The following is a 143,747-nucleotide window of genomic DNA, read 5'->3' on the forward strand; positions in this document are numbered from 1 at the left end:
CTTTCCCCTCTGCTTTGATACTGTACCATTTCAGCTGTAGGTGCCAAATCCTTTTGATTCCACATGAAATACTACCCTGGATTGCTTTCATGTATGTTTTATGAGTACCCCTAGGCATGAATATTTATTTAAGCAACTCGGAGCATATCCCTTTGATTTTCTTTTTCTGTCCTCACTGATGTTTAAAGGGTAGGAGAGGTGCACAGTGTCATAGTTCACCTGTAATGGCTTTGGCCTCCTAACCCCTTTGCTTACAGGGCCAAATAGTCATCTAGGAAATGGAAAACATTGCCTGGCTTTGTGTCAGTTAGCAGCATGACACACATTTCTGTTTTACTAATGAAACAGCTCTTTCCTGTGCAATGTCAGCTTTCCTACACAATGTGTCAACGTACCCTTGTCATCCAACTGTTGCCTGTTTGGATCCCTTCCACAGTGACTGACCTGGTCAACCCTTCATCCACAGTAAATTCAGAGACACTGTCAAGAGAATGAAAAAACAAGACACGGGAGAAAATATTTGTGAAACTTAAATACAATAAAAGGCCTATATCCAGAACATATACAGAATCCTCAAAACTCAATAATAAGAAAATAAATAGCCCAATTATAAATCAGGCAAAAGATCTGAGCAAATATACGCAGAAGCAAATAATCATGAGAAGATACTGAACGTCATTTGTCATGCTAGAAATGGAAATTAAAATCACCATGAGGTACCATAATACCCTAGAATGGCTATAATTACACAGACTTCTCATAGATGCAGAGTACCTGAAAATACCCTACACTACTCAGTATCGGTGGGGATGTAAAATGACAGCTACTTTGAAAATGCCTGATGCTTTCTTAAAAAGTTAAACCTACACTTACTATATGGTCCAGCCATTCCATATCTAGGAGTTTACTCGCCAGAGATGGAAACATATATTTATACAGAGACTTGCACAGGAATGTTCATAACAGCTTTCTTGGTAATGTTCCTCAATAGGTAAATAAACCCACTAACTGTGGTGTGTATATACCATAGAATACTACCCAGCGATAACAAAATATGAACCACTGATATACCCAACAGCATAGTTGACTCTCAAAATAATTCTGCTGAATGAAAGAAGCCAGACCACCCGCCTCAAAACAAAACAGTACCTAGTTAACACTCCTTTGTATAAATTTCTAGATTAACTAATCTAAGAAACAGAAGGCAGATCAGTGGTTGTCCTTGGATAGGGAGGGGTAGGAATAAAAAGATTGCAAAGAGTCAGGAAGAAAATTTTGGAGGTGATGGATGTATTCATTATCTTGATTATGGTGATGGTTTCACAGGAATATATTTATGTCAAAATTTATAAAATTACACACTTTCAATACAGTTTAAAGTGCAGCTTATTCAATGTCAATTACACATCAGTAAAGCTGAAAAAATATATATATGTATATAGGTATAGGATGCATCAGTTATTGATTAAGTAATGATTCAAGATGGAACTAGAAGGACTTCCCTGGTGCTTCAGTGGCTTAGGCTGGGGGCTCAGGTCAGGGAACTAGATCCCACATGCCACAGTGAAGAACCCCAGTGCTGCATCTAAGACCCAGTGGAGCCAAATAAATAAATATTTTTTTAAATAAACATTTTAAAAATATTTATTTTAAAATAATTAATTATAATAATAATTCTAACAAAATTTTAAACATATTTATTAATAAATATTTTTATTATTTATTTTGATAACCCAAGGGATAGGCTATCCACTCCAGTATTCTTGGGCTTTCCTTGTGGCTCAGCTGGTAAAGAATCTGCCTGCAATGTGGGAAACCTGAGTTTGAAGCCTGGGTTGGCAAGATCCCCTGAAGAAGGGAAAGGCTACCCACTCTAGTATTCTGCCCATAAGCTTAACATCCTAAATTTCATGGATAATCAAACATTCATACATAGTTTATTACCATCTCAAAGCTAATAAATAAAAATAAGGAATGCAGTCATCTTCTTTGTGATGGGTTATTAAGAGTTGTCTGGTCTCTCAGAGCCACCCCTTGATAACAATACAAAAAGTTTCTAAATCTGGATGGCTAAATTTTTGTGAGAGTTCTGCTTTTCTGATAGAGTTTGAGCTTTTAAAATATCATGGCCATGTAATTTTGAAAAAGTGATTTTTCTCCCTGTAGTGAGTTGAATAGTGGGCTCCCAAAATACATACCCACGGTGTAATCCCCAGAATGTATGGATGATACCTGATTTGGAAATAAGGTCTTTGCAGGTGTAAGTAAATTAAGGGTCTTGAGATTATCCTGTATTATCCAGGTAGGCCCTAAATCCAACGACAGGTGTTCTTATAAGAGAAAAGTAAAGGGAGATTTGAGATAGAGATTAGAGGAAAAGAGAAGGTGTGGTGAAAATGAAGGCAGAGAATGAAGTGATGTGGTCTCAAACCAAGGAAGCCAGCAGCCACCAGAAGCTGGAAGAGAAAAAAAAGAGGGAGCGGAGGCTTCCCTAGAACCTCTGGAGGGAGCAGCCAGCCAACACTTGATTCAGACTCTGGCTTATAGAACAGTGAGATAATAAATTTCTGTTGTCTTAGCCGCAGCGTCAGGAAACCAACACTACCTCACAGAGCACTAAGGATGGGGACAATGGTACTATCAATATTGTAGGTTCGCTATGAGGATTAAATGAATTAAATGAATTGATACTCCTCAAGCACTATGGAAGAGCGATACCTGCTGTGCTTAGTTGCTCAGTCAAGTCCAACTCTTTGTGACCCCATGGACTGTAACCTGCCAGGCTCCTCTGTCCATGGGGATTCTCCCGGCAAGAATACTGGAGTGGGTTGCCGTGCCCTCCTCCAGGGGATCTTCCTAAGCCAGGGGCTGAACCCAGGGCTCCCGCTTTGCAGGCCAATTCTTTACAGTCTGAGTCACCAGGGAAGCATGTTTGATACCTAGTTCCCAGGTGGCGCTAGTGGTAAATAACTCCCCTGCCAATGCAGGAGACACAAAAAACTCTGGTTCAATCCCTGGGTTGGGAAGATCCCCTGGAGAAGGGAATGGCAACCCACTCCAGTATTCTTGCCTGCAGAATTCCATGGACAGAGGAGCCTGCTGGGCTACCAGCCCATAGGGTTGCAAAGAGCCCAACACAACTTAGCTACAAAACACCAACAACAAAGCACTATGAAAATTCTAAGTAAATAGTCTTCAGAAAGAATTTCTCTGGTGTCAACACAACCTACTGTTGATCACACTGCTTTATTGGTGCATGTCTGGTGAATTGGACACCATAATAGTGAGCCTGCGTCTGGTCAAGGCTATGGTTTTTCCACATCCAGTATGGATGTGAGAGTTGGACTATAAAGAAAGCTGAGCACCGTAGAATTGATGCTTTTGAACTGTGGTGTTGGAGAAGACTCTTGAAAGTCCCTTGGACTGCAAAGAGATCCAACCAGTCCATCCTAAAGGAGATCAGTCCTGAGTGTTCCTTGGAAGGACTGATGTTGAAGCTGAAACCCCAATACTTTGGCCACCTGATGCGAAAAGCTGACTCATTTGAAAAGACCCTGATGCTGGGAAAGAGTGAAGGCAGGAGGAGAAGGGGACGACAGAGGATGAGATGGTTGAATGGCATCACCGACTCAATGGAGATGAGTTTGAGTAGACTCTGGGAGTTGGTGACAGACAGGGAGCCCTGGCATGCTGTGGTCCATGGGGTCACAAAGAGTCGGACACGACTGAGCGACTGAACTGAACTAGACTATGGAACTGAAACAACACTCATGACGACGGTAAAAAGGTCAACAAGAGCAGACTTATCAAGATTCTTTTTGAACCGGAATACTCTATAAAAGGAACCCTTTAACTCTCCATGCATTTGGGTCCTTTCTTCTCTATTAGTTGTCTGTACAACTTCTTAATCCCTAAACGCAATGTGAAACACAATCCGGGGCCACTGGGTAAAGTTATTTTCTTTGCTTCCCTTGGGAGTCTAAAACTCACCGAGGCGCCCAGAGATCAGAATTCCCAAGGCGACACCAAGCGCCCATGTTACACCTGCAGAAAACTACGACTCCCAGAAGGCTTTGGGAGGCGGACCGCGAAAGGGGTGGAGCCTAAGGGAGAAGGTCGTTGGCCGATTCCATCGTCCGGAGCGGGAAGGGTTGGCTGGGCGGAGTTTGGGAGGGAAGGCCCGATTAGTTGTAAATAGAAATATCGGCGTCCTGCGCGCGGTTGGTACGATCCACGCGGAGGATCCCTGCAGCCTCGGCCGGCGCTTGAAGTTTCCCGGGCCGGGAGCGCGGCGCTTGCTGGGAAGGCGCCGAGACCGTTGTCCGGGCCGGCGGCGGCCGCGCGGGAGCTGCGACATGCAGAGCACAGACCTGGGCAGCAAGGAGAGCGGCAAGATATGGCACCGCAAGCCATCCCCGGCCACTCGGGACGGGTACAGGCCGCGGCGGGAGGAGGCGCGCGCTGGAGGGGGATGGAGGCTGGCGAGGGGCGGGTCCGCGGTTTCGGGGAGGCGTTTGCGGGTCCGTTGGGGAAGGCCTCGGGAGAGGGGTGCGGGGAACCGGACGGAGGTTCTGGTTCTTACCCTGCTCGTGATCCCCGGGTTGGGTGACCTCTGATAAACGCAGGTAGCTCGACTTTGATGATCGTTAGAGACCCCCTTCCCCTGTCTTGGGGACAGGAGTCTCAATTAGGATCAGCGTGGAGGGCCTGATTTATGCTGGGGAATTTGCACTTCTGATGGGAGCCAGGACTGCCTGCTTTAATTAGCCCGGAATCCCTGTGGTATTCCTGGCACGCGGTAGATGCTCAGTAACTTATTTGTTAATTATAACATCTGGGAAAGAACTCAGGAGGAGGAACGGATGCCGGAGAAGAATGCACTTCTCCCTCTTCCAAATGCCATCCTTAAATCTTTTATCCATTCTTGAATCATTGTTAGCAGTCGGGCATGCAAGCATTCTAGTCATCAACTGTTTGATGAGCACCTACTTCTGTGCCAGGCTTCTAAGCGCTGGGGGACAGTTGCGGAACGCAACAAACTTCTGATTCTCTCGGAGTTATGAATTAATGTGTATCCAGCGTAGGTCAGCCTTCTAGTAAGGTCAGCGTTGCTGCTGCTTTTTTAAAAAATAGACTTTGTTTCTTTAGGACAGGTTTAGGTTCGCAGCAAAATTGAGAGGAAGGTACAGAGATTTCCCATGCATCCCCTGCCTCCACACACGCCTAGCCACACCTTTACTAGTGTCCCCCACCAGAGCAGTACACTTGTTGCAGTTGCTCAGCCTGTGTTGACACATGGTTACCAACCGAATTCCACTGTTTACATTAAGATTCAGTCTTCGTGTTCTACATTCTGTAGGTTTGGACAAATGTATAATGACCCATCCACCATTATGGTCTCATACAAAATATTTTCACTGCTCTAAGAATCCTCTTGCTCTGCCCAGTCATCCCTTCCTCCCCAGCTCTTCCTTTCATGCTTTTCCCCGGTCTCTGTCCTGTTTGATGCTTTTGTGTGACTTTAATGGGAGCCTTTGTCCCAAAGTGGTGCCATATTGGTGCCGTGTTAATCTTACTGCTTTTAATCCCTTAGGATTCCATTGACTTTACTGCCTCACTTGTGTTCATATTTCATGTGTTTCTCGTTCTAGTAATTTTTCTGTTGATTCTTTGGTTGCTTCTCAAAAAATCAGTAGAGTTTGAGTGCCAACTGCAAAAGCACAGTGCTGCACATGATTCCATTAGCTTATTTGGTTTCTGGTTGTTCTCAGTCCTCCAGGAATGTTGCCGTATCATCTCCTTTGAATTAACATTTCGTCTGGAACAGGAATTCTTCCATATAGATTTTTCACTCCCAAAGTTGGAGTTTATGTAAATATCACCTCTACTTATTTTAAAAAATTTGTTTGTTTGTTTGTTTGTTTTGGCTGTGCTGGGTCCTAGTTGTGGCATGTGGAATCATAGTTCACCCGCCAAGGGTTGAACCCACGTCGCCTGCATTTAGAAGGTGGATTGTCAGCCACTGGACCACCAGGGAAGTCCCAACGCCGCCTCTACTTCTGAGATTCTCTAAATGTTCTAAAAATTATGCCTACCCACAGTAATTTTTTTCCTTACTGTTAATATCTAGATACACATACAAGATTCAGAAAATGACTCACATTTGTGTGAAAATGTCCTTATCTGTTTCTTCCACTAAAACATTGTTTCTTTTGTTCATTAATACCCTTTGTTATGATGTTGAGAAGGGCAGGGGGGTGGGGAGCGCTGACTGTGGAGTCAGAGGGACTGCAGTTGAAGTAAATGTCCGCCCACCAGCTCTGTGACCTTGGGCAAGTTAATCTTAGGCAGTAAGTGAAGATAATGGTACTTAACAGCAAGATTGTCTTAGGGAATTAGTGTCTCATGTATCTGGGTATTCAGTAAATATTTGATGTTTTTATTATGTTTAAGGACTGAGGAGCACCATCAGGCAAATTACGAGCCATTGAAAAACAGTTCTAAAATAAATACTTGTATGTGTGATTTATATGAAAAGTCAGAAGGACAGAATTTTGCTATTAAATGTGATTATGTCATGATGGTACGGTTATAATAAAATTATTAGTGTCTTTCTGTATTTTCCATATTTTGAACAATGATCATGTAATTTCGTAATCCACACACACATCGTAAACATTATAGAAAAAAGACTGGAGGGAAAAGTCCTTTGCTTGGTGGAAGTTTAATTGCCAGGGAACATATTGATGTTGTTACTTATTGTCTCAATACATTCTCCCCACTCCCCTTTGGGAATGTCAGAGAAAAACCAGAGCTGGACAAGAGTTAAAGTGGTGAAAAGAAACATTATTCAAGACTATTATTGCAAGAGAGGAAGCAATACCTCAGTGTAGAACTGGAGTTGATGTGTTCTGGGCTGGGTTCAGAACACAGCCTGAGCAAGAGGGAAGTTATAGACAGAGACCAAGGTAGGGGGTCAGAGGATGGAAAGTTACCAAGAGAGAACATCTAGGGTAAATCTACCTCACAGGATTCTTGCTGAAGATGGGCCAGAGTGATCAGACAGCAGTTGGGAGATGATGGAGAATGAGGAACCTCATCAGGTGTCAAGGATGATAGTATTAAAGGTAGGGGGTTCTTATTAAACTGACTGAGCATGCTTGCTAAAATTAGATTTTTCAAGGGAATGTACAGATGAGCCTAGGAGAAGGTTCTGAAGCCTGATTAAAGTTTGGTCAAGCCGAGAATCTTTGTCAGGAACTAGATAGAAATAATTTTACTGTTTCATCCAATGAGTCTCAGAAGCCTTATTTTTAAATAAAGAAAATGTTTGATATACTTAATTTGGTGGTTTTTAAATGAAGTGATAATGAGGCAATTGTTTCCAGTATTAAAATTCAAATTCATTAAAAGTCAATTAAGAAATTTCATGATTTGAAAACTTGTTGCAGGAGAGAGTGGGCTTCCCAGGTGGCACTACTGGTAAAGAACCTACCTGCCAATGCAGGAGACACAGGAGATGGGAGTTCAGTCCCTGGGTTGGGAAGATCCCTGGAGGAGGGCACAGCAACACACTTGAGTGTTCTTTTCTGGAGAATGCCATGGACAGAGGAACCTGGCAGGTTACAGTCCATGGGGTCTCGAAAAGTCAGACATGACTGAAGCGACTTAACATGCATGCATGCAGGAGAGAGCGGAGAAGGCAATGGCACCCCACTCCAGTACTCTTGCCTGGAAAATCCCATGGATGGAGGAGTCTGGTAGACTGTAGTCCATGGGGTCGCTAAGAGTCGGACACGACTGAGCGACTTCACTTTCACTTTTCACTTTCATGCATTGGAGAAGGAAATGGCAACCTACTCCAGTGTTCTTGCCTGGAGAATCCCAGGGACGAGGGAGCCTGGTGGGCTTCCGTCTATGGGGTCGCACAGAGTCCGACATGACTGAAGCAACTTAGCAGCAGCAGCAGCAGGAGAGAGTGGGGTTACTCTGGTCTTCATGACCCATGTATTATTTTAAGGAGTTAATTAGTTCTGCAGATTTATAAGTTTGCTTTTCAGCAGATATATGGTATTGATCTTGCTCTCAAAAAATAATACCTTTAGACAGATGTAATCATATTTTTAGATTGAAGTTAAAGCTCCAATACTTTGGTCACCTGATGCGAAGAGCTGACTCATTGGAAAAGACCCTGATGCTAGGAAAGATTGAGGGCAGGAGGAGAAGGGGGTGACAGAGGATGAGACGGTTCGATGGCATCACTGACTCAGTGAACATGAGTGAGCAAATTCCTGGAGGTAATAAAGGACAGGGAAGCCTGGAGTGCTACAGTTCATAGGGTCGCAAAAAGTAGGACATGACTGAGCGACTGAACAACAACAACAGATATACTTGAAAATAAAATTCATGTATACTTGGAACACCCAGAGTCACAAAAACAAAGTCTCATCAGGGTATTTTAAAATTAGGATATTGAATTGAAATTTTTCTTACATATGGTAGTTTGTGATTTATATAAAACTACTTTTCGTTAATTACTTCATTGTTTATGTCTTGCTTGGTGTAACAATCCAACTACTCGGTCAAAAATACATTTTCTTATCATACCCTGTTGTCTGTCACTTAAATCTGCTCATGTGTGTGTTTATCTTTTTAAATAATTTTTTTAAGTAATTTGTTGGCTGTGCTGGGTCTTCGTTGCCACACGGGCTTTCCTCTGGTTGTGGCGAGCAGAGGCTGCTCTCCAGATGTGGTGTGCAGGTTGCTGCTGTCGCAGAGCACGGGCTCTAGGGTGCACAGCCTTCGGTGGTTCCAGCGGAAAGGCTTAGTGGTTGCAGTTCCTGGGCTCTAGAGCACAGGCTCCGTAGCTCTGGTGCACAAGCTTAGTTGTTCTCCAGCATGTTGTTCTGTGGAATCGTTCAGGACCAGGGATGGAACCAGTGTTCCCTGCATTGGCAGACGGATTCTTTACCCTGAGCCACCAGAGAAACTATTTTTTTAGTGTCTATCTCTACTACTGTGCTGAAAGCTTTGTAAGGGCAGGGCCTCTGTCTATCAACTACCCTTATCTCCTGGCTTATGCAGTGTCCAATGCTTTGTGAGTTTTTAGGTGTTTGATGAATAAACGAACAGTAGCAACTCTGATAATAACATCCTATACAGTTTTCAGAAGTCACTGTGTGGTTGCTTCTAGGACAGGAGGAGGAGAAGTAGAAGAGGGAAGAAGGGGTAGGCAAAAAACTTCAAAATTAGTGAGGTGTACTACACAATGCATGGGCTTCATAATAAAAAGTAATGCTTGACATAGAGTTTAATGGTTTTTTGTTTTGTTTGTTTTTTGGCAGAATTATAGTGAACATCATTCACAACACTTCGGATTACCTTCCCAAAGTTTTAAGATTCTTGAACGTGGCTTTTGATAGCTCGGGTGATTGTTTAATTGCTGGGGACCATCATGGAAATATCTATGTTTTTGACTTGTGTGGAAACAGGTGAGCAAATACTTTGGATATTTACCAAGTGATTACTTTCTTGACTGTTTTAGTACCTACCATTGATTATTCATTTAGAAAGATTTATTAAGTACTTACTATATTTCAGACACTTTGTAAAATTCTGCCGTTAGTGCTGGTGGAATAAAGTGAGAAAGAATAGAAAGACAAAATGGTTGGGTTTTTTTTAAAGAGAATTAAAGTTCTAGTTTTAACAGCATCTCTAGTAGCTTGTTTTTTCTTAAATTTCAACCTTCATTATCTCTAGTTTATCGGTTAATGTCTGGTACCTGTTTAGAAAAAGCACAGTGGCCTTTATATAATGCATTATTGTCAGAGTGAACTAGATCTAGGAATCTTTACAGATTTGATCATCACTCTTCCTCCTCTTCTTTTCCTTTACCAAACAATTTAGTGAGAATGCATTAGGTGGGAATTGATGGAGGTAGTCATCGTTGCAGTGGGGGTCGGTGGAACGGGAAAACTGTGCTGGCCCAGCCAGAGAGTCAGAAAGTGTCTGTGTGGGGATGGGGGCAGTCATGGGAAGGACGGGGACTTTGGTCGAATGAGTGTGTTGAGGCTAATGGGGGCCAGGTTCCTGACTATTGGAAAGAGGAGTTGCAAATATGGAGAAGGAGAAAACTAGACTAAACCCTGTGGACCCGGATTGGATTTGGTTCTGTCTGTATGAATCCTTTTTTTTGAATATATGTAGACAGACAGAGAAATAAATAGAGGTGTGTGTATGAGAAAGTGAATGAATTATATGGACATAAATTTCCTAGCATTGTTCACTGATAGGGCCTGGAAGCAATAACACCCCAGTAGTAATGAATATACCCAGTGCCCAGTTCTTTTCTAAATATCAGTCTGCTTCAAGGAATTCGGGATCCTTGGAGAAACAGCAAGTTTTAGGATGGAGGCAGGGAAGATACAAGATAAGCCTGCAGTGCTTTGTAGCCAGAAAGAAGGACTCTGTCAAAGAAGGATGGGGATGTGTCCAAAGGACAGAAGTGTCACCTTGAAGGCGCTCTCTCTGGGCAGATTGGAGACAGTGAGTTTCAAAATAAATGATAGTGGTGGCTCGTAGCCCACTGAATAAAATGGAAATCTGGGAATTCATGCTGCAGTCAACAGTTTAATGGGGATAGATGTTTGCAGTCACAGAGTACCTCCCCCCAAAATACTTACTAAAGAGAAAAAAAAGCAGTAATCTTACAGTGAAGAAGCCTGGCAGACGCCACCTCATCAAAGGATTAAAGTTAAAATAACCAGTAGTGGGGCAAATCAGAGTTCGTGTGCCACCTGATAGGGTGCAGTGGTGAGAGCATAGTGTCACTTCTCTCATATTCCTGCCAAAGACAGGTGACCTGAGTCTCATCAGTAGAGCCAGCTGGCAAAGCTAAATTAGGGCCATTGGATAGCAAGACTGGCTTGTGATCTTCACAGGGGTCAAGGACATGAAGGATGCGGAAAGCCTGAAGACTTGCAGACGGAGGGAGCCTAGACACGCGACAAGTCAAGGCTTGGGTCTGGACCGATCCCTTTGCTGTAAAGGAGGTTTTTAGGACAGTGGACAAAACTGAGGTCTGGGGATTAGACAGTAGTAATATATAATTTTCGGATTTTGATGATTTTATTGTGGTTATATAGGAAACTTTCCTTGTTCATAGGAAACGTGATTTCGGTAACCTAATTCTCAAATAGTTCAGGGAAAGAAGAGCTCATAAATGATTTATCTGTCTGTGATTTACTGGGTAGAAATGTGTTAATCATTGTTTCCACTCCTTACCTAATGGTCATAATTCTCCCACCCATTACTCTTGCATAACCTACGCAGCCAGTTCCCAATCGTAAATCAATATACCTGTCTCTTTGCTCCCACTAAACAAAATAAAATAAAAATCCCAAACTAAACAAAATAAAAATAATTGTTGATTGACTGCATTATAGAGCAATGAACTTCAACATCAGTGATGCAGGTACTTCATTTGCTTTTATCTGTTCTCATTTACTCATTCCATTCTTCTCCGAGTTTTCCAAACCTTAACCAATCTCTGCGGTTCCTTGTGTTCAGACTCTACTCTTACTCTGACTGCCTACCCTCCTAATTCATGGGAAAATAGACACACTCAAGCTTCCTTTCCTTCTTCCCACCACAACCTCCAATATATCTGCAAGTCCAACTGTTTGTAAAACTAGATGATCCTCATTTGTAACACTGCTAATCTCTATTTCTATGGCCGCCTGTGGGACTTTGCACCCTGAATGTTCCTCTCTTTTATTCTGTCCACTGTTCCTTTTCTCTCTGTAGATATTCACATCCGAGTAGAGGTACGTGTGGCGTAGCTGTGACCTGAGATCAGGCCTGTCTAATCCTGAAGGCCACTGCAGTGGGCCCACTTGTAATCTTCCTAGTCGCTTAATCCAGTGGTCTTGTTTCAGTTCTCATCTTACTAAATACTCTTGTCTTCCATCCTTTATGAAATTTTTCTTTTGCTTCAAGGTACAAGTCTTTCCTGACTTTCCCGCCTCTGAGGTCGGTTTTCCCCTTGCTTTGCTGACTTTTCCACTGTCTTTGCCGTTATTGTCCTGCCACTGGGGCATCTGTCCCCAGCGTGCTTCTTTCCGTATTCTCTGTATTCTTTTTAATCAGCTCATTACCACCAGGCCTCAGGCTTCAGCTGCCGTGGAACATTGTTAACTCAGACCTGCTTCCCCCACCCACTGGGGAGCTTCTAGATAGCACTGTCTAAAGCCGTAGCCACCGACTGCCCTCAGCCCTTGAGAGGTGGCTTGGCCAAGTTGAGATTCATTGATGGTATAAAATACACTGGGTTTTGAAGATTCACTGTGAGAAAAACGAATGTACAATATCTCTGATGGTTTTTTATTAAATGTTGAAATGATAATTTAGATACACAATGAATTAAGTTTAATATGTTAAGATTAATTTTATATGTTTTTAGCTTTTAATGTGGCTTCTAGAAAATTTTTAGTAACACACATGGCCTGTATTCCATTTCTTTGGGACAGCACAGCTCTAAATGCTTTTCAAAGGCCTTAATCAGTTCAGTTCAGTTCAGTCGCTCAGTCGTGCCGACTCTTTGCGACCCGGTGGACTGCAGCACGCCAGGCCTCCCTGTCTTTAATGCTACATGTTTAAAACCAGAATTACTATTTCCTACCGCCGCACTTGTTCCTCTTTTGCTGAAGTTTGAAAACTTCATTTTTTTGGTTAATGAAACTCTAGCTAGGTGCCAAGTACTCTGCTAAGCACTTAAACATACATTATTTCACTTAATCATCATGTGTTCATTTAACCATCACGACAACCTTATGAGACATCTTTTATCTCCATTTCACATGTGAGGGTTCCTGATTCCTCCCTCTTCACCCCCCGTTTGATGCATCACCAGACCTTTCTCCCCTTGACTTCTGACACCTTTCCATTTTACACCCAGAATCCTCTTCCTAAAAGACATGCCTGGCCGTGGTTCTGGTCTGCTCAAAAGCTCTCGATGGCTCCCCATCCCATGGAAGTAAGATCCAAACGCCTCTCCATGGCAGGTAGCCCTCTTCGTCATCTGCTTTGTTCTGCCAAAATGGGAGTTCATTTTCCTGGGTTTCGTTTTCTTCTTCTCTAAGGACTCTGCTGACATGAAGTTTTACAATATCGGAAGAAATTCTGATACTAACACAGTAATCTCTTACTAGGTTTAATCTTGTTCAGCGAACAGCGCAAGCTTGCACAGCTCTGGCCTTTAATCTTCATAGGAAGTCTGAATTCCTTGTGGCATTAGCTGATTATTCTATTAAATGTTTCGATACAGGTAAGAAGTCCTATTTATTTTTTGAAGCAGAGTGACATGTAGGTGGAAATACTGCAGGGAGTTGGCCAGTCTGTACAGTCTGAGGGGAGAGAGCAGACCCCACAAGACAGCTCTCACTTCAGACACTGGCCACAAATTTGGGGATCCCAAGGCCATCCTCACATCAGATCAATAGGCTGCAAATTCAGGGTTCCCCACAGCTACCCCCAGGTTTTAGAATTCAGTAGAATGATTCACAGAATTCACTATGCTTATGATTATAGTTTTTAAAAAAATAACTTTATAGCAAAAGTATACAAATTAAAACCAGCCAAAGGAAGAGACGCATTGGGTGGATTCTGGGAGGCTCCCAAAAGAGATGCTTCCATCATCCCCAAGGACACATTACCCTCCCAGCATCCACATGTGGCCATCTGCACCGAGTACTGCCACACCAGGAAATTGACCTAAGCTCTTGAGTTTTTATTGGGACTCCATTACATCAGCGTTTGGTTGCCAACTTGGTTGAACTCCGTTTCCAGCCTCCTTCTCTCTGGAGGTTGGGCTAATAGTATGAGACCCAAAGCCTCAGCCTTCTAATCACTCACGTGGTTGGTCGTTATGGTGTGGCCAGCCCCCACTCTGAGGTTCTCTGTGTAGCACAAACCATCTGTTTTGTCCAGGGACCTACCACAGATAACAGAGACACTCCCACCACTGGGGAAATTCCAAGGGTGTAGAGGTTGCTGGACAAAGGCCATGCATACCTCTCTTTGAAGGCCAAATTCCTTACTGCATATGTACAAGGATAAATACTTTTTAAATTTTACATGTGTATTGATATTTTTTGCCACATTATACTTTTTAATAGAGAACTAAAGAGTTCTATAAACTGAACTTATTATTAAGAAAAAAAATCTCAACTGCGTTGTTTTTCTTGTTAATGTATCAGATACAACATTTAGAAAGATTGTAAACAATAAGAATAGTAATAATAGTGCTGGCTAACACTTATATAGCGTTTACTCCTTGCCAGGTACTGGTCTATGATTTTATACATATTATTAATTTTAATCATCATAGTAACCCACAGAGATGGTTACTATTCTTATGCCCAGTTTTCAGATGAGGAAACTGAGGCACAGAAATAGATTAACCAGGTTTCCACAGCTTGGTAAGCAGCAGAGCCAGGATTTCTAATCTGGGAGTCTTGCTGCAGGCCCCTGATCCCAGTCACTGCCACCCTCTCACATCACCTGCAGGAAGGAAAGGCAGTCATGCCCAGAGACAGTCAGTGCTTTTATATCAGGGGCCCACCTGTCTAATCTATTTTCTTTGCATATACTTTTTTTATACTTTAACAAATGTATGATCATCCTATCTATATCATTTGATAGAATCACTTCCTTCCCTTGTGAAAAATTTATGTGTTTAAGATCAATACTCAATAATTCTACTCTAGAAATGTTTGCAATACAAGTTACTACTATTGTTTGGCCTCACCCTGCAGGCTTGTGGGCTCTTAGTTTCCCAACCAAGAAATTGAACCGGTGCCCCCTGAAGTGGAAGCACGGAATCCTAGCTTCTGGGCCACCAGGGAATTCCTTATACCATGACTATTAATGTTTATTACCTTTTAATGACTATTACCTTTTGGTGGATTTGAAACTGTTTTCAGTTTTTGGTATTACACACACTGCTGATACAGAAGTTCTGATACACTAAGTCTTTAAACTCATCTGTGACTGCTTTCCTTGGATTCCATCAGCCCCTTCTCCTCTCATCTTAGTTGTATCTTTTATACCCTCTCCTGTCTTATGGAAACCCTCGTAACAAAGCCCTTTCCTTACTGTCGTCTCCACCTCCCCAGCCACCTCCCTCTCTCCACTGCCGGATCCTGTGTCTTCCCCGCTGCATGCGTGGGTTCTGACCCTTGCCTCTTCCCCTGCAACCCCCACTCCATGCCTCTGAGACTTCTATCTCCAGGGTCTTTAGTAACCTCTGATCATATAAATCCTCTTCATACTTTTCATTTTGTTTCTCCATAGCTTCTAACACTTTAGCTCCTTTCAGGAGTCTTGGTTTTCTACTGTTAACCTCTCTTGGGTCTACTTTTCTGACTTTTCTGGGTTCTTTTGTGATTCCTAGACTTTTGGATGGGCCTTCCCTGATGGCTCAGACTGTAAGGAATTCTGCGTGGAAGGCAGAAGACCCACGTTCAATCCCTGGGTTGAGAAGTTCCCCCGGAGAAGGAAATGGCAACCCACTCCAGTTGGGTATTTGACCCAATTAAAAAGAAAAAGTAGAGGAACCCACATAGGTTGTCAACTTTTAATTTTGCTAATTGACATTGGAAAAAACAATGTAACTTCATGAAATGGAGTGGTTTTTTTTTTTAACAAACTTAGAAAGATATAATAGATTTAAAGGTAGTATTTTAAATTCAGTTTTGTGGAAAACTCATCATGTTATGCTTATTTTTCTTTTCTCACTGAAGGCCAGTGAAAAATTGCCCATTAAGTGACGCCAGACTTCAGACTGGTGTTTGGAAGCCAGTCCTCCCTTCCCAAGCGTTTATCTGTTCCTCTGTCTTCAGTTTGACCTACTTTATATCTTAATGTTTCCCAGATTTACATCTGGCTTTCTGGGCCCCAGGTTCATCTTTCTGGAGGAACAAACCAAATCTGACCATAAAACTGTAACATGCCTGTCATAGGAAACTTGGAAACACAGAAAAATGTAAAGAGAAAATAAAAATCACTACAATTTTACTACCCACTGATAATTATCGTGGAGGGTTTTTGATGTTCTCTTGAACGTGACACGACAGAAGGCTGGGCTTTCTCTTGACATAGTTGTGTGTGTCTTTTTTCTCTGCCTGTGTGTCACACATGCAGACACACACACACACACAGTCAGTTTTTAGAAATCAAATCTGTTATCTCTTCTCACACTAAGTCTGATCCCCCTCGTGTATTTATGTCACATAGTAGAGTCACCTCCTGTTTACGTAACTAAACTGGAGCCGCTGGATCCACTGAATCACTGAGTCCTTTGATTTTTTTCCTTTGTAGCTCTTGAGTTTGTTCCTTTCCCCATTGCCACATGCTTAGTAGAGACCCTCCTCATCTCCTGCCTGGATTATCACAGCAACAGATTAACTAGTCATTTTGTAATCTCTTCCTCCTCTCCAGTATATTCACTATGTCTTCAAAGTGCTCTTTCTGAAACAGCCCAGATACGGTATTCTTACATATAAGACTATTTCAAGAGAAAGCCCAGGCTTCTGTCATGTCACGTTCAAGACTGTTCTTAAACCCCCTTTCAGCCTCATCTCCTCCTGCCTCCCTGATAATCCACGTGACTACCATGTCCCCTGGTGCACTTCATCAGCCAGTCACAGGCTTCTGTTCTTTTCAGATGTTAATGGAGTTGAAGGGACCTCATGTGATCCCTGGCCATCTGTTGAATCTGTTCTTGGATGAAATACCAGGTTTGACCTGTATGACTGTTTGCCTTTTTCCCTCAGTCACCAAGGAGCTGGTTAGCTGGATGAGAGGGCATGAATCATCGGTGTTTTCGATCTCTGTGCACGGGTCAGGGAGATACGCCATTACCACCTCCTCTGATACAGCACAGCTCTGGGACTTGGATACCTTCCAGAGAAAAAGAAAGCTGAATATTCTCCAGTCTGTTGGAATACAGAAGGTCAGTGGACAGAGCGAGTCTTGGTCTGTGGTGCTTCTCAGGCTAGTTTGTGGATCAGCCGGATACGGATGTTATAAGTAATGTTTCATTTTGCCTCAGTTATGTCAGCAACAAGCAAAACTGTTTTATTATTTACAGTATGTAACTTCAACTTTAGTTAGGTGATAGTTTTTACTTAGCTGATTGATTTTATTTCTTAACCCAATTATGAAAAAGTCTAAATGTATAGAAGATTTGTAAGAATTTCACAGTGAGCACATGTGCATCCACCACCTAGGTCCCGCTGTACCATACCGTACTTCGTTGCTGTTTAGTTGCTAAGCTGTGTCCAACTCTTTGTGACTGTATGGACTGTAGCCTGCCAGGCTCCCCTGTCCATGGGATTCTCCAGGCAAGAATACTGGAGTGGGTTGCCATTTCCTTCTTCAGGGGATCTTCCTGTGTCTGGGGATCTAACCTGTGTCTCCTGCATTGGAAGGTGAATTCTTTACTGGTAAGCCACCTAGGAAGCGCATATCATACTTACACATATTAGTAGACTATATTATGAATCTATCCATCTGTCTGTCCCTTCGTTTATTAACTCACTTTTTTTTTTTTTTTAAGTAAATTGTGGACATCAGTATACTTGCTCATCAGTGCTTCAGCCTGCATTTAAATTGGGTTTAGTACTTGTTGATGTAAACTTTGTTTTTAATGTATGTCTTAAGCATTCATTTGTTAAATTTTGATAAATGCATATACGTTTGTAATGTGCAAACCTATTGTTACCACTGGAGAAGGCAATGGCACCCCACTCCAGTACTCTTGCCTGGAAAATCCCATGGACGGAGGAGCCTGGTGGGCTGCAGTCCATGCGGTCGCTAAGAGTCGGACACACCCCGCCCCCTCGCGGGAAACGGGGGCGGGGGGTGGGGGGGGCGCCGGGGGCCTCCCACTTATTCTACACCTCTCATGTCTCTTCACCGTGCCAGACTAGAGTCAAGCTCAACAGGGTCTTCTTTCCCCGCTGATTCTGCCAAGCCCGTTCCCTTGGCTGTGGTTTCGCTGGATAGTAGGTAGGGACAGTGGGAATCTCGTTCATCCATTCATGCGCGTCACTAATTAGATGAGGAGGCATTTGGCTACCTTAAGAGAGTAATAGTTACTCCCGCCGTTTACCCGCGCTTCATTGAATTTCTTCACTTTGACATTCAGAGCACTAGGCAGAAATCACATCGCGTCAACACCCGCCGCGGGCCTTCGCGATGCTTTGTTTTAATTAAACAGTCGGATTCCCCTGGTCCGCACCAGTTCTAAGTCGGCTGCTAGGCGCCGGCCGAGGCGAGGCGCCGCGCCGCGCCTGGCCGACCGATGGCACCCCACTCCAGTACTCTTGCCTGGAAAATCCCATGGACGGAGGAGCCTGGCGGGCTGCAGTCCATGCGGTCGCTAAGAGTCGGACACGACTGAGCGACTTCACTTTCACTTTAAACTTTCATGCTTTAGAGAAGGAAATGGCAACCCACTCCAGTGTTCTTGCCTGGAGAATCCCAGGGACCGGGGAGCCTGGTGGGCTGTCGTCTATGGGGTCGCACAGAGTCAGACACGACTGAAGTGACTTAGCATAGCATAACATTGTTACCACCATCCCAGAAAGTTCCATCATATCCCTTCCCAGGTAAGCACTCCTCTGATGTTCTTCTACCGTGGGTTAGTTTTATCTGTTCTAAAATTTCACAGAAGTAGAGCTTTTCAGTAATGGTTTGTGTAAAGCCTTTTTTCATTCAGCATCATGTTTTTGAGATTCATCCTTGCTGTTTTATGCATCAGTTGTTTGTACCTTTCTGTTGCTCATCAGTATTCCATTGTACACTTGTATCACTTTTTAAAAATCCATTTCTTTTGTTTTTAAGGTTTGTTTTTGTTTGCTATTTGATTAGCTAAATGCTGTTTTCAGGATTGCATCTCCCATTTAATTAATTTGCTTCAGGTTATATTATACATGCAGTATTGCTTTTAATTTCTTGGTTATTAGCATGAACAACTAGCAGTTCATGTCATTTTGTAGTCTCCACAAAAATCCCAGGGTTCTTAATCATTTAAAAAAGGTATAAGTTACAGCCAGCTTACTCATCAGCTATTTTGGTCAAATGCCTTGGTAGGTTTTTTCTTCAGTTGCTTTAATACTTAAGTTTTTTTAAAGTCTAAGAAAGAGAACACTGAAAGTTGAAGCCACAATGGAAACAGTCATGAAACAATGACACAAAAACCATCTATTATTTTTACCATGAAACTAGAATAGTATACACTAAAGAGCTGCCAGGTTTAACCTTGGCTTGGTGGTTCAGACATTTTAGTTTAAAAAAATAGGATTCCAAATCTTAGTGATAAAATAAAATTAAATGTAGTAAATGTAAATACAGTATGCAATATACATATAAGTATATTCTTCTAAAATAATAGAATATCATAGTCTATCTTTAGGTTACCAGCAAGCTTTTCCTCAAAAGACTAGATAGTAAACATCTTTGGCTTTGCTGGCAAAGAGCAAAATTGAGGATATGTGTGTACTTACATAACCACCTGAAATGACATAATTTTAAAACATAAAACTCATTCTCTTGGGCCATACAAGAACTGGAGATGAGTCAGATGGTTGTCACTCCTGGCTTATTCTGCTGAAAACAGGAAGTAATTGTAAACTAAACTTAAAGCAAAACTTTAGTTCTTATCAAGTTTTTATTAAACTTATATTTTTACTGCAGTTTTTTACTTTTAAATTTTTATTGGGGCATATTTGATTTACAATGTCGTGTCACTTTCAGATGTACAGTAAAATCAATTAGTTATACATATGTCCACCTTTAGATTCTTTTTGTTAAAAAAAGTTTATTCATCTGCTTCAGGTCTTAGTTGAGGTACACAGAATCTTCGTTGCGGCACATGGACTCTAGTTTGTGGCACGTGGGCTCAGAGGTTGTGCATGGGCTCAGTAATTGTGCATGGGCTTAGTTTCCCTGAGGTATGAGGGGTTTTCGTTCCTTGACTGGGGGTTGAACCTTCGTCCCCTGTGTTGCAAGGCAGATTCTTAACCACTGGATCACCACAGAAATCCCTTTTTAGATTCTCTTCCCATATAAGCCATTACAGAGTATTGAATAGAATGCCCTGTGCTCTGCAGTAGATTCTTTTTAGATATCTGTTTTACCTACAGTAATGTATAGATGTCAGTCTCAGTCTCTCAGTTTATCCTTCCCCCCTTTTATCCCCTGCTAACCATAGCTATAAAGAAAGCTGAGTGCCAAATAATTGATGCTTTTGAACTGTGGTGTTGGAGAAGACTCTTGAGAGTCCTTCTGACTGCAAGGAGATCAACCAGAAAGGAGATCAGTCCTGAGAGTTCATTGGAAGGACTGATACTGAAGCTGAAACTCCAATACTTTGGCCACCTGATGCGAAGAACTGACTCAGTGGAAAAGACCCTGATGCTGGGAAAGATTGAAGGCAGGAGAAGGGGACAACAGAGGATGAGATGGTTGGGTGGCATCACGGATTCAGTGAGTTCGAGTAAACTCTGGGAGTTGGTGATGGATGGGGAAGACTGGCGTGCTGCAGTCCATGGGGTCTCAAAGAGTCAGACACGACTGAGCGACTGAACCTTAAGTTTGTTTTCTACATCTGTGACTCTGCTTCTGTTTTATAACTAAGTTCATTTGTACCATTTTTTTTAGATTCCACATTTAAGTGATGATATTTGTGTTTCTGTGTCTGACTTCACTCAGTATGACAATCCTTAGGTCCATCCATTTACTGTAGATGGCATTGTTTTGTTCTTTTTTATGGCTGAGTCTGCTTTTATATTTTAAATACAAATTTTGTGATTTTTTTTTTCCCATTGATGACACATGGTAACACATGATGATATGGGTTTCATTTATGATTGCTCTTTTAATCTAAAATGGTCTCCCACCTTTTCTCTTTTATTTCCCTAACATTAATTCTTTTTTTTTTTTAAAGACACCAGGCCAGTTAGTTGTGTTGGAAAATGCCACACATTCTGGATTTGTGTTACTGTCTCCTCATTGCATCATTTAACTTGTTTTCTCACCTGATACCTTGTACGTTCAGTTCAGTCACTCAGTTGTGTCTGACCCTCTGTGACCCTATGGACTGCAGGACACCAGGCTTCACTGTCCATCAGCAACTCCTCCTGGAGCTTGTTCAAGCTCATGTCCATCAAGTTGGTGATGCCATCCAACCATCTCATCCTCTGTCGTCCCCTTCTTCTCCCGCCTTCAATCTTTCTCAGCATCAGGGTCTTTTCCAGTGAGTCAGTTCTTCACATCAGGTGACCAGAGTATTGGAGTTTCAGCTTCAGCATCAGTCCTTCCAATGAATATTCAGGACTGATTTATTTTAGGATTGACTGGTTTGATCTCCTTGCAGTCCGAGGGACTCTCGAGAGTCTTCTCCAACACCAAGATTCAAAAGCATGAATTGTTTGGTGCTTAGATTTCTTTATGGTCCAACTCTCACATCCATAGATGACTACTGGAAAAACCATAGCTTTGACTAACGAACCTTTGTTGCAAAGTAGCAGCTGATGCTACTGATTTCTTGGAAACTTGAATTTAAGTCTAAAGTCTTGAGTAGATTCACATGAATCATTTTTGACAAGCTATTCACCTTGTGTGTAAGATGGAAATAATAATCGTGCTTACCTCAGGGTTGGTTTCAGGATTGAAAATGATAATCTGTGCAAAGCGCTTAGCACGAAGCTTGTGCATAATAAGTGCTTAGTTAGCTGTAGCTGCTGCTGTTTCTATATTGCTGTTATTTTTGTTATCTGTTATCCAGCTTTATAGGATTATTTCAGTGCAATTAGGTATCTTCTAAAAAGCTATAAGGTAACTGTATTCTTTTTCTTTTGAACTATATTAAGTAGATGCATAATCCCTTATTAGCAACTCAAAAACCCAGATGTTTTTTAATAACTCATTTGGTGGCAGAATCTGATTGGAATTCATCTGGCAGCAAAATCTGAACTAAGTTGACCTGAGGCTGAAATATTAATATATTTGAGTATGGGGTGTCGCTCTAAGTCACTGAGAGTTCTACATAATGTTACAGAATATGCATTGTATTGGGCTTCCCTGGTGGCTCAGATGGTAAAGAATCTGCTCGCAATGTGGAAGACCCAGGTTTGATCCCTTTCTCAGATCATAAGTAGTTCTGAATTCTGGAACACATCTTCCCTAAAGGTTTCGGATTAGAAACTATCAGTCAATAGTTTGAGTTTGACTTCAAGATGTTTTTAAAGAATTAACTGCTCCATCTGCTTTCCACTGATTTTTGTACCTAGCCGTACTGGTAATTGATAGTAATAGATAGCAATACCACAGGTGGCTCAGTGGTAAAGAATCCACCTGCAGTGCAGGAGACGCAAGGAGACTTGGGTTCAATCCCTGGGTCAGGAACATCCCCTGGAGGAAGAAATGGCAATCCACTTCAGTATTCTTGGCTGGAAAATCTCTTGGACAGAGGAGCCTGGCAGGCTACAGTCCATTGGGTTGCAAAGAGTCCAACACAACTTAACAACTAAACAACAGCAGTAATAGATACCAATTGTTGAGTCCTTATTATGTACTTAACACTTTGTTTTGTTATTTTTAAGCTTAAATAATCCTGAAAGGTAGATACAACTATCCACATTTTATAATTGGGGAAACTGCACTTCAGGAATATTAAGTAACTTGCCCAGTGTCACATAGCTTATGAAAGAGGTGCAGTTCTGAGTTGAAGCTTGGTTTACTCTGAAGTGGCTCCATTATGCTCTCAGGTGAACCAATTACATTTCTTTGAATTAGAAAATTTTAATTCTTTTGTTGATACTAGGAGGTAGGACATTTAGCTCTGTTAGCTAGAGATTTTGGAATAAATCCTAAGATTTCTGATTACTGTGGTTCAGTATGTATCAGACAAGGTTTTGTGATGATGGCATCAGAGAACACTTAATAGTGTGTCACTAAGCTTAGTCTGGTCATAACAAACACCCTCTTCCAACAACACAAGCGAAGACTCTATACATGGACATCACCAGATGGTCAACACCGAAATCAGATTGATTATATTCTTTGCAGCCAAAGATGGAGAAGCTCTATACAGTCAACAAAAACAAGACCAGGAGATGACTGTGGCTCGGACCATGAACTCCTTATTGCCAAATTCAGACTTAAATTGAAGAAAGTAGGGAAAACCAGTAGACCATTCAGGTATGACCTAAATCAAATCCCTTATGATTATACAGTGGAAGTGAAAAATAGATTTAAGGGCCTAGATCCGATAGATAGAGTGCCTGATGAACTATGGAATGAGGTTCGTGACATTGTACAGGAGACAGGGATCAAGACCATCCCCATGGAAAAGAAATGCAAAAAAGCAAAATGGCTGTCTGGGGAGGCCTTACAAATAGCTGTGAAAAGAAGAGAAGCGAAAAGCAAAGGACAAAAGGAAAGATATAAGCATCTGAATGCAGAGTTCCAAAGAATAGCAAGAAGAGATAAGACAGCCTTCTTCAGCGATCAATGCAGAGAAATAAAGGAAAACAACAGCATGGGAAAGACTAGGGATCTCTTCAAGAAAATCAGAGATACCAAAGGAATATTTCATGCAAAGATGAGATCGATAAAGGACAGAAATGGTATGGACCTAACAGAAGCAGAAGATATTAAGAAGAGATGGCAAGAATACACAGAAGAACTGTACAAAAAAGATCTTCACGACCCAGATAATCACAATGGTGTGATCACTGACCTAGAGCCAGACATCCTGGAATGTGAAGTCAAGTGGGCTTAGAAAGCATCACTACGAACAAAGCTAGTGGAGGTGATGGAATTCCAGTTGAGCTATTCCAAATCCTGGAAGATGATGCTGTGAAAGTGCTGCACTCAATATGCTAGCAAATTTGGAAAACTCAGCAGTGGCCACAGGACTGGAAAAGGTCAGTTTTCATTCCAATCCCAAAGAAAGGCAATGCCAAAGAATGCTCAAACTACCGCACAATTGCACTCATCTCACACACTAGTAAAGTAATGCTCAAAATTCTCCAAGCCAGGCTTCAGCAATATGTGAACCGTGAACTTCCTGATGTTCAAGCTGGTTTTAGAAAAGGCAGAGGAACCAGAGATCAAATTGCCAACATCCACTGGATCATGGAAAAAGCAAGAGAGTTTCAGAAAAACATCTATTTCTGCTTTATTGACTATGCCAAAGCCTTTGACTGTGGATCACAATAAACTGTGGAAAATTCTGAAAGAGATGGGAATACCAGACCACCTGATCTGCCTCTTGAGAAATTTGTATGCAGGTCAGGAAGTAACAGTGAGAACTGGACATGGAACAACAGACTGGTTCCAGATAGGAAAAGGAGTTCGTCAAGGCTGTATATTGTCACCCTGTTTATTTAACTTCTATGCAGAGTACATCATGAGAAACGCTGGACTGGAAGAAACACAAGCTGGAATCAAAATTGCCGGGAGAAATATCAGTAACCTCAGATATGCAGATGACACCACCCTTATGGCAGAAAGTGAAGAGGAACTCAAAAGCCTCTTGATGAAAGTGAAAGTGGAGAGTGAAAAAGTTGGCTTAAAGCTCAACATTCAGAAAATGAAGATCATGGCATCCGGTCCCACCACTTCATGGGAAATAGATGGGGAAACAGTGGAAACAGTGTCAGACTTTATTTTTCTGGGCTCCAAAATCACTGTAGATGGTGACTGCAGCCATGAAATTAAAAGACGCTTACTCCTTGGAAGGAAAGTTATGACCAACCTAGATAGCATATTCAAAAGCAGAGACATTACTTTGCCAACAAATGTTCGTCTAGTCAAGGCTATGGTTTTTTCTGTGGTCATGTATGGATGTGAGAGTTGGACTGTGAAGAAGGCTGAGCGCCGAGGAATTGATGCTTTTGAACTGTGATGTTGGAGAAGACTCTTGAGAGTCCCTTGGACTGCAAGGAGATCCAACCAGTCCATTCTAAAGGAGATCAGCCCTGGGATTTCTTTGGAAGGAATGATGCTAAAGCTGAAACTCCATTACTTTGGCCACCTCATGCCAAGGGTTGACTCATTGGAAAAGACCCTGATGCTGGGAGGGATTGGGGGCAGGAGGAGAAGGGGACGACAGAGGATGAGATAGCTGGATGGCATCACTGACTCAATGGACGTGAGTCTGGGTGAACTCCGGGAGTTGGTGATGGACAGGGAGGCCTGGTGTGCTGCAATTCATGGGGTCGCAAAGCGTCGGACATGACTGAGCGACTGATCTGATCTGAAGCTTAGTCTGTATATACATGGGCACTCAGTAAATTTTTGCTGAATTGTACATTTCACTGTTAACTTTCTCTAACTACTATCCTGAACTCTTTCAACTTTGAAAAGAATTCACATACCTCTCAAAAGTGAATTGGGAAGCCTAGGATTTTCATATTTTGTAAGGAAAAGGTGCAGCCAGCCTTCATAAAGTATATTTTATTAGTGCTCTTGAAGTTTTTTCTAAGCATTTTTTGTTTGTCAGGAGATGACACTATCTAAATAATGACATGATTCATTAGGAACAATTTTATAATCATTAAAATCTGGCAATTAAAATTACAAATCTAGTAATGAATAATCATGTAGGCAATAATCTATCACAGCTATTCCTCAAAATAGCAGCTGATGCTCATTAACTTTTAAGCTTTTGCTTCTCTCAGTAGGAATAAACTTTATTACTTTTCTAGAAAAATACTGCTAATTATAATAAAAAATTTAAGACACTTTTTTTGACATCGGATTGGAAACTGTTTTAATGCATTCATTATAGATTGCATTCATTTAATGCATTCATTACAGAAAGAACTTTCTTCATATTACAAATCTTCTTAATAAAATGGAACTGTTGGCAAAAGACCTACCAGATTGTCTTTGATAAAGGGAGCCCAGGACAAAAGTGAGGAGAGGCTGGATCAGGCAAGGGCCTGGGCATCTGATGTAGTTGAGCTAGCATCTTTTAGAGTCTTACAGCTGTGGTCCTTAGTAGATTGTTCTAATTAACTGGTATGGTCCATAGTACATTTTGTATGCATGTATGTATGTTTTTTAGCATTATTATCAAAAAAGAGATAATGTATTATATATGTAAATATATATATTTACAATTCTCTAAAATTTTTATAGTAATGTTTTTAACTGTTAGAAGCATTGCGTAGCTATAGTATACAATAGCTGGATGACAATAATACAAATTAGTTGCAAGGCTGCCATATTTCATGTGGATGCTTTATTGACCCATTGTTTTTGTAACACTGGGGAAAGCCATGGTAGATGCCGTGTTGATCCTTCTCTTTCTCTGGACATCTCTCTCACTACTGTGATGATGGTTACGTCTAGATTCTGAATACTCAGAGACACTCTAGACCAGTGTTAGAGATGCTGAACACTTCATCCCCAAGGAATGTATTAATAGCACTCCCTCTGACACCAGTAAAATTGTGAAGATGTCAGAATGAAAGGTAACAAATCCTTAAAGGTGCTCTGCCTCCTCTATGAGTCCCTGCCCCTCTCTTTCCACACAAAAACAGTCATATGTTTTAAAAATAATAAAAAAAAAATAAATAAAAATAATAAAGCTTGTAAAGACACAGTAGTAGACACAAGAAGACGTGTTCAGACATAGTGTTAGAGTCAGTTCTAATGCGGGTAAGAAGGCTGATCTGTGTGGAACCAAAGAACAAATACCTAGAACTCGACGTAAACTGTTAAAGGTGAAGATGCGTATACTATACAACCTAGTAAGAAAAAGATTTGTTCATTCATTTATTCACAAAAAACTGTTGCGCACCTTTACTAAGTTCTAGTCATTGTGCTTGCCACTGACCACACAAGAATTAGCAAGACAGACAGGACTTCTGCCCGCTCAGAACCAACCGACTATCTTCAGCTGCGAAGGGTGTTGCATCTCTTGCTCAGTTTTGTCCGCAGTGTTTGGGGTTCCATGCATCGGGTCTTAGGGTAGATTTCCTGTGGGCAGACGAGTGTATAAAGAAATTATAATTCTTCTGTGGTTCAGAGGAATAAAATAGAAGACCAAAGCTGTATTGAGGGGAAAATAAAGGGAAAAAAGAATAAATAGCTAGAGCTGTAACTGTTAGCAGGAATTTATTTTGAGGGGATAGCTAGGAATGCTTGTCCTTAGGGTATTGAATTTTTTTCATGTTCTTTGCTTCCTTTTCTACCTCCCTCTCTGTGTTTTACACAGATGGCACACAAAGGTCTATTTGAGACCATTGAAACCTATGAGAAAATATTGGTCAATTTTAATAAAAATGTTACATGATTGAAGTAAGCATTGCTGACTGCTTATGTAATAGAGAAATAGAAATTATGAGAATAAAATGACATTTTCAGCTTTTCCACCTTTCAGTCTCAATTGTGCATTAAGTAAATTGCATCTCTAATAAAATATGAGAATCCCTAATAAAATATAAAATCTCTAACATCATGTATTTGTTTTCAAGTTTTTACTTTTGCAAAAATGCTTAGCAAACATTTATACATATTTATCTTAAAGCATTTTGCTGTTTTTTCCCTCAAAGAATTAACCCTTAGAAGCAGATTGATTATTCAGAAGAAATATAAGACTTGAGATATATACAGTATCTTTAGTCAGTTTTTACTACCAGCAGGAGTGTATCACAGTTCCTTTTTCTATAGTTTCACCCACATTTAATATTTTTAACACTTGGTTGTTAGTACTTAATACTGTATATTAGTATATAACGTATAAATATACTATGTACATTTTGTGTATATGTATGGTTTGTGTTTTGTATAGTTTGTGCATTATTTTAAAGTAAATTTGATACACATAAAATGGTATCTTATTTTCATTTGAATCTTTTATAAGGTTAAATATTTAAGAATTGTTAGTATTTTATGAATAAACTTGTCATTTTAGTCACCTATTTTTTGTTTAAAGAAGTTTACCTTTTCTTTTGGTTTATAATAGTTTATAAAATATCAGTTTTATCCCCTGGAATATATTGTAAATGTATTTTCTCCAGTTTAAGAAAAAATAATTTTAAGAAAGAATTAACTACTTGTAAATTTTAAACTTAAGAGGGTTAAATGATCCTTATATAAACAATAACTTTTTTTCCTCCCTTTTTAGGTTTTCTTTCTACCATTAAGTAATACCATCCTCAGCTGTTTTAAAGATAATTCCATCTTCGCCTGGGAATGTGATACTCTTGTTTGCAAATATCAATTGCCAGCTCCACCTGAAAGCTCTAATATATTATACAAAGTGTTTGCCGTGACCAGGTAATGTTCACTTTGAGACACTGAGGATTTTTAAGAAATTTAACTTCCAGTGAAATTTTATAAATTTTCATTCAGTATTTTATTGTCATACGAGCAAAAGTTTCCTTTAAACTAAGATATGATCTCAGATATGGTATTAAGATTTTTACTTCTTGTACACAAAAATATAAAAAGTATATGGAATCGTAAGGCTGGTATTCTCATTAGCTATAATAAGCATTAACTAATAGCCACTCCTATCTTGTCTATAATTCTGCCTGTGTTTAGTCACGTACAACTCTTTGCGATCCCGTAAACTGCCCGCCAGTCTCCTCTGTGGGGTTTTCCTGGTTAGAATACTGGAGTGGATTGCCATTTCCCCCTCCAGGGGATCGTCCCAACCCAGGGATCAAACCTGTGTCTCCTGCACTGGCAGGCAGATTCTTCACCACTGCTAACTATCTGCTACTTGTGTACTATGTCGTCGTAAAGCAAAGCCCAAGTGTATCATTTCATGCATAAATATTTCCGCATGTATCCCTAAAGGATAGGACCCTTTTTGAAACACAACTGTGGTACTATATTACACCTTTACAAATTCATAATACTATAATTATTATTCATAGTTCACGATTGGTCTAATTAATCATTTTTGTGGTTGGTTGTTCAAGTTAGGAACAAAATAAGGTTCACACATGGCCTTGGTTGATATAACTCTCTTTATATTATCTTTGCAGTTAATTTGTTAAAGAACTGGTCATTTGTCCTGTAGTTTTCTATATTCTAGATCTGCTTTTTACATCCCTGTGATGCTATTTAATGTGATCTTTTCTCATCTGTATTTACTATAAACTGGTTATGTCATATTTCCTGTAAGTTGGAGGCTTGATCTGATCTGGTTTGATTTGGGAGCAAGAAGACATTGTAGGTGGTTGGTGTACTTTCATCTGGAGGGACATAGAACTCTTTCTTATGATGTTAGTGGTCATTGGTGATCATCACCTAAATATCCTGTGTTGCATTGGAGGTTAGCAAAATGGAACTATTCTGTCTTTCCTTCTCCTTTATTAACCAGAACCCTCTCGAGAAAGAAGCTTCCTCTCATCAACTCTTTGGTTACTTTCCTGTACAGTTAGTAAAGGAAAAGCAGGATAAAATGCTTGATTTCTTCATCTTAAAAAAAAAACCCTTTTCCCCCCAAATAATGGATTGTTTATTGGCATATTCAGAGGTGGCCATTGAAGGTCTTCTGTCTTTAATCTTTGTAAACTCATGGATTTAAGCATAGTTGACATGGTTTGACTCATTAAAATTATTATTCTTAGTGATGCTCTGGTTCTCTCATCTTTGACCAGTGAGATTATCTTCAGGTCGACTCTGAACCCTCTTGATACAACCCTTTGTCTATGATGTGTGTGTGTTAGTTGCTCAGTCATGTCTGACTCTTTGCAATGCCGTGGACTGGAGCCCGCCAGGCTCCTCTACCCATGGGATTCTCCAGGCAAGAATATTGTAGTGTTGCCATTCCCTTCTCCAGGGGATCTTCCTGACCCAGGGATTGAACCCATGTCTCCTGTGTCTTTGCAGGCAGATTCTTGATCACTGAGCTACCAGGGAAGCCCTTTTACAGGCTACTGCAATATAATAGCTTTCTTACTTTGTGTATTTTTAATCTCATTTCCTAAACTCAGTCTCTGCAAAGCAGCTAGAGTGGTCTTCTTAAATCATTAAATCATTCCCCTGTCCAACTCCCTTGAAAGGCTTTACATTGCTCTTAGGAAAGTCCAACTCCCCGCCATATCCCCTGAGGTCTTTTGTCCTCTGGTCTTGGCTTCCCTCCCTTTTGTCATCTTATTTCCTTCCCCATCTAATTTAAGTGTTCAGCCACACTTGAATATTGCTTCTCATTCTTCCTTATATACTAACCTTATTCCTGTCTCAACATTTTTGTATTGGCCAATCAGCAATACTGACAAGCATGGAATTCTTCCTCCAGGTCACCCTGTGACTGGCCCATTCACATCATTCTTGCAGTAGATCTCCTTCCTTTCCCAGCTCTGTAACATCACCTGTTTAAATTAATAAACATTAAGAATTAATTTCCTCAGGTGCTAGCCACATTTTAGTTCTCGGTAATCACACATGGCTAATCGTGACTATTTTGGTTCTTGCTGTTTGGGTTTTTGTTTGTTTATTTTTGGCTGCGTTTGGTCTTCTCTGCTGGGCGCAGGCTTTCTCTAGTTGTGGTGAGTGGGGGCTGCTCTCCCTTGCAGTGCGCAAGCTTCTCACTGTGGTGGCTTCTCTTGTTGTGACACGTGGACCCAGCGGGTGTGGCTCTCAGGCTCTAGAGCGAGGGCTCAGTAGCTGTGGTGCGTGGGCTTAGTGGCCCACAGCACGTGGAATCTTCTGCAATCAGGGATGGAACCTGTGGCCTCTGCATCAGATTCTTATCCACTGTACCACCAGGGAAGTCCAGTAGTGACATTTTTGGACAGCGTAGGTGAGAACATTTCCATCATGATACTGGATCAAGTTGGATAGTGCTGCCATAAATAATTAATCCAGTCTTTTTTACCTGTCTGTTCTGCAGGGATGGCCGAATCCTGGCTGCGGGAGGCAAATCAAATCACATTCATTTGTGGTGCTTGGAAGCTAAACAGCTATTTAGAATTATCCAGATGCCCACCAAAGTTCGTGCCATTCGCCATCTCGAATTTCTTCCTGATAGTTTTGATGCTGGTTCTAATCAGGTTAGTAACATAAAGGTTAGTAATGTGGTACTTTTTTGGAAAAATCATATCAATTTCTGCACTGTATGCTCTCATTTAACTTATGGCAGCCTGATTGTTTCAAGGATTTGAAATTGCCAAAAACTTGTTCAGTTCAGTTCAGTCGCTCAGTAGTGTCTGACTCTAACTTGTTAAGAGTCTAAAACTGAAAGAATGGAAAACATCTTAGTTTCTATATGTTAATGATAATTTACCCTTTTCCCTAAAATCTGTATACTTTATGTCTTACTCCGGTTTACAGGGTGATGAAGTGTGGTATTTTTTTTATTTGATCCTTAAAGAATTCTTTGAGCATAGGCAGGAAATGTTTCACAGACTGTGACATGAAACTAAGTGACTTGTCAACACTGCTGTTACAAGGATTAAAAGTAGGACTAGAACGGAAATTTCCTTGCCTTTTTGTTGTGCTGTGTTTTATCTACCATAACAGGTTGCCTCGAGCCTATGAAACATGTTTTATTTCTATTTAGCCTTAGTTTACAAAGTGCTTCCCTTCCATACACCCTTTTTCTTTTTAATAGTTTAATAGTTGGGCAATTGAACCTTAACTTCTTTATTTTAAATTATCTTGGGTCTTGCCATTAACAAATTTTGTGTGTGTGTGTGTGTGTGTATTTATCATATCTATTTTAAGTTTTCTGAGTAGATAATGCTTTCACATGGTTGAAAACACTAAAAAAAATAGGCATAAAGTGAACTCTTACTTTTCTCTCTCATTTGCCCAGTTACTCACTCTCCAAAACCACTGCTGTTATATATTTTTCCCATTTTGCATTTTTTTCTTTACTTAGTTTACCTTGAAGATTATCCTATATCAGTACAAAACTTCATTCTTTTTTACAGCTGTATAAATTGTTTTAACCAGTCCTTTATTATTGGGCACTCAACCTGTTTTTAGTTCTCTTCTAGCACAAATAATACTGCACTGCATCACTTTTGCACATGTCACCTCACACATCCTGTCTGCAGGGAAAAATAAAATCCCAGAGTTAAGTAGTGGCACCAGCATTATGTGCATCTGTAGTTTGGATAGACCTTGCCTTCCAGAGAAGTGCCGTCAACTGAATGCGGGGATTCCTTCCATGTGACCAACAGAAAAGCATGCTTTTTAGATTGTCACCTTCAAATTGCCTCCAGCTACCTCCAAACTGTAGGCTTTCACATGACAAGGGATGTCAGGGCTTCACAGAATCACCTGGTGACGCTGCCTGCCAGCCCCTGGCCCCGGGGAAAGAGCCTGTAGAGGAAGCAGCAGAGGAGTTTATTGTTTTATGCATTTAAGCTTTCTTAGTACGTGTTTTTAATTTTTCAAGTTGTATGAGTTACAGCTGTTTTTTCCCCCTTAAATGACTAGCTTCCTTTGGACTTCCCCCCACCCCAACACTGTCCTTTTTTGCAGCTCACAGACTTTCTCCCTCCACAACCCAAATGCTGGTTACAACAGCGAGGTCACAGGTTTGTGTGGGGCAGCAGGACAGCTGTCAGCTCTGCTCAAGCTGAGGATGGAGAAGGGAAAGAAGCCCTCCAGCCTTCCCGCTTCTGCCAGCCAGTGTGGAGTCAAAGTGGAGAACTGTACTCCTCTCTCCTTCCCCTGGAGGGGTTGGTAGAGATAGGCCTGCCTGGGTGGGAAGGGAAGAGGCTCAGGTGGCCCTTCTGTAGTCTCCTAGGATAGGCTCCTTACTGGTTCTGGTTAGGGCCAGGCTTACCTGGACCTGAACTGGGCAAATCTGCGTGAGCCGTGATCAGGGATTTTAAATAAACATCGTGGCTCTCTGCGAGTATGGTCTCCTCTGATTGTCCTCCACCCCACCACTGCATGCCCCCCAAGAGAGAACATATGTAAATACACACATATGTAAGTGTGTTTGACTTTTTAAAATTGAGGTGTAATTGACATAGAACATGTTAGTTTCGGGGCTTCCCTCATAGCTCAGTTGGTAAAGAATCTGCCTGCAATGCAGGAAGACCCTGGTTCAATTCCTGGCTTGGGAAGATCCACTGGAGAAGGGATAAGCTACCCCCTCCAATATTCGTGGGCTTCCCTTGTGGCTCAGCTGGTAAAGAATCCGCCTGCAATGTAGGAAACCTGGGTTCGATCTCTGGGTCAGGAAGATTCCCCTGGAGAAGGGAAAGGCTACGCACTCGAGTATTCTGGCCTGGAGAATTCCATGGGCTGTATAGTCCACGGGGTCACAAAGAGTCAGACAGGACTGAGCACCTTCACTTTCACTTTCATGTTAGTTTCAGGTGTGTAACATGATGACTTAGTATTTGTATGTATATATTGTAAAATGATCACCATAATAAGTCAAGTTAACATCTGAGACTTGAAGTTTAAATGTGTTTTAGGAACTCACATGTTGTTTCTCTCTACTCTTAGGTTCTTGGAGTGCTAAGTCAGGATGGTATTATGAGATTTATTAATATACAGACTTGTAAACTTCTCTTTGAAATTGGGAGCCTTGATGATGGAATTAGCTCATCAGTAATTAGCCCACATGGACGGTACATTGCATCTATTATGGAAAATGGCAGTCTGAACATATACTCAGTTCAGACTTTAACGAAAGAAATAAATAAGGTATGTTATCAAGTAAACTTCCCTTTTTTCTTTTAAGATTTAAATGTTGTATCATCAAAAGTAAAAGCTCTGTTACAATTTTGTAACTTCCTCGCACCATTATCCCTTTTTCTGGATGTGTTTTTTCGCTCTTACTCCCAAAGCCACATCTCCAGACTTTGCTCACCTATGCTCCATTCTTACACTGCTGCCTTTGTCAAAGGCCTCTGTTTGTTGTCCCTGTCCCACTCGAGGTACCCCTCTGATCGGTTTCCTGCAAAAAGTCCGCAATCCCAGTCTGTTCATTTTTTTCTCTTTCTTCCCCTCTTGCAGTCTAGATACCTTAGAGCACCTATGACTGTATCTATTCCTCTGTTTCCCGAATTGAGTCAGTACTAAGTCATGAAATCCTTGAATCTGAAATGTCTATACGTGGGCCACCTGTTCGCCATCTCGGCCATCCTTGTATTGGTGCTCACTGACTGCTCTCGAATAATAGTAATCTTGATAAATATACCTAAACTCAGAGCCCTCGGTGCCTGCTCCTCCTCATCAATCATCTTCCACATTCCATTTTTCTAAAATAAGACTTTCATCATCTAAAATAATGCTGTTCTTGTGGCCTCTTTTCCTTTGCCTCTTGCATTAAATCCACTCTTCTGCCTGCCTCTCAGTCTTCTCTGTTCTTGTCTTCTCCACCTGGCGTGTTTCCCTGTACTTTCTGCTTCTCTTACTGTCCCTTTTAGACACCGTGTGCATTTCTACATCTGTTGTTACCCTGCACATTTCATCTGAAATATACTTCCCACTTCTCTTACAGTAATGTAGAATTTCTCCGGCTTGTTGCATCAAATAACAAAGCAAGTTTTACTTTAGATTGTTTCCTTCTCTTTTCTGGGGTGGGGAGGGGAATATTTTTAAGAAAGAAATTATTTGTTTTTAATTGGAAGATAATTCCTCTTCAGTGTTGTGTTGGTTTCTGCCGTATATCAACGTGAATCAGCCGTAGATACACCTGTGTCCCCTCCCTCTTGACTGGCCCTCCCACCTCCCGCCCCGTGCCACCCCTCTAGGACGCCACAGAGCTCAGGGTTGAGCTCCCGGTGTTGGTGTCATAAAGTAAATTCGCACTGGCTGTTTTACATGTGGTAGTGCACATGTTTCAATGCTGTTGTCTCAATTTGTCCCACCCTCTCCTTTCCCCGTTGTGTCCACAAGCCTGTTCTCTATGTCTGAGTCTCTGTTGCCCTACAAATGAGTTCATCAGTAAGAAGTTCTTATTACAGAGAAAAAGGAAGAGATACAGATAAGCAAATAATTCAATAAGTCTAACCATTCTCAGATGATTTTGAAATGTATGCCTACCAAGTATTTTTTTCTATGTGTGTAAATGTAGACAGTCAACCTTCATATTCACAGGTTCTATCTGTGAATCTGTCTGCTGGTGAAATTCAGTTTTCAGTAACTCAGTGTTGTGTCAACTCTGTAGAACATAACTACCGCGGATAATGAGAATTGTGTGTATGTGTCGTGTGCATATGTGAATACATTTTCTTTAAACATATGGAATTATACTCTACTATTCTTGCAGACTTAAACAATTTTAATATTATTTGCTCTTAATGAGAATTGTTAGCCTGCTGCTGCTGCTAAGTCGCTTCAGTTGTGTCCGACTCTGTGCGACCCCCTAGAAGGCAGCCCACCAGGCTCCGCCGTCCCTGAGGTTCTCCAGGCAAGAACACTGGAGTGGGTTGCCATTTCCTTCTCCAGTACATGAAAGTGAAAAGTGAAAGTGAAGTCGCTCAGTCGTGTTCGACCCTCGGCGACCCCATGGACTGCAGCCTTCCAGGCTCCTCCATCCATGGGATTTTCCAGGCAAGAGTACTGGAGTGGGGTGCCATTGCCTTCTCCGATACAAGAGCTAGATAAATGTTATTAACAGAAAGAGAGTTCTGAGAAAAACCAAGATAAGCATGTCATTGGCTTCCTCTCTGTTATTTGTTAAGCAAATTGAGATCAAATTGATGAAACGCTAGCTTATAACAGAAGTAGGATTTTTTTTGACATATTAACCACCACCACTGGTGTCTCTATGGCTATTCCAGGCTTACAAAATGCCCAGGTTTATACAAAACTTATTAACCATGTCCCATTCCTTCAAGTCCTATTTTCTTGCCATTGAAGAATTTCTGGTATTCTGCTGATAATAAGTAAGCTAATTCCTATTTCTGTGCTGAAGTTTCAACACTCCTGAGGTGTGGCAATTCAGGTCATATCTCAGGCTCCAACTTTTGGGAGATTCTTTTATGCAAGATCTATGAAAACTGTGGCACTAGAATTAGTATTTTAATAATGATTTAGAAGAATAGACTGAGGTTGGAAGATAGTTCAAGGATATTAAAGATGGATAGTATTCAGAAGTCAGACTACTATTAATTATATTTCATAGACAAAGAATTGAATCAGAGTAAGTAGTTGCTGTACTTTTTCTTTAGTCAGAGCTATTGCTACTATATTTTGCATTATTCTTATATTCTTTCAGATGTGAATAATAATGTATCCCAGAAAACCACTATTTAAAAAACCCCTTACTGATACAGTTAAAACTTTAAATAGTTTTCATAATAATTGTAAAACAAAAGTACAGTAGCAGTGCCGTATATATCATTGCATTACCTACTCTTAGACACGTCATAATGTTACATATCATACATACTGCAGTTGACAGTAGGGGCTCCTGTGCTGCTGCTGCTGCTGCTAAGTCGCTTCAGTCGTGTCCGACTCCTAGCGACCCCATGGACTGCAGCCCACCAGGCCCCTCCATCCATGGGGTTTTCCAGGCAAGAGTACTGGAGTGGGTTGCCATTGCCTTCTCTGAGGGTCTCCTGTAATAGGTGCAAATTTCAAAAACAAGGGCTTCCCAGGTGGCTCAATGGTAGAGAATCCACCTCCCAATGCAGGAGACATGGGTTTGATTTCTGGTTCGTGAAGATCTCCTGGAGAAAGAAATGGCAACCCACTCCATTATTATTGTCAGAAAAATCCCATGAACATAGGAGCCTGGTGGGCTACAGCCCATGGGCTCATAAAAAGAGTCAAACACAAGTTAGCAACTAAGTGAACAACTGCTATTCCTCCAAAAGCAGAAGTCCTGAACCTTTGAAGGCAACATGAGAAAAAGTTTTATTTGAAACCTCATAGTCTATTTATAGTCTTATTTAGAAAGAGTCAGAATGTTTGCCTTGTTCTACTTATTTCTTTTGCGGGTGAGGGAGGAGGAGGTCAAAAAAGTTTGGTTTCTGCGTCAAAGAGCTTTCCCAGAATGGTGATTTATTTCCATTGTATGTCATCATGGAAGCACAGTGTTCTGGCTTTCATGACAGCTTGATTCAAGGTAATGGATATAATTGAAAATATGTTTATTCATTTGGACTTTTGGGGTTTTCCTTGAGTTCTCATATAAGAGGCATTACCACTTTGACTTCAAGAAAAAATTATTTAAAAAACACAAATCCGTCTGTCTTTGATCTGGGTCTGGGCTAATTACTAAGGAAACACTCGGCCATAATGGTCTCAAACATTTAAACACCCTGTGAAAGTCAGCGTACTTGAATCATGTTTGGAACTCAGAAAGCCAGAGGTACTTTACCTGCTCATTTCCTTTGAACAAGGATGATCGTTTTATTTCAAAGAAAGTGTTATTCATAAAGGAACTGTCTTAGTCAAGTAAGTTGAAGTTGTTGGAGGCTTATCTTCCTATTTGACAAGCCCCATCAAAATGAGGGTTTGGCGTCTAGGCCGTGCTGTCTGCGCACAGCCTCTGAAGCTGTCGATGCAGTTGAGGGACTGAGCCATCTCCATGTAAGTTAGAAAATGTAACCGAGGACAGAGGCAGGGGTGTTGGCTGTCAGGGGAAAGTCATGTGACAGTTTCCCTCAAAAGAAATTCCACTGGAGCCCAAAGAATACTAGGGTGCTTCTGCCAGCCTTTTAGAGGGCCATGGGCTGCAGGTTACTACTGTACTACGAACTTTTATTGTGCAGGCATAAAAGATGGATTGATGCTGTATGACTTAAGGCCAGCTTTCCAGGAATCATTCAATTCTATTTATCTTTGTTAATCAAGATCTTTATTGTGTTCCTCAAAGGAATTTGGCGGAAATTTGCTTTAACTCATTACTCAGCAAGGAAACATTCTTGGACACTTTATTTATACTTTTTGTATCAAGGCACAGTATTAAGTTGACCAAAATAAAATTTTTACCAGTGTTTTATAGTTTTCTATATATAGGTCTTTAGTTTCTTTAGGTAGATATATTCCTAAGTATTTTATTCTTTCTGTTGCAATGGTGAATGGAATTGTTTCCTTAATTTCTCTATTTTCTCATTATTAGTGTATAGGAATGCAAGGGATTTCTGTGTGTTGATTTTATATCCTGCAACTTTACTATAATCATTGATTAGTTCTAGTAATTTTCTGGTGGAGTCTTTAGGGTTTTCTATGTAGAGGATCATGTCATCTGCAAACAGTGAGAGTTTTACTTCTTTTCCAATCTGGATTCCTTTTATTTCTTTTTCTGCTCTGATTGCTGTGGCCAAAACTTCCAAAACTATGTTGAATAGTAGTGGTGAAAGTGGGCACCCTTGTCTTGTTCCTGACTTTAGAGGAAATGCTTTCAATTTTTCACCATTGAGGATCTATAAATTGCTTTGGGTAGTATACTCATTTTCACTATATTGATTCTTCCAATCCATGAACATGGTATATTTCCCCATCTATTAGTGTCCTCTTTGATTTCTTTCACCAGTGTTTTATAGTTTTCTATATATAGGTCTTTAGTTTCTTTTGGTAGATATATTCCTAAGTATTTTATTCTTTCTGTTGCAATGGTGAATGGAATTGTTTCCTTAATTTCTCTTTCTAAAAATAAAATTTTTAAATACTGTGTTTGCAGGTCTATTTTCTAAAGATAGCCACTGGATTTTTTTTCCTCCCTTTTAGCCACCTCCTCCTTTAGTGAAAGTGATTGAGGATTTGCCTAAGAAGAAAGGGAATTCTGGTGATCTTAAGGTGAAAGTGACATCAGGAAGAGTACAGCGGCCAGCGAGGTCAAGGGAAAGCAAAATACAGACCAGAATATTGAAACAAGACCTGACTGGTGGTTTTGAAAAGAAAGAGGTAAGACTGTATTAAACTTTTCATTTGTCACGACTCTGCTGTAAACAGGTCTCATGATTCCTAGTCCATTATCGTTCTTCCTTCTCTCAAGAATTAAAAGGAAAATTTTAGAAAAGCAGCAAGTTGTAACTGAAATTATAACATGCTTTTTAAAACTTAATATAAAATTTAAAAGCCTTTTTAATATAAAATTAATGCATACTGTTTTTTTAAGTCAAACAGTATAGAATTTCACTGTCCAATATGGTAGCCACTAGTCACAAGTGGCTGGACTGATGTGAAATGTGGTGTATGTGTGAAGTACACATCAGACACTGAAATTTTATTATGAGCACAAGTAAAATATTTTAAAAATTGAAGTGTAGCTCATTTACAGTTTTATATTAGTACAAAATAGTGATTCAGTATTTTTATAGCTTATACTCCATTTAAAGCTATTGTAAAATATTAGCTATATTCTCTGTGCTGTATATCTTGTTATATATCTATACTATTATGTATGTAACAAGCTTATTATATATAGTAGTTTGTACTTAATTTCCTACCCCTAAAAAGGAAAAGCATCATATTAATTAATAATACTATGCTGATTGTATTTTCAAATGATAATATTTTTATTACATTGGGTTAAATGATTAATTTTTACCTGCTGCTTGTGACTTTTTTAACATGGTTCCTAGAAAAATTAAAACTACATTTGTCTCTTGGATTAACAGTTACCTGTCACTGAAGGCTGTAAAGGGACAAAACCCAAAAGTACACTTTTCTTTCTCCCTGTGCCCTAGCCCACTCTTCATTGCACTCCCCAGAGGTGATCATCGTTAATAATTGTTCATCTCTCAGAAATTTTCTGTGTATAAATATATACATATATATCTGTGTCTGTTACCTTTAATTTTTTTTAATAAATGGAGTCACACTATATTACTGTTTTATAACTTGCTCTTATCATTTAACAGATTGACTGTTAGTGCAGGTAGTGCTACAGCAGTTAAAAATATTTGCATAGTATTGCATTGATGGAGATACATTAATTTATCTCACTAGAACTCTGCTCACTGGCGTTTAGGTTGTAATATTAGTCTTCTGTTAATACATTCTGTGATGCAGTGGCTATTCTTTGAACATTTGCACAAACATGTCTGTAGAAGAATTTTTAAGTAAGAGCGTGTGCATAAAAATTTTCATAGTAGCCAAATTGTTCTTCAGAATTTGTGTGTGTGTGATTTATTCAAGAAAAACTTAGAAGCAACCAAAATGTCCGCCTTTAGGTAACTAATCAATATAAATTATGGTAGAGCTTTATAGTAGAAATCTAAGAATATTTAAGAGGAAAGGGAAATGATTGTAGTATGTTAAATATAAAAAGCAAGCTACAAGAACTATATATTTGGTTATCTGTGTGCTTAGTCACTCAGTCATGTCCAACTCTGCGACCCCATGGACTGTAACCTGCCAGGCTCCTCTGTCCATGGGGATTCTCGAGGCCAGAATACTGGAGTGGGTTGCCATGCCCTCCTCCAGGGGAATCTTCCCAATCCAGGGATTGAACCCAGTTCTCCCACATTGCAGGCCAATTCTTTACCATCTGAGCCACTTTTTAAAAGATAGGGGTACTTATGTATTATTTTTAAAACTCTATAGGAAAGACTGAGTTACTAATAGAATTACCTATTTCAGTCAGTTTTATTATCTTCTTTATAAGGTTTTTTTTTTTTTTTCTGGAATTGAAAGAAAATATCAACAATAGAGAAACTGCTAGCATTTTCAGGAACTTTTAAAACTTTTTATTAACAGTAAATCAGTCAGTCACATACATATAGATGGAGAGCTCAGTACATTTTTACAGACTGAATACACCTGCGCTGTCAGCACCCAGATTGAAAGGGACCTTTCCTAGCAGCCGCGAAGGCCCTGCACTTCTCCCCTCCAGGCACGCCGCCCTTTACCCCAAGGATAACTGTCTCCTGACTTTTAACGCCTTAGATTAGTTCTCCCCCTTTTGTGCTTATGGTCATTGGATCATTTAATTGGTACCCTTTTGTGTCTGGCTTCTTTTTATCTGAAAGATCCATGTGGTCATAAACCATTCTATACCTGTATAGAATTCCCTGGTATGAATAACCCATGCTTTATCCATTCTGCTGTTGGTAGGCATCTGAGTAGTTTTCTAGGTGTTTTTTTGCTATTAGAAACAGTGTTACTGTGAACATTCTAGTGCATCTTTGGTGAACATAAGGATGTGTCTCTTGTTGGGTATAAACCTAGGGATGGAATTCCTGGCTTATGGGCTCTGCATATGTTCAGCTTTAGTAAATACTGTCAGAGTTTCCCAGGTGGTTGATTTAAACAATCCATATTCTCACCATGAGGTATTTGAGGTTTCTAGTCACTTCATGTTCTTACCAACTGTTGGTGTTTTTCACGTTAATTTTGACAGCCTCTTTTCTGGTATAAGCAGTTTTAAAAAGTGAAGCTTGCATCAAAAGAGGAATGTGTAAAGTGTTGTCTACCAGGGAAATCCAGTAGAAACTCAGTGCTCAGGGTTTTTACTGGAAGCTGGTTATAGGCACCCCCTGTGTGGTACATTGCAAAACTCCACACGAGGACCCGCACAGAAAGCTTAAACCACGCTGTACGGGTTAGGCACAGTGAGCTGCTCCCACTGGCTCTGAGGAGGGTGGAAACTTCCTGAAAACCCAGGTATGTGGACACCAGACAAGGGCCAACCTGTAGGCCTTTTTAAGGGTAGCAGTCTCAGACCTGCCACATGAAATCTCTTCTGGACCTAGTCATATCCACATTAAGAGATAGAGTGTTATCAATAGCTTTGGAGTCCCCTGTGTGCTTGTCCCCAATCACATTTTTCTCCCTGTCCCACAGATGTAACCATTGTCCCCACTTCTGCATTAATTATATCCTTGGTTTTCTTTATAGTTTTATCACTTCTACAATGTAGCCCTAAACAAAATATTGCCTAGTTTAAGTAGCAGGCACAAAGCTAGCTGTGTAAAGAATGGGGAATATTGACCCTATGAGTTGAATGCGCTAGTGAGAAAAGGAGCTGAATGGTATACCTGAGACATAGTCTGGCTTGAGCTTTCCTGGAAGTTTACAGGAGCATTTCCTGGGAAAACGAGTGGGCCTGGTCATGACTGACTTCTGGGAAATAAAAGTGATGCACAATCAGGGCATCTGGCCACACTCGGTCTGGATTACAGGTGGAAGGCCCGCAGAAATGTGTCAGAGAACAGGTGGCTTCTAAAATCCCGTGTGTGTGCGCTAAGTCACTTCAGTCGTGTCCGCCTCTGGACTGTAGCCCGCCAGGCTTCTCTGTCCATGGGATTCTCCAGACAAGAATACTGAAGTGAGTTGCTATCTTCTCCTCCAGGGGATCTTCCTGACCCAGAGACCGAACCCAAGTTTCTTACGTCTCCTGCATTAACAGGCAGGTTCTTTACCACTAGCACCACCTTGGAAACCCTTAGCCAGCTCTAAATGATGGGTCAAAGTAGGTCCTTTCTATGGGTGAAATGCATGTGCTCAGCTAATCATGGCTTCAGGACACAGAAAGGAAGTAGGGACTTCATCCGCTCATGGTTGAGACGAGAGGATGAAACTCAGGCCAGTTCATCTGGGCATCTGTCCTTTGTTTAAAGAGGCTTCAATGGCAGCAGGTCTCTTGGTGATGACAGCAGTGAACATGTCTCTTTCATGGATCATGTTGCTCCAGTCTGGGCTACTTGCCCTCGACGTCTGGTCCGTGGCTCTCAAATGGGGACTCTTCATTCACTGTTATCTCAGGCTGTCCCTCATCTCCCTCTTACACTGGATTACCTGTTTCTTACGGTAAAAAATGCACTGAACTAAGTCAGAAAATCTGGCTTTGAGTCTTGAACCAACACTTAACAGATCTGTGACCTTGAGCAAGTTGGGGAGCTTCTACTGACCTTTCCATTTCCTCAAAGAAAGGAAGCCAGATGGTCTCTTGTGCTTTGTATGGTTAAGCTTAAACGAGATACTCTATACATATGGGTTTATGATTCTTAAATCTACAAAATATTTTCCCATTAAGATAAAAATTGAATTAAAAATAAAAGTGAAAAAAAAGAGAGCAAGAGAAGGAGGAAGATATTAGAATGGATTGTCCATGCTACAGGGATTAACAAATGGCAGCCCATGGACCCAAGCTAAGGGGTCCTTAGCTTGAGTGCTGGGACCCCTGGCTGCTCAAGCTAAGGATGAAGTGGAAGTTTCTCAGTCGTGTCCGACTCTCTGCAACCCCATGGACTACACAGTCTATGAAATTCTCTAGGCTAGAATACTGGAGTGGGTAGCTTTTCCCTTCTCCAGGAGATTCGAGCCCAGGTCTCCCGCATTACAGACAGATTCTTCACCAGCTGAGCCACAAGCGAAGCCCAAGAATACTGGAGTGGGTAGCCTATCCCTTCTCCAGCAGATCTTCTCAATCTAGGAATCGAACCGGAGTCTCCTGCATTGCAGGTGGATTCTTTACCAGCTGAGCTATCAGGGAAGTCCAGCCAAGAATGATTTTTACATTATTAAATGGTTGCATTTTAAATGATTATATAGGCATCTATATAAGTGTCTGTGTAATATCCTTGATCTTGCCTTTTGACCTGAAACCTAAAATATTTACTCTCTGATTGTTGACAGAAAAAGTTGGTCAGACCCTATAATAGGGTAAATAATAGGTCATAAACTTTATGTGCTGTGTATATACACACTCAGGAGAGAGAAAGATTTTGTGTGTATGGAGAGAGTCCCATGATACAAAATATTTTTTACTGTGTATTGTGTTCTGAAGTTAGAAAGCCACAATGGACTTATTGATACTATTTTTTTCTCTTTATAGAATGAGTTGTCAGATGGATTAAACAAAAAGCGTTTACAAATCTTATTAAAAGGCTATGGTGAATTTCCAACGAAATACAGGTAAAATTTAAATTCTTACATGTTAAATCAGTCTTATCCTTCCAGTTTTTCTTGGTTAAAACTATGTTTTAATTTCAGAATGTTCATTTGGCGCTCACTGCTACAGCTGCCTGAAAATCAAACAGCATTTAGTAACCTTATAGATAAAGGCATTCATGTGGCATTTCTCAACCTTCAGAAGAAATACCCCATCAAAAGCAGGAAGCTACTCAGAGTATTACAGAGGTATGTTCAGTATTTGCAGTGGTGTGTATCTCCCCCAGGGTACTTATTACTTACAAATGGGGAAAACAGTGATTTATAGTAGAGAAACTTAGCAGACACCTTCTTCAGCAAGTAATCAAATTTAAAATTACCAGTAATAAAAGCTTCCCTCTGTATCACTGCACAGCACTTTTGTGGTATTCTTGCCAAAGGTTTATATCCTCTGTCTCATTGTGGGAAAACAAGCAAATCCAAGTTTCACCAAATTTATCTTCTGTATCGTTTTTTATAATCTGAATATATTATTTAGTCAAATTTATCAAGCTTTTCTGGTCTTTATTTCCTTATTTTATTCACAGAACCCTCTCTGCATTAGCTCACTGGTCTGCCATTTTTAGTGACACACCATATCTTCCACTTCTGGCATTTCCATTTGTAAAACTGTTCCAGAACAACCAGCTCATCTGTTTTGAAGTTGTTGCTACGCTTATAAGTAAGTGAAAAATGAAACCAAGCATAGATACTTGTACCTTTTCCTGATATCTTTTCATCTTTGCAATGTTTAATAATTCTAGTGTGAGATAGACCTAGAGCATGGACAGTTTGGACATTAACACAATAATAAACCTTTTTACTTAAATAAAGTTTAGATGGTTGCATTTTAGATGATATTGTTACAGGCTAGATTTCGTTAGTAAGAAGGAAGCAGGTGCTTCACTAACTGAAAATCAGTTATTGTTCAGAAGAGTGCAGTAGGGTTGAGAAGCAGTCAGCACACGATGCCCCATGTGGCAGCTGGTGACCGTTACCCTGTTCTCCTCATCCTTTGGTTGGTACCTTCACTGAGAACTTTGTGTGTACCCGGTACCATTCTCAGTGTTGCCTTTATTAACTCACTCAACTCTTACAGGACTCCTGTGAGGTAGGTGTTGTTCATTATTATCTCCTTTTTGTAGATGAAGAGAGCGTGAGCTCCATGATTAGTTTAATGGTAGAATAAGAATTTGAACCCAGGCAGTCAGAACCTATAGCTGGCACTCCCATATGTTTACTGCTTCCCCATTACCTACTAATACACTAAAAAGTGAGTCATTTTTTTTATATAAATAAGATCAGGTCAACTGAATGGTTAATAAACTGGATCCAAGTTAATCCAAGCCTGGTTTAAAATAACCAATTTTATATGTATTTTTGTTGTACAAAGGAGATAAGCACTCAACTATAACAATAAAATTCTGAAAAGTAGAAATTAAAAGATCCCAGCATACATCTTGTGAGTATTTGAGTGTATTTCTCTTGACAGTTTTTCATTTATTATGTTGTATTTGCTTTAATAAATTTTTACCGATCATTGGAGAAAATATAGGAAAATTTACAAAAGAAAAGTTATGAATATTCCTCTTCCTTAGAGAGTCTTGATAATATATTTGTGAATTTCTTATAAGAGCATTTCCCCCAAATCATTAAATATCTTCTAAAATATAATTTTTTGCCTATATATAGTATTTCCTCTTATAGGTATACCATAAAATGTATCCCCCAACTGTTAGACTTTTAGGGGGGTTATTTTTACAATTATACTACTTCTATTTAATGCATTATATACACTTCTCTTATTTGTGTAAACATTCTAGACATTTTATCCTGTATTGTAATATTCCATAATGTACATGTTCTAGTTTAATCTTTTATTGTTGGACATTTAGGTTGTTTCTAATGTTTGTGTATTAAAAATAACAATTTTGTGACTAGCTTCAAGCTCATAAATTTATAATAATTTCTTTTGGGTGGAGCCCCAGGATGGTATTATAAAATATGAATATTCTAATTGATTCTGCAAAGAGGTTGTACTAGTTTGCCCTGAGAATAACACAGAGTTTTAAATGGAAAACAAACAGTAACAAAAGACAGACAATCCAGTTTGAAAATGGACAAGGACTTGAACAGACATTTCTCCATAGAAGATGTACAGTGGCTAGTGAGCCCATGAAAAGATGCTCAGGATCATTAGTCATTAGAAAAATGCAAATCAAAACCACGCAAGACACCACTTCACACCTCCTAGGATGGCTGTAGTCTTGAAAAAGAAAATAACAAGTGTTGGCATGGATATGGAAAAATTGTAACCCTTCATACTTTGCTGATAGAAATGTAAAATGATGCAGTCACTGGAAAACAGTTTGGCGGTTCCTCAGAAAGTTACATATACAATTTCTGTATAAGCCCGCAATAGTACTCCCAGGGATATCCCCCCAAGAACTGAAGACAGAGACTCAAATATATACTTGTATATGAATGTCTGGCAGCATTAGTCTTAAATAGCCAAAAGATAGGTACAACCCAAGTGTCTATTAATGGATGAATGGAAAAACCATATGTCTATATATGCGAGCTTCCCTGGTAGCTTAGCTGGTAAAGAATCCTCCTGCAATGCAGGAAACCTGAGTTTGATCCCTGGGTTGGGAAGATTCTCCTGGAGAAGGGAATGGCTACCCACTCCAGTATTCTGGCCTGGAGAATTCAATGGACTGAATAGTCCATGCGGTCTCAAAGACAGCGGGATATTATTAAAAAACAGTGACATTCTGACACATGCTATACAACATGGATGACCTTGAAAGCATGCTTAGTGAAATAAGCTAGACACAGGATAGATATGTGGAATTTCTCAAAAAGGCACAGAAAGTAGATTAGAAGTTACCAGGGGCTGGCGGGGGAGTGGAGATGAGAAGTCAGTACTGAGTAGGTACAGAATTGCTCTTAGGAAAGGATTTTGGAAATAGTGATGGTTGCACAATATTGTGAATAAAATTAACATCACTGAACAGTGCGCTTAAAATAGTTAAAATGGCAAATTATATTTTACCATAAGAAAGATCATATCTAATTTAGGTAGGCATGCACAACTATGTGTTTTTTTTACTTCCAGTAAAATCTTGTTACGTAGCTAACACATGACTATATACTAAGGAAATTGATTTTTCTCTTCTAAACATGAAATCTAAATCTAGGAGATCCACGACAGCATGAGTAGCTAGGGATTTTCATCAAGGGTCTCAAACTAGTTTTATTCAGTAAACTGAGCTTCAACTAAATGTTAGCCCTGTTTGGGGATAAGCCATAGCTTTGGCTTTCAGGTTACGGTCTAGTTGGGGCCAAGAACTTGTGAAGGATATAGTTACTTCTGTGTATAATTTGGAGTATGTTGATAAAGATCAGTTTTGATCACTCTTTAGGGTTCCTCTTATAACCAGGAGGAAAAGCTTCAGGTTTAGTGAAGGACCTCCATGCAGTGATCATGTCTCTTTTCTGCTCTCGGTCAGTGCTGTCTCTAGGTCTGCTTCTGTGTGGTGGCACCCGGCAGAAGAGAAGAGACAGTCACTATATAAAACAGGATGCCCTCTTGCTTAATTGAAAACAGCTGTCCTATTGATGAAGCTTAGATATAAGAGGGCTTTGGGTATGTGCGTGGTGTTTTAAAATTCCCGGAACAAGCACTGTCTGGGACACTGTAGGTGTTTACCTAAGGAGCTGTTGCTGAACTGGGGTTTTTCTTTTAAAAGTTAACTTACTAAGAGCAGTAGTTAAAATACAAGAAAAATCCCCCTGCCCCCCAAAAAAGCAGCAGTTAAAGAAGCTGAAATGCTTCTTTTAAAGCTTAGTCTTTGCAAGATTTTATTTATGACTGAATTATTAACTCAAATCTAAGTCCTTAATAAATGAAATAATGGAATTCTAGAATTGGAAGGACCTTATAAACTATTAATCTGGTATTCTGATCAGACATTTCACTTGCTAATTTGAGAAAGATCTTAGCACAACATGAAGCCACAGCTCAGTATTTAAAATAGAAAATCAGAATTTAATAATTACATAGAGCTGAGGTGGTTAGACATAGGTTCACTGAGCAAAAATGATCATCTTACTGAACTTTTTTGGGAAAAGACTGTTTTGGGGGTTGTGCTGGTTATTAAGTGAGAGTGAGTTAAAAAGTCAGCCTTAGAAGCCTCTTCAGCAGAGTCAATTCTGCTTTCTCCTGGCTGACTTTCAGAGGATACTTACTGCTGCTGCTGTCACTGATCGGTTGGTTTTCAAAGTCACGTTTACTGAAATAAGTTGTTGATCAATTAGATTTAAAACCAGACTGTGGTGGTTACCTGTTACCATGGCTACAGAACAGTCTTCTAGAAATGGGACTCTTAATTAGGTATGAATTTTAGTCAGTTTGAGATTGCCATTTAACATTGATCACGTGTATCAAAGGCTTAAATAGGGACCTCTTTTAGGAGGGTCATTTTGTTAACCAGGGGAAATCTAAATACAGGTCGCACGCAAGTGAGCAGGAACCAGAGCCTTGTAGCTACCGTCAAGAATACTTCGGGAAGGTTTGTTTGTTTAATTGACACTTTCTCATCGACTGGCTCTGATGTAGGTGTAAAGTATTGTTCTAGAACTTAGTCGTGTTTTCTTTATTAATGGGCATATGAGGACATAAAAGTGGATACAGTTAAGAACTGCAAAGCCCTGTAATGATACAGAAAGGTAAAGATAAATTTTCAATTTTTTTCTTCATAGTCAATTGGTGTCAACACTGGTTTGAGTATTTTCCTAATCCTCCTATCAATATTCTTAGTATGATAGAAAATGTTTTGGCATTTCATGACAAGGAACTCCTGCAACACTTCATAAATCATGATGTAACTTCCCAGGTAAGAAGTGTAAGGTTTTTAGAATAACATAGCTTACTTTGGAAGTTAACATTGGTTCTGGTATAAATAAAACTATTTTCTTGAAAGTCTATAATAAAAAAATACTAGTTATATTTTTAACAATATTCCATTATTTTTCTTCCTTAAACGGCTTTCCTGAAAGTCTATAAAGAAGAACCCAAATTAGGGTAGCTCTTTTCATAATTATGTTCTTAATATAATGATTTTAGTATCTAAACCAAACATGAGCACATTAGCAATGACTGTTATGACTTTTTCCTCAGGAACTATTACATTTTTTTTCTTATTTATTTTAGCTGTATGCATGGCCTCTTCTTGAAACTGTGTTCTCAGAAGTACTGACAAGAGAGGAGTGGCTCAAATTATTCGATAATGTCTTTTCCAACCATCCTTCGTTCCTCCTGATGACTGTTGTGGCCTACAACATCTGTTCTCGGGCACCTTTGCTCAACTGTAAGCGTAAAGATGATTTTGAGGTACATATCCTTGTTAAGTCATAGTTCTCAAGTTTCATTTGTTTCAACTAAAAAAACCCATTTTATTTATTGAGTGCCTACTGTATGTCAAGTCCTGGTGCCAGATGGTACGAATATAGTGGAGAACAAGTTATACCACTGCATCCTTGCCCTTTTATAGCTATAGTCAGTTATAGCTTGACTGCTCACCTAAAATCATAGCTTCATGATAATATTGGAGTTGCATGCTTTTTGCCTATTTAAAGGACGTTTAACAGTTGAGTAGTTGTTCATTCTGTACATGATCTTATCGGTAACCCAACTGGTCTGTGATAATCTGGTTGCTTATTACATATGCAGGATGGTAACTATGAGAATTTTGAGGCTTAGTGGGACAATGACTGAAAGAAAGCATTGGAGGAAGTTTTTAAATGGAGAGGTTCTTTTGGTAGACAGGATGAAGTAAGTTGGTTTTGCTTGTTTGTTACTTATTTTGTGGTTCCTATCAAATTTTATTTTCACTTCACAAGAACATACATGTATGTGTGTATGTATATTAGAACTTGGATCTGCCAGTGGAACGAGATAATGTGGAAACTATCAGATAGTTTTTGAAAATCAAACTTGTTTTCAAAGGCTAATTTAGGTTTGAGTTTCTGTATTTTGGATTTTGAAGAGAAATAAATTCTAGTAGAAGAATTTGTCTTGTTGAAACAGTCTGTTACAACTGTTAAAGGAAGGCTTCATTTTTGAGAAGTGTTATTTCACAATTTCATAATATGGTTGTATGATTTTATTACATTTTTGAGAATATGAAACTTGACCTTCATTTTAAAACTTGGGTTAAGAAAAGCTTCAGTGAATTTGCAAAAAAAAAAAAAAAATCCTCTTACAGCTAAATTCACATTTACATGTTTAAGTTTGTTTTATTCAATGAATAAATTGTTACATAATTTTTTATGTAACACATGACTATAATTGCATTACTCTGTAAATCTCAGTTTAATCACAAAGTTTTCTTACAGTATTTTTTTCACCATCGGAATAACCTGGATATAAGTGCTGTAATTAGAGAGGCGTATCATCTCCTGGATACCACACCCGCTGATATCCATCCAGACAGCATGCTTGATGCTTTTGTTGCACTGACAAAAGGGCAATATCCGGTGTTTAATCAATATCCCAAGTTCATTGTGGACTATCAGACACAAGAACGAGAAAGAATACGGAATGATGAATTGGATTACTTAAGAGAGAGGTAATTCTGGTTGTTCTTTGATAAAAACAAAATCTGTTATAAAGGCTTTATGAAAAATACATGTAAATTATTAAGTAGTTGCATAAAATCAGAGTTTGAAGGAAATATCTTTAAAGATACTTTTGCATCTAGAAGTAGAACAATTACGTGTTAATCAGGTGTGCATTTTGTATTGTGGTTGTTCTTGGACTTTTAAATTACTGTTTCCTTGTTTGCTTTTTGTTACAATAATAAACATTATCAACTTAGGCAGGCAGTTGAAGAAATGCAAGCTGAAGTAGACCAGCAAAGAGTTGAAGATGAAGCTTGGTACCAAAAACAGGAACTGCTTCGTAGAGCTGAGGAAACAAGGAGAGAAATACTCTTACAAGAGGAGGAAAAGATGATACAGCAAAGACAGAGGTGTGTTTAGCACTTTGAAAAAAGCTGGACATCTGAGTTATTTTAATAATTTGTATTACTTTCATTTTTCAGTACTGTGAAATTATATATAGCCTCACTATATATGTCATTACCCAATTCTGCTATTTCCATTAAGCATATATTTAAGTTAATAAAAAGAAATTGTAATACACTTTTCAAAAAATTGGCCTATAGTAAAATGTAATTCTAAAACTCTACTGAGTATGATATAACTTGCTCTGATTATTCAGAAGTAATACATGATCTAAGGTACCTGGAAGGATATTGTTACTTAGAAATGTTATTTTACAGTGGACACAAATGCCTTGTACCACAGTGCTGGGTAAATATGTTTCGAGTCACACAGATTAAGAGACAATTTTTAAGTCTCACAGGTATGTTTAAAACACAGTTTTTAAAAATTATGGAAAATTTTTAAATTTAAATTTTAAAATTAAAAGAGGAGCATGATTTTTTCCATAATTTTTACAAATTGTGTTTTAAACATACCTTTGAGTTAAGAATTGAAACATAGAATGCTATTCTCATTGTGCATTTCATACTTTGGAGGATGGGGAAAGAAGTACTAAATGCTTACTCAAAAGTATGCTACTCAAAAGTAAGTATTGCCTTAAACATAAGGCAAAATGTTTAAGTTGATTAAGATTATGGGATAAGTATTAACACTAACCCTAATTGTTGGGAAAATCACTTTTGTAAGTGTTTATTGATTATTTTTGGATAGGACTTTATGAAACAGATTTATGGTGTGGGTTAAAAAAAATTACTGAACTGAGCCGTTAGCCTTCTGCAAAAATTCTAAAAGAATAATCATACATAATCTTTGGTAACATCGGAGTATTTTTTTGGCATTCTTTTCTCAGGTAAAAGATATCAGTTGTATTGAAGTGATCTGAGTAGTAGACCTGTTAAAGAGAACGTTTAAGTATGAAGAAATAGCCAGGTTAGCTGTAATTTGGCTACAGTCACGTACACTTGTCATTTTCATGAATGCAGACTTGTTTTCTAACTGAGCACTTTTCATTGTATTATAAAAATAGCCATGTTATGATGGCACCAGTTAAATTGGGAAAGCAGGCTAAAATAGGTTTCAGGCCTTTCGTTGTTGTGGAACACAGTATTTTTCCATTTAAATACATATTCGGAAATGATTTTATTTATTCCTCTTGATGTATTGTGTGTTTAAGACTAGCTGCTGTGAGAAGAGAGTTGAAAGTAAAGGAAATGCACTTACAAGATGCTGCAAGAAGACGTCTCCTGCAGCTTCAACAAGATCAGCGTGAAATGGAGCTAAGAAGACTGGATGATGAAATTGAGAGAAAGGTTTATTATTCTTAACTCTCATACATTATCTCCACTTACTCTCATTTAAATGTAACAAATACCTTCAAGTTAAATATTGTTCCTAGAATTCACAATGTATACTAAATAGCCCCTTTAGTTTTATATAGTTTCCCCCATCCCCCAGCTATTCTTACTCTCTTTTGTATTTTATTAATGGTTAAATATTTTAGGAATTTCAGGAAAATGAGTCAAGTTGACAAGGGTCTTTGATGACTGGTTCTCTAAAAATGGAAATATCAATTAACCATGAAGTTAATTGTGAAGTAAGGGAAATATATTTTTTAATATAAAAATTTACACATAGCCTAGAGTTAAAAATGGACCTCCTCCACTCTTCTCTTATTTCATCCCCAGAGATAAATTATTTTTTATGGTTGCATAATATTCCATTTTATGGCCATGTCATTGGTTATTTAATCCTCTGCTGTTGGATATTTAGGTTGTTTGCAGTATTTTGCTGTACAAAACAGTGCCAGACTGTACATTCTCAGTACAAATCTTTGAGTACTTCCACACAGTTTTGTTGAGTAAATTCCAAGGAATGTCAAATTGTCCTCCAAAGATGAAACCACTTAAGCTGTTTTAAGAGTATAAGACTACTCATGCCCTAGTCAATTTGGAGTGTATCAGTCTTAGTATTTGCCAGTCTGATAGGTGAAAAATGGTTTTTGGTTTTGGGGTAGGGTTTTTTTTTGCTAATGATGTTAACTATCTTTTCATTTGCCATTTGTAGATCTGTAAATTGCATAACTAAATCATTTGTCCATCTTTCTACCAAGTTACTCCTTTTCCTATCAGTTTACACAGGCTCTTTTATCATTTGGGGCAGCAGTGTCCAACAGAAATATGTAAGCCATGTGGGTAATTTTAACTTTTCTAATGGCCACATTAAAAAGTAAGAAGAAATAGATGAAATTAATTTTAATAACATTTAACGCAGTATATTTGAAATTATCATTGCAATATGTAATTAGTATACAGACATCTTTGAACTATTTTACCTTTTGTTTGTACTAAGTCTTTGAAATCTAGCAGTCAGTTAATACTCGCTGCAAACCTCAGTTAGGACTGGTCACATTTTATGTGTTGGGCAGCTACCCAGCAGACGGTTGGGGCATTCATCCTTCCGTCTGTTGTGAATGTTCTCCTTGTGTTGTGTTCTCTGTGTTGCATGTCTCTAAGAATGTTTACAGTGTCTTTTCTTCATCATGTAAAATATGTTAATTTTTGGATAACCAACTTCATTAATTTTTTATGATGTCTAGGTTTTGTGTCCTGTTCATTAACCTTCCCATTTAAGGTTGTATTACCATGGCTCTAGTGGTAAAGAGCCTGCCTGCCAATGCAGGAGACATTAGAGACGCAGGTTCAATCCCCAGATCAGGAAGATCTGCTGGAGAAGGAAATTGCCACCCACTCCAGTATTTTTTGTCTGGGAAGGTCCATGGACAAAGGAGCCTGGTGGGCTGCAGTCCATAGGGTTACAAAGAGTTGGGCCCACCTGAAGTGACTTAGCACATTACTATTACCACTTATGCAGTTTTTTTCTAGTTCTGTGTTTTTCTGTTGTTTTTTTTTAATCTCTGTCTTAAGGATCAGTAGATTATTGTGCACCAGCACATCTGACTCTTATAAGACCACCTGTTTTGTAAGGCTCATCATAAGTTAGAATTGTTTTAACATTTTTCAGTGGTTAAGAAAATCAAAGAATATTCCATGTCATGAAAATCATACTAGGTTTTTTAAAACATATGGAATTCAAACATCAGTGACCATAAACACAGTTTTACTGGGCCACAGCCAACACCTGTTTCCATGTTCCTTTAGCTTCTTTCGTACTACAGTGGCAGAGGCGAACAGCTGAAACAAACTACATCCCACAAAGCCTCAAGTGTTTAACTCTGTGACCCTTTCCAAAGTTTGCCAGCCCCTGATGTCTGAAAATTATTGATAAATGTAAGAAATGAGTTAGGGACCAAGCTTACTTCTTCCCAAAGGCACGTCAATTTTCCCAACAGCTTTTGTTGAATATGAGCAAAAGTCATTAGTCAGCTGTTAATAATAATTAACAGTTATTAAATGTTCAGTTCCCTTATAAATTTGATCTCCTAAGCCAGTCCCACTGTTGGAATAACACCTGTGTAATATTTTGCTAATTAGCAGGCCTCATTACTTTTCAGTTTTCCTCAGTATTCTCAAGTGTTTATCGTTTCAAATAGACTGAAAATTTTCTCTCCCTCCTTCTCTCCCTGAATCCTCCCATCCTATTGGAATTTTTATTAGGATTGCATTGAATTTATAAACTAATTTAGAGTTTAAAACTTGGTTTTGATCACATATGAAATTTTTTTATATATTAATAATCATTTTTTTATAACATGAGATAATGCTTTGTTTAAAGCCAACTAATTTTAAATTCTTTAAAATCTAATGATTCCTTTTAATAATCTCATCTAGTAAATGAGGTTGATAATTCATTATTCTAGAAAAGTCTCTTCTTCCCCAAAAGTAATTTCAGGCTTAGAACTCTGTGATCTCTTTATTCCTTTGAGATAGTGAAGGCAGTGTTTTGGTGAAAGCATCCTGTCAAGTCCTTTCAGTGGCGTGATCAGCCTTTGCCTCCCCTTCCAGCCTCTTGCCCTTCCAACTCCCTGTCCTGACAGTGAGCTCTGAGCCTGCTAAACTGCAGGAGCTTCTCTACTCACAATTCAGGGGCCAGCAGGAGAGACTTCTTGAGTCCAGAGTGACACATCTGTTAGTAACAAGCAGAGTTGATCTGTTCCGCTGTGGTACATGGCTCTTTGTACCTCTGAAAATTCATAAGCTAAAGAGTTTCTGTAATTGAAATTCCTAAAAAGCATTCTTTGCTTTGCCAAACTTCTCCTCTGCCTTTTAGCATTGTAACTGCTCTTGGTCCATCAACTCAAGTGTCCCTACCTTTGAGCTAACTGCTATCTCAAGAACCTCTTTAAGTTGAACTGGTTTTCAGTCTGTGGTTTTTTTTTTTTTTACTCCTTGGATGTATGTCCTTGCACATCCCACTATATTCTCATTTTTACTGTTTCTCTGATTATATTTGATAGTGTGCCTACAACATCTAACACTTTGCCTTGTGCACAGAAATAGTAATGCAGTCATTAACTGCTTATTGGTTAGATGATATATTTAGATTAGATGCTAATGGGTTTTACTTTTTGTTCGGAAACACATATTGTGTTATTCTCACCCCCAAAAAAATGAGGACTTGAGGCAGCCAAGTATTTAAGACACTTCCCAAGATTCTCTATGTAAAGAGTCCTTTATCCAAACCCTCTAGTGTATAGGCGTGAAATGCTTCCAAGTAATCAGATATTGGAGAAAGGTGAACTTTAAATTGGCTGAATCCAAGCAGGGCACACACAGGTTGACTAGACCACAGTACACTTTGACTTGGAGTTACTCGTTGCCAAACTGAATTTAGAAAAGTACAGTTTAATCAAAAAGAACATTAAATAAATGTTATATCAAATAAGATTAAACATTTTATATTTTCATCCACTGTGAATTTAAATTGCTCAAGTTTTTCTAACTCATAATATGGCTAATGTAATATGGAAAGAACTGCCATCTGTTCTCCCAGCCTGGGCAAATGAGCATATGGTAATTGTGCTTTCTTTTTTAGAAAATTACACTTAACTTTAACTCAAGACATTATTTCTGGATTCCACCCTGAATGTTAATATATTGTGAATTACTCTGGTTTCAAAAACCCAGTATCTATTATTTTTAAATGCTTTTAGTGGTTTGTTCATATTACAAGATTACTAAATCTGTTAAACAAAAATTATTTTTGTTATTTATTTTTGATATTCACAGTTTGTTATTTGGCCATAGGTACACATGAGAGATCGAGAAATTGCTGCCACAGCCAAAGACCTGGAAATGAGACATCTGGAACTCGAATCACAAAAAAGACTTTATGAGAAGGTATAAATCAACAGTTTCCAGTGTAAGAAAAGCAGAGCTTGTACAGACTCTTTTTAGGCTGTATTTATTCGAGGTTTTTTAATGTTCATTTTGTTTGTGTTTTTTCAAGAAGAGTATAGTGTCATCCAGGATTGTAAGGTAGCCAGAATGCACAGAGTTTGTTGTAATTCTTTAATTCATGTTTCTCTTAACAACTTACCCTAGTGTCTGAAGCACCAGATGTAAGCCCCAGATTTTGCCTCAGGATCTTTTACTAACTTACTAGGTTTTCTTATATCTGTGTGATAGTGACTGCAAAATTAACCCAGTACTTCACAAGGATCCTATAAGGTAAATCAGACAAGAGCTGTAAAGCACACTTTAAATTTGAACCTTCTGGAATCAAATCATCAGGTACCTACCTTAGCACATATAATTCAGTTTCCATGACACTGGAAAAGAAAACTTTGGTACTGATATAAATATTTATTACTGAGGAAAAGCATTACGTTGCTCACTTACTTGATGTTGAAACCATAAGTTTTCACTTCTCTCAACCCTCTTAAAAGTCAGACTGAGTTTGAAATCAGTGATAACTACAAATATGTAACAGGTATTTGCATATGATATGCAAACATGCATGTGACTCTTTGTTGCTCACATTAAATAAGATTTAAAACACAGCATCCATTCTTCACTAAATCACTTAAGTTTCTGCACTGAACTTTTTCTAAATCTGAGCCCCAGAGATTGACACTTTCACTGAGTTTCTTATGATTTTGAATTAGAATTAATTCACTTGAACTAAGCTTATTTTTTTTAACTATCGTTTGGGGGAGGTGGGGTGGTGGCATCAGAAGCATGATTTCAGAATTAACAACATTTGCAAGAAAAATACAAAGAATTTCAAAATTTTTTCTCTTAGATTCTCAGATATTAACATTTTGCTAAATTTGCATTATTGTTCTCTTTCAATCTATATATACGCATTTTTTTTTCCGAACTGTGTAAAAGTTGCAGACTTAATGCTTTTTTGCCCTAAAAAATTCAGTTTATATTTTTTAAAACCAAGGATTATTACACAATCATAGTATAATGATCAAAATCAGGAAATTAACATTATTTATTATAAAAAACCTTATTCACATTTTATCAGTTGTCCTAAAAATGTCCTTTAGAGCAAAACGAAATCTAAGATAATGTATTTTTTCAGTTGTATGTCTCTTTATTCTAAGTTGGAACCATTCTTGAGTCTTTATATTTTATGACATTTATATTTTTGAAGCATACTGGCCAGATATATTGTAGAATGTTTCTCAATTAGATTTGTTGTTTACCTGATGACTAATGATGTCAAGCATCTTCTCATGTGTTAATTGTCCATTTTTCTGTCTTCCTTGGAGGTCATGAGATTAATGTCTATTCAGAATATGTAGGACCATACCTTCTCAGTTTTTTTTATATCATGTCATTTTTTGTTGAAAACAAGATATTTTAAATAATAGGACAAATCTGGAAATCAGATTCTCTTCTTTCCCTAGGGTTTCTTGTTGTTTCTTTGCTTAGTGACTTTTCTAAATTCTATAAAGTATTTTCTGTCATGCATAGTCACTGAAATCTCTACTCAGGTAACCTGGTGACTGGACAAAGATTTCCTTAGGTCCCTTGAACCAGTAAGCCTCCAGCCTTTGCTAAGGGGCTGTGTGTGGATCACATTGTGACACACCTTCCACACTCAGTTAGGCAGTTAACAGCTCTTTTCATTTCCTGATTTTACAAAACCTCAGTTCACCAGAGTTGAAACCTTAGGACCTTCTCAGGTCTGAGCATTCACACAGCCCTTGGCATGTGCACATTTTGACACACGCATGTGCCTTCTAAAGCCCCAGAAATCCACTGGAGCATTTCAGAGCCCCATGTAGACTTCCAGTTCCCCAGCTTTTCCTACCGAGCTTTTTGATTAGCCTGTTGTTTGCTCTGTGACCCACTGCCTCAGACAGCCACGATGTTCAACAGTTTCCCCTGTTGGTCTTCAGCAAACATCCCCAGGGAAAGGCTGTACATGAGTTCTGAGTCAGGTCAAGTAAAAACAGCTTTGGGAGGAGGGTCTTCCAGGTCAAGTGATGACAGTTCTCTGGGAATGGGAGTTTGAAGGACCTCCATTTTGCCCCCTCCATTGACTGCCAGGCTACGAGTTTTCAAGGCCAGCGGCAGAACTTAGGTGTGGCATGGAATGGGAATAACACAAGTTTAAAATGCCATAAAGTGCATCTAAGATTCAGCCATTTTCTATGAATAAATGCTCCCCAGATTGCTGCAAGCCTTCAGTTAGTTTCCAGAGTTCTGAAAAAGCCTGTTTTGCCAGTGATCTCAGCACCTTTAGAGATGAGAATTTTCAGACGTCGTTACTCTTATTTCCACTGATGTCACTCACCACTGTTTGCTCTTTACTTTGAAAATTAGATGATTATAGTTTAGGTATTCTAAAAAACAGAAAAATCATTTTTGTGTAGAACATTATTGTGTAGAGCATTATTACTATATCGATTGGTGATTTTTTTTTTTTATTAGCAGAATCTCTCTAGAAATCAAGAAGCTGTTGCAAAAGAAATGAAGGAAAATGCAGATGCCTATAGACAGAAAGTAGATGTTGAAGAACACGTGTTTCATAGACTGATAGGAACCGATCAAACTCAGAACCAAAAAATTCATAAGGTAAATGTGGTAAATTTAGTGTCTATAGAGGGGAGAATTTCCATCTACTGTTCTTTTTAAAGAAGGAATTCAATATTGAACCCTATAAAGTTAGTTTCTTTGCTTCAGTCATCACAATTCCTAGAAACTCATTATTTTATTTGCAGGTTTCACTGACAGCATATCCATGTGTCTTTTATACTCCTTGAGAATTTCAGGACTTGTAAGAAAATACAAGGAAATAACTTGGTGAATGATACTGTCCTACATTAAGTCTTAGAAATTATACCTGAGTAGATTAGTTGCAAAACATCAGGTCTCTGCCTGGTATATAAGCCAGCATTTTCCAGGTGTATTCTGTAGAATATCAGTAACTTAGTGTTAAATAAAATGGAGATGACAAGTATTGAAAAAGCTGTCTTAAAAGTTAGGCTTTTTCATGCCAGATTTGAAGATATATGGCACATTGTGAATCTTTGAGAAATTTTCTTAAACTTATAGAATTTTGGGGGGAGTATCCTTTCAGAAATGCTGACTTAAATGAATTCAAATGGAATTCGAGGCCTTCAGGGAAGAACTTTGTTATCCCTTTAGCAAAATGTTAAACGGGTCTATGGCGGGGCCGGGCCTTGTCCCAAAAGCCAGGAATAAATGTAAGATTTCCCTGCCTCTGTTCTGTGCCTTGACTGTTTCCCCAAGAATAACGCCCCCTGCCTTTTTTCCTTACAGGCTTTTGTCCAGTCTGTAAGATACGTTCTTCTGACTCCTTTTCAAAGGATTAAAACATGGAAATTATTTAATTCTCCCCACCCCTTAGCGTAGAAGTTCTCAACCTTGGCTGTACATTAGAACCACCTGGAGAGTGCTCTGGAAGTACCAGTATCCAGCTGCTCCAGACATCAATTTAGTTGGTTTGTGCTGGAGCCTGGATATTGGTTTAAACACTGAGGTGATGCTAATATGCAGACAGGATTGTGAACATCTGTACTGGACACTTGGAGACACTGAATGGATGTACCATATTTTATGTAGTCAAGTCTGATCTTGTTTCTGAAATTTACAAATTCTTAGTTAATTGAAGAAAATTTGGCGAAAGCGGAACAAGCATGTCTAAATACTGACTGGCGAATTCAAGCTTTACATAAACAAAGGTGCAGTGATCTACACCGAAATGAATGCTACCAGGAAATAGCTAAACTCCTTCGGAAAAACAGGAAGAAAGAAATAGAAGTATTAAACGCCATGATGGAAGGGGAAGCTAAAAAGGTAAGAATGATGTTATAAACTTCTTGTTAATTATTTAAATCTTGAAATAGTATGTAATCAAGTGGCAAAAGCATCAAACCAAATAATTTTTGTTGGAAAACACCTTAAAGATGATCTAATTTTAATAGGTATTGCTCAGAAAGTCCAATATTGATGCTACCTAAGAATGACTAACGCACTGCAGTGTTCTTGCTCAGAGAATCCCATGGACAGAGGAGCCTGGCAGGCTGCCATCCGTAGGATCGCAAAGAATCAGACAGGACTGCAGCAACTTGGCATGCACACAGGCAAGAAGGACATGACAAGAATGAGTGTCTTTCTCAGTTACATCAGTGTCTCAACTTGCCAGCTTCCTGTATTTGTTCTGGCTCATTGTATACTAGCACTTTAATTCACTGAATTTTTTATACTAATAACATAAAAGACTTTGAACAGTTAGGAAATATATAGAGAGCTACTAGTAACAAAACCCAAAATAACTGTAACTACAAGCAAGATAGAAATATTTTTCTTTTTCACATGAAGAAGTCTGGAGTAGGCAGTCCAGGGTTGGTATCCTGTCTCCAAGATCATCAGGAAAACTGCATCCTTCAACTTTTCTGCACGACTTCCTGGAGTATGTTTTTCATTCGCAAGGACACCTTTCCACCCATTAATTTTAAAAACTCAAAAAAAAAAACAACCCAAAACACCTCAGTCCCTTAATATTTGAGATCTGAAATGTACTGAAATGAATTATTTCAGTGACAACTGTGACCTACATGTTTACATGGCACTGAGGCTTTGAGTGGTAGGGACGTCAGAAGTGCCTCTGCTTTCAAGGCTCTTCAACAGCCTTGAGCCAGCATAGGGACCCAGATTACCTAATACCAAGGAGAGGAAACAAACAGGCTTATTTCACTGTAGGAACTTGCATTTAGCGCAATCATTATGTCATTTTTTTTTATTGTATCTAGTGGGAGGAAGCTGAAGAAAAAGACTTTCATTTGAAATCAGAAAAGAAAACTGCTGCTCTTTCAGATGCTTCTAGAAGATGGTTCCTAGAGAAAGAGATACATGATGCTCAGCATCCGTGTGATAAAGGTGAGCATTCCTTCACAGTGTTATACATTCGTTCATTTCGTATGGTCTCTTATCATGGATAAATCCTTACATGTGTTTTGGCACTTCTAGTCAAATTATTGCTCAGCTGAAAGATAATCACTAGTTACTACTTTTTGGTTGGGAAGACTGGGCTGAGGAGGTGGGGCTGTTTAAAAAAAAAAACTCCAAGAAAAATTTCTCAACCATCCTATAGAATTCTGTTTTATTCCATGGTTCCATGGTCCTGCTGCTGTGTCGCTTCAGTCGTGTCCGACTCTGTGCGATCCTGCTGGACAGCAGCCCACCAGGCTCCACCGTCCTTGGGATTCTCCAGGCAAGAACACTGGAGTGGGTTGCCATTTCCTTCTCCAATGCATGAAAGTGAAAAGTGAAAGTGAGGTCGCTCAGTCGTGTCTGACTCTTCGTGACCGCATGGACACAGCCTACCAGGCTCCTCCGTCCATGGGATTTTCCATGCAAGAGTACTGGAGTGGGTTGCCATTGCTGGGCATCCCCTTAATATACTAGAATATAATTTGTTCCCAAAGTGCTATATCTAGTTAATTTTAGTAAAAAAAAAAAAAAAGTGTGCTTTGTCCATAACTGGTCCTCAGAACAGCAGTACATGAAAGTAGCACGAGGAAACTTCTTATAGGATCTAATCAAACATTAGTTTATGGTGCAAGGCTTCCCTGGTGGCTCCGCTGATAAAGAATCCACCTGCAATGCAGGAGACCTGGGTTTGATCCCTGGGTTGGGAAGATCCCCTGGAGAAGGGAAAGGCTACCCACTCCAGTATTCTGGCCTGGAGAATTCCATGAACTGTATAGTCTATGGGGTTGCAAAGAGTCAGACATGACTGAGTGACTTTCACTTTTCACTTACAGTGGCATTCAATGAAAAATCAAAATTGTAACTTAAAATTCTAAAACAGTACAGATACTCCACAGACTATACAGTCCATGGAATTCTCTAGGCCAGAATACTAGAGTGGGTAGCCTTTCCCTTCTCCAGGGGATCTTCCCAACCCAGGGGATCGAACCCAGGTCTCCTGCATTGCAGGCGGATTCTTTACCAGCTGAGCCACAAGGGAAGCCCAATACAGACACAGGGAACTTGTATTTTACTATACTTTATATTGTTTCAGTCTTTTATAAAATGTGTATGTATTACTTTTTAAAATAACAGCCTTATTGCTGTATAATTCACATGCCATACCATTCACCTATACAAAGTTTATAATTCAATGGTATTATATTACCATATATTAAATATATTCAGAGTGGTACAGCCATCACCACAATCAACTCTAGAACATTTTCAGCACCCCCGATAACCCCATGCCCATTTGCAGTCATACCTCATTTCCTGTCACTCCCCCAGCCCCTGGCAACCACTAATCTACTCTTGTCTCTGTAGACTTGCCTGTTCAGGAAATTTCATGTAAATAGAATCATATAATATGTAGTCCTTTGTATCTGACTTCTTTCACCTAGATAATGTTTTGAGGTTCAACCATGTTGTAGCAGGTATCAGTACTTCATTCCTTTTTAATGCTGAGTAATAGTCCACTGTATGTGTATTCCATGTTTTATTTATCCATTCATTAACTGGTGAACATTGGGTTATGTCTAGTTTGGGGCTTTTATGACTAATGCAGTGTATTACCTTAATTACTTTTGTAGGGCACAAATTTGAAAAGTAAAAATAGAAATTAGATGCTATCATGCTCATTTAACTAGGCTACTTTTGAAACCCCTCATTACCTCTCATGCTTTTGAGTTTAGGTCTCAAATAGTACTCAGAGCCCTTAGGCAAGCTATGTTTAAAACCTGCTTGTAGAAGACTCCAACCACTGGAGCCGCCTTACTCCCTAACCCTGTCACACTGACCTCTACATTAGAAGAAAACAATAGACCCTTTTCAAGAACCTCTGAATTTAGAGATAGTAAAAGGGAAGAAACTGCAAAAGACTGCCTGCTCCGTAGTCTGCCTGCATCTGGGTCTCCCACCTCCATGGTGTCTTCCTGTTCTGTCCCCTACGTTTTGTCGACATCCCTGAGTTTCACCAATCACAGAGTGTGTGGTTGATAATCATCTATCTTCAAAAGGCATGTCATTTAATCCTAAAACCAGGGGATAATCGGCTATAATTAGGAAAATGGCATTTTGATCACAGGTGCTTGCCTTGGTTTGTCACTCAGAGCTGGAAGGGAGGCAGAGGAAGTGGAAACAGGCAAGCGTGCCAACAACAGACCGGTTATTTAAATGTTGCCTAGTGCCGGTCTCTCTTAGCAATGGGGAGGATATTCTTACCGTTTCCCAGAAAACAGAACCTTCTGGACAGTATGAGTGGCCCTCACTGACCCTAAAATCCCAGGCCCGTAAACTTAAATTGAAGCTGAATAGCAATGTCTTATAAAATTAGTCCAGATTTGTAATGGGCAAAAGATTTGAACAGTTCTCCAAAGAAGATACTCAAATGGCCAACACACATATGAAGAGCTGTTCAGCTTAAATTAGTCATTGTGCTTGCGTGCTAAGTTGCTTCAGTCATATCCGACTCTTTGCGACATCATGGACTGTAGCCCGCCAGGCTCCTCCGTCCATGGGGATTCTCCAGGCAAGAATACTGGAGTGGGTTGCCATGCCCTCTTCCAGGGGATCTTCCTAAGTTAGTCATTAAAGAAATACAAATCAAAACCACATGGGAAAAAAAATTAAAAATCAGATGCAGCTTCACGATCAGTTAGCATCAATGTAATCCATTAACAGGTGTGGGCAAGGACCAGCCAAACCAGAGCAGTGTTGGTGGGAGTGTGGCGTGGCACAGCCGCTGCGGGAAACAATCCGGCAGTTCCTCAGAAGGTTAAACACACAGAGACTGTATGACCCAGAAGTTCTACTCCCATATACACACCCAGAGAATTGAAAATATATCCCTGCAAAAACTTGTATACTGAATTGCCCACAGCATCAATATTTATAATAGCCAAAAAAAGGAGAAACAACCCAAATACCCATCAAATGAGGAATGGATAAAATAAATTGGTATACCCATACAATGGAATTTTACTTAGCGATAAAAAGGAATTAACTGATTCATGCTACAAAATGGATGGACCTTGAGAATCTTAGGCTAAGTTAAAGAAGCTAGACCAGAAGGCCGCATGTTATATGCTTCTCTTCATGAAATGTCTGGAATAGGCAAATCTCTAGAGGCAGAAGTGGGTTAGTGGTTTGCAGGTGGGAGCGGTAGGGGAGTGGGCTACCAGTGCATACGGGGTTTATTTTGGGGATGGTGAAAATGTTCTAGAATTAGTGGTGATGATTACACAACCCTCAGTGTACTAAAAACACTGAATTGTACCCTTCAAAGGGGTGAATTTTGTGGTAAGTGAATTATCTTAACAAAATTTATTGTTTTAATGATATTAGTAAATGCTGGTGGCCAAGCGGAGCCATTGGACCAGGTTTTTTAAATGACTGGGCCTTGAAGAAAGGGAGGAGCCTGGAGCAGTGGGAGGACCGTTCAGGGAGGCAGGATCTCATGGTGAGGCGACAGGAAGACCTAGTCCCAGCTTCACGGCAAAGGATGACAAGGCTCAAATAAACTTAGCCAGAGTCACCAAGTTGTGTCCTTCTGGTTAGTTTATTTACTCGTGTTTAATCTGTGTTTATTAGGAAGTGTTTCCTGGTGTTGTTTCCTCATTTGTAAAATGAGAAGAGTATGGACTAGGTGATCTGTAATTTTGTTACAGTTCTAGCATTGTATTACACCATTTTCTAACCCCTCATGGTTTGCAGGCTTCCCCAAGGATCTCTCTCAGGAACACATACATACATACACACCGTTTTCCCTTACCATTTTTGTGCATTGACCAATTAAAGCCTCCATGACTACCCTCGTATAAGAGTTGCTTCAGTCATGTCCGACTCTTTGCAACCCCATGGATGGTAGCCCACCAGGCTCCTTTGTCCATGAGATTCTCCAGGCAAGAATACTGGAGAGGGTCACCACACCCTCCTCCAGGGGATCTTCTCGACCCAGGGATCAAACCCACATCTCTTGTGTCTCCTGCATTGGTAGACAGATTCTTTACCACTAGTACCACCTTGTCTGAGACAGAACTTATTAAAAATAACTAATCAGTGGCAGAAACTTGCCTGTCATGGTGATTCAGGTTAGGCTAACTGGTATAGAGGGCTTCAGTACAAGGATGGTTCAAGAGAGTGACAGGGACCTTCAGTGCCAGGCTGAGCAGTTGGGCTTCATCCTGTTTACCAGCCTGGCAGACAGCAGAGTAACCTGTGGAAGACTGAGAACAGGGCTTCCCTCCCAGCCAAGGAATGCAGTTAAGGAAAGGAAGGAAATTTAGTTTGTTCCTTTTTGCTCCTTTTGAATTTTGTGTGGTACATGTAGTACCACTTCAGAAAAAGATAATTTTAAATAATAAGAATCACCTTTGGGGCTTTAAAATAAATACCTTAATTAAATGAAGGAAATAAGCAAGCTCCAGTACAAGAAGTACAGAAAAAAGAACTTTCACCTTTTACCTTTATGTTATAATTAGCAAGTGACCGGCAATTTTTTAGGTGCATTACAAATTGTTTTTTCTTAAAATACATATTTGGGGACTTCCCTGGTGGCTCAGTGGTAAAGAATCCGCCTGCCAATGCAGGAGATGCAGGTTTGATCCCTGGTCCAGAAAGATCCCACCTGCCACGGAGCAACTAAGCCCGTGTGCCACTACTACCGAGTCTGCTCTAGAGCCCAGGACCCCCAACTACTGAAGCCCAAACGCCCTAAGAGCCCGTGCTCGGCAACAAGAGAGGCCGAGCACTGGGCGCTGCAACTAGGGAAGAGCCCACGCAGCAACTAAAACCCAGCGCAGCCAAAAACAAAATTATTTTTTTTTAAATACATATTCAGGACCTGACCAATGGTGATTTAATTTCGTAGATCTAAGATAGAAACTGGAAAGCTAGATTTTTGTTTTAAAGTTTTTCAGGTGAATCTGCTCAGCAGTGTTTGAAGCGTTGCTATAAGCAAAGGAGGGAACCATTGGCCCCTCTGTGTTTATAACCCAGCCCTTTGGAAGGATGAATTAAGCAGCTGTGGGCAGGATGGATTTGGGAGGACAAATGAGAGACAAGGAACTATGCGAACTCAGACTTGGCAGGATCTGATATGTGAATCATCTCTGCAGTGGTGGTTGCCCAGCCTATGCCAGAGCACTAACAGAGCTGTCAGTATATTACCTTATTCCATTTCTACCACTATTTTATTTAAAAGTTGTTCCTTCCTTATATATAGTTGAATCTGCTCTTCTTTTTGTAAATCTTCTGATTAAAAACTGTTCTCTGGTCAGTGAAATGAAAGTTGCTCAGTTGTGTCCGATTCTTTTTGACCCCATGGGCTATAGAGTTGATGGAATTCTCCAGGCCAGAATACTGGAGTGGGTAGCCTTTCCCTTCTCCAGGGGATCTTCCCAACCCAGGGATCGAACCCAGGTCTCCTGCATTGCAGGTGGATTCTTTACCAGCTGAACCACAAGGGAAGCCCATTCTCTGGTCAGAATGGCCATCAGAAAAGTTTCTAAAAATATACTAGAGAGGGTGTGGAGAAAAGGGAAGCTTCTTACACAACTGATGGCGAGGTAAATTGGTGCAGCCACTGTGGAGAACAGTGTGGAGGTACCTTTAAAAACTAAATATAGAATTACCATATGGCCTAGTAGTTCCACTGGTGGGCATGTACCCAAAAAAGACAGAAATTCAAATTCAAAAAGATACATGTGCCCCGTTGTTCATTGCAGCACTGTTCACGATAGCCAAGACACAGAAGCAAACTTAGATGTTCATTGATGGATAGTGGATAAAGAAGATGTGGTACATGTATACAATGGAATACTACTCAGCCTTGAAAAAGAATAACACCATTTGCTGCAATATGGATGGACACAGATATTACCATACCATGTGAAGTATGCCAGAGAAAGTCAAATATCGTATCACTTACATGTGGAATCTATAAAGAAATGATACAAATGAACTTATTTACAAACAGACTCACAGACAGAAAACAAACTTATAGTTACCAAAGGGGGAAGCAGGGAGAGAAGGATAAATTAGTATGGAATTAACAGATACATACACTACTGTATATAAAATAAAGACCTACTGTATGACACAGGGAACTATATTCAGTATCTTGTAATAACCCAGAATATAGAAGAATATGAAAAAGAATACATAACTGAATCACTTTGCTGTACACTTGAGACTAATACAACATTGTAAATAAACTACAGTTATGCACTTACTACCTCTGCCATATGATAGCCCTTCAATTACTTGAAGATGACTCATATTCTATTCCCTGACACCAGTTCAAATTAGTCATTTGGTAATCCATTGTCTTGGGCTTCCCAGGTGGCTCAGTTGTGAAGAATTCACCTGCAATGCAGGAGAAAGGAGTTTGATCCCTGGGTCAGGAAGTTCCCCTAGAGAAGGGAATGGCAACCTGCTCCACTTGGGGTTGCAAAGAGTCGACATGACTTAGCATGCACACACATTATCGCAAAGACTGATTGAGCTAAAACTGTGAGTTGAAACCATTAGCTGAAGTTCTTGAGCCCAGGTAAAGGCAAGTGTCACCTTGCTGAGTCTGTGTGACCCAAGCAGTCTGGGTCTGACTCGTGGAGGCTTGGGCCCTAGTGACGGGAGTGGAAAGGAAGGGGCATCCTAAGCCAAGAAATAGAGACTCTGATATCTTATTGGACGTAAAGCTGTAGGGTTAGGAGACAGCAAAAACAAAGCTAAAGGATGGGATTCAAAAACCAGGAGGCACTGGTTAGGTATGGACACTGCCATGCTTCCCAGTCTTAAGAAGCCTGGGTGAGCCTCGCCCATCACTGCGTCTGGTGTGCTGTGTCCTGTGATCAGGCCCTGCTTGGGTAAAGCCAATAGAGATCAGCTCCCAGTTCTCAAGAAAGGCTTGCTAACCATGTTTCATAGTCTCTCCCAGCAGTTGTTTGGGATCTCTGTCTGTCCTAGCAGCTGTATTTTTCAGTGGTCTGTTGGTTTTTTGTTTTTGCTAAAGGTGTTTTTAAAGTACTTTACTTTCAGCTTAGCTTTTAATTCTCAGTAACTGCAATTTGCTTGCCTTTTGAATTGTGACAGCATTCTTCCCAGGGTAGAAAAGTAAGGGGCTTTTTATCCTTGGCAATTTTAATTTACTAGGGACCATTTGGAATTAAGCAAGGCTTTCTATACACTCCACTCTTTCATTTTTTTTTTCCACTTTTATAACAGTAGTGCCCAAGGGCCGAGATGAAGAGTTCGCCTCAGGCTGTCTGCCTAGAGCCTCACAATTAAATGACATTTCTGAAATGGAGTCCTTGACACAGAGTAAGTCGATGAACAAGAAAGATGTCTCCTATCATGTTAGATTTAGCAATGTTTAAGCAAGAGTGGGGGTGTCCCAGGTGGCTCAGTGGTAAAGAATCCTCCTGCCAACCCAGGAGACATGGGTTCAGTCCCTGGGTCAGGAACATCCCCTGGAGAAGGAAATGGCAACCCACTCCAGTATTGCTGCCTGGAGAATCCCATGGACAGAGGAGCCTGACAGGTTGCAGTCCATTGGGGGCGCAAAGAGTCAGACACAACTCAGCAACTAAACAATAACAAGGCAAGATTGTGGCTTAAATTATATTTACAGCACATTGAGACCATTTTCCCAGCGCACTGGCCATGGAAATCCTAAAGTGGAAGCAGCAAGATTCTCAAGTTTCCAGCTGGGGAAAACTGGGTCAGACCAAACCCCAAGGAAGGAAGGTCTGCCAGGCATCATTAATGCAACTGTTTCCTCAGCACAGCATTGCTGCCCGAAGCGCAGCTGGAGGCACCGACGGAAGTCTGTCCCTGACTAAATGAATGATATTCGTAACTACTTTTTTACATCCTTGTGAAAAGAAAATCTCAGGATTATTTTTCAAAGCTATTCCATATTTGAGTTTTCTCGACTCTTTTGGGCTGAGCTTCCTCCAGCAACCATTGGAAACGAGTCTGCTCTGGACTCCAAGATACACTGCGGGGCCAGCTTGCTCAGAATTGCTGAGGGCAAAGGGCTCTGTGCTGATCAATTGCCTTTTGATCCCTTGACTTGATTCACTGGAGGTTTTTGTTCATTTCTGGAAGGGATGGGATGGAATGGAAACATCTTACAGAAATGCAGTCACAGAGTTACCCCATAAAGGAGCTAACAGTTTCCCCTGTAAAGGCCTTGGTTTTGTGTTTTTTTTTTTTTTCCTTGGTTTGTTTTTAAAAGGAGGGGAGAGGACAGGAAACTCAGACTCTTCAACCAACTTCTTCAATAAAACTGTCATAAAAATGAAGCAGAACTTCACAAGGTCCTTTGAGTTCTTTTACAAGAACAGATTTTTACAGAATGTCCCCAAAAGACCAGCTTTATAAAAAATATACCTAACAACAAGTCATGAGTTCCAGTATGGTATAAAATACATTCACTAACATACATACTCTTATGTGCATCTCTAAACACTGTGTCACGATATGAAATTAACCAAAAGTCATGCATAAGTCAGACGAAAGTACAGAAGATTCTCAACTGTTCTCTACTCCAACACATCAGAATTTTTAACTAGATATTCTAAACTTCAAAATCGAGTTGACATTTGGCAAGTTTCTTACTTGGCAACAAAATGAAAAAGCATAAATGTTTTATTCCTTGGGGGAAAATAGTTTTCATAAATTGAAGCTCTTTGGGTATATAAGTTTCAGAGAAGTATGTTTTTAAGATGCTTCTTTATTGAATTCCAGTATTTACTACCCCTCTAAATCAATATGAAATGGCTGTTACACTTAGACACATTGTAATGATCTAAGCTTGATTCTGGACTTTGCTTGTGTTGGTCATTGTAACAAGTACTTGATTTATGTATTGAGTCATTAGAAAGTGGTCATGGTGTATATTTAACTATTAATTTTGGCACCTTGGAATTTTCTCATTACAATAAATATCATGGTGGAAAAACTTACTATTGTAAAAAACTCAGATTCTCTCTTAGACAAGCTTTCTTCCTGATTTAAAAGTTAATCTATATTCCCAAATCAAAAAAAAAAAAAGATAACCAAAAGCAAATAAGTTCTCCAATAGCATTTGTTCAATCCACCAAATATTTGACTTGTAAATGGAACCTCACAGGACCAGGTAATACTTTAGGCTTTTCCGTGTAAGAAATTTGGTTTAGAATATTCATTTCATTATTGGTCTTTGCAACATATTTATCTTTAAACGCTATACCATTGCTCAAACTAACTACTGTTAATTTAAAATTTTGTTTCCAAGTTTCATTAAACCAGAGAAAAATGCATTGGGACGCCATGGAACAGGATCTCATGGAGAGAGTGAGAAACCTCCGCCAGAGACTCGTCACCCAGGCTCAGAACAGATGTCAAACGCCTCACCTTTTGGCTACATAGGAGGCTGGTCACCTTGAGACAGTCAGAGAACAAGTACTTATTTTGCAATCAGTGCTGCTGATTTTCAGATTATTTATTTCAAATGCCTATAAAGATCAACCTTTTGTATGGAAAATGTGTGTATAAAAATTATGTGTTCTTAATTCTGGTGGTTTGGGACTTGTAAATGCCTTATTATTATTATACTTTTAACAATAAAAAAATATTTGAAGCTTTTAAAGCTTTGTATGAGGCCCTTTCAGGTTGCAGGGACCAGCATGAACCTCAGGGACTTGTTGATGAGGTTTTATTTTAAGGATAAATGGAGAACTAAAGAACAGGACAGCATCTCAACAGCTGTGCATCCAGGACCTGAACTCAGCAGCAGCCGCAGACCGCGAGCGGTGAGGAGAGGCCCGCCCCAGGGCCCCCCCGTCCCCCAGAAGCCGGGCCTCCCCTCACCGGCGACCCCACTGCACTCACCGCACGCAGCCGCCAGCTTTGCTTCTCCGCAAGGCACCGACAGCTCCACAGCACAGCTGCTCCCGGCTTCATCATCTTGGCTGGCAGGTCACTTCCCCGAACCCATTTCTAAAAGGAGCATAGAAATAGCACATGGTCAGGTTCCTGGTATAGTGCTTAACACACTGTTTTTTTTTTTTTTTTTTGGCACAGAGTATAACCTTATGGTAAACCAAATGCTCTCTTCTGTCCAAAGTCCTCAGATAATAGCCCATCACTGTGCAAGGCATTGGATTCCCAGGAGCACCTTGTCAGCCTCATTGTCCTTCTGTCTGTTTGCAGTTAGGTGCAAACATGCCTTCATGGTCCAGGTGTGGGCCACAACAAAATCACAAGATATAAAATATTTTGGGTGTGATGGGAACTTTAGGTGAGTAATCTCTAGCTCGCCAACAGCATTCGACTTCGAAAATACTGTGATTGTGCCAAATAGAATTAGCTGGTTATTGAGTTTCTGACCTCTACTTCAAGTCCTCTTTTACTAGAATTTACATCCACTTATATTGATTTTGCAAACTACACAGTCCTCTTTTATAATATTTTAACCTTCTTCAAAAAGTTTCTGTTCATCCAGTGAAAGTGAGTTATACATTCAGTCACATAAAGTTCTCTATTATATTCCTCCTTCCGGTTTTCTCTAAGCCTACGTTTCTCCCAATAATAATCTTGATAAAGTCACTGGCTTAGCAGAGTTCAGATACTTGGCTGAGTCTCTTCAGTCACGTGGGTTTGGTTGTTATTTCAAAGGTTATCACACTTAATGAAGTAAATTTTTGATTATCTCTTCCTGCCTCTTGACAGTCTATCCTCAACCTGACCCCAGTTCCTTCATAATATAAATTCTTGGGGAATTGAATGAAGATTAAGCTTGGCTAAAATTCTTCCCACACTGGCTACATTCACAGAGCTTTTCTCCAGTACTCCTCTGAGTTAGCTGGAGAAGAGCAGTTCCTAAAGGCCTTTTCATATCACATTCACAGGATTTCTCTCTGGTTGGAGAAATGCAGTCCTTCAGCTAAATTCCTCTCCACATCAACTCCACTTAAAGAGTCCAGTATGGGTTCAGCGGTGACGAATACGTTACTGACTTGGTTAAATACCTTTTCACATCTATTGCATTCACATGGCTACTCTCTGGTCTGAATTCTCTGATGTTGAGCAAGATTTGAGCATTTGCCAAGGCCTTTCCACAGTGCCTCCACTTTGACCGTTACAGTGGTAATGACTACAAGGACTGGCACAGACTTACCTTACTAATGTGGGTGCACTTAACATTCTTAATGATTCATCTCAGATCAGTGCTAAGTTCAATCAGGAGATAAACCAGATCATTTGAACAGAAGTCTAGAGTTATTAAACTATGATACTATATAAATGCTAAAGGAGGGACTTCCCTGTAGTCCAGTGGCTAAGACTGAGCATCTAACAAAAGGGGCCCTGGTTCGATCCCTGGTTGGGGAATTAGATTCCATGTGCCACAACTAAGAGTTTGCATGCCCCAACTAAAAGATAGCACACGTGGTAATGAAGATCCTGAGTATGGCAACTATTAATAAGAGCCAGCGCAGCCAAATATTTAAGGGTACCTAGGGCTGAGAAAGTACCCAAAGAAGGACAAGCTCAGAAAGAGCCTCCCTCCCCAAGGCTCAGGTTCAGACACACTGGACAGCAAAGGGGCTGGTGGGCTGCCCAGGCCAGAGCTGGCCCACGTGCCCACCCAGGCAGCAGAAAGTAAGTCTCTGGGGTGCAGGCACTCGGAGGCTGCTGAGTGAAAGCTCATGGGGAGTCAGGACCCTGAGTGCTGTCAGAGCACTGGTGTGGCCTGGTGTGTGGCCTGGCCAGCAACGGTCATGTTGTAAAGGGGAGAGTCCACTAAGACAGGCTGGGACCCGGGCCCTGTGCTGCATTGCTTGCACCTGGACAAACGTTTCCATCAACAGAATACAAAGAAACTGTAAGGGACTCAAAATAACTGTGTGTAAGCACATTTGGGGGTTTCCCAGGTGGGGCTAGTGGTAAAGAACCCGCCTGCCAATGCAGGAGACTGAGAAATGTGGGTTCGATCCCTGGGTTGGGAAGATCCCTTGGAGAAGGGCATGCCAACCCACACCAGTATTCTTGCCTGGAGAATTCCATGGACAGAGGAGCCTGGGGGGGCTACAGTCCATAGGGTTGCACAGAGTCAGACACAACTGAAGTGACAGCACAACATCCCTTTACACTTCTGGTAATGTAGGAAATGGTTCACGCCTAAGAGTTTTAATACTGTTGACTCAGTGAATTCTTTTTGACATTTATTCAGGATTTTCAGACTGTATGGGAAGGAAAGCAAAGAGCCAGACATGACTGAAGCAACTTAGCACGCATGCACAGCTGGGACAAATTATGGACAAGATACAAAAAGACCGGAAAAACCCAACTGCCACTTCTGAGACCTGAGAGCAAAAACTGGGTGTCAGGAGAAAAAGCAGGGTACCGCACATGTCCCCTGAGCACCGCACCACCAGAGGGGCAGGGAAACCACCTAACACGCCCTTCCGGCCTGACCCCGGACCCGCCCGTACCCTCACCCCGTGAGAGGGACAAGCTCGCCACCCACCTCAGGGAGCACGCAAGGGACCCTGTTTTCACTCCCTCCTGCTGCAGCAGGGGCCCCAGTAAAACCTGGCCGGAAGTTGTCTGTCCTCATCAATTTCTATTGACAAAGGAAGGCCAAGGGCCCCTGTTGGGCACAATGGGGACCCACCCCCCGGGGCACCCACAAACCAAGGCTAGAGACCACGCGCTAAGGGCAGGCCAGGGTGCTGCTTCTGGGACCAGAACGGAACATGCCAAGGAAGACTACAGCAAAGCAGTCATCAGGCTGGGCTGTGAAGTCACTAGGAGACTGTGGGCTCCGGGCACACGGCTGGACAGGGCACCACTGGGTGTCCCCACATACTCCAGCTTCCGACGGACCACAAAGCAGTAAACCGGAATAAAGAATGCAGCACCTCTTGGGCTAGAAAGAGAAACCCCACTCCTTCTGCGGTGTCCTCTAGCGCCCTCTACTGGCGGCCTACCACCGTGCACACTGAAGAGACGCATAAAGGGTCCCATCCACGGTTGCAGGGTGGGCACTGAAGAGTGCATTTGGAGCTCAGAGACCATGAATGGATCACGGGCACGCTCATGCAATTGAAAGTATCTCTTACAGTTTACTTGGTTGCTTGACAGAATAATGGCTTCAGTGTTGGCCTCCTTAACCACTCGAAGATGCCAGAATTTCCCTTGTGTGATGTAGATGAAGCCATAGAAAGGCACCAACAAAGGAGTGGATCTATCACATACGAACTTCACTCTGTTCCCAGCTTCATGCTCAGCCCTAAAGTCACTCCCTTCTTAAGGCACTGAGTGAAGGGAGTATCTGCAAATTTGGAAAACTCTGTGACAAGAGATGCCTGTTGGACTTTCCTAATGGTCCCGTGGTTAAGAATCCACCTGCCAATGCAAGGGACACAGGTTTGATCCCTGGTCCAGGAAGGTCCCTGGACCACACCTCAGGGCAACTAAGCCCTATACCACAACTATTGAAGCCACCGCAGTAAGAAGCCAGAACCCACAGCAACGAAGAGTAGCCCCCACTAGCTGCAACTAGAAAACGCCCATGAACAGCAACGAAGACCCAGCGAGTCAAAAATAACATTAATTTTTTTAAAAAGATGCCTATTGATATGCTTCCTAATTTCAGTGGGGATGATGAGATGGATTCATGGAGCAGAGGCCAAGTGATAGTGGCTTAACTGCCAAGTGCTAGTCGCTCAGTGGTGTCTAACTCTTTGGGACCCCATGGACTAGAGCCCACCAGGCTCCTCTGTCCATAGAATTCTCCAGGCCAGAATAGTGGAGTGGGTAGCCATTCCCTTTTCCAGGGCATCTTCCCAACCCAAGGATCAAACCCGGGTCTCCCACATGGCAGACAGATTTTTTGCTGTCCGAGCCACCAAGATCACCATTTATAGCTGCAGGCAGCAGAGAAGTATTAAGTGATTCTTGGCTATCAAAGATTGTTTTCCCCAAGAATGAAATAGATAAGCAGCCTACTAAATATTGCTTGATATATCTAACAGGAAATCTTAACATCCAGTGGCCCAAAACCAGATTTGAGTCATTGTTACTGAACCAAAATTGAGTCCACCATTCGCCTGCATGCAGTAAAGTCAATCTATCCACACTGGGTTGTGGCGAAGCAAAGTACAGTGTTTATTGCAAGGCACCAGGCAAGGAGTCTAGGCAGCTAATGTTCTAAAGGCCTAAACTCCCCCAGTAGCTTTCAGGGAACGTTTTTTTAAAGACAGGGTGAGGGAGAGGGCTGTGGGATATATGATCAGCTTACCCCACAGCCCTCTTACCAATCAGGACATTCTTCTGATTGGTTGGTGGTGAGGTAATCAGGAGTAACGTCATCCTTCTAGTTCCAACTTGTCTGGGGTTTACATGCTTGTGGGCAGCATACAGTTAACTCTTCCACTTGCTGGGGCTTTCAGTATCTGCTAAACTGCTCAAAAACTTTGACTCATCGTTATCTATGGCCTCTGATGGGGAGCTAAAGGTCGTGCATTTGTTTAATGGACCCATGATTTGTCTCGCTTGATTGTTTTCCTTTAATTCTTTGTTTTCTCACTTCTCCAATTAAATTTACTCTTTGGAACTGGGGGAGGTCTAGGAAGCTAAAGTTTTTCTACAAATAAGAAGAAAGCAGAGAAAATGATTCAAAATGAAAAAAAAAAAAAAAGCAGCAAGCAGAGGACATGGAAAGGTCTATCCCAGGAAGGCCCCATGGAGTCCTGCTAGATTACATCACCACAATGGAGAGCCTTGCCTGTCACCCATTTTCCAAATCTGAACTCATTGCTGGACTTCCCCAGTGGCTCAGATGATAAAGAATCTGCCTGCAATGTAGGTTCAATACCTGGGTTGGGAAGATCCCCTGGGGAAGGGAATGGTAACCTACTCCAATATTTTTGCCTGTCAATTTTTATCCATTGACAGAGGAGCCTGGTGGGCTACAGTCCACAGGGTCGCACAAAGTCAGATATGACTGAGTGACTAACACACACAGACTTATCCCTAGATTCAAAGTCTCTTTGTTTTTCTGTTTTTTAAAGTGAAGTATAGTTGATTTACAATATCATGTTAGTTTCAAGCATACTGTAGCTTCAAGTATAGAGAATCCTCTCTATAAAGAAGGATCGTGATCTTTCCAACTAAACAAATCTGACTAACACAGCTGGTGAGTCATCTGTATTTAGCTCCCTATATGAGATAACGGCAATGGAAACTGCCCTGCCCAGGGAACGGCTCTTGGCCCAAATTGGATGCCCTGTTGGGTCTTAGATGATGACACCAGACCAAGTTCCTGCCCCAGACACTAACACAGGCTTTTCTAATTGATCCCTAGAAAAAGGGGAAGTCCTGAGCCCCAGAGCCCTAGGGTCAGGAATTGAGTCTGGACAGGCATGGAAGGTGATGGAAGGGTTGGATTGCTGTTGTTTAGTCATTAAATCATATCCGACTCTTTGTGATCCCAGAGACTGTAGCCCACCAGGCTCCTCTGTCCATGGGATTTTCCAGGCAAGAATACTAGAGTGGGTTGCCACTTTCTTCTCCAGGGTATCTTCCTGACTCAGGGACCAAACCCGTGGCTCCTGCACTAGCAGGTGGGTTCTTTACCGCTGAGCCACCAGAAGGGGTAGATATATTGGCATAATGGCCAGAGTGGCTGGGACAGCTAGCTCACCTGGAGAAGTTAAAGTCTGAAGCAACGTATACTCACTCTCTTTTTCATTCCCTTCCTTTATCTTACTTCCCCTGATGTAATAGCACAAATGCTTGCACATAAAAGATTTCATCATTCTTCCCTGCTTCTTCACAAAATAGCTATAGAGTCCTTCAAAAGCCACCATAGACCCATAATAGCAATTGCTCACCTAAGGGATGCTGTTTTGCTTTGGCATCAACCAAATTACAATGCAATTGAAAAGAAACATGGTTACTGCTGTGACATACTGTGCAAGATAATTACTAAGATTATGCCTGATATCATTTACTAGTATACACCAGAACTATAGGAGTTCCATATAATTTCTAAGATGTGTATACTATTAAATAATAATTGTTTACCCATACAATACAAAGTAAGAAGTTTTACCACCACTTATCTAACAATGCTTCCCATGTGATTTAACACACCAAATAAGCCTAGTTTAATATTCCTCTCTCTGAGATGGAGAGACACATAATTTTAGGAGTTCCAGGGATCCTTTGGAAAACCTCAAAGTCAGATAGTGGCTAAATGAACTTCATTTAGAATTGTATCTTTGGAAAGTCTGTCCAAATATCAAAAACATTCCATGCTCCCAATGCATGGGGCCTGGGTTCAATACCTGGTCAGGGAACTAGATACCCCTTGTTGCAACTAAGAATTTGAATGCTACAACTAAGGATCCTACGTGCTGCAAGATCAAAGATCCTGAGTGTTGTAACCTGGCCCTGCCAAACAAACACATTAAAGAATTCAAGAGAGGTACTTGCCCTGGTGATCCAATGGCTAAGACTCTGAGCTCCCAATGCAGGGGCCTGGGGTTCGATCCCTGGTCAGCTACTACAGATCTCGAGTGCCCCAACTAAGACCCCAACTCAGCAAAATTAAAAAAAAAAAAAGAAAAAGAATTAAAGACAAGCAAAACACAAACTGCATACATAAAGGCTAGCATCCAAAGAAACAAATGAACTGGTTCACAAATTAGGCAGAAGTCCAACTCTTTCCTCTCTCCAACAGGGTATCCCACTCAAAGACAAAACAAATTGGCTTATTCCACAGAAAAAGCCCCAAAAGGAGAAGAAATAGAGTTCCCAACTGTACGCTCCCTCAGAGAGACTTACGGTTACTGTTTGGAGCCTGTCTGCTCCCAAATATTGATTCCTTGCTCCAACTGCCCAGCGCTGGAACAACCAGTGCGGCTTTGGGGAGTTTTGAAGGAAGAGCCTCAGGACAAGTGGTCTTGCCAGCTGCTAGGGCCTTACCCCCAAATCCCCCAACCGTCAGCTCGCCATGAGTGGCAAGGTAAGGCAGGCCAATAAATGGAGAGAGGAGTTGCTAGGACAAGGAACAGCGACTTCATTCAGAAAGCCACCAAACCAAGATGATGGTGGACTCCAAAGATCCACCTTACCTGCGCTAGAATTCAGGCTTCTTTTATACTAAAAGGGGAGGGCGTGTAGCTAAACATTTCCGGTTCCGGTTAGCCTTCAGAAGGGGCTGTGCTAATTTCTTCTGCCTACACTCCTGCACATGTGGGCCTGGTCAGGAGACTTCTTGTGAGCTAACCAAAGTATTTCAGCTTAATGCTCATTACCTGGGAGGCAGGGTTCCCAGAGATGGGCCATTGTGTATAATTTAAGCTTATAGGCAACATCCTTGAGGTGATTAACTTGCAATAGGGTACACAGGTTCTGCCCTATTACATCAGATCTTAATTTAATTTGCTATTTGACCTGTTCAGAATGACTGAATTATCAGAAACTTCATGGATGAACATTAGGACGCAGCAGCTGTTGGAAACGCAGCGTCAGCAGTCCCTGTCAGGTTATGCCCAGTCCCTAACACCGCCCTCTCCCAGACCCCATCACAGCCGGTCACTTAGCTCTACAGCCCGACCTGCTCACATGGTGCTCAGCGCCCGTGCGCGGCCTGGTCTCTCAACACAGTGCCACCCGCTTCCCCACAGCCTCCTAGACCCACCCTTCCTCGAGGCCAAGTGTCAATAACCAGGATCCTCGCCGGGAAACCTTGGGTTCCAGCTACTCCCCCAGAGGCCTCCATTAGGGGGCTTTGCACCCAGCGGCGTCCGCAGCGCCCTCCGGGATAGCGAGCACCCCAGGGCTCCCTCACCCTGGGCTGTACACATCCCCGCCACCAACAGGGCTCAGGGGCCAGGGCAGGATCCCTGGTGGAGGGCGGGATGGCGGGGTGAGTGCACCTCCTGGGTAACCGGACTCGTAGCGCTAGAGGTGAGAGTGGGTGTCTATCCGAGGGGCTCATCCGGTACCCAGCCCACGGTGCGCTAGTCTGCCTCACGTGGACACCCGCCCCCCAACCTTTTATCTTCATGCCCTGGCCTCCCTTCCAGTCCTCCACCCGGGCCCAGGACGCTGGAGCCCGCAGCGCAGCACTCGGTACTTCGGGGAGGCGGAGCCAGCACGCCGGTGGCACGGACGTCCGGGGCTTGCGGGTCTACTCAAGCAAAACCCATCTTTCTAGCAGGAGTGAAAAAAGCCGGAGCGAGCAAAAGTATTGTGCCCCGTGTGAGGATCGAACTCACGACCTTCAGATTATGAGACTGACGCGCTACCTACTGCGCTAACGAGGCACCTACGAGTAGCTTCCGGGAGCAGGATAATGAGGCTGTTGCGGCGGCCCAGTGCGCATGCTCAGAAAATCACAGCTTCACTTTTCTCCGCAGAGTTTCTGACCCAGGACACCGAAGTTCCCGCCGGGGCGCTTGCCTTACTTGAACCATCCACGCCTCTCTGGTCTTCTTCCGCCTGATGGTCTGGTTATCAATCAACAAACACTGCGGCTTATTGGACCCCCGGCGCTGAGTAGGGGAGACCCTGGGCCGCGAGATTCTTCCTACTCTTGTAAAGTCTTATTTTTGTAGAGTGCTTACAAAGCGTTTGCACAGTCGTAATCTCGTGAAACACTTCTTGGTGTTCCTGGCCCGGTGCTGCGTGCTATGATCACAGAGATATCCCCAGCCTCAATCAGTTGGAGTGGGGGCCCACAAGCATAATGATTTGAAAACATACAACACACGTACACTATTCCGGCCTCACCACAAACCCTCGATCTAGCCTGGTGCCCAGCCCCTTTTGACGCCCCAAGTTTCCGCCGCTGCTCGGAGCTCGGCGGCTGAAACCACCCTTCTTAGAAGCGCCCACAGCACTGGAAACGACACCTCGAGCCGCAGCCTCGGCATCTTGGAAGCCCTCTCCTCTCCTTTACCCCGAGCCCTTTATGTTAATTATCAGCTTATTTAAATACATTCATTGTTAAAGGCCGCTTTCTGTCCCTGTTATAAACGGAAAACGGGGGCTTATTTTTCTCCTAATACACATTAAAATAAATATTAAAATAAAAAACTCTTCCATGTAGTGTCCAAAATCATCCAGAGGGAAGCACACTTCAGATCTGTATATTTCCCTGTGTGTAAATTTTACATTTAAAAATGTATTCTAAGACTGAACTGCAGCCAACGACAGGCTAACAGAAGGGCTTTGCAGGAGTGATTACTGAAGATTCCAAGTTTGAAGTGTTTCAAAAGATAAGACCATCTGATGGACCGACGAGCCTAAGGACAGAGGTGGAGAAAGCGAGAGGCTGCAAGAGTCGTAAGCTGTTAACCTAGATCTGGGTGATGGGCATATGAATATTCACTGGATAAAAATTCTTTCAATGCTTCTGTTTATCTGAAATGTTTTCATTATGAAGTGTTGGAGAGGAATTTTTAAATCGCCCAGAACTGGGGAATGTTAAGGGGGAAACTGGTAACATGAGTGTAAGGAGGTGGCAAAAAATAATATTAAGAGTAGGCATCAGAATTCCCGGGAGTTGGGGAAGAGAACACTGGTGGCGGAGGGCTGGGCAGGGGTGGGGGTGGGCGTAAGGGGTGCGGGGCGGGGGATGGATCTCGCTACGTTTGAAGAAGCCACCCCTGGGAGTGTGGTCAGCGCCACGAAGGGTGGGCTTCTTAGAGCCTTATCTTGTCTCCACAGGGGAAGTCGTGCATGGAGTAGGTTGTCTGGATCCCAGACCTCGTGGGCTGGATGTAACTTGGATACCTTGTAACTTGGATACCCAGTCCTGGGGATGCTTTCCCCACATCACGGTCCCCAGTGGGAAACCCACAATCTCCCAATCCTGGGGGAAGCTCTCCTCGCCCCCCCCCCCCCGCCCCCCGCCAGAACCCGGCAGAGCGGAGGGTGCTCGCCCTGGGTTTGGAGGAGAACAGAGAGCCAGGCAGAAGGCCAAACGAGAGACCCCGCCCCACACACACACACACACACACACACACACACACACACCCCTAGGAATCCAGGGACCTCCCGAGAACTGCACACTGGAGGTGTCACGGCGGTTTCACCCAGATCTCCAGACCCGAAGAGTGCGGACTGACCCCCTTACTGCCTCAAGGACGCTTGCTATCTGCCCAAACTTCTCCAGACAAGAACCCACTGCAGGCGGTGGGGGGGACCCGACGACTTGCTGCGCCCTGACTGAGTCCGACAGAAAGGACTCAAAGTTCGGTATTAACATGCCCGTCAGGGTCGCCAGCAGGCGGCGACCCCCAGGCTTGGGGAGGCAGGGACCCGGTGGTGGGGTCCGGGGCTCTCGAAGCAAGCCCTTCCCACCTCGAGGCCTTTACTAGGACTGTTCCCTCCGCCTGACACGGTTTTCCCCTCACCAGGCCCTTTTTCTGTGCAGACATCTCCTCCTCGCCCTTCTTCAGCCAGGTCAATGGTCACCTACTCTGAGCAACCTGATCCCCATTTCCTCCAAGGATCGCTTCTTTCTCCCCCAACTAAACTCGGCGGAGTTGAGGTTCCCTCCTCTCGGCTAGACGCTTTCCCGTGGGCGGCTCTTTAACTCTGGGAACAACCTGGAGGGCTCCGTATAGTTGTTGCCCTACGCGTACTGATGCGCAAACTCACAAAGAGGTCACTCGGACCTGCAGCTTGTAGCTAAGGGAGGCAGAATTCTACCTCACGGCTCTCACCAGCGCTTCCCCCGCCCAAAGCAGCAGTTTCCAGAAGTGTTTCCTCACGTGCACCTCCTAAAATAATCTTGAAAAGCATCCACATACTTCCTCCATTAATGCTAAATTGATATCTAAACTTCGTCGTTGTAAATTCAGTTTCAAAGGGTGTAACTTCCACTAAATGGTATATGCTGATTTTCTAAAAATGTTACTGCGTGTCAGATTTTTTTTTTTTAAACAGGGGTCCAATGAAATTGAAATACCTTAGGGATCCCATACAAACCACAATCTATTTTAAATACACGTGAATAAGCTCTTCTTTAATATTTGTTGTTTACATTTATTCCAGTAGTCAAAACTGTGGTTTTTCCAGTAGTCTTTTATGGATGTGAGAGTTGGACTATAAAGAAAGCTAAGCACCAAAGAATTGATGTTTTTGAACTGTGGTGTTGGAGAATATTCTTGAGAGTCCCTTGGACTTCAAGATCAAACCAGTCAATCCTAAAGGAAATAATCCTGAATATTCATTGGAATATTGGACTGATGCTGAAGCTAAAGCTCCAATACTTTGGCCACCTATGTGAAGAACTGATTCACTGGAAAAGCCCCTGATGCTGGGAAAGATTGAAGGCAGGAGGAGAGGGGGATGACACAAGATAAGATGGTTAAGTGGCATGTCCAACTTGATGGACATGAGTTTGAGTAAGCTCTAGGAGTTGGTGACAGACAGAGAAGCCTGGCATGCTGCAGTCCATGGGGTCGCAAAGAGTCGGACACGACTGAACTGAACTTAGATTTATTTTCACCCCAGAACTCATATTTCCATTCTACTCCTACCCCTGGAATGGTATTTTCATATAATACACAGTTTATGTTAGAATGTCTGTTACTGAGAACCCTAACATGCCTCTTAACAAAAATAAGTACATACATTGAAAATTTTGTTTCCTTTATGGATATAAGTCTCTGTGTCATATTTTTTTCTTAATTGACATCATCATTATTACTACACAATCAAAAATCATAAATATATTATGGATTTAAAGAATAAGTATTAAATGGAAAAATGGAAAATCTGAAACAAATATCCATGAGATGGATACAGCTTTTAAATCCCATTTAATTCATGTTTGTGTGGATGGCTGTTTCCTTTTTCTAGAATGAGAAAATGAGCATTAATTCTGTTCCTATTTTTTATATTTACGGGTATAAATGTTGAGACACTGTTAACGTGAAGACATGAAAAACGATGGGAAGACTTTTGTGTTAACACTAAAATTCAATTCCTTAAACAGTTTCGAGTTATATTCTGAAAAATCACCTCTCCTCTATCTATTGTCTTGGTTATGTATGTCCTCTCAAGTTTTGATTTAGAAGCTGAAGTAATTAGTCACTAGAGTCCACGTATTCCACTTCTAAACCCATGTTTTGAATCAAACATTCCCTTTATTTGCAGCCCTGGAGTTTTTTCATGTCCAATAAAATCCTGGAGGTGGAGAAGACCAGATGTGGAGGAGAGGCAGGAAGGAAGCCTTAGCCTGACCATTGACAGCAACTCTTTCCCCAGATGATCAATTTTTGAACATCATCACGTCGTACTCCTGGGGTACGCGTCCAGGTGACAGTTGATGAGGCTTAGATTTGATCTGACAGGCAGCAGAGGCTGTTTAAACCTATTTTACAGGTATGTGTATGTGTGTGCTGAGAGGCAGGTTCAGGTCTGGCTAAGCAGAATAACTGACTGGAAACATGTTGCAAATTATTCTTTCCCTATGACCTGGATAGACCCGGGCAGGGAAACCACCTGGAAAGCCAGGAGACAATCCAGGCCTGGGGAAATAAAAACACATCCAGGAAACGGCTGCAGAGACCTCAGGGAGGGAGCTGAGTGGAGACACAGCCCGCAGGATCTTCCAGGACTTATCTCTGGTTTACTTCCAAGAACAGAGAAGTGAAGTGTCACTCCAGATTCAGAGAAGCCATGCCCAGAAATGTCCTGCTGCCACCACTGGGCAGGAAAATAGGAAAGAGGGGCCTGTTTGTGGGGAACCCAGTAAATTCTGATTTTGCATAATTTTCGTTACATAAATACCCCATGCTCATTATAAATCACACTCATACATAGTGTATCAGTCAGCTATTGCTGCGCTAGTGCTGCTTAACAAACTCTCCAAAACTTAAGGACTTAAATGATGTAGTTTTCTTTTTAAATAGCTTTAATGAAATATAATTCATCTACCATACAATTTGGGACTTCCCACATGGAGCTAGTTGTAAAGAACCCCCCTGCCAGTGCGGGAGACATAAGAGATGTGGCATTGATCCCTGGGTCAGGAAAATCCCCTGGAGGAGGAACTGGCAGACCACTCCAGTATTCTTGCCTGGAGAATTCCATGGACAGAGGAGCCTGGTGGGTTACAGTCCAAAGGGTTGCAAAGAGTCAGACTCGACTGAATGACTGCACAACAAGAGGCTGAGTGAGGAGAAGGATTATTGGGGAGGGAAGGAGGCTGGAGAGAAGGGACCGGTTTGGGGTGGAGGTGCTCTGGGAGGAGGCAGAGATTCCCAGGCCTGGCCCCTTCCCAGCCAGGGCTCCGTGACGTGGCAGGACCTGGCTGCGGGCCCACGGGTCTCATCTGGTTATTCTGGCTGTGATAAGCCAGAAGCCAGGGCGCAGCTAGCTGGGCAAGTCCAGGGAGGCTGAGAGAGGCTGAGTGCAGGGCCGGAGGAGGAAGTTTTCCTCAGACACGCCCTGCAGGGAGCAGCCAGCTCGTCTCTGTCATCTGGTCCGGGCAGCACAGGGCCATGGCCCTTCCAGCTCCAGCTTTAACTGGACGAGTGGACAGCGCTGTGTGAGTCAGCCTGTTGCTGGAAGCGTCTGAGAGTCATTGCTCTGAGCCACGCTGACACAGCAGCCAGGAGGAGGGCGGCCTCACCCCTGACAGCTGGGTGTTCCCTGAGGGCCTCTGTTCTCTCCACACTGAGGCCAGTGGCAGCAGTTTTCTCTGTATCCCGCTTAACAGCTTCTGTGGATCCCACTGTCCGAGAGATGAAGACAGAAGTCCTCTTGTCCCTTCCCCCATCCCCCCCACCCCACCCCTCGCAGGTCTGACCTTTGGAGCTCAAGTCTTCCCACCACCACCCCCCCACCCCCAGCACACACTCAGCTCTGTACCCCCAGGGCACCCATTCCCTCCCACCTCCCCCAACTAATTCCACAAACCTGTGGTGACCTCAGAAAGGCTTCCTGACCTCAGGCTAGGTCAGCCTCCCTGCTCTGTATTCTGTTGCTCCCAAGACCTTAACATTCATCCCAGTTCAATGTCATGACTCTCCTTTGCTGTCTTTCCCACTGGACTGTAGTCAAGGCCATAGAGCAGGTCGTGCTCTAAGCTGTGCTGAGCCCAGAATGGGCCCTTGAGCATTTGATGATGACATAAAAGGCTTCTCACATTCTACTGTACTGGCTTCTCTTTCCTTGAGGGCAGACGCCGCAGTGGATTCATTTCTAGATCTCCAAATTTTAGTCCAATCAAAGACCTAGTTCCAAAGATGTGCAGGTTCTGATTTCAGGAACCGAGCAGGCCTTTCCATGACCTGGCTGGAAACGCACTCAGAGCCATCTCCCATGCTGCACATCCAGGGTGGGGAGGCCAGCAAGGTCCCCTAGCCAGAGGAGAGGGTTACAGCATTCACCTTGCAGGGCCCTCCACTCCGCATTCTGACAGGTGAGGTGTGGTGGCAGACGTGGTCCCAGCAGCCCTGGGGCCACAAGGAGCTAAGCCTACCCCTTCCAGGTTCAGCCCTGGAACAGGGCAGTGGTTTTGCCCACAGTTCCAACAGGTGTAATGGATGGCAATGGCAGAGGTCATGGTGTATGTCTTGGCACCCCCAGCTATGTCGGGGTGCAGAGCCTGGGGCCACTTCATCACAGTGCTAATGGGTGTCATGAGTCTGACCCAAAGTAGTCAGGCATCCAGGGTTCTTACACTTTAACCCTTTCAAATCATATCTCTAACATCTCTTCCTGCACCTGTATTTCAAACGTAGTATTTGTGCCTGAAATTGTAAACCACATTGTGGCAAAATTATGGTATCTGGCTCATCATTTAAAGCTTAGAGACTTCAACTAATTTAGGTGACAATCTGATGGCCAAAAGGTGAAAGTCTGGTTACAAGGGGGCATATTCTGAGAGTGCAGCTTTTATTGCAGGGCCCCAAGTAAGGAGCCCAGGCAGCTAGTGGTTGTAAGAGCCAAACTCCCTGGTGACTTTCAGGAAAAGGTTTAAAAAAAACAGAATAGGGGAGAGGGGTTGCAGGGTGTGTGATCAGCTTGTGGACATTTTTCTGATTGGTTGGTGGTGAGGTAATCTGGAGTCAACATCATCAACTTTCTGGTTCCAGCTGGTCTGGGGTCTACGTGCGTGTGGGCATCATACAATTAACTCTTCTACCTGATGGGGGTTTCAGTATCTGCTAAATGGCTCCAAGGACATGGCTCATAATATTATCTATAGCCCTTGAGGAGGCATTAAATGTCCTTGACTTTGTTCAATGGCTAAACTATGATTTTGTCTTGCTTCACTGTTTTCCTTTGCTTTGCCTTTTATCACTTTTCAGGTTAAATTTATTCTCTGGAACTTGAGGAAGGCCTAGGAAGCTACAGATTTTCTGTAAACAAGAGGCGGGTGGAGGACATGGGGAGGTCTGTCTCAGGAAGGCCACATAGGGTCCTGCTTGGTTACACTTACACAACTGTATGTTGTTGTTTAGTTGCCAAGTTGTGTCTCATTCCTCTGCAACTCCAAGGACTGTGGTCCACCAGGCTTCTCTGTCCATGAGATTCTCTCAGCAAGAATACTGGAGTAGGTTACCATTTTCTTCTCCAGGGGATCTTCCCGACCATTTCCTTTGACCAGGGATCGAACCCAGGTCTCCTGCTGCTGCTGCTGCTAAGTCACTTCAGTCGTGTCCAACTCTGTGCTACCCCATAGACGGCAGCCCACCAGGCTCCCCCGTCCCTGGGATTTTCCAGGCGAGAGTACTGGAGTGGGGTGCCATTGCCTTCTCCGAGGTCTCCTGCATTGGCAGGCAGATTCTTTACCACTGAGCCACGAGGGAAGTCCAAACCACTCTACACATTCCTCAAAACTCATAAAGCTGTGTAGTAACAAGGGTACATTTTATTGCATCTAAGTTATACCTTAATTTTTTAAAAAGCTTCTGCAAATTTATTAGCCAAAAAACAATGGGAGCTCTTGTGGTTCTTATGCATGTCCGAATTCTTGGGCAAGGGATCGGGAACTCAAAAGTAGGAAATGGGAGGGAATGAAGGGCTTTGCTGCCATGTTGCTGCTGTTCAGTCTCTAACTCGTGTCCAACTCTTTGTGACCCCATGAACTGTGGGCCCCTGGGAATTAAGTCGTGGCTTTGCTGGGCACCAAGGATGGGAGACTGACGGGAGGCTGTTGGGAGGCTGATCTCGTGAAAAGCAGTGGTGGAAGGACCTGGAGAGGGGTGGGGTTTAGGGGAACTGTCTGGACACCATGTCCCATTTCCACTCCCACCCTAGGCCCTGGCCTGCCACAGAAGCAGCAGCTGCTCGAGCCCCTTGCCTGCCTGGGCTGAGCTGATGATATGCAGCATGGATTGATTGGTGTTGACAGGGAGCTATTTACCCGTCTAATTAATTATGCCAACCAATTTTCAACTTAATTGCACTTCTTGGGTCACTGGGTAATGAGACTGTACAAATTTCATGCTGATGCAGGCCTTGACAGGGAGGTGGCAGAGGGAGGGTGGCGGCTGCCCCTCGAGTCAAACAGACACCCTGTCCCTCCAGGTTCCTGGGCCCAGAGCGCAGGCCCTCAGCCCCTGGGCCACCCCACAGAAAGCTCTGGATTCCTGCTTGAGTAGCTTCTGCCTGTGTAAGCTGGCCTCTGCCCCGGGAGCCCTGAGCCGTTTATTCACCCAACAAGCATTGATTAAATGCCTACTCTGTGCCAGCCCCAAAGTGGGAGACGTGCTGGGGAGCCAGGAAGCTAAGTCATGTCTTGCCTGTCCCCCATCTCCCTCCTCAAATTGCTCACAGTAGGAAGAAGGAGATTTTCATTTACACCCACAGTTACCAGAATTCGGGTGCCGGTAGAAGTAAGGTCTTCGGAGATAAACCCAATCCAGGCTTTGCCTTTGGGCACTTGAGGAATTTCCTTGACCTTCCTAAGAGGAAATAGTAACCCACTCCGATATCCTTGCCTGGAAAATCCCATGGACAGAGGAACCTGGCGGGCTACTGTCCACGGGGTTGCAAAGAGTCGGACACGACTGAGTGATGAACAACCACCCAACGCCTCAGTTTTACAAACACATTGCAGGGCTGCGGCAGGATGCAGTATGTCATATAATATCAACCACATCCTAGAGAATAGACGGGCGCTGTCTTAGGCTGGAGAATGGAGCAGAAACTGGGCAAGGCTGGACCACTCATATCACACAGGCCTTCTCTCTTAGATCTCACACCTTTTGAGGTTCATCCCGTGAAAGAGGCAGAGGGTGCTGTGCTTCAGAGGGTGCTGTGCTCGCCACGGGGACCGGACCACCCACCTGTGGCTCCTGGCACTGCCGCCTCCCAGTCAGATGACCCTGTTAGTCAGGTAACTTCTGTGCTTCAGTTCCCTTCATCCATGAAACAGAAATGGTCACAGCACTTACTCACAGGGCTGCTGTGACGACCGAATGAGTTAACACACGCAGAGCACGTAGAATAGCACCTAGTACTTAGGCCACGTTCCCTGAGTGTTCTGTGACTATATGGAGAAAAGTCAAGTCCAGGGGGCCCTCTAAGTTACCTCCCCAGGCTCACATACGGTCACAGGCACAGTCTGAACCCAGCTGGGCCTGATTCCAAAGGCATGGAACCTTTTTGCTTTTGCACCACTCACGGAATTAAGCGTCACGGGAGGATGAAGCAGTGTACCTATCATCAGACAAGACTGACTGAGGCAAGTTCTAGAAGCACCCTGCCGGCTCAGAGGAGAAGCAGTTAAGAACTGTCAGCAAAGGCTCCCTCCCATGGATGGGACTCAGGAAGACCTTGAACTCTGAGAAGGATTTGAATCAACCATGATGGTGGAAGCAAGGACTTCCCGCTGAGGGGGCGGGCTGAGCAAAGGCCGGGCACTGGATCTCCCACATGGGTGAGGGCCCTAGACCAGGGTTCCTCAGCCTTAGCGCTATTTTTTTTTTTAAGACTTCTTTCAGGTGGATCATTTTTAAAGTCTTTATTGAATTTATCACAATATTGCTTCGGTTTTATGTTTTGTTTTTTTGGCCATGAGGCAGGTGGGATCTTAGCACCCAGACCAAGGATCGAACCCACACCCCCTGCATTGGAAGGTGAAGTCTTAATCATTGGACCGGCAGGGAAGTCCCTGGCTTTCTCCCTTACACACTTTCTGGAACTGAAAAGAAGATTTGGATTGTTCTAGTGGAAAAGGGTGGAGAAGGCAATGGCACCCCACTCCAGTACTCTTGCCTGGAGAATCCCAGGGACGGGGGAGCCTGGTGGGCTGCAGTCCATGGGGTCGCACAGAGTTGGGCACGACTGAAGTGACTTAGCAGCAGAAGCAGTGGAAAAGGGCAGGGGAAGGGAAGGGAGGGTGAAGCTTGGCAGAAAGCACATGGGCTTTGGAGGGACCATGCCAGGGACTCACTAGCTGGGCAAGTTACTCCACTTCTCTGAACCTTGCGTTTCACATCTGTGAAGTGAGGCCTGATCCTCTGAGTGTCCCTTAGCACAGACAGCCAGTGTGCAGGGAGGACTCGACAACAGCCAAGTGGAAGATGTCCGCACACATCACAGACATGCAGGGTCTCCAACACCAGGCTCAGGACTCAGTACTTGGTACTCAAGGGGCCAGGTAATCGAGAGCTTCTGAGCCTCGCAGTCAATCAGCTCAAATCCCATGGGTTATCATCCCCTCATCGGCCTGGGGACTGGACTTGGTGACACAGACTGGAGAACAGGCTGAGGACCCAGAGGAGATGGGGGAGGAGGGGAGGTTCGAGGAGAACGTGGGCAAAAGGTGAAGTCCACCTGCAGGAGCAGGATCTGGAGGAAGGGCGAGGGTGTGGAGCCCAGTTGTTCCCACGTGTGTGCTCAGTCGACTCTTTGTGACCCCATGGACTGTAGCCCGCCAGGCTCCTTTGTCCATGAGGATTCTCCAGGCAAGAGTACTGCAGCGCGCTTCCATGCCCTCCTCCAGGGCATCTCCCCAACCTGGGATCAAACCACGTCTCCTACGATCCCAGCACTGACAGGTGGGTTCTTTGTCACAAGCGCCACCTGGGAAGATGGCCATGATGGTGACCTGCAGCAGCTCCCCTCCCCTTTCTGTCTCACTCCTCTGCCCCCTCTGCTTCTTGGGATCACTTGTACTGGAATCCTAGCCTCAGAGTCTGTTTCTGAAAGAACCCATTCAAAGACAGTCGCATAAATAGCTTTTGGCAGGAAAGAGCTCTCTGCAGGAGGTACCCCTTTGTCTTGTCATTAATCTTAAAGAGGCACCTCTGTGCTCTACTCATCTTCTGGCCCTAGCGCACCTTTCAGACCTTTTGATCACAGAATACCTTGCCTAATCTGTTGGTTCTTTCCATAGATCAAAGAAGTAGAAATTAAATAAGAATAAGTAATTAACAGATAATCAGATTTCTTTCCTAACTTCCCCTTCAGTCATCTCATGAACAAGCTGTGTGAATATGATTGCATCTTAAGAAGGATCACAAGAGGTCAACAAGCCTGTATGCAGTGGGGGACAGTGATGACCCTGAGTCCTTACCTCAAAGAGTAACTGAGGCTACTTCCTTTTTCTTTTTAAAAATCTCATGGCTGAGCAGACTCTCAGGAGGTTTTAGGGGGATACTGCATCCACCATCTCCCGAAATTGCCAGAATTCTGATTAAAGGCAACTTTTCCTTTTTACCAACGTTTGTCTCTGTCTGGAGTACTGACTTTTGAGTGTCGAGCAGCGAGACCTGATTCGGTAACACCAGGACTCTAGGTTTTGCAGTCCATTGACATGGAATTGATGATGCCCTGATCTGAAAAGAAAATGTGGCTTCCCCCTTTAAAGTAGCGGTTCATCTACTTTAAACATACCTGTGGCCACCTGCCCCTCCAGCACTGAGAACGACCAATCCCATTGCTCCATGGGTCTGACATGACTGAAGATTCTCAAGACAGTATTCCAAGCAGACACTTCCAACAGCCCAGGACTGGTACCTCTCTGGTGGTTCTGCTCAAGCACCACCATGGCAAACACAAGAAGGGAAGAGCGATGGGAGAGAAGGCTTTTCCAGGGGATGGGGAGGTCGGGGAACTTGAGGAGTCACTGAGAGAAAGGAGGAAAGCCAGATAGACAGCTCTGCCTGGCAGGCACCCAGTTTCCCTCCTCACACAGGGACCAGATGGACACAGGATCTCAGGGACTTGGCAGGAAAACTGTTGTCTTTGAACCAATCAGCGTCTGCACTGAAGAGCTCAGGAGGGGGACCCCAGGCACCAGGTGACACCGGAGCTGGGAGAGCCTGCTGGCTTCCTAAGTGGGGCCTGAGGAGCTTGGGGAGAATTGCACAACAAGCTGGAAAGCCGGCTCAGCGCGGCTGCTGGGAGGAGAGGAAGTCTCCCAGGGCTGAGTGTGCCCAGGCATGAAGGAGCCGGCCCTCCTGGCCGGCGGGCAGGGCGGGCGTTGCTCAGAGATAAGCCAACCCCTGGCAGTGGGTGATGAGCCCTGTGAAGCATTGCTCCGGACAGCAGTAAACCACCTCCTCGGAGCAGCTAGTCCTGGCTGTGAGCCGCACGGCAGTGCCAGGAAAGGGTGCCAGGAGCCCCGCTCCTCCTGGGCAGTGTGGCCCTGACATCAGGAAGGGCTCAGGTGCCAGCTGCTCCCTGCTCCCCCACCCCCCGACTCAGGATCAGGGCAGCATGAGCCGGGCAAGACACGTGGGCAAGATCCAGAAACGCCTGGAAGATGTCAAGAGCCAGTGGGTCCAGCCAGCCAGGGCTGACTTCAGCGACAATGAGAGTGCCCGGCTGGCCACAGATGCCCTCTTGGATGGGGGTCCCGAGGCCTACTGGCAGGCGCTCAGCCAAGAAGGTGAGGTGGACTTCCTGTCCTCAGTGGAGGCCCAGTACATCCAGGCCCAGGCCAAGGAGCCCCCCTGTGCCCCAGAGCCCCCAGGGGCGGCTGAGGCAGGCCCCAAGGGGCTCGACACCTGCTCCCTGCAATCAGGTACCTACTTCCCCGTGGCCTCAGAGGGCAGCGAGCCGGCCCTACTGCACACCTGGGCCTCTGTGGAGAAGCCCTACATGAAGGAGAAGTCCAGCGCCACCGTGTACTTCCAGACGGACAAGCACAGCAACATCAGGGACCTCATCCGCCGCTGTATCACCCGGACCAGCCAGGTAGCGATGGTGGAGCCCGCGCCTCCTTGGCCACAGGGGTGGGGGTGGGGGTTTCAGGAAAGCAGAAAGGGGTGCCTCCTGTTCTAAGGCATGCAGTCCAGACGACTGGAGCGTAGGGTGGAACCAGGGATGTTTCTCTCTGCCTGGCCCTAGATCACTGACTTCTGGATTCCCCCTTGTCACCATCCGGGTTTCCTGGCCACCCATCACTGGAACTCCTACAACAGCTTCCCTTCTGACCCTCCTCTCCCATTTTGATCCCTGACCACCTAGTCTCCAAGCTGCTGTAAACACTTTTTACATTTTGACCTTGCCACACGGCCTGTGGGATCCTAGTTCTCCAACCAGGGCTTGAACCCGTGCTGCCTGTGGTGGAAGCACAGTCTTAACCATTGGACAGCCAGGGAAATCCCTGTAGACAATTTTTCTATACTTCAAATTGAACTTGTCCCCTTTACTGCTTAAAGTCTTTAGTGGCTCCCACTTGCCCTCACTGGGAAGAGCTGACTCCACAGCACAGCTCACAGCCCTTCCAGTTCCTCTCCCCTGTTTTGCCACTCAATCCTGAGTGACCTGGAGTTTTTCAAACCCACCAGGCTCTGTCTTGAGACCTCTGCACATGCTGTTCCTTCTTCCTGGAGCCCCCTCACCTTCCTGGCGTCTCCTCTAACACCTACTCCTTCTCAAGACCAAAGGGGACTGAAGTCCCCTTCTCAGGCAGGCTTTCCTGAGTTCCCCAGGCCAGGCAAGGCGCCTCGTGTCTGTGCTTCTGAATGAAGGGGCTGCTCCACTGGGATGCAAACCTGTCCTGTTTCCTCTCAGACTCGTCTGGCCCTGTCTGCCCACAAATTCAGCACAGCGCTTGAATCCAGCCGGTGGTCGGCAGAGGACAGAGGAAGCAGCAGAAAAGATTTCTCCCTCCCCAGAGTGTTTACCTTTGAATAGGTGACTTTAGAGGAAGAAAAATCCTTCAGGACCAGAGCTTAGCTGGCAGAATTTAAGGTGCCGAGACTGGCACTTGGTCAGGAGTTCTCCTGCTGCTCCTGGAACTGTGGATCCACAGGGGCTGCACACTGTCGGCCCAGGAGAGGGGATCTTTCTACCCACATGCATAAAATGACTCCTTAGCATAGGGGTATGGGTGCCACCTCTTCTCCCAAAACTGCAGAGAGCCAGAGGTGAGAATGGCCTCCCAGGAGAATACTTTGTTATCCGTAAAGGGTCTCCCTGTCTCATCACTCAAATTATTTATTTTACATTTATGTGTGTGCGTGTTAGTAGCTCAGTCATGTCCAATTCTTTGTGACCCCATGGACTGTAACCTGCCAGGCTCCTCTGTCCATGGGGATTCTCCAGGCAAGAATACTGGAGTGGGTAGCCATTTCCTTCTCCAGGGATCTTCCCAACCGAGGGATCAACCCTGGGTCTCCTGCCTTGCAGGTGGATTTTTTACCATCTGAGCCACCAAAGCATTAATTCTGTTACATCTAAAGGAACTTGAAAAAGAACACATTGATATTTAAGCTCCTTTTCTGCTAAGATCCACTCTCATGATGGACTCCCCTCCCAAGTCCAATACTGTGTGAAATCCTTTTTTTTTTTTTTAATATTTATGTATTTGGCTGTGCCGGGTCTTAGTTGTATCACATGGGATCTTTGATCTTAGTTGCAGCATGTGGGATCTAGTTCCCCAACCAGGGATGGAAACTGAGGTCCCTGCACTGGGCATGCAGGGTCTTAGCCACTGGACCAAAGTCCCTGTGTGAAATCTCATGGCTCCAGAAGAAGCCACCAGCAGTGGGGAAGCTGTACTTAAAAGAAGAGAGGGAGTAGAATTCTGAAGAACAAAATAGAAGATAACAGGGGGTAGAGCATCGACTTTCACATTGCTAGACTACTTCAGAGCAATATTTCATGTTTTGCTGATGGGCTCAGGCGGGCAGTCAGGAGTGCCCACACTGCCTGGGCTGGGCTGCATGACCCAGGGCAAGTCCCTGGGCCTCCCCAGGCCCCAGATTCTACACTGGACTAAGGTCCTTTCCAGCTGTCAGGGCCTGTTCCTAAGTGTGCTACCTCTGGCCTCTCTGTGCTGAAGTTCAGTGCTGTCCCGAGGGGCGGGGACCAGGGGTGGTGGTGAAATTCTCAACCGCAGCTGCAGCTTAAAGGGGGAGCGAGGCTCCTGGAAAGCAACCAGGTGAGGGCTTGTGAAACACCGTCCCCCTGCCAAATCCTTCTCCTGCCCCGACCCCACCCAGGGAGGCGGCTCTCTCTTCACCTCTGTGAACTCGAGGCCTGCTGCTGACTTTTGCTCTATCCACAGCATGTTACAAACTTAGGGCAACACTTAAAAATCAGAAGATTCCACTCAATAGTAAGAATTTCTAGCTCCTCTCAGCGAGTCGGAAGACTGGCTCTGTGGGTGCTGAGTCAAGGCCACCCCTTTGTGTGGGTCGCCGTCACTGCTCTCTTCATCAGTCCCTCTCATCCCGGGCCCTGATGTTGTTTAGTCGCTCAGTCTTGTCCGACTCTCTGTGACCCCACGGACTGCAGCATGCCAGGCTCCTCTGTCCTCCACTATCTCCCAGACTTTGCTCAAAAGCGTGTCCCATGGACAGAGAAGCCTGGCAGGCTATACAGACCATGGGGTCACAAAAAGTCAGACACAACTTAGCAACTAAACTACAACAATGTCAAGGCCCTGATGACCTTCATTTTGTTAGCTGTCAGGCTCCTGCAGGCAGTTTGTGATATCACTCCCATATACTACACACACACACACACACACACAGGGCTCAGGAGTGACAGAGATGCCAGGGAGGCTGGATCCCCAGTCACAGGCAGTCCTTGGGAAGCAGCGTCCACACAGAGGGGGAGGGCGGGAGCAGGTTTGTGCTCTCCCTCTCCTATGGCTTCAGCCCCCAGGAAAGAACAGAGAGGGAAGAACAGAGCCAGCAGTTTACATTCCCTATGGAGCAGGAGTTCACCCTGTTTCCTGTTATGCTCTCATCCCTTTATTCCACAAAGCCTACACTGGCCAGGCCCTGCACCCAGGATGGCGGAGCAGAACAAGAGGCATCCCTCCTCCCAGCCACCTGCCCTTAGGGGAGTGGAGGGGACACTGGACTTGAACAACCCTCTGTGCCTGGGAGCAGAGGGGAGCGTGACTAAGGCAGGCTTCACGGAAAAGTTGACCTGTGAGTTGAGTCTCAGAGGATGAGTAAGAGTTTGCTGAGCACAGAAAGGAGGGAAAGGAACTCCAGGCCCAGGGCGGGTCAAGAGCAGAGGTCAGGAGGAGGGAGAGGGCTGGATGCCCTGGAGGCAGGGAGACCTGGAAAGGACTATCAGGAAGGAAGAGGTTTTCACTTGCAGTTCCCTAGAGTACTCATTCACACTTTAAGGATACACACAAGAAAACAGATAATAGCCATGGTTCCTTATAGATTTATACATAGGATAGATCAGGAAATGGCAACCTACTCTAGTACTCTTGCCTGGAAAGTCCCATGGATGGAGGAGCCTGGTAGGCTGCAGTCCATGGGGTCGCTGGAAGTTGGACACGACTGAGCGACTTCACTTTCACTTTTCACTTGCATGCATTGGAGAAGGAAATGGCAACCCACTCCAGTGTTCTTGCCTGGAAAATCCCAGGGACAGGGGAGCCTGGTGGGCTGCCGTCTATGGGGTCACACAGAGTCGGACATGACTGAAGAGACTTAGCAGCAGCAGCAGATCAGGAAATAAGTACCAGAACCTATTTCAGCAGTAGAAGATGTTTATATAGGTTAGTCTTTATTCATGATAGTATGTAAGTGCTAGTGATTTCAAAGCAACTTAGAGTGGCTTTTCTCCTTGTCTCCTTGTTTTAAATTTTGTCTTTTAATTTAAAATTTCCAAAGAGGAGCTGGTTGGACCCTTGGGCCAAGTCAACTCTGATCTCTGCAAACCTTTATGGCTGGTCTAAAGATAGCTGGCTTTTGGGTCAAGTACCAAGTTCTTCCCTGGTGGTTCAGACTGTAAAGCGTCTGCCTGCAATTCAGGAGAACTGGGTTCAATCCCTGAGTCCGGAAAATCCCCTGGAGAAGGAAATGGCAACCCACTCCAATACTCTTGCCTGGAAAACCCCATGAACGGAAGAGCCTGGCATTCTATAGTCCATGGGGTCGCAAAGAGCAACTTCACTTTCACCAAGAAGCAGGAGGCACCGCACACCATGCAGGGCCACGTGGGGAGCACCAGGGTCCATTGCGGGGTTGGAGGGTGGGAGGAGCCAGGGAATGCATGGGCATAAGTCTTTATTGTGATTTTGCAGGCAAGGCAAGGCAAGGCAGGGTGAGGTAAACTGTTGAGAACTGGTTCGTTTGAATAATTCCGAAGGCTCGGAGCCACAGGTGGTCCCTGGCTGTCCCATACTTGGCACTGGGGTGATTTAGGGTGGGAAGGGAAATATTGTCAGGATGCTGGAGGTTAGATAACGGAGGCTTGGGACATGGGTCTGGACTGCTTGGTTAGCATCTCAGAGGCTCCACCTCTAATAATAAACTAACCCTGGGATGTCAAAGCATCACAAAATACAGAAAACAAAAAACATGAATAACCCATCCTCCAAGTGTGGTCCAGGATCCCCGAAGGTTCCAAGACCCCTCCAGTGAGTCTGTGAGGTACTGCCCTTTCTAACCACTCATTTGTGTGAGATTGGACTATCTTTATATACTTCCCCGTAAACAACACATCACAGCAGATTGCTACAGGAGCCATATGAGAACCAGCTGTCTCCTGTTAAGCCAGACACCACAGAGATTTGCAAAACTGAAAAATAATGCCATTCTGCTCACTCCATTGTTGCTTTGGAAAGTACAGTTATTTTTGCCCTAAAATTGTTATTCATATTAGCATGTGATGAGTTTAAGTAACAAATATTAGTTGTTTTAAAATAATGCTTAATAAACATTAAATGTTTTCTCAGTTTGTTTTTAATATGACAAATATCAATAGTTATAATCCACATTAAACAAAGCTCTTTGGAAGCCTCAGTAATTTTTAAGAGTGTAAAGGGGTCCTGAGGCCAAAATGTTGGAGACCCTGAGCAGACAAGCCCCCAGCCCTGCTGCATTCCTCTTCCTCTCCCTTTCAGTGAAGAAAACTTTACCCAGCTCCCTGGGGAGGTGGGGGGTGGGGGAGTGGGGCAATGCAGAGGAGCAAAGGGGCAGCTGTAATCCGGTTCCCAAGAAGCTCCATGCCCCCACCCCTAGGTGTCAAGGACCACCTTTTCAGGCCGAGCCCCTGCCCTGGGAGCAGCTGAAGGGAGAACAAGGCTCAGGGGTGGGACACAGCAGGAAACCTGCCCCCACCGCACCAAGCGCTGAGGAAGCTGATGAGCGTGTCCCCGCCCCGCACCTGGTAACTGGGACTCCAGGGCCTTGAGCACCACCAGGGGCCCCATGGCGAGCTCTCTGGCTGTTCCTCTGACATGGGCTGCTGAGGGAGGGCAGACCTGGGAGAGAGGGCTCCAGCACCCCCCACCCCCTAGGCCTGTGGAGTTTACAGGCAACAGGGCGCCTCCACTGGGGGCCAGAGCCCAGTCCCACCAGGATGGGGTGGGGAGCCTCCAAAGACCAGTGGCAGTGCTCCTTCCCCACCCCCCCACCCCCACCATCCTCCTGGGATCTGTGATTGGCCTGTCTCCCCTCCCATGGGGGTTCCCTAGAGTAAGTCCCTCCTCCCCTGAGTGCTGGGGCTCAGTGCTGTATTGTCACTGCTCCAGGTGGGCACTGATGGCAAGAAGCACCAGGCACGGACAGAGGTGACGCTAAAGGGGGGAGCATATGCTTGGAGGGGATAGGCCTCTCACAGCTGCCTTTCTAAGGGGTCTTGGCCCCCTCACCCTGTGGTCAGCAGATAGGTGATGGTGGAGGGTCCACCTGGGCCCTTTCTGCTCATGTTCTCTTTGAGCTCTGCTCTCTGGGGTCCCCCAACCCTCCCAGGCTTGACTCTCCTTCCCTACCCATCCCTAAGCCACAAGCAGAGAAGGGACAGACTACATCTGATGTAAACAGAGATGAGTTCTTCTCTTAGCTCACGGTAGATTGGTTGGGAGCGTGGCTCTGGATTGGGATCTAGGGCATCTCCAGCCTTCCAGCCCTGCGGCTTTTGGCAAGTTACTTAACATCTCTGCACCCCTGTTCTTCACCAGGGAAGTCCGGGTCATGGTGTTGTGAAGGTCACAGGAAATAAACGTGCGGCTGAGTAGTTGCTCAGGAAATCAGGTGCTCAGGTGCTGCGGTTATTACACATCAACCAAACTCAAAAAGGGAGCATCAGGGACTCCAGGACTCCACGCTTCCACTGCGGGGGCGCGAGTTCAAGCCCTGGTCGGGGAACTAAGATCCCGCATGCTGTGAGGCATAAATAAATAAAGAGTGAAAATTACGTTTTGCTTTTTTTAAGGGAGCATCAGCACATATGAAAGAAAGAGGGAAGAGTAGCAATCAAAGGACAAAGTGGGGCGTGGGGTGCTCAGTGCCTCCACCAACTGGCCCCAACATGGTTGGTGGCCCCACCAGGATCCAAATCGCCTCTCCCCTCCCGCCTCCTGCCTCCCCCAAAGTAGCAAGATTTCCAGCCCATGAGAAACTCACGTCTGCCTGGCTGGTAGTGGAGGGTTCTCAGCCACGATTTGAGGTCTCCGCAGGATGAATGCTGCTTGTGGGCACCGCCCCAGCAGACCTGCAGGCCCCTGACTGGGTCCCTCCATCTCTCTGAGACTCCAGATCCCCAAAGCTGCCCTGCCAGGCTGTGCTCCCAGGCCGACTTCCTTCCTTAGCACGGGAAGTACCTCCTTCTCCTTCTCAGCCAACCCCATGCCTCCATGCTGGTCTATCTGATTGGCCCTAAGAAGATTCCCAGATGGTACAGTGGTGAAGAACACACCTGCCAATGCAGAAGATGTAAGAGATGCAGGTTCGACCCCTGGGTCAGTAAGATCCCCTGGAGAAGGAAATGGTAACCATTCCAATATTCTTGCCCGGAGAATCCCATGGATAGAAGAGCCTGGCGGGCCACAGTCCATAGGGTCTCAAAGAGTCAGACATGACTGAAGCAACTTAGCACATGTGCACAAAATGTCCAGGATGATCTCAGCTTGAGAGTCTTAATTGCATCTGCAAAGACTCTTTTTTTTTTTTTTTCCAAATGAGGTCACAGCAACGGTTTTGGCGGTTAAAATGTAGACGTATCTTTTGGGATTTCATCATTCAGCTCACTAGGCCCTGTGAGGTGGGACTCCCACACAGGGGATGGAAGAAGTCATATACATGGCCTGTAACCCGTCAGGCTCCTCTGTCCCTGAGGATTCTCCAGGCAAGAATACTGGAGTGGATTGCCACGCCCCTCGAGAGGACCTTCCTGAACCAGAGATCGAACCCGAGTCTCTTGTGTCTCCCACATTGGCAGGCAGGCTCTTTAGCACTAGTGTCACCTGGGGAGCCCTGGGAAGAAGTTACTGACCTTGAATTGATCCAGCTGGGAGACAATGCCAACAGGAGGCAAACAAGATGAACCTGGATGCCATGAGCCTGTCTTTCCAAGCATCCCTTACATTAGGGTGCTGGGCTTTTTGTAAACCCAGCCAAAACACTCTGTCCATTAGTCACCCGCTTACCAGCCCTGGCTCTGGGAAACAGGGACTCACTGGGACACAACTGGGAGGATTTACTGACCTCCTAAGGGGAGAGAACTGTCTCTTTTGCCAATACCTTAGAGGAGGAGGCATTTGTCTTTCAGGAGAGAGGCCCTCAGAGTTATTGGCGCCATAAGCTTTAATGTGTACATGTACTTAACCGTGGGTTTCCCTGGTGGCTCAGACGGTAGAGAATCTGCCTGCAATGCGGGGACACCCAGATTTGATCCCTGGCTTGGGAAGATCGCCTGGAGGAGGGCATGGCAACCCACGCCAGTATTCTTGCCTAGAGAATCCCATGGACAGAGGAGCCTGGTGGGCTACCATCCATGGGGTCACAAAAGAGTCAGACATGACGGAGCTACTAACACACACACATGTACTTAACTGTGTGTTAACAGAGCCATGTTTCTAAACATCTCTAGTGACCTGTAGCCCTGGATGAGCAATTTCTCAGTGGTCCCCTCCACTGTCCAGATACCCAGAGCAACTGAGCAGCAAGTCAGCTCCATGTAGGTGCCAGCCAACTCCTTCACCTCTCTCTGTGACACTCTTCTTGCTCTTGCTACTTCCAGATGTTTATGGTCCAAAAATATGTATTGTAACTATTAGGAAAGTGGCAGAACATTATTATTACAGGTGACATTGAAGAAAAAACTCACCCCAGTGCCCCAGCCAAATATGACCGCCAGTGCTGGCTTTGTACTTGTCTACCTATATACCGGCTTCCCTCACTGGCAATTGTAGTAGACGTGCTATCATTTAGTCCTTTGTTTTCTTTTTTCACTTAGTTAATTGTTAATACACATTTGGTGAGCATTATACTAAACAGCAAGATTTGCTTAAACATTTCACTGTTCCTTATAGTTTCTATGTAACCCTTATAATGATCATTTTAATGGCTGCTGAATAATCTACCTGTCAATGCCTCGTTGGGGAACTAAAATCTCATAAGCCATGTGGTGTGGTCAAAAATAAGATAAAATGAGCTTGGGGTGCTGCTGGCACAAGAAGGATGAGTGGGTGCCTGGCAGGAACACGTACTTCTCTCGCCGTGACTGGATATCTAGACCCCTCACCCCCCGAGTTTCTGCTCTGCCGGACGACGCAATTCCTGCTGGTTGAGCAGGACTCCCTCCTCCACCCACTGGGGCAGCTCAGTATCTAGTCTAGTTTATACTTCCTGGGGTCTCCACAAGGGTCTGGTTTGAGACTTAAAAACATTTGAAAGCCAGGGGCCATAGAGTGCCTTCGAGTTCCAAACAGCTAAGAACCCATAACTGTAAATCTGTCCCTCTCCTGTGATTCTGCCCAACCACCTCCCCTGGTCTCATCTCCGCCTCTCTGCCTCCTCTTTTTTGCTTTTCTCTCCGTTCTCCTCTGCATTTTCCACTCCAACAGTGGGAGGAGAGGCCAGAGGATATGAGGAGGGGCTGGAGATGAGGGTAGGGCCCTGCTGCAGCTCTGCATGCTTCCACAGTCCTGCCGTCATCCCCCACCACCCCCAGCTCAGCACTCATGGGACCAGATCTCCCAGGCCCGCTGGAACTGAGGAGTTAGGCTGAAACCAGTTAGCACCTGGCCCTGTCCCCTCTGCCCTGGCCCAGGTCCTGGCGATCCTGATGGACGTGTTCACGGACGTGGAGATCTTCTGTGACATCCTAGAGGCAGCCAACAAGCGCGGGGTGTTCGTCTGTGTGCTCCTGGACCAGGGAGGCGTGAAGCTCTTCCAGGAGATGTGTGACAAAGCCCAGATCTCTGACACTCACCTCAAGGTAGGGCCCCGTGATGGTGCGAAAAGTACTTTGTGTGAGCATAGGATAGGCTACGCCGTGGTGACACATGCCCCCATCTCACTATAATAAACATTTACTTCTTGCTCAAAGTCCAGGTCAGATGGCCCTTCCTCACGGTGTGAAAGTGAGGCCCAGTTGTGTCTGACTCTTTGTGACTCCATGGGCTATATAGTCCATGGAATTCTCTAGGCCAGAACTCTGGAGTGGGTAGCCTGTCCCTTCTCTGGGGATCTTCCCAACCCAGGAATTGAACTGGGGCCTCCTGCTTTGCAGGCAGATTCTTTATCACCTGAGCTATCAGGGAAGCCCTAGACACTAATGAAGGGTACCATAAACCCGTGATATGATTGCTTTCCCCATCAGAAGTAGCTGAACTCACACCCCTGGACTTGGATTCAGAGGACCTCAACCCCATCCTGCCCGGAAAGCTGTGTAGCTGTGCCACAAGGAACACACGGCCCCAAGAAACAGTGACAGGAGAGAGGGAGGATTCTGAGGGATGAGCTGAGGGCCTGAACTGGAAGAGCATCCTGTCACTCCTGTTTTCTGCTTTGTTTGAATTCTACCATCTCCCCTTTCTTTTCTTCTTCATTACTCAAATAATGTCAGGATATGGAAGAAAATTTAGAAGATTCAGCCAAGGAGAGCATAAAAATGGCTCATAATCCCACCAACTAGCGATAACCCTTTTGCTCTTGCTGAGCATCCTTCCAGACATTTCTAGACAGGTGTGTGACCATAAATACATAGTGAGGACACCTTGACTTCCCTTCCAACAGAACATCTCCATCCGGAGCGTGGAAGGAGAGGTGTACTGTGCCAAGTCAGGCAGGAAGTTCTCCGGCCAAATCCGGGAGAAGTTCATCATCTCAGACTGGAGATATGTCCTGTGTGGATCGTACAGGTGAGTGCTGGGTTCCACCTTCTGTTGGGGACTTGAGGAGGCCAAGGCTGAGCTCGGTGCAGACCAGCCCCAACCGCTCAGGCCCACACACCCACAAGCAGCTCCTGGGGGAACTGGGGACTCATCACCTACACAAGGCTGGAGACAGAACCTGCCTGGGAGAAAGGGGGAAATCTGGGTCCTTCCTGGGAGGAATTCTGGGTAGGGAGACACTTACAAGTGCCTTTTTTCCCTTTGTGTTGCAATAGGATGTTTCCTCGTTTCCTTTCTCAGAGCTCTCAGGTGTGATTCTAAAGCCGTGCAATTTGCTTTGTTGTCTTTGGGGGCCCTATTTTACTTCCAAAATGTTTCATTATTTTAATATAGACAGTGTACAGAGACATTAATGCATATGCCAGATAATGCATCCATTTAAAGTGTGACCAGCTTCAGGGACAAGGGGGAGGTCAGAAAGTCCTTCCTGCACCTGCTTCTCAAATTCCTTTGGCCTAAAGCACATCCATCTTCTGTCACAGTGGCATCCGTGGATGTGGTGAGAGCATGTCCACAGCCCCTCCGCCACTGAGCAGTCATCTCCCCTGTCCCCATCTCTGGGGAGCTGGCGGTGCGACTGGCAAGTGCCTTGAAAGTGAAAGTGAAGTCACTCAGTTGTGTCCAGCTCTTTGCAGCCCCATGGACTGTAGCCCACCAGGCTCCTCTGTCCATGGAATTCTCCAGGCTAGAATACTGGAGTGGGTAGCCTTTCCCTTCTCCAGAGGAGCTTTCCAATCCAGGGATCAAACCCAGGTCTCCTGCATTGCAGGCTGATTGTTTATCCTCTGAGCCACCAGGGAAGCCCTTGTTTAGCCATTAAAAAGATTCCTGTATGTTTGAAAAGGACAGAGAAAGAAATTCTGAAAGAGAAGATGAAGGAGGAGGAGGCCTTCTCTTATTTTCCATAAGGACAATCAGGCCTCTCTCTGTTCATGTGTATTTGCCCTTAGAGCATGCAGGGGCGGCTTTGACCTTGGAAGGGGCAGAAGGAAGCAGAACCACTTTGTTGAGCCAGGTCCTGGGCCAGGTGCCATCAGACCTTTAGTAAGGATTTAATCTTCATCACATGTAGAGGGAGGCATCATTCTTCTGATTGACAGATGGGGGACTAAGGCACATAGCAGGTTAGGTGACTGGGCCAGGGTCACCAGCTTCTTTGACCAGGATCTCAGGCTGGGCTTGATATGGGGACTCCAGGGCTTCCCAGGTAGCTCAGCTGGTAAAGAATCCACCTGCAATGTGAACCAGGAGACTCTGGTTAGATTCCTGGGTCGGGAAGATCTGCTGGAGAAGGAATGGCTACTCACTTCAGTATTCTTGCCTGGAGAATTCCATGGACAGAGGAGCCTGGAGAGCTACAGTCCATGGGACTTCAAAGAGTGGGACATGACTGAGCAACTTTCACTTTCAGAAGGAGGGTGGCAGTGGGCTTGAGGACCACCAGGCCATTCATCCTGAGAACTGTAGGGAACCCAGCTCCCAGGGGGAGGACTGAACAACTGATCTGTTTGCCAGCTTTTCAGAGGATCCTTTTCCCTGGAACCCTTATAGGTGTCACCAATAAAAACAAACAAAAAAACCCCCAGAAAAGCCTTCACCCCACCCTTCCAGTCTGGCTGTCTCTGGGCTTCAGGTATTTTGGCCCTTCCCTTTGGATGCACACAAAGGGCTAACCAGAGAGCTCTCTCTCTAGCTGAGCCTTGAGGGTGGGGCTGGGGAGGGTCTGAGTCTCAACAGCTAAGCTCTTGTTGAGGGTCTCACTCAGCCCAGGTGATGTGCCACGTGCTAGGAACACCTCCCTCTCATCAAGAAACATAGATGGATGGCCAGAGTGTAGTGTGGTATGTGCTCTAAGGTCAGTATGCGCTAAGAAATGACCCCTCGTGGGGTCTTGGCTGGCAGGTCCTGGAGGTTGGATTGATGCTTGGAGGATGAAAAAGATTGGAACAGGGGAACGGGTTGCAAGAGCAGGGAGCTGAAACAGCTTGAGGAATAACATGATAAGAGCATGGCCTTCTAACTGGCCCCTGATTCCCACTCCTGCCCTGACCCTTTATCTCGGTGTGCTCTGATTATTTTTATTCCATCTTAAGTCATTTTTGAAAAATTCTGGGCATCACCCACTAAATCAGTTTCACAGATGGTGATGCACCAGGTTGAAAAATTGTGTTCCTCTAGCCACACTGGGGGCTTCCCTGGTAGCTCAGCTGGTAAAGAATCTGCCTGCAATGGGGGAGACCTGGGTTTGATGCCTGGGTTGGGAAGATCCCTGGAGGAGGGCAGGGCAACCTTAACCTGACCCTCACAGCCACCCCTGGGCTTTCTCTACCAGGAACAGAAAGATTTTTAAATGCTAACCAGATCAAATCACTTGCATCCTTAAAATCCTTCAATGCGTGTCACTGTCCTAGGGGGAAAAAAACCCACCTTCTTGCCATGGCCTCTGTCTCAGCAGGGCTCTTCCCGTCCACGCTGCTGCAGCCACATGGGCCTCCTCCCAGGCCCTTCCTGCCTCCAGTCTTTGCACTTGCTGTGTATTCCCTTTGCTGGAGAGCTCATTCCTGCTGTCTTTGTCCTGCTAACTCATCTTGCTGGTGGCAGCTTCCACATGATTCCCTAGAGAGCTTATCTATGAACTTGGTTAGCCAAGATAGTAAAAAACATGGTGTCAGGACCTAGACTGGGTCTGTTTTCTTTTCTATTGCTTCCTGGAAGGAAGTACAGATAATACAGTGCCTGCATGTTTGTCTATGACCATAAATATCTGAGGAATGAATGAATGTTCATGTTAGGTCCTGGCCATCCAATGTGGCTACGTACATGTGTGCTAAGTTGCTTCAGTCATGTCCAGCTCTTTGTGACCCCATGGACTGAAGCCCACCAGGCTCATTTGTCCATGGGATTCTCCAGGCAAGAATACTGGAGTGGGTTGCCATGGCTTCCTCCAGGGGATCTTCCCAACCCAGGTCTCCACATTGCAGGCAGATTCTTTACCAGCTGAGCCGCCAGGGAAGCCCCCAGTGTGGCTAGAGGAACACCATTTTTCAACCTGGTACATCACCATCTATGAAACTGAGTTAGTGGATGATGCCCAGAAATCTTAAAAAATGAAATAAGATGGAATAAAACTAATCAGAGCACACTGAGGTAAAGGGTGTTCAGGAAATTGTTGTGGGGTTATGCACATATTTTCATATGGAAACAGTTCAGGATGTAAAATATGTTTCTCCAAGAATAGCCAAGATAGGTCTGAAGAAGAACAGGTGGGGAGGACTTGCCTGTCCAGAGATCAGGACTTGTTGTGGTGCTGTAGACAACGTGGCATTGGGGGAGAGACAGACAAAGTGACAGAGGGACAGACAGAAGGCCTAGACCCAGACCCGTGCTTGACAGGGCATGTCAGAGGCGTGGGGAAAGGGGAAACCGGGGGAAAAATTCTCCACATGAAAAACCGGATTCTACTTCACACATACACCCACATGCGTGCACACACACAATCACCTCCAATAGATTAAAAGAAGTTAAATGTCAAAAACAACTTTAATACTTTTAGTAAAATATAGAGATGGATGTCTTTTAGACCTTAGGATAAGGATTAGACATCTTAACCCAGACTCTCCTCTGTGTTAAACAGAACACAAAAAAGCACTGACCAAAAAAGATTGCTAAATCTGACTATACTACAGTGAAGAACTTTGGTTCACTGAGAGACGGCTTAAAGTAAGTGAAATGTCAGATTACAAACTGGGAGCAGGTTTTCATGATGCCCTGACAAGATTAGCGCTGAGAATCACAGTGAACTCCCACAAACCACACACGAGAAACAGCACAATGGAAGTGTGGGCGAGAGGTGAGAGCAGGAGTTTCATGCAGGAGGAACCACCTGAAAAGATGTTCAGCATCATCAGTGATCAGGAAAATGCAAATCAAGGATAGAATGAGTTACCATTTTATGGCTATTCATCAAAAAAAAAAAAAAAAAGACTGACCATACAAATAGTGGATTTAACGAATTTCTCCATCGCTGGTGGGTTTTCAAATCACAGTGACTTTGGAAAGAGTTAGGCATTTCCTCTAAAGTTGAATATTCACCTGGTTTTACCCAGCAGTTCCACTCCTAGATAGAAAGACTGGTCTGTGAGACATTAGGAGACAAGGAGAAGCACTGGTGCGAGAGGGTGCTCCTCCCTCGGTCAGCAGGAAAACCATCGAAGCAACTCAGATGCCTATCAATGAAAGGATGGATGACAAAGCCCCCGGTGGGACTTCATACAACAAAGACAAGTGAAGTACAGCAGTAAGAAATAACACGGATAACCAGCAATATGCAAGAGAAAAAAAGTCCCCAGAGATGACATGTATGTTAAAAACAAGTAAAATATTTACCATTGTTCCTCATCATCTGTAGAGGACTGGTTCTAGCATCCCCACAGATACCAAAATTCAAGGATACCCAAGTGCCTCATATCAGTTCAGTTCAGTTCCGCCGCTCAGTAGTGTCCGACTCTTTGCGACCCCATGAATCGCAGCACTCCAGGCCTCCCTGTCCATCACCAACTCCCGGAGTTCACTCAAACTCACGTCCATCGAGTCGGTGATGCCATCCAGCCAAGTGGTGTACAATTTGCATATAACTTACACACATCCTCCTGCATACTTCACGTCTTGACTACTTAAAATACCCAATACAGTGTAAACTGTATGTAAATGGTTGCCAACTGGCAAATTCAAGTCTTGGTTTCTGAAACTTTCTGGAAGACTTTTTTTTTTTCTGAATATTTTTCATCCTTGAGTATATGGAAGGCTGACAGTACTTTTGAGAATATATAAAACTTTTTCTTATTATAGAAAAAGGAAAGTATGGGAACTATGACACAGGATTCTGGGTGATGATTTCTTCTATTTTGGAGAAACTGGAAAAATGTGTTCCTGCATTTAACCATGTGGTTAAATGCAGGTCATTGTCAAGATGCTAGCCTTTTATTTTGGGTGGTAGGTTCATAGATGCTTGTTGTTCAGTTGCTAGGTTGTGTCTGGCTCTTTGTGACCCCGTGGACTGCACCGGAACAGGCAGGCTTCCCTGTTCATAGGCTTCCATGTTCCCGTGTTTATAGGTGCTTAGGTTATTTAAAATAACCAAATAAAGCTACGTAACTGTAAATGGGCCATTAATAGATCTTTGGCATGGGTCTTGAGCCAAAGATTATGATCAAATCAATTCTATGTACTTGTGAAAGTGAAAGTCGCTCAGTCGTGTTCAACTCTTTGCTAGTCCATGGACTGTTATAGTCCATGGCCTGAATCCTCCAGGCCAGAATACTGAAATGGGTAGCTGTTTCCCTCTCCAGGGGAACCTTCCCAACCCAGGGATCAAACCCAGGTTTCCCAAATTGCAGGTGGATTCTTTACCAGTTGAGCCACCAGGGAAGCCCAAGAATAATTGAGTGGGTAGCCTATCTCTTCTCCAGGAGATCTTCCCAACCCAGGAATTGAACCGAGGTCTCCTGCATTGCAGGCAGATTCTTTACCAATTGAGCTATCAGGAAAGCCCCTATGTACTTAAGGGTCAGAAAAGAAAAACCCAATAAAAATAAAATTCTTACTATGGGTGGTGATAAAAGAAAGCGTAAAAGCTAGAGTACAGGATGAATGGACTTTTGGGGTGTAAGGGAGGAGCACCCTCACACAGTGAGTATGGCAAGGAGGTAGCACTCAAGTGCTGTAAGGACATGTGGGCGCTGGGGGCGGGGGCACAGGGCACACAGAGTGCGTGGGGCCTGAGAAGTTGCCTGGGCACCTTTGGACCTTCTTTGTTGAGAAAGCACACAGTTGCTTGGTCTAATCTAGCCTGATTCCAAAACACAGGGCGATTTCTTTTTTTTTTTTTTTTTTTGGCCGCTCTGTGCAGCTTGCAGGATCCTAATTCCCAGACCAGGAAATGAACCCCGCAGTAGAAGCACAGTCTTAACCACTGGACCTCCAGGGAAGTTCTACAGTTGATTCCTAGCGTAGCCAAGAGTGCTGCTGTCCCAGATTAGCTGCCCACCTCTCTGGGTTGTGTGGGTGGCTCCCGGGCACAGGTGAGGTTTGGACAAAGCCTCATTGTTCTTCCCAGGATTTCCCCAGCTTTGCATGGGCCCCGCCCTGCCTCACAGAGCAGGGGACTCCTGAAGCTGGACCTGCCTTTTGGCGGAAAGACAAGCTGGGGCCTGGAGGCTGAGACCCTTGGTGAGGCTGTTTCCATCCCACGCAGTGACCCTGTCTCCTTCTGACCATTCTGTGTCCATTGCTCCAGGCCTGGGCCCACATTATTGATTCTCTTGATAGTTAGACTGTCAAGACTAACCTGATAGTCTTTTGTGGTATCATCTGGCTCTTTAGGGGTGACTGGGTGATGAGAGTTTTCAATCAGAGATAGAAAGGAATCTGTTTAAATTAGAGAATCATAAAAATAACGCGTAAATGCCTTAAGCATTTTGTTCAATAAAATGTGTAAATGAGGGGGAAGGTCAGGGCCTCTGTTTGAGGGTGTCCTCCCGCAGTGTCCAGGCAGACCCTCCATGCAGCATCTCCCCTGTCCTGTCCCCACCCCCCACCCCCACAGTATTCTCCTTCCCATTCCCCCAAAGCACAGGACTCTCCCTCCCCGTCCCACCCACGAAAACCTGGCTACACCCTTTAGAGTTTCATGAGCCCATAGCCCTGCCGTCCGAGGAGCAGCCCAGACCCTCATTTGTTTGGAAGAGGCAGATGTCGTGCATGTCACAGGTGGGGCTGCTGTAGCCCCAGCGGCTGGTGACCCCCAGCAGCACAGTGGGGGACACTGGCGCTCGGCCAGCACGTGGCCCCTCTGTGCCTCCACGGGGACTTCTGAGGGGCTCTCATCTGAGCACCGGGAGGAGCCCTGACCCGAGGCAAGGATTTCCTCTGCATCTTAATTACTTCCGTGCAAACATTCGCTGGGGCTTCCCAGGTGGCGCTAGTGGTGAAGAAGCTACCTGCCAATGCAGGAGATGCAGGTTTGATCGCTGGGTCGGGAAGCTCCCCTGGAGGAGGGAATGGGAACCCACTCCAGTGTTCTTGCCTGGAGAATTCCATGGACAGAGGAACCTGACAGGCTACAGTCCATAGGGTCGCAAAGACCTATGACACGACTGAAGTGACTCACACACACACACACACACACACACACACACACACACTCACTGTCTCTGAGCTTCAGCTTGGTTATCCATAGGAGGAGTAACTGGGGGTTCAATCAGGGTGGAAGGAGCTGGCGTGGAGGTGCAGTGGGCATACCTAACGTCCTCCTGGTCCTGCTGGACCAGGTCCTCCTCCGGTGCAGGGTGCCGGCGGCCTCCCCACCCCCGCCCCTCACTCTCTCTCCTCTCCCTCCAGCTTCACCTGGCTCTGTGGGCACGTGCACCGGAACATCCTCTCCAAGTTCACAGGCCAGCCAGTGGAGCTGTTCGATGAGGAGTTCCGCCACCTCTACGCCTCCTCCAAGCCCGTCATGGGCCTCAAGTCGCCCAGGCTGGCCACACCCCTGCAGCCCGGAGCAGCCCCTGGGCCCCCGCCTGGCCGCCTCAGTGACAGCAGTGGCTCAGCCAGTGACCGCACATCCTCAAACCCCTTCAACAGCCCATCGACGGGCAGCAACCCCCAGACCCGGAGTCTGTCCACGTCCTCAGGGCCTGGCAGCCCCCTGGCCCCAAACCCACTGCTTGCCTCCAGGTTCCAGCCCCACCACAGCCCTTGGGGGGCCCTGACCCCACAGGCCCACTTCTCCCCAAGGCCCCATGACGGCCTGCCGGCCCTCTACAGCAACCTCAACGCCTACAGGCCCACTCGGCTGCAACTTGAGCACCTGGGCCTGGTGCCCAGGGTGGCCCACACCTGGAGGCCCTTTCTACAGGCCTCCCCACATTTCTGAAGAGTCCCTTCTGCCAGCTGACCTCCCCGGGGACAAGGCTGGGCATTCTTGGATTTTTCTGGCTCAAGGACCCCACTTCAACACTGAGTGGCTTTGGACCTGCTTCCCTTTGAACTAAAGGCACTTGGACGAAACCATTGCCCATGTTTGAATGTTCCCAGGCCTGAGATGATTTGCTTCCTGACCCCCTGGTATGGCCCAGGTAGCACATTCCAGAAGGTTCCAGGGAGGTGGTGGGCAGGGAGCTAGAGGACAAAATCATGAAAATAGAGCATCTTTCTTCCAAAGAGCCGCCAGGGCTTTAATATCAACATTTCCTGAACCTGTAATGCAACAAGGGGCTGATGCAACCCAGGTTTTACATATGGGTAAACTGAGGCACTGAGGCAAAGGGTGGGTGTGACCAAGGTCCTCCTCTGTCCCAGTGCCCAGGAATGGCCCACTCCCCAGGGATTCAGGAGGGAGAGATTCAGGAGACAGTCTGGGGACATACTGGATGTTTCTGGGAGGGGACGGAAATGCCTCTTCCCTGGAAGAGCCTAACACTAGAGAGTCCCTGGGGTGGTGAGTAGGGATGGGGCCCAGAACCTACCACTGGAAATTATGTGAGGTGGTTCAAAGTGTGGCCACCTGGGGTGGGGCAAACCAAGTCTTCCAGGGGATGGGGCTGGACAAGGCCCTGTGGCAGCTCAGCTTTTTGCTTTGAAGAGCCTTGGGCTGACCTGGAGGTTCCTGGAGTCTGGGCTGGATCCTGGGAGGCTTGAGTTGTCAGATCTGAGAATGGCCCTGCAGTTGTGCTTCAGGCAGCCTTGAGCAAGCAGGGAGGACCCCATATTGACCTTGCAGCCACCAGGTGCATCAGCTACCTCCAGTTCCAGCCCCTCCACCTGGCTTGCTGACATCCTGAAGCAGGAACGCCGTGCCCTCACCAGCCCCATCGCTCTTTCATCCAGTTTGTTCCTGTGGTGCTAATAGATCCTGAGGGTAACAGATCCTCCTAAATTTAGGCCTGCTTGGGTAGAAATAAGAACACAGGATGTTTAGGGAGCACAGAGGAGGGCCAGCCAGCCATTTGGTGGGGGAGGGGGTGTTGGGGGACACTTCCCAGAGACATGACAGTTAGCCTGAGACCTAAGGAACAAGGCTGTTATGGCTGGGGGGAGGGGTGTGATGAGCTGTTTTGGTCCAGGAAAAGCAGGTGTAGAAGCCCCGCAAGAACCTTCTGGTTTCCATGCCCCCCTACCACCAGCTCATCTCAGCAAATGCCTTCCTGCTGCCCGGCTCAGAGGCTCTGCCTTTGCTGCAGAGCCCGGGGGTGGGGTGGGGGGGTGCAGTACAGAGTCCTTTCTCCTGGTGGCCTCTGGATCCTCATGCACCTGGCCTCCTGAGTTGCACTCTGCAGGAGGCATCTCCGTGCAGCCTAGCCCTGTTTATATTTCTCCAAAGACACTTCCGACAGGCTTCCCTGGTGGCTCAGATGGTAAAGAATCTGCCTGCTTATGCAGGAGACGTAGGTTCAGTTCATGGTTCGGGAAGCAGCCCCAGAGGAAGAAATGGCAGCCCACTCCAGTATTCTTGCCTGGGAAATCCCATGGACAGGGGAGCCGGGCAGGCTACAGTCCATGGGGTTGCAAAAAAGTCAGACACCACTGAACGACTAAACAACAAAAGCAACACAACGCTCCTGACAGAGGCAGAGGCGTCTGCTTCGTCTTAAAAGTGTTTCTGTCCTCACTTCACCTTTTCCTCCCTAGTTCCTGAAAACTCAACAACAACAAAGCCCTTTGGTTCCTGAAGGTTCTTTAAGCCCCGGTCCTGATGCTGCCTTTTTCCTGCTGACTGCCGTGATGAGGTTAGAATGACCAGGGCTGTGCAGAGTCCTAAGCTGAATCTGACAGCCTGATGAGAAAGCTTCGGGAAGGGAAAGCTTGCTGGGGTGCCAAGAGTCCAGAGGTGGGCTCTGTCCCCACATCTGGCTCCGTCTGGGTGGAGAGGGGGCCTGCAGCCGGAACAAGCCCTCCTCCTCCCATTTCCTTTCCACCAGCCAGTTTCCCCTGTGGTTATCTTAGGGGTTCTTGAGTATTGTTTTTCTCCCTCTGGGCACCTTGTCATTTCCCCGTGATCTCCACCTGCTGGGAAATCAGGTGTGGTTTCCTTTGGCCACTGGGATGTGAGTGGAAGTGTTGAGGAGCACATCCAGGTTTCTAAGCTCCTAGGCGCAGATTTTCTTATCTCAGGATGGAGCCCCTTCAGCCAGTCCAGGTTCCTAAGTGTCTACAAAGATCAAGATTTGCTTTCCCCACTGACCTGCAATGGATAAGTAGTTATGAGCAAGAAATAAACCTTTGCTATTTAAGCCTCTGAGACTTGGGGCGGTTTCTTATTGTACCATGATCCACTCTAGCCTGACTGATGCAATCTCGGGACCTGCTGATGTGAGGCTGGGCCATCCCTTTTTGCAGGACTGGACCCCCCCAGGACTCCTAGCCTTGGATTCTTATTCCAAGATGCCATTTCCACTAGGGGGCTAGGTGGGCTTTACACACCTGGCAAGGGAATGGCTGAAAGCCAAAGCAAGTCCTTATCTAAGTTTCCAACCCTCCTAAACTCAGGCTTGCCCCACCTTTAATTCTGCTCCTGGCAGGACTCACACCTACACCTGCCTTGGCAGGCCGTCTTGCTGGGGGCCATCCTGAGATGTGTGGAGTCTCTCCTACCGTGTGGAATTCAGTGACAGCAGTGGCACACCCACCGTGTGTCAGACACCTTACAGCAGCAGGCATAGAGTCCCAGACTCACATGGGTCCTGGAGAGCGCCAGAGTCAGCTGAGAGCAGCACCCGCGTGAACCCCCGTGGTGAGGAACCTGAGAGAATGGGAATTCCCTGGTGGTCTGGGGGTTAGGACTCTGCGTTCTCACTGCCAAGGGCACGGGGGTGATCTCTGGTTGAGGAACTAAAATCCCACAAGCTGTATGACACAACCAGAAAAATAAACCAATAAAAATAAATTAAAAAAAAAAAAGGAACACGCAGCCTTCCTTGGTGTTCCAGGGGTGAAGAAGCTGTCTGCCGATGCAATGCACGGGACACAGGTTTGATCCCTGGTCTAGGAAGATTCCATATGCCGCAAGGCAACAACTACTGAGCCTGTATGCCCTGGAGCCGGGCTCCGCAACAAGAGTAACCACCGCAGTGAGAAACCTGAGCGCAGCAACAAAGACCAAGTGCAGCCAAAAATAAATTTAGGGAAGAACACGAGGGAATGAAAGAAACTGTATGATGGTCATGTTCATGTTGGGGGACAGAGTGGAAACACAGTCCCCAAACCAGGGATCATATTACCCACCTGTAGGGTTATTAGCCAGGACTGACTGGGGTGTTGATTGGAATGATCACCCCTGCCCCTCAGGCCTCTTCCTTCTGGAAATGATCTGTGGTGTTCATTTGGTTCTCACTATATACTGATCTTTTACCTCCCTATTTATCCTGTTAGAGGTCAGGGTATCTTTACAAGCCTCCCTGGGATGGTCCCGGACGCAACGGATGCTGACTGGTCAAGGAAATTCGGCGATCCTGAGAGGGCTGAACGTTCAGACACCCTAGGACAACCGTCACTGCCCCTCACCTTGACCCCAGCTCCCTGCGTCCACTCTGCTGGCCCTGCTGGCCCGGCCCAGAAATGCCAGAGTCACATCTTCCCGTGCCGTATTTTCTGCACTAAGTCCAAGAAGCTGTTGGACACGGGGAGACTGTCACTCACTTTCTCAGCTTCCTCCTGAAGAGCGTGTGTGTGTCAGAAAAACTGTTATCGGAGAATGTAAATATTGCAGGCATGTGCACTGGTATAAATGGCCTCCTTTTCCTGGTTGTTCACTGTCTTCCCACTGAGACACACAAGCTGCCTCCCCAGGCACAATTAGATCACACCCAGACGCGCCATCTTTCACGCCTCTGCAGGGTGCGGTGAGCTAGGGTGTCCTCACAAGAGTGCTCCAAGCTGAGTGCACAGAGAAGCCCCAGAGGGGGCGGCTGCAGTGTGAGGCTTCAGTGGATGCACAAGGCCAGGGGTGAGCGCAGCCTGGAATTCAGTGCTCTCAGCATGTTTGCCAAGCCCGCCTTCTTCCACGGCCCACTCCCCGTGCCAGGCAAATTCACACAGACACTTTCTAGGCTGGTGGGCTGGTGCGAGCATCTGGTTTTTTCTACATGTAATGGGAAGCCTTTCAGGGTAACCAACTCTGCAACAGTGTGGACTCCACAGGGCACTGGGACATCTCAGTGTCTTGAGCACCTCCACCCTCCACGTCAGTGCTCATATCTCCTAGACCCAGAAAACACATACTGCACGAATCACAAAGATTGTTTAACATGTGGAAAGTAAGGCCAGATCTGTCCATTTTAAGCACAACCCTAAACCAGCCATTCTCCGGCTCAGAGATCTTCCATAGCTCAGTAATCCCCACAACAAGTCAAGCTCCCTATCAGGACCTCATGATTATCCATAATCAGACACCGATTAACCCACCCAGCCTCATCTCTTCCACATCCCAACGCACCCACTAACCTGGACGACCAGGCTTCACGTTCTCTCATCCCTCTACTGAGAAACCATGCAGGCCTGGTACAAACCACCCCCTCACCAGGCCCAACTCAGATATGACCTCCTTCATGAAACTTGATACCCTGCCCTCTGCACCGTCCACTGCTCCTTCCAGACCCTTATTTGTAACTTATGTGGATGTCCTGTTATGTCTACTGGAAATGGAAGCTCTTTGAAAGAGATGGAAGCATCTTATCTTTGATATCTCTAACAATGATGCTCTATCAAGGTTTTATAAAGGAGTGTCACTTAGAAATAGCATTCTGAGATACAACGTCTTATTCTAAAGCCAAGATTGAAAGGACCCGAGTGGTCCATACCAGGATTTGTTGGTTGCCTGCGTGCTCCGTTGTGTCAGACTCTCAGTGACCCCCATGGACTTGGGCCCGCCAAGCACCTCTATCTACGGGATTCTTCAGGCAAGAAAACTGGAGCGGGTTGCCATTTCCTTCTCCGGGGGATCTTCCCAACCCAGGGATCGAACTCATGTCTCATCAAAGCTTTCAGTGACCAAGTCACCCTGTGCCAAGGAGAAATGATGCAAAAGACAGTGAGCCCCAAGCAGACAAGGGCCTGTCCTGCTTGTCTGACCTCGTTAGCAAAGTCGCCTGGTAGACGCACTTTGATCAGGACAACAGGTCTGGAGCAGCCCCAGGCTGTCCCTTTTCAGAACCCTTGTTTCTGGAGCTTTGGATTCTTTCGTATAATCCTCTCTGGTTTTTGTTTGTTTGTTTTTATATGAAGACCTTGGAAAGTAGTGTATAAACTACTTTTATAGACAATTTCAAAAGCACTAAAGAGCTGCTATTTAAAATGATTGCTTTTGTAAATAGCGGCCTTGTATTTGTTCCATAGATTTCTACCCCAGCTCTTCCTAAAATGAAAGACGTCTTTGTGGGAATGTGGTACCCCACAGGTAGGCGGGGCACCTGCAATGCTGGCAGTGGAGCTCTGGGGGAATGGGCTGTTGGCTCCCCAGGCTTCAGGCTGTCTCTGCCAGGGCCTGGGGCGCAGGAAGGCAGCACTGGGCAGAAAGTCAAGGCGTGTCCGGGAAGCTGAGCTCCACCATGAAGCAGCAAACCAGAGACAGTCCCGGAGCCTATGCTTTGCAAGGAGGATTCACACAATGACTATTCAGTGTCAATTCCATTAGATGGTTGGATAGCATTACCAACTCAGTGGACATGAACTTGAGCAAACTCTGGGAGACAGTGAAGGACAGGGAAGCCTGGCATGCTGTCATCTATGGGGTCACAAAGAGTTGGACATGACTCGGTGACTGAACAACAAGTACCTTTGGGGAATAAAGAAAAAGTGGTCACTCTGACATTTAAAGGGGGAACCTAAGCAAGTGGACTCAGAACCATCTTGTCTGAGAGTGACCTTTGAGCTGGGATCTGTAGGAAAGGCAAGTGTATGGCAGGGTTGGAGGCTTGCAGATGGAGTGTTCCGACTAGGGGGAACTAGATGGGCTTAGGGCTTGGGTGGGAGGCCACTTGTGGATTTCATAGACACGAGAAAAAATCAGAGTGAGCTGGGGTGATGTGGGCCGGGGCCAGACCACATAGGGCCTCTAGATTTGGGAAATGACTGAAGGATTCTGAGAGCAGTATTTTTACTAGATCCCTTTGGCTACAGTATAAGATTGCAGGGGTGTTGGAGTATAAAAGACAAAGGACTCTCACCAGCTCAAGTTTTGGGCATGTGCCCCCTCCCGCCCACCTTGGGAGCAAACACTGAAGACAGGCCTTTTGAGAGTCACGAGAGGAAGAACTTCCCTGGGTCCCAACCCAGCCAGGGGTGCACACAGACACCTCAGTGCTTCGCGTCTGCTCACCTTCTGAGTGACTCACTCACTAACAAGAGGGTGGGGGTAGAACACAGGCCTGAGATTTCTCTTTAGCATAATCATTGCTCAATTAATTACCTTCACCATTTGTGCTGGAAATAATCAAGATGACTTGTGTGTGATGACACCCAGTCTTCCTGGGTGCCCTTTCCTGCCCTGCATTACAGCTGGGGCATCGGGGTACAGGAGCCTGGATTCTCACGTGTATGGACACGCCGCTGCCAGGGAAGGGAGGTGGGGCGGGAGTGAGGGTGTGGGCAGACCACTCAGCTGTCCGGGACTGTGTCAACAGTGGGCCTGGGAGGACAGCCAGAGGGCTGCAAGCTACAGTCTGGGCAAAGTCAGAAGGGGACCAGGATGAGACAGGAAGCCCAGAGAAGCGAGGGCAGAAAAGGGCATTTCCAGGCCCCATATGAGCAGGAGGAAGGAGTTTTAGCTACAGAGACAGAAAAGGACTGCGTTTCCAAGCAGATTGCCTCAACACTGTCAGAACTTCGGAGTATTAACCTTTTGTGCAAACAAAGCAAGATGCTGGCCAATTAATTCAGTGATTCTCTTCCACAAACATTTGGCGAGAGGCCAGGTGTTCTGCCCTGGGGATACAAATATGAACAAGACAGTCTGAGTCCACAATTTTACAAAGCTTAAGTGTCTCATGGAAAACAGGCAATGACAAGATAGCATCATAAGGGCCAAAACAGGGGCAAAAGAGCAGGGAAGGAGCATAGTGTGAAACTGACCACCTGGGAATCAAGACTTCTGGAAGCTGAAACGAGGTGGAGACCTGTGAGCCCAACACAAACTAGCCACACGAAGGGGCGGGGGGTTCCGGGCTGAGTCGCCAGCTTGTAAGACTCAACAGTGACAAACAGGGCACATTCGAAGTTGGACAGTGGGGACACAGGAGAAGCCCCTGGGAGCTGTGTCATGAAGGGCTTGGCAACTACTTTCCCTTTGGGTTCTATCCTGCAGGCCACCCACAACTAGGCCATAAACTCCACAGTAACCAGTGTCTCCATGGCAACTACATAGTGGCTGTGTGATACAGGACCTCAGTAAGTGGTTGTTGATGACTCAAGGGAGGGGTAGAGGGATACTGGGGAGGAGTTTTGGCGGCGGGGGTGGGGGGGTCATTCTTTTTAATGGTTTCTAAAAATTGAAATGTCTGTTAATTATACAAAGTCTTTTGTTTCACATTAGAGATTAAATGACTAAACCTGCAGTTGCTAGTCATGTTCTCAGTCACTCATAGTAAGAGTTTCACAAAACCAGACCTTTGTCTGTTTTGGGAAGGGGCCTGGGAAAGAAATGAACAGTGAAGTGGATGGGAGATACTGATGACTTTACCGTTTTGCCCAGGGCTGGAATTCTCTTCCTTCTGCTGAGAAAAATAAAATCAAAAGCTGTGGGGAGCAATATCTGATGAAGTTTTGGTCTATTATTAAAATTTATTTCTCATAAGGGAGCTCTTCCATCCCAGAGAATTCAAGCAAGCCTTTTCTATTTGAAGATGATGTTATGGACCAAGTATAATGTGTGTGGCTGAACAGAGCCACATGGGTCTCATGTTTCAATACAGCTTGTGAGCAAGGCACTTCATTCCAGACTATCTTCTCAGAGATGCATAAAAAGCAAACCACCTTAAAAAAGACTTGTCCTACCTTGGAGCACAGGGAAGGCCTGCTTACTGCTTGTTATAAAGGAGCTGATTCTCTTGAGCTCAGGGTTCCGCTAATACACCTCACTGCTTATATACTCATTCGTCTGGGCCCGTATTTGTCACCTGCCTTGGGACTTGGAGGCAAAGGAATGGACACAAATAGGCTGAAGCTTATCCTGAGTCCCTCGGACTGCAAGGAAATCAACCCTGAATATTCATTGGAAGGACTGATGCTGAAGCTCCAATACTTTGGCCACCTGATGCGAAGAACCGACTCATTGGAAAGACCCTGATGCTGGGAAAAAATGAAGGCAGGAGGAGAAGGGGACGACAGAGGATGAGATGGCTGGATGATATCATCGACTCAATGGACATGAGTTTGAGCAAACTCTGGGGGATGGTGATGGACTGGGAAGCATGGTGTGCTGTAATCCATGGGGTCGCAGAGTCGGACACAACTGAGCAACGAACAACAGCAATCAATCCTGTTCCCTGGGCCACGAGTAATCAAGTCTTCTGCAGCCTCCATGACATTGGCAGGTTTATGCGCAGGCTCAGAGCTGTGGTAAATCTCAGCCTTCGACACACCCTTCCTAGAAATGGTTTCCTACCACATTTCAGCATTCTTGGTCACTCACGATGAATTTACCAAAACAACATGGATACTTACACTGCTAATACAGTAACTGTTTTTAAAAGATTATAAAATCTAAAAGTATCTTTTATTTAAAAAAATTCATTTAAATTGAAGCATAGCTGATTTATAATGTTGTATTTATTTTTAATTTTGGCCACACCTATGACATGTGGGACCCTAGGTGCCCCATCAGGGACTGAACCTGAACCCCTGCATTGGAAGGCAGAGTCTTAACCACCGGACTGCCAGGCAAGTTCCTAAGAGTCCCTTTAAACACTTTTCCAACAGATATCTTCTAAAGGGGCAGTAGGCCTCACACAAGTGAATGACAGAAATCTAAAAAGAAAACAAAAAATCAAGAAACTGAATACAGTAGAAATTATCTGGGAGAGAAGCCATTTTTATAAAACATAGATGACTTTTTAATTCAGTATATTCCATTAGCAGAGGATTCTGTCTGAAGTAAACCAGAACACTTAATACAGTACAAGATGTTTTTTGTTTTGTTTTTATAGGGACCACTAAGGCAAGATCTGTAGCTCTGTGTGGAACTGATTTTCAAAGGGACAGAAGTGGTCTTTGATCTTTCTGAACCACTTGTCTTCAAACTCTTTCGAAGACCCGATCACCAAGGCAGTCAGGGCCGCGGGGCCAACACACTTGACCTCTGTGTGAACCTCATCTCTGATTTTTTCTGGGACGATATCTTCGCCCATAACCTGCAATAGGAGGGGGGAAGAAAGATAAAACTCTTTCCCAATAACAGGTGCAGCAGACACGGAATGGAAGACCATGCTAGTCATCAAATGCAAAGGATTTCACACAAAAGCAGAACTTCTTCAGCAGCCAGGGGACAACTCTGACAATTCAACATACTGAAAAGATGTTTATGAAGTAGTGATCCAAGACCACCTGCGTGAATATCCTACTGCTGCTCTATTTCCCTGAGTGAACATGTCAGGGAGGCACAAACGTGGCAGGACTACCACTCAGGCCACAGAAAGTGCCGAGTCGACCTTCGTATATCACAGAGCATCTCTGGAGGGCAAGAACGCAACCGTGAGGGGTTCTCCTCCTTGTAAAGGACAGAAGAGCAGGCTTGAGAGGAACATAACTGCTACTGTGCAGAGAGCACAGACCTTCTTATGAAGTTCTCCAGAGACGCCAAAGGCAGCAAACAGCTGAGCATCGAGCAGGTGAGTCTGCTCTTTCCTGACCCAGAGAGACTCCAACCCTCCAGGATGGTCACCACAGCAACCCCAGAGACCTGTGAGCGCGCCAGCTCTCTGAAGGCGCAACACTGCCCCCTACTGGTGAGAACCAGGTCCAGATTCTGTGTGAGCTTCTCTTCAACAAGACACCCACAAAGCTGCGTTTGCAGGAAGCTTGGATCTGAACCTACTATGTGATGGGACCACTTTTGGTAAGGACAGTGAACATTTCCCACCCCAAACATTTCCCACCAATCATCATGAAAAGTCAGGGAGCCAGCTGGCAGGGATGTGGTAGAGGGAACTGGTCACTTGGATTTGGACTAGATGATCTCTAGGTTTCCTACAAACCCTGAGGTCCTCTGTGTTCGTGAATACTCAAATCATAGTGGATTAGAAACCCACTCAAAGAACAGGTTCCACTGGCTTTAAATCTTCAAAGACTACTTACTGTTTGAGGCAAAGACTGACAGCATGAGTAGCAACCGTCAGGATTTATTAAAGCATGGTAATTTCATCAATTGGAAGACAATTTCTGTTTTTCTATCCTGACATTTCTAAAAACCAAGTTGTATCTTATAACCACTGCTGTGTCATAGTATAAAAAGCATCTTACTTTTCTTTTAGTGGCACATCAATTAATGATGTGTCTTAACAACTGACGACTGCTTGGACTCAATGAAATGTAGAATTTTAAAATCTGAGATATAACACAAAAGTGTATTTTTTTAATTAAAAAATAGAGAGAGAATGTAATGATAACAGTATTCAAACAATGCAATATTTCAAAAAGAGAGCTCAGCAGGTGCATAATTCACAGACAGAGAACTATTATCCATCACACATGGTGAAGAACATGAAGATGTTTAAGACATCTCCTAAGGATGCCTTACCGGGCTTCCTAGGTGGCTCAGTGGTAAAGAATCTGCCTGCCAAGCAGGAGACACGGGTTTGATTCCTGGGTTGGGAAGATCCCCTGGAGAAGGAGGAAATGGCAACCCACTCCAGTATTCTTGCCTGGGAAATCCCACAGACCAAAGAGCCTGGCGGGCTACAGTCCATGGGATCGCAAGCGGTGGATAACAACAACAAAGGCTGTCTTACAAGGAACTTAAAATCTAGCTGAAAAGATAAGACACTCTTATATTTTCAGGGGCCCAAAGAGCTACCTAATTCAGCAATCACTCTATTAAGCTCAGAGGGAGAAAATGCCACAGATCAGGACGTTCAGTAAAAGGTTCCTGGAGGATGTGTGACCCAGGCTGGGTCTCTGAGGGTGAGAATAGTAAGTAGATGGAGATGGGAAAACCGATGACAGGTATGTTAGACCTGGGAGATTAGTCCAGTGGAAGCAAAAGGTTTGTGGAAGGAATGACCAGGCCCTAAGTCTGAGATTACTCTCAGGAAGGCCTCAGACACCATATCAAGGCACCAGAACTAGACCTGACCTCGAAGGTAATGGTGACACATTGAATTTTAGTTTTTAAAACAAGCAGGTAACATGGTCAAAGCCATGTTTTAAGATGAGCCCAGCAGCACAGGTGAAGACAGATCTGCAGGGAGAGAGAGAGGAGCCAAGGCAGGAGGTCACTATGAGAGTCAGATGTGAGGCAACGGAACTAGGGTGTTGGCCGTGGGCCCTGCAGGAGGTGAGACTGGAGAGAGGCCACAGCGAGGGACGGTCAGGTCTGGGTGAAAGGAGAAAGACAGGTAGGATCGATGAAACAAACTAAGTCTAGAACAAAGACACGGCTCTCTCTAGCTCCCCTCTGCTTCCCCTCAGCAGGTACTTACTGATGGCCAAGTCTACGCTGGGCGCTGACCAGAGACTGACTAAAGGTGGTTTTGCCAAGTAGCCTCATTTTACATTTGTACTCGAAGTCACAGCAGATCAATAATCAACTTGGATTAATGACTCCTAAGTCACTGATCTGAGATGGGAGACAAGTGTTCCAAAGATGGGACCAGAGACACAGACTGGAGGGTCCATTACCCCAGGGGTGACAACAGGAACTACAAGCATGGTTATGATTTGTGTGGGAGAAAGAGACAGAACAGAGAGCTGAGTGAAAGCTCAGGGAATGTCACTACTTAAGACATGGGAAACCAGTAGAGTCCCAAACAGCAGAGGAAGAAATAAAGGAGAAAAGAGATGAGTATTTTTAGCAGTTTAGCTGCTCAGAAGCAAGGAAGAGGGAACTAAACGTGAGTGGTCAATGGCGCTGAATGCTATGAAAGATGGGAAGCAGAGAGGAAGGGAAAGCAGCCGTGAACTCGGGAGAGATGGTCTATCTGTATGTCTGAGGGTTCAAGGGAATGAGCCCATGGAAGGGGAAGGCAGAAAAAAGGCTCAAAGAGAACAGACGGGAGTGATGACCCCAGAAGAGGGAAAAGGGGTCCAGGTGACAGCTTAGCCTGCAGGAAGAAGACAGGATAGATAGACCATCAGCAGTTCTTGAAAGAACGATGTTAGAAGGTATATGGATAAAGAGCTATTCTCCTGGGAAAAGTGCTTGAGCTGTCAAGTTTCAATTACATATTAAAAGGAATTAGCATGAATAACATAAACTTATAGATAATCTCCAAACGCCATGTTAAGAAATTTCAAGACCTTTTTTTTTTTTTTTTACATTTTTGACCACAAAGCAAGACATACAGGATCTTAAGTTTCCCCAGCAGGGATCAAATCCAGGTCCCCTGCAGTGTGGAAGCCTGGAGTCTTAACCACTGGACCATCACAGAAAGCCTTATCAATTAGCATATTTTTTAAAAAGCTAATACCAGTTAAACAAAATTGACATTTGAGTTTCTAAGCAACTGTCAAAGTAATAACAGGGTGGAGCAGAAAGAAAATGGACTTGAAGCTGGAGGGGTTCCCATTTACTTCTGCCACTTAAAATCTGACCTTAGGCAAGTCACAGCCTTTGTGAGCCTCACCCCAGTTCTGTCCCTCCCACAGGCTGTTATGAGGACAAATGGGGGGAAAGACAGACAAAAGAGCTGCCCAGATGTCAACATTCATTCATTCAGCACTCACAAAACAATTACGGGGCCTTTCTGATGTTCAAGTAGGCAGGTGCTAACAAGCACCGACAAGTAAATGAACTTGCTGCAGGACAGAGAGGAGGAAGAGGCCACTTTCGGCAGTTAAGTGATCAAAAGGTACGGGAAGAAGGGAGACAGAAGTCCTCTAGAAGATGCAATTTAGCCCTGTGTTTTTTTGGTTTTTTCTTAATGGTCTCGGAGCCAGGAAAAATATCTGTGATGCTTCATTTCACATAAACCCTGGGGGACACACTCACCTCTGCTATCAACAGCAAAGTGTCTTCTTTGAAGCTGAACCTTTTCATTTTATCTTCAATTTCCTGCTGAGTCTTTAAGTTCCTCTCCAAAGCAAACGATGTTTGCTGAGATTGGGCAAGCTGAAGCAAAAGCCTGAAAAACAGCAGGTCCCAGTCTGGAGGCACCCGAGAAGGACAAAGACCCGTTCATACACAGCACTGGCACTGGGCTGGAAGCGAGTCCTCTAGGCTAAGGAGAAGGTCCTCACCTTCATCTGAATCCCTAAAGCTCTTTACTCTCAACGAATTGCACATCATTACACTGGAGAACCATCTTTTCTAAAATTCATAGACCAAGTTTCCAAAGGAACCTTCAGAGAGCAAGACCTCGAAAGGGCTTCCTGTAGAAGTCAGGCGACTGAAAGCACAAACGATTTCAAGTGAAGAGAACAAGGCTCCCCATCAGAGGCTCCTCCCCAGAAGTGCCAGGAGGAGTTCCTTTGAAGTCGGTGCTCTGTGACCCTTCGGTCTTCCTGAAGCCACAGCAACCCGATCTCAAGGACTAAGAAGGTTCTCCAGCATGCTTCAATTACTTGAAGCAGGACCAAACCTTCAGTGACCCTCTGATAACCACTTTACAATCAGCTCACCCCTGACCTCCCCATCATGGCCGTGCCCTGGTCCCCTCTCTTCTTCTTCCTGCTCTCCTCTCACAGCTCTTTCTCTTCACTGTTTTCTAAAACACTGAGTGTGCAGATTGTTCCAATTTCCCTCTGGCCTCACTGCTACACCCAGAAGCAGCGCTCTCCTGTTCACTCATTTCCTGCCTTCAGAAATGCACATACTACTCCAGGCACTGAGGGATACTGGTGAGCAAACCAGGTTTCTGCCTCAAGGAGCGGAAGGAGGATGATCACAGGTAATAAGCTAGTCTCAGGTAGTGATGAAGGCCATGAAACAAACACTTGAGACAGGATGGAGGAAGTGTCTACCTCAGACAGGGCTGTGACGGAAGGATTTTCTGAGCCACCATTCACGCTAAGGTTCAGATGGTGAGGAAGCAGCCACAGGAACATTTGGGAGAAGGGGCTTAGCCAAGGGAAGGGGGCCCGGCCACAAGAACTAGCTTCAGGTGTTTGAAAATCAGGAGGATCTCTGTGACCGAAACACAGCCAGGAAGAAAACAAACTACAGTGAAAGAGAAGGGCAGGGCCAACTCATGTTAAGTCCTCGCGGAGCATGGAAGGAAGCACGGAATTTATGTCAGTGCAATGGGAAGCTGCTGGAGTTTTACAAAAGAACACGCGACCTGACTGGCCTTCACTCTGACTGTTCACAGCATCTACTGGCCTCGGAGACATTCACACACATGACCCCTTTGGGTCCTTGCTTTCTTTCTCGTGCTCTTGAAATTACTGGACAATACTGCTTACCCTTGGCTCCCTCCATTTCATGTCCATTTACCCCTCTATCCTCTGCCATCTGCCTGTCACCACCGTGACTGAAACTGCTTTCTCAAGAGGCCACACATGAGCTCTTGCCTTCAAAGTCTTTTCTCACTCCATATAATCGCTGATCCTTCCTGGAGCTCCTCTAGCTCTACCTCCCACTTCCTCACGGAAGGCTCCAGCTGGACTCAATTGGTTCTGCTCTCCCACTGCTGTCCTGTCTCAGGGGAGGCACCACCATCCACCCTCACCCACAAGGCAGATTCTTCAGGGTTGTCTGATTTTCTTCTTTGGTAGCTTTCTGTGGAACCTGAGTGAAAAATCTCGTTTAAAATATCGTTTCCTCCTTCGTCAATGTTTTATATATTTAATTCCGCCCCCCTCAGTTTTAACATCTGCCAACCGTAATATCTTGACTGATGATATGAGCTGTATTCCTGAGCAAGCACAGTTGTTTTTAAATTTTACATACTAAAAGGGCACATTCAAAGGATCCCGTCAAGACCATGGGAAGAATCTCAAAAACATATATCAGGTGTCTAGCCTAGAATTTTCACAAGCTTAAAATCAGAAAAAATAAAACCTTTATTTCGACCTTAGCACCATGTGTGTTCCATCCACTCTGAGCTTACCTGGTTCGTATAAAAGAGGCACAGGCTTTCATCTGAGTTTCTAGCAACACTGCTGCTCTCTCTTCTGTCATACGGTTTTGAATATTTTTAAGAGCTTTCTCATTCCTTTGCTTGTTACCACTGCTTACTTCCACAGAGCCCTCAGGCAAAGTTTCAGGGAAACACAAAAGACAGTCTTTTCCTGAGTGGGGAAAGGAGGATTTGATAGCCGTGTCACTTGAGGTGAAACTGTTCTCTTTCTGAGATGACGCAAGCGATGCTGACAGCGCTGGCCCCAGGTTCAGGTAAGCCTCTCCCAATCTGCCCCAGTTCCAAGGATTAAAGGGATGCAAAGAAATCAGTTTCTGTAGGCAGAAAATGGTTTTCTCCAAGTTCTGCAAACTGGAACAAATAGTAAACTGGAGGTAGAGTACAGTGGTTAAATGGTCTGTGTTAGTTGCTTTATTTTCCTAAAGACAAAAAACAAAGGTTACAATGTTTAAACTACAGGATGTTTCCCATATAAAAATGAAGATGCCTAAAAATCTAAGTTGTGCATGTCCTAAATCACAAGTATCTTTCATTAGCCACACAAGTAGAGCAAACTAAATGTTTCTCAATAGATCTCATTTTGAAACCATAAACCTAGAGAAATATGTGTGTGTGTTCAGTCGCCTCCGACTCTCTGTGACCCCCGATCCCGTCAGGCTCCTCAATATACACTACCCAACAAAATATTACCAATCATTCCCAAACACCCTAATGTCACAGCAGTAACATAATCCAGATGATAGTGGCTTGGCAAAGCTCAGTACCAAAAACCTCTGTGTCAGTTTATTTTCAATTGTGCATTATAATCTTAACTGTCTTCAGCCAGACATCTGAAAGAACCAAGCCAACTTTTTTATACTCTGGGCTAATGGTTCCATTTTAATATTCCAGGCTTCTAAAAATCCAAATGGCAATTTCCTTGAGGATTCAAATGGACTCTATTTCCAAATTCTACTTGGCTTAGACATCTTAAACAGGATGGCCCTGAAGCTCTCAGTGTTTCTTGATGCATCGTAATTGAATCCAAATGCCTTCTCTGGTAACCATTACCAAGACCAGTTATTCTTGGCCAGAGGGGGTTGCTTGGTTTCCTTCTGATCAGAAAATCCTTTTCAAGTCTACTTAACCAGAGGCACCGCCTCTTGCCTAACTTGCCATATGGCAAAAGCCCTGTGGGTGAGGGCTTCTTTTTCTACGTCAAAGTCTGCAGAGATTCAGTTGATTTTAAGTCTAAGGAAAATCTGGCCTACTAGTATCTGGATCAAGCTCCTGCACAGAACTGAGTGAGAAATAAGAATAAAACTACCCAGCATGCAGCCAGAAGATACTGGCACGTCAGTGAGTGAAACCTTGGGGAGGACTCTAAATATCCATATGTTGATTGAAAAGAAAGGAAATCAAGCCCCATGTAACCTATTAGGTCATACTGTATCTTCCCATTACTATCTCAGTATTCTTTCTTTCCCCACAGACTATTAAATTCCAAAAGAGTTTTTGTTCAATGCTGAATTCCCAGTACAGAGCAGAGCACCTCAGACATAGCAGATGTCTAATAACTGTTGAGAAATACATCTTCATGTTTCTTATAGTAAGAAAAGCAACATGTATAGACTGTCTACAGGAAATGCAATCTTTCCTCTACAATCAGTCCATAGTGCTCTATACTGTTTAAAAACATTTCCAGGGACTTCTCTGGTGTTCTAGTGGATAAGACTTCACCTTCCAATGCAGGAGGTAGAGGTTCAATCCCTGGTCAGGGAGCTAAGATCATACATCCCTTGTGGCCAAAAAAACCAAACAGAAAACAGAAGTAATACTGTAACAAATTCAATAAAGACTTTTAAATAAATAAATACAAATAAAAACATGTTCACATTGAGAAAGCAAGTGTGTGTTGGGGTCTGTAGCATACAAACCATGATTCTGATGCACCAATTCTGGGTGGCCTAACTAGTGAAGTGAAGGAAATGGCAACCCATTCCAGTCTTTTTGCCTGGAAAATCCCATGAACAGAGGAGCCTGGTGGGCTACAATCCACAGGGTCACAAAGAGTAGGCATGACTGAGCACAACTAATAAAGAAGTCTTTGGAAATTAAATTCCATTTAAATGAGTTGTGTGCTTTTTCCCAGAATATTCCAAGTCCTGTAATGCAATGACAGTGATGATTGCTAACATTTACAGAATGCTCACCGTATGCCAGACACTACTCCACCTGCTTTACTCATGTAATCCCCATGACAACCCTTTAAAATAGACTATCGCTATTCCCATTTTAGAGACGAGGCAACCAAGTCACAACAGAGAAGTTAGGTAAGCTGCCTGCCGTCACACAGCTAGTAAGCAGCAGAGCTACAGCAGATCCTGCTACAAGTCACAGAATAAAGGAACTTCAGAAGAGTTGATGTGTGTTAGTGGGCTTAGGAGTCTCCCATTAGTTTACTAGGTGAGTGATGTAAACACAGGGTATGGACAGGGTTCTCTCTCCTTGGCATCGAACCCAGAACCGGGCACATGGTAGGACTAAAATGTTTGTGAAGTGACAAATGGGGGAAAAAAGTCATTAACTGTCAAAAAGCAGTTTCCTTACCACAGTTTATCACATGAGCCTACCAGCGACTATAAGATATTTAAATTAAGAAATAAGTTCTGTTACAAATTTTATTCAAAAATCATTAAGAAGAGAGACGAATAAACTTCAGAAGAAGTTGTGAGCATAAAATGTTCATGTCATGCTGGGAGCTCTAGGACTTGCTGTCTGTATTGTTCAATGCTGACCTATTCCCTACAGAGTATGAGGGGACAGTAACCGCTGGAACAAACCCAGAAACAAGACAGAGCAAATAAAAAAAAGAAGGTCTATAAGAAGGGAGAAACTTTTAAAATGAAAACAAAACACAGGGTATCAGGAAATGAGAAAACCAGGCAAATAGGCAGGGTTCACTGAGATCATGTGAAGAGATCTCACCCCAAAGCAAGGGGTGAGACCCACTAGCCTCTGGTGCCATTTCCTCCCTAATCCTCCTGCCTGTCAGGGTGCCCAGGAGCCCAAGGAGCAGTCCTCCAAGGCCCGACAGAGGAGCTGAAGGGCTTCTGACTGGTCCCTCCTTCTGCCTGGATCTCACACTCCGGATGGCATCTGCTGATTGGCAACACATTTTTCTGAGCCAAAGAAACAGAGTCACTAAGCTAGAAGGAACCAGAGACAGTCCAGCCTTGACATTACTCTAGCTGCCTTCAGGGGTACTCAGGGGAAGACAAAGCACAACAGTGACATCAGGAGATGCGAGGGAGAGATAGGTAATGGTAGAGCCGAGCCGTAATGAAGGACAGGTGACGGATATCTAGAAAAATCAACCGAAAGAACCCAAGTTGCTGCTAATTTGCATACCAGGGAGGCTGAACACTGTTAAAACCCACCAAGTTCACTGTGTTCATGCCATGTGCTTCCTTAACAGGGTAATCTTATCTTCCAGTTTTAAGAATTAACCCATAATTAGTAGAGGGGAGAAAAGGAAAGAACAAAACACAGCTGTTTTCCATGTTCTGAAGAACATTACCGCCAAGGTTTCCTCTCATGGCAAGAGGCTGAGGTCCTATGCAATGAAGCCCAGGCAAGTAAATTTAAGGACTTCTCTTAGTTAATGAGATAGAGGAGGACAATTCAATTGCATGCATACTTTAGGCTGACCTCTGGCCAAGAAGATTTGAAGGATTCAAGATCAGTGCCTTGGTGCTTCATTACATCCCTCTAAGGAAGAAAACTGGTCATCTATAAACTGGGATTGGTGGGCTCAAACTCACTCCCATATAAAATTTACACAAAAAACCCTGGGATTTTCCAGGCAAGAGTACTGGAGTGGGGTGCCATTGCCTTCTCCACACAAAAAACCTAGAGGTGCTTTAATCTGAAAACAAAAACAAGCAGAATCTAGCAGTGCTCTTTTTTGTTGCTTAAAAAAATTCTGCAGACTCCATCAAGAATAAAAAGGATTAAGCCTGGCTTAGTATGATATTTATTCAATTTTTGGCAGTCTTTTTTCCTGTTTATAAAAGTAATATATATTCATTGTAGAAACTTTGGAAAATAAAAATCTAAACAACAACGAAACACCTAAAGAAGAAAAAAGATCACTGGTAATTTACTGAGTATTTATTTACTCCTAATAAGAGTAAAACCTTTGCAAGTGAGGTTTTCAGGCAATGAAAAATTTTGAGCATAACATAGGAAAAAATATTACAAGGAAATGATTATGTCTGGAGCTCCAAACTGTTCATCATAATAAAGTTCTTCTACCACTGACAATTTCCTTCTGCTTATCCAAACCCACAGATTTTGCTGCCAGCAAGAAGTTGTTTTTTGTTTTGTCTTTTTTTTTTTAAAATAAACTATTCAGTCATCCTAGGAAAGCAAATGGAAACGGGCACAGAAACCACTCACCAAGTTTGTGGCAATCTCCAGGGCTTCCTTGTGCCTTCCCAGGTGAACAAGGCATCGAGCCTGGCCTTCCTGGACATCCCTTTTCATGGCAAAATTTGTAGATGGCAGTTTTTCTGAGATACTGGAATACTCCTGCAGTGCTTTCTGGCAAATAATTGTTAAATAAAGGCAAATGAAGGGAGGGGATGAAGAGAAAGGCAGAAAACACAATATGAAAAAAGAATTCAGTCATGGGGGTGATATGTTTCCTAGGCAGTAGATAATGTTATAACTGACCCTGCAATGAACTAAAGGAAGACTTGAGCATTTCAGTCGGTACTAGTTTTCTAAGAGGTAGAGAAGAAATGTCTGGAGAATATAATTAAAACATTCTGGAGCCCAAAGACCAGGATGTGACTCCCGGTTCTGCCACTAACTTGCTGTAGAATCTTTTCACATGAGCAAAACAACAGGATCCTTGTGAAGATGACATGAAGTCAATATAAAAAGCAAGCTGACAGCTAGTTGTTAGTTCTTTCCCCCACTTCTTTTTTAAAACACATTTTGGGGTGCCTTACTCCTGTGGCCCCACGAGGTATCCAAGCTAGAGGCTTCTGCATACTGAGGAGATAAGTAATCTACAAGGATCCAAACAAGCTTGCTATACTGGAGTGACAGGAAACAAAGCATACAGAGCCGTGTGGAGAAGGCCAGAAGCTTAGGATTCTAAGAGTACAAACACATCTCACAAAGGATCAAATTCATCTTCAAGAGCAACACTTATTATAGTACACTGTTATTTAAATATGCTGCAGTGGACAGAACAAGAGAACATTTCAAGCAGCACAATCTTCTATATGTTAAATTCTACCTGATACTCTTGCCGTCTGTAGGCCAGGTCTCCTTTGAATTTCTGGACAGTCAGAGCTTCAACATCATCGCTGCTCCCTGTTTCTTCATAAAACCACTAGAAATTGTGAAAACAGCATATTATAGAGAAGGAGGTTATGCTTTTCCACCCCATGTGCAGGAGTGCTAAGTCACTTCAGTCGTGTCCAACTTTGTGCAACCCCATGGACTACAGTCCTCCAGGCTCCTCTGTCCATGGGATTCTCCAGGCAAGAATATGGGAGTGGGTTGCCATGCCCTCCTCCAGGGGATCGTCCCGACCTAAGGATTGAACCCACATCTTGTGTCTCCTGTACTGGGAGTTGGGTTCTTTACCATTAACACCACCTGGGAAGTCCTTTCCATCCCAGACTCAGGAGCAATTTCCCACATATAACTGATTAAACCTCAGAAAAGACATACTTCTCCAGGATAAAACTCAGGAAAACATCTGACAAAGAAGAATGACAAGTTTTTTGTTTTGTTTTTGCTGTGCTGGGTCTTCATTGCAGCAGGCAGGCTCAGCAGTTGCAGCCGGCAGGCTTGGTTGCCCTACAGCACGTGGGATCTTAGTTTCCAGACCAGGGCTCGAACTCGCGTCCTTTGCATTGCAAGGCAGATTCTTAACCACTGGATCACCAGAGAAGTCCCAAGAATGACAATTTTAATGGTGACTCAGTTTTTATGAAAATTATCACCAGTAATAAATATACCAATAATATGATACCTCAACTAAACAAGTGTTAAAGTATTTAGTTTCCATAGCATTTCCAATTTGGGGTTTAGGGCCTGGGAACCTACATTTAACTAGCACAGTTTACAGTGGTTCTTTAGACTGAGATATGTTTTCCCGCAGAGAATTTCTCAGGGTGGATGGAACAACTCTTTACAGAGATAACACAGGAAAGAACTGCTATTACAGTGCTATTAGGAAAGTGTAAAAGCAAAAAGTAGAATCTAAGCAAAGACAAGAAAAGAAATTAAGGCTGAAAGGAGGCTTCCATGCAATCAAATGTCAATGTACTGTAGGAGAAAAGTTTCAGGAAAAGTCCATCTGGAATATTTTATTCACTTTTCTACTGCTTTAAACCCTATGGATAAAAAGAAAAGTGAAACAGATTTTTTTTATTATTATTGCATTAAGAATGTTAAGATGAGAAAACAGGGATGATGAAAAGCATACCGTGTGCCAGTTTTCCAGCTCCTAAGAAGTATCTCATCCTCTCTTTTACTCACAGTAAAACACAATGTAGTCAAATGAAGTCTGTCCCCAGTTAAATGTTATTATTAATTCAAAAGTAACTGCATTTGTGATAGTTCCACCATGGTGTCAAACTTTCTCGGTTCTATTTCTAAGAGAGATGCCCGGGTATCACGGCCATCCTGTTATCTTAGTAATATAGTTCCCTCCTTAGCCTGATCCCCCACAGTGGAGAAAGCTAGCAACCACTGCTTTTCTGTCCTCCCTGAAGCACTGTGTAACCTAATAACAGTCTATATACTGAACTCATAATTTTGTTTTGCACTTTACTACTCCCCAGTTCCCAACTTCTTGAACAACAGCTGCATTACTGCAAACCTCCATCCAACAGTCGAAATTCTACCGGGAAATGATGAGGCAAAATTGGCTTTCAAATGCAAGAACTCAGAAGAGAAAGGCTTCAAATACTCCATTCTGATAAGAAAAAGAGGGAAAAGCTGTGAACAAGGGTGAAAACTAAGACGTGACGTGCTGGTAAGACAAATACCTGGTTCCACACCAAGCAGTAAGAGAAAACAAATCTATCTCACACTCCTAGTTTTACACTTGGGAAAACCAACAGGACTTGAATGAAGCCTGAATTCATTTCTTGAATGAGGCCTGAATGGTAACTCTCTGAATTTATGAGAGTTACCATTTGCCAAATAAATAAATTCTAAAGACAAGTGATTTGGGGGATTTTACTTTATAAGTAAAAGCACATCACACCTGGCAAAGTATTATCTCATTCCACTCTCACAATAACCCTGTGAGCCAACAAACATTATTTTATTTTTTTCTCAAATGATGAGTAAGGAACTGACACTCTGAAAGTCAATTTACTGACTCTTAAAGTCAATGCTGAAATCCAAGTGTCCTATCTCACAACTGTGGCTTTTTAATGTGGTACCACAGGACTTCAAAAGTCCATTTCCCAGTTTTAGTCTACAGGATCAAGTAGGTCACTCTGAAAGACTGCACGTGGCAAGGAGAAAATGTAAATGAAATAAAACAAAAATACAATCCAATCCAGGTATTTCAGAGTGCCTGACATCTGTACGTACAGGGGTTTTAAGGAAAAATGAGACAATATATGCCCAGTGCCTGGAATACTATTTGATAAAAAGGAACTATTATTGGTGAGATGAGATTTACAGACTAGAAAAAATCCAAGGTAATACTCTACTTACGCAAAGTATTCAGAGTTCCTACTATGAACAAAAACTGGTAGGCAGTGTGGAGGACATAAGGTGAGGCACGCACCATCCTGTGATCATTCAGCATTCTGGGTCTAAGAGCTTTACGAGATACTGACAACTTCGTTAATAGACAAAAATAATGTGGTTCGAAGCGGGAGTTAGAAAAGACTTTATGGAGGAGGCGGCATTTAAGGTGGACCTTGAGAAATGGAGATAATTGAACGATTTTGACCACCTGAGCGGGGTTAACGTGGGCAAGGGGAACTCAGTGAACAAGAACAGGCCCGGTTCGGAAAGCAGACAACACTGAGGTCTGAAAAGTGGGCGGTGGCTGAATTTCTGCGGGCCCTGACTCTACGGCTGCAGAAGCAGCGAAGGTCCATGGTAGCTAATACAGATTACTGAGTAGGGGCGTGAGGCCAGCGAGGCGCGGTGAGACCGGCCGAACGCCAGGTGTGACGTGATGGCCGACTGCGCGGGGATTCCCTCCGGGGCAGAGGATGTCGGACTCAGCAGGTGCGGCTCGTAGGTGGAGGGATGGCAGGGAGGCCCAAGTGAGCTTAGGGCGGCCAGAGGGTCTGGGTTCGGGGGACAGGCTACGCGGGCGTAGGACGTCTGAAGCGCTGTCGGGCCGGGACCACCAGGCCCGGAGGCTGCGGTGAGGCCGACAGGCCCCGCTCTCTCACCTGAGGCTCGCAGCGTTTGGCGCGGTACGACTCGGGTGGTCCAGGGCGCCGTTCCCGCCTCTCCTCGAACACCGAGTCCTCAAACTCGCCGCCGAGCAGCCAGCATCCCGTTTCCATTGCGCGCCCCACACCGGCGCATCGAGGAGGCGGTACCTAGAGCGGAAGGGGCCGGCAAGATCCGGCGCGCGGCATGCTGGGACTTGTAGTCTTAGGGCAGAGGCCAGACCGGGACTTGCCCCATGGTAAGTTTCAAGTTGTTGAGCTGAGATTTTATTTAATTCACAAGGGGAGGACAGAACTTGACTTCTTCGTTTCTGGAGATGGACAGAGCGATCCTTACGTGCACTCATCAAAAAGCACTGGCCTCAGGGTAGCTGTTCAAAACCAGTTTTTCACTGTTGACAGTATTCCTGGCACTGTTCTAAGACTTTTTTTTTTTCATTTTACTGTAACTTTTCTAACAACTTTTCAAAGACACAATGATTCTCATTTTTCAAATGAAAAATTGGGGCCTTAGAAAGGTTAAGTAATTTGCTCAGGATCAACTATTATGTGGCTGCTGCTGCTGCTAAGTCGTTTCAGTCGTGTCCAACTCTGTGCGACCCCATAGACGGCCTCCCATCAGGCTCCCCCATCCCTGGGATTCTCCAGGCAAGAACACTGGAGTGGGTTGCCATTTCCTTCTCCAATGCATGAAAGTGAAAGTGAAGTCGCTCAGTCGTGTCCGACTCTCACCAACCCCATGGACTGCAGCCTACCAGGCTCCTCCATCCATGGGATTTTCCAGGCAAGAGTACTGGAGTGGGGTGCCATTGCCTTCTCCAATTATGTGGCTAAAAGCTGGGAAATAAAGAATTGAGTCAATAATGTCTGTGTGTCTTCATGTAAGAGCCACACCAATTATAAAGATTGGGGTATAGTAATTCAGAAAAGCTATGACAAACCTAGACAGTGTATTAAAAAGCAGAGACATTGCCAAGAAAGGTCTGTATAGTCAAAGCTATGATGTTTCCAGTAGTCGTGTATGAATGTGAGAGTTGGACCATAAAGAAGGCTGAGCATCAAAGAACTGATGCTTTTGAATTGGAGAAGACTCTTGAGAGTCCCTTGGACTGCAAGGAGATCAAACCAGTCAATCCTAAAAATCAATCCTAAATATTCACTGGAAGGACTGATGCTGAAGCTGAAACTCCAATACTTTGGTCACCTGATGTGAAGAGCTGACTCATTAGAAAAGACCCTGATGCTGGGTAAAATTGAATGCAGGAGGAGAAGGGGACGACAGAGGATGAGATGGTTAGATGGCGTCATCTACTCAAATGGACCTGAGTTTGAGCAAGCTTCAGGAGATGGTGACGGACAGAGACGCCTGTGTGTTGCAGTCCATGGGGATCGCAAAGAGTCAGATATGACTGAGCGACTGAACAGTAATACAGTAATTGAAGGGCTTGTAAAACAGGGGACATGGAGATTTATTCTGGGGACTCAATCAGGGAGCATTAATTCTTCCCAGAAAAACACTAGATCCCAGAACTCTAAACACAACATTTACTAGAATTCTTATTCTTTCAAGATGTTCCTTGAGACAAAAACGTACAAATTGTTGACAAAATATGGGGCCAGTATTTCACAGCATAGTATTATGGCACCATATTACATAGCAGGTCATAGACATGGAGGTTTTCTCTTCCAGGGTTCTTTTCTCAACCCAAATTTCTTCTCCATACATTAACTCTAGGAGAACCGAATCCACTCCCCAGTTTTTCAAAATCCATCTCTCTGTTGATGATTCCCCAAATCTAGAACCAGCTCCTGTATCTCCACCAGAATAGCCTACAGACATTAACCACTGATGAATTCATTCATGTAAGGACCCTTATGGAAAAGTCCTAGTTAGGAAAATTTTAGAAATTATAGAAAAGGAAGGGAAAAAGGTATCCATAATATTATCACCCAGAAGCAATGGAGTCTAAAGAAGGAAGAGCTAGTTGCCCTAATTCTAAAATGCTCTGTCCTAACAAAGACAGTACAGCATATTGTCAAAGGCCCTCAAGCACCAGATTTGTCTGGATTCATGATCCTGGTTCAGTTATTTGCTGGCTGTGTAACCTGATCTGTGAAGTGGGCATTGATTAAAATAGTGCATGTAAGGTGCCTGTCTGATAGCAACTGAGTAATGTATGTTTATTCAAAATTCCTGTCCCAGGTGCAAAGAGCAAAGGAGGCAGGGAGTTTTGTTTGTTTGTTTGTTTTGTTTTTTTCATCTTTCCCTTTTTTAGGGGTGCTTGGTTTTTGGAACTTCTACTCTCCCCTGTTCTGAGATGCCTCCAGTCTAGCCTCTTCCTGGCCCTACAACTAACTGAGGTAGATATTTTGCTGAAATGATCAGGAAGTCATGGAAGGGGAGTTTATGGGTAAAAGAGAGTTCTTTGCCTTTTGAACTCAGGCTCCCTGAGCTAAGGGGTTTCCAGCCTTTTTACCACTAAGAACCATCTTAGTTATTTTCCTCCAAAGTAGTGCAGGATTTGCATATGCAGTAAAACTGCATATGCTAACTAACGATTGCTTCATTTTCCTTTAAAAAAATTTGAATCCAAGTCCTCTGTAACAGCTAATTCAAGCTCTGCCCTGCCTGAGCCTATTAGCATTGCCTCACTGCGTGTTAGGATTCTATGAAAGCAAAGAAGTAACTGCCAAGGACCCTGGGAAGCTTGAGGAAAGACTAAACGTGATTGATATTAAGTCATTGACAATTGAAAACAGCTCAAAGATTGCTATCATCATTGAGGACCCAGGGTCTGGTACCCCAAGTTGTAAACCACCACCTCAATTGATAGACCCTGGAATAATATTTTAAAAGAGCAGAGTAAGGCTTTCCTGGTGGTCGAGTGGTTAAGAATTTGCCTGCCAATACAGGGGACACAGGTTCGATTCCTGGTCTGGGAAGATCCCACATGCCACAGAGCAACTAAGCCTGTGCGTCACAACTACTGAAGCCCATGCTCTAGAGCTTGTGCTCCACAAGAAGAGAAGCCACCACAATGAGAAGCCCGTGCACTGCAACAAAAAGTAGCCTAGGCTCACCACAACTAGGGAAAGGCCCAGTGCAGCAGCGAAGACCCAGTGCAGTCAAAAACAAATTTCAAAATACATCTTTTTAAAAAAGAGAGAGGAAAGCAAACCAGTAAAAGAGTGCTCTGTAACTGTTAAACACACCTCATACACCTAGGAAGTGCCAGGTGTTAGGGAGTGCCTATGACAGACACTCTGATGGCAGGAAAGGGGACAATGTGACTTTAGTTTGCACTTATCTAGCACCCAGGAAATAATATTCGTAACAGCCTTTGCCAAAGTTAGTCTTCTTTTTTCTTTCTTCGGCCATGCCGAGTGGCATTCAGGATCTTAGTTCCCCAACCAGGGATAGAACCCATGCCCCCTATAGTGGAAGCACAGAGTCTTACCCACTAGACAGTCAGGAAAGTCTCTGAAAATTTTTATAGGAGGTACAGTCACTGATTCAACTAAAATTTATTGAGTACCTACTATAAGCAAGGACTGTTTTGAATGGAGGATACAGTGATAAGACAGGTGAAATTCTTGCTGTCATGGAACTTCAGTTCTAGTGAGTAGATAGATAATGAACAAGTAAGTAAATGAAAGAGGTAGCTTTAGACCATGGTAAGTGCTACAAAGAAAATTTGGGGGATGATGTATAAGGGACTCCTTCAGGTAGCCAGGTAGTCAAAGAAGGTGCCTCTGAAGAGCTGAGCCAGGAATGAAGAGAAGGAGTTGGCCAAGAGGACATCTGGAGCAAGAGCATCTGAAAAACTGCAAGGCAAGAATGAGGAGCGGAAAGTGAGCCACAGTCCTGAGGCCAAGCGGGCTCGCAAGAGAGCTTGGTGTGTGGCCTGAGACAGGAGAGTGAAGCAGGTAGCAAATCGTGTGCTCCTTACACATTTACTGAATGAACAAGTGATCTAATGACCCCAGATTTCAAGTACTGTATCTTACTAGCTTCTTGGCTGTATTTCTTCTGTTTGCTGTGTCTGGTGCCCATGATGTCACATTATTTTCCCATCACCCCTGTGGTTGTCATATGGTCTGACTCTGTAGCTGAATTTTGGCCTCTTTCCTCTTTTCCTCTACAAAACTCAATTTCATGCCCTTTTATTCAGGTCAGCAACTCTTGAGCCAACTGAAATTTTCTCAGGGCTTGTGAAGTGTACTGTCTCTTGCTGAGATCATTTCATTCCAGTGTCACAGGCTGTTGTCCCAAAGACAAACACTGCCTGCCAACACTAGCTATGTGCACAACTAGCCGGCATTGCTTTTTTCTCTCCTGGCTCCCAGACTCACAACTTTCAGTTCAATTTGATGAACATTTACTGAACAACAATTTTGTGAGGACACTGGTTAGGCACTAGAGGCAGTGGTTAAGAGTGAGAGCTCTGGAGACAGTTTGGCATCTCTAACACTTACTAGGTGTGTGAATCTGAACCTGTGTGAGGCTCACTTTCCTCATCTGCACTGTGGGGGTAATAATAGTGTCACCTTCATGCATCAGAAGATGAGATGGTGGGATGGCATCACCGACTCGATGAACATGAGTTTGAGCAAACTCCAGGAGATAGTAAAGGACAGGGAAGCCTGGTGTGCGGCAGTCCATGGGGTTACAAAGAGTCAGACAGGACTTAGCTGTTGAACAACTTCATGCATCATCCATGGGGATTCAGATACATCATGTAACTCTCTCACTCTAGTGCTTGACATAGTGTTCAGCAAATGTTAGCTTTAAAAAAAGTTTTTTTAATGTTTTCTGCCTTCAAAGTGCTGTAAGCTAATGAAACAGATGTACATACAGAGTCAACCAAGACCTGTTGGGTGGACACAGGGGAAACAGTTAGTACTGACTGGAGCAGGAAAGGAATGAAGGAGGCCTTTGAGGGGAGGCAACAACTGTGGTGGTGACATCAGAAGGAGAAATCAGAGAGAAGGAGTAACATTCATATAAGCCTGGCAATGCAGGAGATACAAGTTCAATCCCTGGGTCAGGAAGATACCTTGGAGAAGGAAACGGCAATCCACTCCAGTATTCTTGCCTGGGAAATCCCATGGACAGAAGAGCCTGGTGGGCTACAGTCCATGGGGTCGCAAAGAGTTGTACACGACTTAGTGACTAAATAACATTATTTCAGTCAAAGCAGCTGTGTACCTACTGTGTAAAAAAATGCAATTAATGAACAAAAGACTGAATATAAGATTGAAAGTAATGAACCCCTTAAGAGAAATATAAAGTGCAAAGGAAGTCTGAAAGAAAGAGAGCTTAATTCCATTAAGGTACTTTGTATCTAAAGATCATCTTTTCATGGTGCTGGATTAACTGGACATCCACATGTTAAAAAAAAAAGAAACTAGATACAGACCTTATGCCCTTCACAAAAAGTAACTCAAAGTGGACCATAAATGCAAAATGTAAAATGCATTTTATAAAACTCCTAGAAAATAACCTCGGGAAAACTGAGATGATCTTTATTATGACAAAGACTTTTTAGATAAAACACCAAAGGCACTATCCATGAAAGAAATAATGGGTAAACTAGACTTCATTAAATTTAAAAACTTCTGCTCTGCAAGAGACAGTTTCAAAAGGATGATAAGAGAAGACAAGCCATGGCTCAGCTGAAAATATTTACAAAAGGCAAATCTGATAAAGGAGTGTTATCTAACATATAGAAATAACCCTTAAAACTCAGTAAGAAAACAAACAACCTGATTTTAAAAATAGGTCAAAGGCCCTTGGTAACAACCTACAGAGGTGGACTGGGGAGGGAGGTGGGAGGGATGTTCAAGTGGGAACGGACATGGGTAAATCTTGGCTGATTCAACTTGATGTTTGGTAGAAACCAATGCAATACTGTAAAGCAATTAACCTCTAATTAAAAATAAATAAATTTTAAAAATAGGTAAAAGACCTTAACAGAAACTTCTCCAGAAAAGATATACAGATGGCAAAAAAGCATATGAAAAGATGTTCAACACTAGTATGTAGTCAAGGAAATGTAAATTAAAACAACAGTGAGATCCCACTACACACCTATTAGAATGGCCCAAATCTAGAATACTGACAATAGCAAATGCTTGTGAGAATATGGAGCAACTGGAAGTCTCATTCACTGCTGGTAGGAATGTAAAATGGTATAACCACTTTGGAGGATAATTTGGCAGTATCTTCCAGAACTAAGCATACTTTTATCATATGACATAAAGAAATCACAAGAAGAGATACACCAAGACCAATATATTTTATGAATATAAATGTAATAACCCACAACAAAATACTAGCAAATGGGAGACAACAGAATATTAAAAGTATGACACACCATAACCAAGTGGGATTTATCCTAGAAATGTAAGAGTGGCTCAACAAAAGAAAATTAAACAATGTAATACATCACGTTAATGGAATGAAGGGTAAAAATAAGATCATTTCAACTGATGCAGAGAAGGCATTTGGCAAAAGCCAAACTCTTTCATGATAAAACTGCTTAGAAAACTTGGAATAGAACCTCCTTAACACGATAAAGGGCATTTAATAAAAGCCCACAGAAACATCACATTTGATGTGAGACTGAAAGCTTTCTCTTATGATCAACAAGACAAGCCTCTGTCACCACTGCTATTCAACCCAGTACTAGAAGTTCTAACCAGAACCATTAGACAAGAAAAAGAGTAATAGGCATTCAAACTGGAAAGGAGTAGAGCTACATCTATTTATGGATAACATGATGCTACATATAGAAAATTCTAAAGAATCCACATGAAAGTTACTAGGGCTAGTAAACAAATTTAGCAAAGCTTCAGGTTAAAAGATCAACGAACAAAAATTTTGTGTGCTTCTATACAGCAGCAATGAACAATCTAAAAAAGAAATTAAGAAAGCAAGTCCAGTAATAGTAACATCTTGAAAGAATAAAATACCTATAAATAAAAGCAACCAAGGAGGTGAAAGTAAGACTTGGTTGCATTTATTTATAGGTATTTTACTCTTTTATAAAATAAAAACTACAAAACATTGCTCGGAATGAGCAAAAAAAAAAAAAAGAGAAAAATAAATTGGACTTCACCAAAATTAAAATTGTGTGTGCATCATAAATAAAGTGAAAAGACAACCCACAGAAGGGAATACAGTCAATTCTCATTACTCACAGTAGTTGTGTTTTATAAAGTCACCACAGATACTGAACATTGCTTCTAGGGTTAAGATCCTGGGATCTTCTGGTCATAAGTTTCATCAATCAATCAATACATATGCCTAGTTTTATGTGTTTTTGCTTGTGTGTGTATGTGTGTGCGCTCAGTTGTGTCATCTCTCTGTGGCCCCATGGACTGTAGGCCGCTAGGCTCCTCTGCCCGGGGAATTTTCCAGGCAAGAATACTGGAGTAGGCTGCCATTTCCTACTCTAGGGGATCTTCCCAACCCAGGGATTGACCTCGCTCCTCTTCTGTCTCTTGCATTGGCAAGCGGATCCTTTACCACTTGTGCCACCTGAGAAACCTGTTTGTGCTTAAAGACACCTTATTTAATATATATTGATATATATTGGTTATTCATTAATGTTAAAGACACCTTATTTTAATATATATATATATATATATAGGTTATTAAAGTTCAACAGCATATTCCTTGTGTCTGGATGAGGCTTATCTAACACACATTTTTCTCCACAAGGCATGTCACAACTTTTCTTGCATTCGGTAATGCTGGAAAACACTTTGGCAATACACTTGGGGGTCATTTTAAACAGTGAAGTTACCAAACAAGAAACACAAAATATTTTAAAAGTGGCACTAAACAGATTACAAAAAGGATGGTTCTTTACAGTCTGACAGCTAAAATAAGAGGCAAAGCAGTCCCTTTTTTGACCTCAGCTCAGAACATACACATGGGACAAATCAAATTTTTTGCTACTATGTACAAGCACATGAATGAGCACAAAATTGCCATGAATAGATTCGGGGGTTACGATTACATTTTAATGAGTAGTCAAATTTGCACATACAGAATCTGTGAATGAAAAGTGGCTGTATTTACGAATTGTGTATCTGATAAGAGTATAACATCCAGAATATATAAAAAGCTCCTAAAATTCAACAACAGGCAGCCCAATTAAAAACTTAGCCAAGGACTCAAATAGACATTTTTCCAAAGAAGATATACAAATGATCAATGACCACATAAAAGATGCTCAGTATCATTAGTCATTAGAGAGATGCATATCAAAACCACAGTGAGGTATCACTTCACACCTACTGAGATGGTGCTAACGATAAACACTGAAAATAAAAGGTGTTGGTGAGGATACTGAGAAATCAGAGCCCTGTACACTGCTGCTGGGATGTAAAATGGCCACAAACAACTGTACAAAATACTCTGATGGCTTCTCAAAAGGTTAAACATGAATTATTATATGATTCAGCAATTCCACTCCTAGATAAGTACCCAAAAGAACTAAAAAGAGGGACTTGTCTTCTGAGTTGTACGCTGATTTCACTGCAGCAATTTTCTAGCCAAAAATGGAAACAACCCAAGTTGAATACATACACACACACACACACACACTTGCGTGCATATTCAGCCATTAAAAAGGAACAAAATTCCAATATATGCTACAATACAAATGAACTTAGAAAACATTATGCTAAATGAAATAATTCAGACACAAAAGGACAAGGATTGTATGACTTCACTTATTTGAAATATCAAGAATAGGCAAATTCATAAATAATCTAGAAAGTAGATTAAAGGTTATCAGGGGTTATGGGAAGAGGGGCAATGGAAAGTTATTGCTTAACAGTTACAGAGTTCTGTTTGGGATGATGAAAAGTTCTGGAAATAGTAGCAATGGTTGTCCAACATTGTGTAGATAATTGATGCCACTGAACTGTACACTTAAAAATGGATATAATGGCAAATTTTACTATATTTTACCACATTAAAAAATGAAAAAAATCACTGAAAACTACTAATCACTGCTAATTTTTTATTTTGTATTCAAGGACACAGTCAACCAGGAGAGAAAAGTTCTTTGCTCTGTCAAATAAATATATTTAAAAGCTAGCAAACATCAGAGCA

The 143,747-nt window shown here is 43.6% G+C and overlaps 4 protein-coding genes and 1 non-coding gene across 13 annotated transcripts in view; 2 read left to right on the forward strand and 3 right to left on the reverse strand.

The window, feature by feature from the left end:
- The first annotated feature begins 4,195 nt into the window (after positions 1-4,195).
- TBC1D31 (TBC1 domain family member 31) lies at positions 4,196-70,917 on the forward strand. 6 transcript variants are annotated; one of them, XM_070382428.1, is made up of 22 exons: positions 4,196-4,432; positions 9,345-9,491; positions 13,209-13,324; positions 16,833-17,011; positions 28,208-28,359; positions 30,929-31,088; positions 33,508-33,708; positions 38,689-38,865; positions 43,742-43,821; positions 43,900-44,046; positions 44,385-44,518; positions 48,601-48,734; positions 49,052-49,231; positions 50,236-50,468; positions 50,718-50,870; positions 52,079-52,214; positions 56,109-56,201; positions 58,752-58,895; positions 59,946-60,140; positions 61,097-61,223; positions 68,541-68,636; positions 70,597-70,917. In XM_070382428.1, the coding sequence occupies exons 1-22, from the start codon at positions 4,356-4,358 to the stop codon at positions 70,728-70,730; spliced, it is 3,195 nt and encodes a 1,064-aa protein (XP_070238529.1). In that variant the 5' UTR covers positions 4,196-4,355; the 3' UTR covers positions 70,731-70,917. The 6 variants fall into 6 exon arrangements, with proteins under 6 accessions (XP_070238529.1, XP_005892036.2, XP_070238530.1 ...); XM_005891974.2 differs by having other exon boundaries at positions 58,755-58,895; XM_070382432.1 differs by lacking the exon at positions 13,209-13,324 and adding an exon at positions 7,031-7,127 and having other exon boundaries at positions 4,207-4,432.
- An 8,652-nt stretch (positions 70,918-79,569) lies between these two features.
- TRNAM-CAU (transfer RNA methionine (anticodon CAU)) lies at positions 79,570-79,642 on the reverse strand. The gene has a single exon. It is a non-coding gene; the product is annotated as a tRNA-Met (tRNA).
- Positions 79,643-91,531: 11,889 nt separating this feature from the next.
- Positions 91,532-113,810, forward strand: FAM83A (family with sequence similarity 83 member A). Its single transcript, XM_005891973.2, has 4 exons — positions 91,532-92,492; positions 101,775-101,942; positions 102,743-102,867; positions 110,299-113,810. Exons 1-4 carry the CDS (start codon positions 92,013-92,015, stop codon positions 110,831-110,833), a joined length of 1,308 nt encoding a protein of 435 aa, XP_005892035.1. The 5' UTR covers positions 91,532-92,012; the 3' UTR covers positions 110,834-113,810.
- Positions 103,276-135,433, reverse strand: C14H8orf76 (chromosome 14 C8orf76 homolog). Of its 3 annotated transcripts, none has more exons than XM_070382433.1 (6): positions 134,615-135,433; positions 131,473-131,568; positions 130,623-130,766; positions 126,153-126,601; positions 124,094-124,226; positions 103,276-104,132 (listed from the first exon to the last, which is right to left on the reverse strand). In XM_070382433.1, the coding sequence occupies exons 1-6, from the start codon at positions 134,729-134,731 to the stop codon at positions 103,953-103,955; spliced, it is 1,119 nt and encodes a 372-aa protein (XP_070238534.1). In that variant the 5' UTR covers positions 134,732-135,433; the 3' UTR covers positions 103,276-103,952. The 3 variants fall into 3 exon arrangements, with proteins under 3 accessions (XP_070238534.1, XP_070238535.1, XP_005892034.2); XM_070382434.1 differs by lacking the exon at positions 103,276-104,132 and adding an exon at positions 119,704-120,299 and having other exon boundaries at positions 126,153-126,550; positions 134,615-135,432; XM_005891972.3 differs by lacking the exon at positions 103,276-104,132 and adding an exon at positions 119,704-120,299 and having other exon boundaries at positions 134,615-135,431.
- An 8,208-nt stretch (positions 135,434-143,641) lies between these two features.
- ZHX1 (zinc fingers and homeoboxes 1) overlaps positions 143,642-143,747 on the reverse strand; it is a 23,365-nt gene continuing 23,259 nt past the window's right edge. For both annotated transcript variants that reach the window (XM_070382435.1, XM_070382436.1), the window contains one exon: positions 143,642-143,747. This exon is cut by the window's right edge and continues 1,788 nt beyond it. The gene's annotated coding sequence lies outside the window, so the exon portion shown is untranslated.

Source organism: Bos mutus, chromosome 14, assembly GCF_027580195.1.
Source record: "Bos mutus isolate GX-2022 chromosome 14, NWIPB_WYAK_1.1, whole genome shotgun sequence".
In the NCBI taxonomy this organism is placed as follows: Eukaryota; Metazoa; Chordata; class Mammalia; order Artiodactyla; family Bovidae; genus Bos; species Bos mutus.

Coding starts and splice junctions, on each gene's coding strand:
- TBC1D31 (XM_070382428.1), top strand. CDS start 4,356: ATGCAGAGCACAGACCTGGGCAGCAAGGAGAGCGGCAAGATATGGCAC. Junction 44,519..48,600: donor AGTTGTTGCTACGCTTATAA/GTAAGTGAAAAA, acceptor TTTTCTTCATAG/TCAATTGGTGTCAACACTGG. Junction 48,735..49,051: donor ATCATGATGTAACTTCCCAG/GTAAGAAGTGTA, acceptor TATTTATTTTAG/CTGTATGCATGGCCTCTTCT.
- FAM83A (XM_005891973.2), top strand. CDS start 92,013: ATGAGCCGGGCAAGACACGTGGGCAAGATCCAGAAACGCCTGGAAGAT. Junction 92,493..101,774: donor GTATCACCCGGACCAGCCAG/GTAGCGATGGTG, acceptor GCCCTGGCCCAG/GTCCTGGCGATCCTGATGGA. Junction 101,943..102,742: donor TCTCTGACACTCACCTCAAG/GTAGGGCCCCGT, acceptor CCCTTCCAACAG/AACATCTCCATCCGGAGCGT.
- C14H8orf76 (XM_005891972.3), bottom strand. CDS start 134,731: ATGGAAACGGGATGCTGGCTGCTCGGCGGCGAGTTTGAGGACTCGGTG. Junction 131,569..134,614: donor CCAAACGCTGCGAGCCTCAG/GTGAGAGAGCGG, acceptor CACAATTTCTAG/TGGTTTTATGAAGAAACAGG. Junction 126,602..130,622: donor TGGAGATTGCCACAAACTTG/GTGAGTGGTTTC, acceptor TTTTGTCTTTAG/GAAAATAAAGCAACTAACAC.